The 128781-nt window shown below is 42.2% G+C and overlaps 3 protein-coding genes across 15 annotated transcripts; 2 read left to right on the top strand and 1 right to left on the bottom strand.

The window, feature by feature from the left end:
• Window positions 1-3520: 3520 nt before the first annotated feature.
• ep400 (E1A binding protein p400) lies at window positions 3521-30668 on the top strand. 4 transcript variants are annotated; one of them, XM_057032435.1, is made up of 54 exons: window positions 3521-3708; window positions 4547-5899; window positions 6597-6704; window positions 6794-6878; window positions 7131-7250; window positions 8861-9252; window positions 9341-9637; window positions 9782-9967; window positions 10330-10470; window positions 10548-10620; window positions 10778-10809; window positions 10885-10942; window positions 11067-11156; window positions 11792-11905; window positions 11999-12186; window positions 12270-12447; window positions 12527-12663; window positions 12764-12933; window positions 13078-13252; window positions 13353-13489; window positions 13675-13861; window positions 14038-14207; window positions 14307-14479; window positions 16533-16781; window positions 18637-18801; window positions 19508-19657; window positions 19809-19879; window positions 19986-20275; window positions 20444-20646; window positions 21057-21226; window positions 21688-21884; window positions 21998-22109; window positions 22246-22551; window positions 22636-22710; window positions 22789-22917; window positions 23005-23049; window positions 23163-23316; window positions 23463-23695; window positions 23821-23994; window positions 24069-24116; window positions 24199-24335; window positions 24564-24620; window positions 24708-24786; window positions 24920-25096; window positions 25986-26031; window positions 26108-26214; window positions 26363-26561; window positions 27319-27467; window positions 27647-27889; window positions 28536-28710; window positions 28845-28990; window positions 29066-29230; window positions 29323-29400; window positions 29869-30668. In XM_057032435.1, exons 2-54 carry the CDS (start codon window positions 4580-4582, stop codon window positions 30181-30183), a joined length of 9375 nt encoding a protein of 3124 aa, XP_056888415.1. In that variant the 5' UTR covers window positions 3521-3708; window positions 4547-4579; the 3' UTR covers window positions 30184-30668. The 4 variants fall into 4 exon arrangements, with proteins under 4 accessions (XP_056888415.1, XP_056888418.1, XP_056888417.1 ...); XM_057032438.1 differs by having other exon boundaries at window positions 11996-12186; XM_057032434.1 differs by having other exon boundaries at window positions 3546-3708; window positions 4551-5899; window positions 11996-12186; window positions 23460-23695.
• Window positions 30669-52285: 21617 nt separating this feature from the next.
• ncor2 (nuclear receptor corepressor 2) lies at window positions 52286-120382 on the top strand. Of its 9 annotated transcripts, none has more exons than XM_057031944.1 (46): window positions 52286-52571; window positions 65491-65686; window positions 66366-66481; window positions 71121-71298; window positions 74947-75129; window positions 79069-79182; window positions 81002-81058; window positions 81775-81827; window positions 84397-84463; window positions 85277-85449; window positions 86996-87089; window positions 87366-87544; window positions 87847-87901; window positions 87981-88079; window positions 89809-89948; window positions 90939-91099; window positions 92067-92129; window positions 97223-97365; window positions 97439-97577; window positions 98164-98581; window positions 100313-100433; window positions 100923-101169; window positions 102173-102337; window positions 102735-102871; window positions 102991-103090; window positions 103202-103309; window positions 103726-103829; window positions 105560-105710; window positions 105810-105959; window positions 107179-107271; window positions 107643-107860; window positions 107946-108279; window positions 108394-108597; window positions 109033-109284; window positions 110339-110491; window positions 110589-110855; window positions 111925-112111; window positions 112212-112588; window positions 114838-114968; window positions 115218-115381; window positions 115487-115621; window positions 117142-117284; window positions 117368-117421; window positions 117513-117710; window positions 118022-118201; window positions 118277-120382. In XM_057031944.1, the coding sequence occupies exons 2-46, from the start codon at window positions 65582-65584 to the stop codon at window positions 118471-118473; spliced, it is 7107 nt and encodes a 2368-aa protein (XP_056887924.1). In that variant the 5' UTR covers window positions 52286-52571; window positions 65491-65581; the 3' UTR covers window positions 118474-120382. The 9 variants fall into 9 exon arrangements, with proteins under 9 accessions (XP_056887924.1, XP_056887926.1, XP_056887925.1 ...); XM_057031946.1 differs by having other exon boundaries at window positions 71103-71298; window positions 108394-108579; window positions 109036-109284; XM_057031945.1 differs by having other exon boundaries at window positions 71103-71298; window positions 108394-108579.
• A 562-nt stretch (window positions 120383-120944) lies between these two features.
• Window positions 120945-127688, bottom strand: rflna (refilin A). Of its 2 annotated transcripts, none has more exons than XM_057031950.1 (4): window positions 127484-127688; window positions 127053-127400; window positions 123961-124070; window positions 120945-123888 (listed from the first exon to the last, which is right to left on the bottom strand). In XM_057031950.1, exons 1-4 carry the CDS (start codon window positions 127535-127537, stop codon window positions 123555-123557), a joined length of 846 nt encoding a protein of 281 aa, XP_056887930.1. In that variant the 5' UTR covers window positions 127538-127688; the 3' UTR covers window positions 120945-123554. The 2 variants fall into 2 exon arrangements, with proteins under 2 accessions (XP_056887930.1, XP_056887931.1); XM_057031951.1 differs by having other exon boundaries at window positions 127489-127670.
• Window positions 127689-128781: the final 1093 nt, after the last annotated feature.

Here is a 128781-nt window from a genome sequence, read left to right as displayed (position 1 = left end):
GCTGACACTGTGCCACAGTTCATGAGGAAGCGTCCCGATCATCGTACACACATCGTATTACCGGTAGTTGCACTACCTTCCATGGATACAATACTTTGTGTTCACCCTCTTTTCCATATTTGGTCTGATTCCTCTCAGATGTCCATGACTCCCAATTTCAAACAGTTTGAGTTTCGTTTTTGCCAACGCCCTTTTAAGCAATATGATAAAGAATACACAATGATTCTGATTACAACTCTCCCAAAAGCAGTACATGAATATATGATATTTAAAATGATGTGATTGATTTAACATCTCACAGACTAGTGATGTTTGACTGCACCGTCCCCATTTATTCCTTCAGCTGTTTTTTTTGTTTTGTTTTTCCACCACCAGAGACCCTATTTCTCTGCCATACATGTATTTTTTTAAAACTATTTTGATTAAATGAACTAAATGAATGAATTTAATCGGCCCAAAATGTCGTCCTCAGAATATCCAAGGTAGTTTTCTCTGTCAACTGGACTGGGTTTCTTCTCTTGAAGACGTTTCGCCTTCTATCCAGAAAGCTTCTTCAGTTCTGAAATCGCTGGGGACCGAGCTTGAAATCATAGCCCCTGTGGACCATTTGCATGCTAATGATCTGGGTGGTCACCTGAGAGTCGTTAGCAGGGTCGTTGGTCGGGTTGTTCACCTAGTTTCTGTTGAGGTGTCTCCCCTTTGTCTGCTGGATCACATGGTGGTGAGTCACCAGGTCTCCTGGAATGGTGTGAATGTTTGTTTTGCTGTTGGAAGGAGCGGAGGACTGCATTGTACGTGGGTGATAGGAAGTGCCTCAGGCCATCACCTCTGTTTAAGGATGTTTTTTTCAATTTGACATGGATGGCTTCCTTGACACCCCTTTCAAACCAGCAGTCTTCTCTGGCCAGTACCCTTACTTGGCTGTCCTCAAAGGAGTGCCCGCTCTCCTTTAAGTGTAAGTGGACTGCTGAATCTTGACCCGAAGAGGTGGCGCGTCTGTGTTGTGCCATTCTTCTGTGGAGAGGTTGTTTGGTTTCCCCAATGTACAGTTCCTTGCATTTCTCCTGGCACTGTATAGCATAAACAACATTACTTTGTTTGGGTCTTGGTGTCTTGTCCGTTGGGTGTACTAACCTCTGTCTGAAAGTGTTGCTGGGTTTGAAATGAACCGGTATGTCGTGTGTCTGGAGGATCCCCTAAACTTCTCAGAGACTCTGGACAGGTAGGGGATGGAAACGCTGCGGCGTTTGTTTCTCTCCTCCTCTCCTTTGCTGGGGTCTCGCTTTCTTGAGGTTTTGGTGAAGGCCCAGTCTGGGTAGCCACATGTTTTGAGAGCTGTCTTAATGTGGTCCTGTTCCTTTTTTCTGCCTTGGGATGTGGTGGGTATTTCTCTGGCCCGGTGTTGGAGAGTTCTGATCACTCCCAACTTGTGTTCCAGTGGGTGGTGAGAGTCAAACTGAAGGTACTGGTCGGTATGTGTAGGTTTTCTGTAGACTTCGATGGTGAGATTTCTGTCCTCAGTGATCTTGACTGCGCAGTCCAGAAAGGCCAGACTGTTTCCTTTTGTATCTTCCCGGGTGAATTTTACATACTGGTCTGTTTTGTTGAGGTGATCGGAGAACGCTTCCAATTCTTGTGTTTGAATTTTGACCCAGGTGTCATCCACATACCTGAACCAGTGGCTTGGCGCAGTTCCTGTGAAGGATGTCAGGGCCTGGGATTCCACCTTCTCCATGTATAGATTGGCAACTATGGGGGATACTGGTGAGCCCATGGCACAGCCATGTTTCTGCCTGTAGAAGCCTTCTCTGTACTGGAAATAGGTGGTGTTCAAACACAGGTCCAGCATGGTGCAGATTTGGGCCGGTGTTAAGGTTGTTCTTTCTGGAAGATTCTTGTCCAATAGAAGGTGCTTGTGGATGGTGTCTATGGCGCTGAGACACCTTGTGGGGCAGCAACGGGGAGCTGATTTCATGTCAATGAAATATATAGACAATGGGAGCACAGTTTATGGATCAGCAGCAAAGTCGGCACTAACTGCGCCCGACATGATCCAGGCACAAGCACTTTGTACCTGGACTGTGCTGAGCAGTCAAAACCTCACCAGTGTCCTCCCCGGGTAGAGGCAAAGGAAATGCCACTGTATCTGAGGAGGAAACAGTTGGCTGCTAACTACTGGATTAATTTAAGAGGTCAGAGAGATGACCATCCTATAAAGGGGGTTCTGTCAGGGAGTTGTGAGAAGCAGAGGACACAAAAGGGGAGTTTTGGGAGGTATATTTTTTCAATACAAAGAAGGATCAACTCACCGAGGAGAAGGGGAAATAACAGAAAAGAGCAGGATATAATAACAACTTTAAGAATTGGGCACTTAAAGCAACTTAAACAGTAGGCTATATATTGTGGGGCATAGGTGTCAAACTCTGGCCCGTGGGCCAAATTTGGCCCGCAATGTGATTATATTTGGCCCGTGAAGCAATACCAATTGACTATTAGAGCTGGCCCGCCGGTATTATCTCTTAAAGTGCATGTGCTAATGCTACAAATACCAGAATGCTCTCCTGTGTTAAAATCCACACTCTACGTCAGTTGGTGGTGGTAATGCACCAATTTGTGGCTTGCCAACCACCAAGAGAGAGGAAGTAGTCAAAGCGACCTTATATGCTCATGCTAATTCTGGCACCGCACTACCCCCTCTGAAAAATGGTAAAAAGAAAGGCAGAAAATAGAACCTTTCTGAACAGGTAGGAGGTAGAATATCGTAAAAGACGGACCTGTCTGTCTTATATGTGGAGCCAATGTGCATCACAAGGGGAACAACAACAGATGACACTATAAAACACAACACCAAGACAAGCACAAGCACCTGGAAATGACTCAAAGGCGCCAGAAAGTAGAAGAGATGAAAAGTTACTTACAATGGCAAAAGATTACTTTTGAAATTTAATTCAGAAGGCAGAAAATAAAAAGAGAAAAAATGAATGCCAGCGATTTTTTTTTTTAATTTGAATTTGCATGTGTGCAGTAATAACTTATTTATTGTATTGTGTTAAGCTTTGTTTGTTCCATGTTCAGTTGTTGAGCAAAACTAATTTGGGTCCATATCAAAAGGTTCCCTGTTGTAGCTGGAGGAAGATTATTTCAATAAATATCAATGTTGGCCCGTGACTTTATCCCAGTTTTGAATTTTGGCCCACTGGGTATTTGAGTTTGACACCTCTGTTGTGGGCTGTGTGAGCATTGTTGCGGACTGGAAACAACAGAACATGTGCTTTTAATATGCAGGCAGTATAGTAAGGGAAGGAAGCTCGTGATGAAACTGGGAATGGTGGATGAGAAGGACATTTTGAGCTGGGTGGGATGAAAGAGTTTCGGACCCGTTCTGGTCTAGAAAAATGGATATAAGCATCGAGCAGTGCGATTTATTTACCAGAGGGTGGCAGTAATGCAACGGAATACATGCCAACTGTTGACAGATCCAAACGAAGAAGAAAAGACGTCGTCGTTTTACTTCCGGAAATATGGTCGACATCCGGTTCACGCATTCGGTTGACTCCATGTTGCTGAATGAAACTGGCTGAAAAACAGTCAACAGCCTCATCGCAATTTTCTTGTGTTTTTCTTTGCGTAATAACGCCCGTTACATTATCTGTATTACTGTAAACATGACGTACGCTTTACGACACTTCTAGAGAAGCTCTATTCATTGTAAGTAACCTCTATGCAGATGATTAAAAAAGTATTTACACCTCGGTAGCCGGCCTGCTAGCAATAACAAGCTAACATCGTTTGTGTTGATTAGCACGCACCTTATAGAAAGTATTTTTCGAATTTGTGTAATGGTAAATCTAGTGTCTTAAGATGCTCCATTGTAATATATTGCAAATTCGCATTCCTTGTGTTTTACAATACCACTCGCTTTGCATAATATTCTAAAAATTGCAACTCAATCGTTAATGTTTAGCGTAAATATAAGGGGGAGGGCGTACAGATTGACAGTTAAAATGTTTAGCATTATTGATTGTGCAAATCAATTTTGGATCTTTTAAAAAATAGAGTATTTGTTTACTATGGGCGGTAAAATATGAAGTATACAGTAGCTTTGGTGCAACGCAACTAGTTTGTTGAAGTGAAACGCGATAAAGCTACACGATAAAGGTGTCTTGGGCAATATCACTGTAAAAAACCGTAATATTTAATATGCAAGCTGTCTTTTTTTGCTTTTTTTGCTTTATCCTTTTGCGTGTTCGTTTTATTTACTTATATTTGTCGGTGTAATTCATGAGAACATTCTCATGGTTTTTGTGCTATCATGGTATACATGTCACATACACACTTGTGTGTCTAGTGCAGTCAAATTAAACTAAAAATGTGTTGGTAAAGATAAAAATGTCATGTTGTAAATTCAACAACCTGATATAATCATGTAAACATGATTAAGCAATCATTCCAATCTTGGTGTGTAATCATGTGTTATTGTAATGAAGGCAAAGAGATGGTTGAAATACAAACCAAATGTAATATGCTACATTTTTGATTTCCCCAGATAGGTGGTTGAACTTCATAACAGCGTCACGCGATGCACCATGGAAGTGAATCTCAGAATATGCAACGGCAGATTCAGAGATCCAAGTCTGTCAGTGGTTCAGAGACAGAGGAGCAGCATCAACAAACCACCATGACAGCTACTCAGCCACAAACGACAGTTAATCATCCCCAGTCTCCTGTGACCACGTTCTCCTCAGCTGCCAGCCCTTCCGCCCCACAGTCACCTAATTACCAGATAATCATGAGCCGCAGTCCAGTCACTGGCCAGAACATGAACATCACTTTGCAAAATGTGGGCCAGATGGTGACTGGTAACCAGCAGATTACCCTGACCCCGCTTCCAATCCAGAACCCTGCCTCGCCCGGGTTCCAGCATCCTACACCTCAGTGGAGGTTTGAACATGCTCCATCTTCGTATATTCAAGTCACCTCACCTGTGCCCCAGCCCATACAGCCTCAAAGCCCCACTCAGCATAGTCCCGTCCCACTGCAAGGTGTGGCAAGGCCAGGAGCACCTGCTGCCACACTGGGTGTGTGTGGCCAAAGCCCAACAAGATTTGTTGATGCTGGCATGTTCAAAATCAGTTTGGGCAGTCCATCGCCAAGTGGCCATTTTGTTTACCAGGAAAGTACAGGACTTGCCCAAATTTCACCAGCCACAGGGGGTCAGGTGCAGCTGGCCTCTCCAGGAACGCCAGGGTCGGTGAGGGAACGTCGGCTCTCTCAGCCTCACTCACAGACTGGGGGCACTATTCACCACCTGGGTCCTCAGAGTCCTGTGGCCAGCGGCACTGCCCTACCCACGCTGGGCAGCCCCGGTCACATTACCACCTCCAACCTACCTCCTCAAATCAGCAGTATCATTCAAGGGCAACTGGCACGCCCAGTGATATTTGAGAAGCCGTCACAAGGTGTGGTTGCTGGTGTGGGATCCACGTCCACGTCATCTTTCAGTATACCCTCTTCAATTTCACCCTCAAGCCCATCACTTATCAACCCAACACAAGGAATTTCCAACAATCCTCTCACACCCACCAGCATTTCTCTGGGCACTGTGAAAAAGCAAGTACCCAAGAAATTAGAGGAAATTGCCCCCTCATCCCCAGAGATTGCACAACTGAGGAAACAGTGCTTGGAGCATCACACCAAGAGGATGGAGAGCTTAAAAGAAGTGTTTAAAGAATATCTTATTGAGCTTTTCTTTCTACAGCACCTTCAGGGGAATATGATGGACTACTTAGCTTTCAAGAAAAAACCTTGTGCTCCCTTGTATACTTATTTGAGGCAGAATGACTTGGACTTGGAAGAGGAAGAGGAAGAAGAAGAGCAGTCTGAGGTCATTAACGATGAGGTATTACACCAGACTTCCATTTGTGTGATTAGTAACAAAAATGTACATTCAATCAAGCAGTAATAGAGCAATACAGTGTACTCTTTATCTCAGTGGTGATATTTTGACACTTTGAAGATGGTGATTGGTTGAAAATGGTCAGATGTGCACATTTATATATAGACTGCTTTATCTTTGGTAGAGACATTTTCAAAGTTGCAAACCTTCCACCGGAATTGACTGGATTGAATCATCGGATTGCAGATAAATCTTTATAATGGATCTTAAATTATGTTAAAATGCATTTTAGCACCGTTTTAAAATAGTCACTTTTAAAGGCAATGTTCTTTCCTTGGAAGGACTATTAAATCCACTCTAGATCCCTGTGACTTTATACAGAATTACTTCCATCTCAACCAATTTCTTTTAATTAGTGTAGCCACTCTTGTCCTGGTGGATTCCATTTGAAGATGTTTATCAGTGGTTGTAAAGGAAGTCCAAAAGATATTTATTGATTCCCATGACTAGTAACAAGTCTAATGTTAACTGGCACTTTTGCAGTTATAGTTGTTATTAGAAATGGCTCGAGCAAGTATAGTTGCTCAGTAAAGATATAACTAAACAGGTAAAAATAAAAAAAACACCCCACAACAAAGCAAACTACAAAATTCTGACTTGAACGCCTCATTTTCTCTGTCTAAAATGTGTGTCTCTTCAGGTAAAGGTTGTTACTGGAAAAGATGGGCAAGCAGTGACACCAGTTGCTATAGCAACACAGCTTCCTGCCAATGTTTCTGCAGCTTTCTCTGTCCAACAACAGTTTCAGGTAATGGAGACAACACTTGACTTATCCATTTAGTACATTGTCATCATCGCTCTCTGGGATCTTTTTGACACTCCTTTGGGGGGGTTCAGGGGCACCAAGGAGCAACAGTCGGCACAATTACAAACCCTGGAGACATGGATGCTTTTAAGCGGCAACAGGCAATGGTGCAAGCAGGTATGGCAGGGCTCATGCACTCCTCTCTCTTATGTGGCTTTGTTTCCTCCCCATTTGCTTTGTTTTTTGTTGGTTTTCTTTTTCCCCTCTAATTGCTTCTGCTTTTAGATATTTGGCTTCTTCTACTAGCGCTCTGTGTTGAAGTCTTAACCCAAGGAAGGAGAGGTGACCTGTAAGGTCTCAGAAGGTCATTGCTCTGTGTCGAGTTCTTTTGTTTTGCGTTTTGAGGGTATTGTGTGTTTTAAATCCCAGATCAGGCTAAAAGATCCCGGATTGAAGTTGGTCGCCATGGGCTGATTTTCCAGCATCCTGGTGTAGCTCCTTTAGGATCACCTGGCGTTCCACTCCAGCAGCTTATGCCGACTGCCCAAGGTAGGAGCGCTACTACCAGGCCCTTCTGTGTTCTGTTCGATGCTGCTGGACGAATTCCCTTCCTCACACTACGGAGACTTCTTTAAAAAGTGAATCGCAACATTCATCTTCTTGTAAACAAACTTGAAGCAGCATCAACAAACAGATCATCATCTGCTGGAATTCTCAGTAGTCCAGAGGAAGTTCAGGCTTAGCTGTGCCAACACCGGCTCTGTCAGGAATCAGGATAAATGGGGAAGAAGACAATCAAGTCGGAAGAAGCATAGCCACTTACTGGGAAGATGCCATGTTTCATGATTATCCTTCATTTTTAAACATCTTTTATTCATCTTTGTTTTTCTGGAGTTTTTCCCCCCTCTCAATCATCCTTATTTGGAGAGTTTGTCGTCACGGTGGATTCTCATGCAATTTGGAGGTGGATCACAGAAAGTGGGACCCCCTGTAGGAAAGGATCTCACTTTCCAACAGGTTTTGCTTGTTTTCCCATTTCATGGATCCAAGCCACAGTTGATTTCCATTGAACAGCGCCATCCTTTACTCATCACTTTCTTCGATTTTCTGTCCATGCATCATCGGAATGGATCATCTGCCTTCAATTCATCATAGTGACTTCTTTATTTATCTCATGGTCACCTTTAGTTGGTTTCCTTCCGTGTTACGTCATGGCATTTTGTTCTCACCTGGCTTCTTTCCCTCAGTCTAATTAGGAGGGGAATCATGAGGAGGAGTTGCGTTCACGACACAGGTTTTTGCGATTGTGCTGGTGTGGGTGTGTCAGGTGCCGTCTAGGCAAGGTGGTGTCCGTGCAGGGAGGTAAGGCAGGCGCTGCTTTAGTGTGCACAGCTCTGCTCAGGCCTACTGTCTGCAAAACCCCATGTGTGTCTCTTTGCTCACTTTTGTGCTTTGCCTTTCTGTGAGGCATCCAGATGCCTTGGTGACTGCTAGAATGACATCGCTTCATGCATGTTAAACATACGTCTTTGTGAGTGTCCAGTCTGTGTTTTTTTCCTTCCCCCTTTCTTCCCCGCCTATTTGTTTTCAGCTGTTCTTTTGTTCTTTTTGTTTCTATTTCTCCTGAACTAAACTCTTCTTGCACATCTAATTTCAAATGTTTTGACCACATTCTCTCACCATTTGAAATGCAATGTTTTAAGTTTGCATTAGTCAAAGTAGAATTTTATTTGAGAGACATCTAGATACTCATATTGATTTCATTTCTTCTGTAACCATTGCTGTATGACTTTCATTACCGTAGTTTCTGCTCCAGTCATCAGAATGTACAGTATTTTACTGTATCATCATATAGTACATCTTCAGTAGTACATTAAGCTGGGGTACGGAGAAGCACTGATAGCTGAAACTATAAAAAGTTAACATTTTTATTTTTATCATATTTTCCCCACTGCTATAACTTTTTAAATGATGGTCCCTCAAATGTAAATATAAATAAGAGGAACCTACTATTTAATACCATGTAAAACATTTGTACTGACAAAAGGCATTTACAAATCACATGGTAAGAATTACAACTTCATTTTTCTGTCTCTCTCTTCTGCTGCTTTCTGTACAATCCCATTGGTTATGCAATAATGTGATTACTATGTATACAGGCGGGATGCCGCCTACTCCTCAGGCGGTCCAGATTGCAGGACAGAAGCAGAACCAGCAGCAGTATGACCCATCCAAAGGACCTCCAGTACAGAATGCTGCAAGTCTACACACTCCTCCTCCCCAGTTGCCAGGCAGGATGCCCCAAGGTGTCCTTCCTATAGCGGGCCTACCAATGACACTTTCACAACAGGCACAGTTAGTAGAGACAGCTCAGCCTGGTGGCCAACTCCAGGCCCAGGTGAAGGTTGCTGCAGGTGGTTCTGTACTTGCCACAGTAAACCCACACTCACAGATCCAGGCCCAGCTACAGCAGCAGATGCAGCCAGCTCTTCATCTCCAGTTGCAGCCTCAGCAGCAACAGCCCCCAGCAATACTACAGAGTGGACAAGCGGTCAGTCTTTCTAAAATTGTCAATATTTTCCATTTTTAAGTGTTTGTCACTCACATTTTAAAGTGAGTCTTTCTCTCTCTATTTACAGACAGTGGCACTTGCTCGCCCCACTGCTGAGTCGAACCCTCCAGTTCAAAGAATTGTAACCAACTCGATCCCTATGACCACAATGACCCCTGGTCCTATCTCGGTCTCCAATTCTGTTCCAACCCCCCTCGTTACAAGTCCTCTCCGGCCTGTATCCAACATCAACCCTAGCACCCAGTCCAAATTAACAGGAAGCAATGGCTTATCCACTATTAAAACCTGTGGTTTTAGTCAGAATACATCTGTGCAGGCCACCCAAGAAGGTTGTCAAGATAAACAAATTGAGCAGGCAAAGTTGGTGAGTTTTCTGAGAGTATTTATTGTTTTTTTTACTGCTTTTTTTACCTTTTAAAATTGAGCTCCATAGGTAATTAGGCTGATTTTATTTTGCTTCAGAAGTGGTCATTGCTATGTGATATACTTTTTATGTTCATTTTCCAAGGAGAGTCAGGTTCATCAACGGATCTTGGAGCTAAGAAAGGAGGGCCAGTGGTCTGCTAGTAGGCTCCCTAAACTTGTGGATGCTTCCCGTCCCAAGTCTCATTGGGACTACCTCTTGGAAGAGATGCAGTGGATGGCGGCTGACTTTGCTCAGGAAAGAAGATGGAAGGAAGCTGCTGCAAAGAAGGTATGAGCGGACATATCTATATATAGTAGTTGCTGTAGTGAAGCCAAAATCATTAGTTCAATCATGCTCCCCCTGGTATACACGTTGAAGTGTTGGCTGAGCAAGAGGTTAAACCCCAAATTGCTCCCAAAGCTGTGCGTTCAGTGTATGAGTGTGTAATAGGTTAGTTCTTCAGCTGATGGCGCCCATGAGTATATATGTGAGTGCAAATGTGAAGAATTGTAGTTTGTTTGAGTGGTTAAAGATGTAAAAAGAGTCCCCAAATAAAAACAGTCCATTCGCTATTGTATACCAAGAAAGTTTGTCATTACATCTCAGCATAAGAAAAACATATGTAACGTATGTCTAATTATCGGCAACAGCTTGTTCGCACGTGTGCTCGTTATCATCAAGAACAGAAGAGGAGTGAAGAAAGATCAAAGCAAGAGAAGGAAATTCAGCTTCGTCACATAGCCAGCACAATTGCACGAGAAGTGGAATTCTTCTGGTCAAACATTGAGCAGGTGTGTGCTGTTGATTTTTATCATGTCTGCACAATTGCCTCTTTAATCACCTTTTTTTTTTGTGCTTTTTCCATCAGGTTGTTGAAATTAAACTTCAGTTTGAAATATATGAGAAAAGGCTTAAATCGCTTTGCATACAGAAGACCAAAGGTATGTTTTACAGTTTAACTTTGAGAAATTGTTTTCCACCTCGTAAATTTAACGGTTTACCAACCTGAATTCTGAAATTCTGTCTCGGTTTTAATGTCAAACTTTTTGGTTTCAAATGTAAAGCTGTATATTTTCAACAACATATCTGTTTTTGCAGTATCTGGACAGTCTACGGGAGCAAAAGTTGAGGTCGGTTCATTCAAATAATTAGATGTGCAAATGTACCTTGGTATTTTACTCAAATGTCTAATTTTGTTGTTGTAGGAGATCGTGGCTTCAGCGAGAAAACGAAAAGCCAGATCCTCTCTTTTCAATGAAGATGGTATGTGTATGAAGCATAAGAGTTTGTCTGAAATGTATTATTGAAATGGCCCAAAACTTTTCTTGCTTATTATTATTTTGTTGGTTTGTTGTAGTTTTGTTAACATTGTCTTATTTTTCTTCAGTTGCAGATGAAGAGAGCACTATAGAGGAACAGGAGAACATGGAGGGGGAAGCAGATTACAAAGCAGAACTGGTTGACCTTACCAAAGATGGTATATTTTGAATCCCTCAATTTCAGTTTCAGTGTGAGACATGGCTGGCATGTGTGCACAGCTCATTAGCCGACAGCTCGCTGCTGCTCGTTACTGTGTGTTTGGGTGCATTTTAAACTCACAATTCTCCCACAATGTTTGACGTAACCTCGAAAATTCACACAAATACAAAAGTCCCCTCCTCCTCTCCCCACAAACAGTAAAGTGAACCTTAAATATCACAGGTAACATCCCTATTCAAACACGTATTGCGAATACTTAGACATGAACGGAATTGTTGTTGATAACTTCAAATATAGGCGTGTAAATTTTTGTGACATTCATTTAAATGTTTTAAGTGTAATGACTGGTTTAAACAATTTTTTTCTGCACTGAATTTAACACATCAAACCCAAAGATAAGCTTATTATTTGTATTTTACGTTATGAATAGTGTTCCATTATGATTGAAAGATGCTGTAATGTATAGTGTTTATTTTTACTGTTGGGAAACTCCTACTTTATATCTCATTAAACTCAAACACTCTTTTTAAATGCAGGATTTATGTTGTGCAACTGGCTGATTAGAAATATTGTACGTGTACCTGTTTGTGTTTCTTTAATTCTTACACATATTCCATTGTGTTTGGACTTTAGCTGAGATCCCCTTAGATGCGTTGATGAAGCAATATGCTGGTGCCTATGCAGAAGGGTTTGAGTGGCCTCAAACTGGCTTTCAAAGTGATGATGATGACATGGATGATTCTGAAGGTGTGTGTGGCAAACCAAATTGTGGATTAACTCCTGTATTAATTACTGAATAATGTAACATGGCAATAACAGTTATTCATAATTTTCCAGAAGTGGATCCTGATGGCACCCCTCCTGAGGCAGTGGCGATTGACTCCCTCTTGAATGTGGACCAGTACTGTGGTTCTGATAAATCGGCTTCTTCTGATTCTTCTAATGGGAAACCTGGAAGAGACATAGCAGAAGTAGCTGCTGCAACAGAGCTCATCCTACCAAAGGGCAGCTTCAGGACCACTTCTTCGGTAAGGCAGACAGATGGACAGGTAGCTATACACATCCATAGACATACATACAGGTATGCATTGATTTTTTTTTCTCTCATTAGACCCGCAGCCCAGCTCCTTTTCTTTTACATGGCTCGCTGAGAGAGTATCAGCAAATTGGTGTGGACTGGCTACTAAGTCTGTATAAGAAAAGCCTCAATGGGATCCTCGCAGACGAAACTGGTCTCGGTAAAACTGTACAGACTGTTGCTTATATGGCCCACCTGGCTGGCCAAGAGGGTACGTTCCTTTCAGAATTTTGTATCTCAATTTTATTGGTTGTGGGTTTTTTTTTTAGTTGTCTTTGTTTTGGCCACAGGGATCTGGGGACCCCATCTCATCGTAGTAAGGACATGCAAGCTGCTCAGTTGGGAGGTAGAGTTTAAGCGTTGGTGTCCCGGTCTAAAGATTCTTCTGTACCTTGGTAACAAAAGGGAGCGCAGATCTATGAGAATGGTAAAAATATGCTTTCTTTTTACTTGTGCTTTGGTTCTATTAGTGTTTTCCCCCACAATATAACCTTTTGGTCGATAACATTGTGATGGGTCATCCACAGTGGTGGAGGGAAGCCAATAGCTTCCATGTATGCCTGACATCCTACAAGCTGTTGATGAAAGACCAGTGCCATTTTCTGAGGAGGAGGTGGAGACACCTGGTCCTGGATGAGGTGCAGCTCATCAAAAATATGATGCAGACACACTGGGAGACTATCTTTGCTCTTCAAAGGTGAGGGCTTGGCAACCACTCCAATTAATCTTTTAGGGTAGAGCCATGTCAGATAAGAAAATCAAATGATTTTTATTTTAAGTTTAGTGATTTTCCAATATTGTGCCTGACACTTGTTTTTAAGTAAAATATTTTTTTTCCTAGTGAACAAAGGATTCTCCTCATCAGTTCTCCTCTACAAAATACTCTGAAAGAGCTGTGGACTATGATCCACTTCCTTCTACCTGGAATCACCAAGCCATACTCTGACTTTCCAGTTAAGGCAGGTACTGACCAGAACCAGGACTACTGCCACAAGCTGGTTATCCGCCTTCATAGGGTTCGTACAAAGCCTAGTGATTTTTACTGCTTTTTAAGCCTGCAGTACCTGAACGTACAATTCTAAAGCCACTGTGATATCACGTCACTCTGAACTGTAGGTGATTCAACCTTTCATCCTGAGGCGCTCCAAAAGGGATGTAGAAAAACAGTTGCCCAAAAAGTATGAACACATCTTGAAATGCCGACTTTCAGCCAGACAGAAGAGCCTTTATGAAGATATCCTTACTCAACCAGGGTAAGATGTTTGCAGTTTTCTGATGTATAAGTAGTGTTTGACAGTACATGTGATGATAATTAGGTCATATAAAATGCTAATAATGTACAAATGTGACATCAGTCTTTAAATCTTAAGAGCAATATGGTTTTAAGCTCAAATACAGTTTTTATTTATAATGTTTTTTTTTTTTCTGGGTGTCCCAGTGCCCAGGAGGCTTTGAAGACGGGTCATTTTGTCAGCGTGCTTCGGGTGTTGATGCAGTTACAGCGAGTGTGTAACCATCCCGAGCTGGTGGCACCGAGAGAGAACTTTAGCTCCTATTTCTGCCCCTCTCTGCAGTACAGTGTTCCATCACTGGTACTGGGAGCTCTTCAGGAGGAAAATGAAAAGGTTGACAAAGTTTGTTGTCTTGGAGTGGAAATAGATGTATTAATAGATGGTTGGGAAGTAGTTTGAAGTATTGTCGTCCATGCGTACAGTATACACACATATGTCAACAAAGATTCTTAATTGATTTATATCAGTTTGCTTCTCTCGTTTTTTTTCTTTTTTAATTGTCTTTCTAGATTACAAACATATCCATATTTGATCTGATCAACAATGAGAACAGACTGACCCGCTATCAGACTGATGTTGCAGTACCCAAACTAAAGGTCACCCGGCAGCTTATAGAAGAGATCTACTCTGCTCCGGATCCTCCCCCACCACCCAAACCATGTCCAATAAAACCCATGAAGTTAGTAAAATTAAGTCTCGTATTACATATCAAGTTCAATGGAGATGCCTGAAAAAAGGACAGGAAGTTATTATGTATTTTTTTTTCTTTTCTTTGAAGATTACTCCAGCCGGTGCAGTATGGGACAAAGCCAGAGGGACGTCTGGCTGCTATCGCAAGCCCAGTTGGCCAGGGTCCTCCAGCCAGCTGTCCCTCTACAGGGACCACCTCAGTGTCAACCACAAGTCAGACTCGGGGCAAGACTGTAGCAACAACTACAGCTTCCTCTCATGGTAAGATTGTCATAGAATAAGAAGGTGATAAAAGGTTAAGAAATAACAACTTGTTTTGGTACCATCTAACATTGAATTTAAAAAGACAAATTTAACCACTCATGCATTTTAATTAACGTCACAATCTATAGAAGAAACTGGAATGTTGTAAATATTTTGCTTCATGTCTGTGATACGTTTTAAATTTATCTGAAAGGTTACTGACACAGATGCACAGTGGTGGGCTGACCCTTTTGCTTCCTTTCGATTGCTATAGCACTTTCACCATATTGTTACTTGTATACTGCATGTTTTGATGAGGCAATTTGTTTGAATGAGATCAATATTTACCTTTCCTCATTCACTCATTCTCTTTATTTGCTGTCACAGGTTTGTATGGGTGTGTGAGTATACCTCTGAAAGATTTAGGGGCATCTCGGTGGCTTCCAGCTCAGTCAAACTTCACTGGAGCTTGCCCCAAGCCAATCTTATAACTTACCGGTAGTTCTCCACGGGGCAGCGTCATGTGGCCTTTGGGATGTCTTAACTGCACAGATCAGAATAGATCTAGCTGCTTCAGCTCGCACATCAGCAGTTGGTTTTAATGAGCCTGTTTAATTTACTGGTTACATCAAGAACTGCAACATTCCATCTCAACACCTCCTCTCATTCTTTAGCTTGATGTGATAGTGTGAATCAAGATTTCATCTGTCCAACAAGTCTGAATTCAGAACTTGGGAGACAAGTTACAGTTTGATCAAAAAATAATAATCTGACCGCCTTCTACACTTTATCCTAAATTTTATGCCCCTTTGTTTGACGCTGATGCTCCTACCTCCTCTATAACTTTCTAGATGTTGATTTACCATGTATATTGTTTTTTATTCATCACTAGAAATTATATATTTTTTTGAAAGAATGTTCTAAATTGGTGATTTGGGCAAATTTCCGTCCTAATAATGTCCTGTCCAAAACTGATGGACTTGATGAAAGCTCTTAAAGAATTTTCTCCTCTTCTCCAAAAGGCTCCAGTTCTGAAATGATTGTAGCCAGATCTTGAAAGGATGCCCCCCCCCCCCCCATCCCCCAGTAGCATGCTAATGATCTGGGAGATCAGCTGAAAATCGTTAGCTAGGTCATTGACCTAGTTCTGCTTGGGGGCTTCCCCCTTGCCTGCAGGGTCACAAAATTCTCTGAACGGTGTGAACGTTTGGATGGTTGATGGGGGGAGTGTTGTACTGTCACTGCATTGATCTTTGCATTGTATTGCATAGACTATAGAATGGGTTTACCAATTTTTGTCTGATTATGTTGGTGGGTTTGACGTATACTGAATTCTATGTTTTTGAAGGATCCTCCTGACTTTTCAGATTTTCCAGACAGGTATAAAAATACTGTGACGCTTATATTTCCATTCAACACTGGTTGGGGTCTGGTTTCTTGGACTTCTTGATGAAGGCCCATTATTCGTATCTGCACGTTTTGAGTGCTGATTTTCAAGAGCTATCTTTTCAAGCTCAGCATCCAGCTATTTGAGAACTGGAGTAGCCTTCTGGAGAAGAGGCAAAATGTAGTAATCGAGTGCAGATGCTCACTGACATCGGCTTTGGATAACCATGACCTGGATAAATGAGAACCTACATGGACATCTAATAATGACCTCTTTTTCTTAATTTATGTCTTTTCATATTGACAATATCAATAGACAAATGCTAAATTAAACGCCTGACAACAACTGGAGACAAGTTATCTGCTTCAGTTGTACAAAACTAATAAGAAAATGACCCTCTTGATTGTGAACGTGTCTATATTTCCATACTTTTGTTAAAATTTTTAACACTGTAAAACTTATTGTGGTCATTCATGTAAACACAGTGACAATATTGTGCAATCTTCAAAATATTTACAAAGCTAACATTTATAATTAATCTAAATGCAATCCAGACTGCTTCTTGTGTTAGCCCACCACTGCAGAATGAATGTGTGGCAAAGACTGTGTGAACCTACTTATTATTTAAATACTGGGTAACCCCTAACATCCAGTCCCATACCCCCATTGCCTTGTGCTTCACAGTGGTTGGAACAGCTGCTCAGAGAGCCCAGACTACTACTGCTGTCTCTTCTGGGAACAGTGGCTTTGGGCAGCATGTGCTAGGGGCTGCCTCTTTGTCCCTGGGCACAGTTATGGGACCTGTAGCTCCCATCAGTCAGCCTGGGGTAGCACAGGTCCCCAGGCCTGCTCTTGCTCCCAACCATGCCATCCAGCCCAGCTTATTGTCACAGAGGCTGGTTCTTACATCCCAGGCCCAGGCAAGGTTGCCTAGTAAGTGGCCTCCCCTTTTGAGCATCTCCCCTCCCCTTATGGCACAACAGAATACACTGCTTTTGAGAGGCATGTACATGGGTCACTGCTGATATGTGTCTTCTGCAACAAAAAACATTAATGGAATAGTTAATTCATAAAAAGAACATTGCTTGTTTTCATATTTGGTCACTTTGAGTGTCAAATCAATAAATAGCCATATCAGCAGCTTCTCCACAGCCTCTCCATTCTCCAGTTTCTTTCTCCAAACCTGCATGTACACTATGAACACCCACCTCTGATATACCACATATCACAACACTGTTTAACTTTTGAAATGTTTATGCTCTCCTTCACTTGTAATATTTTTCCCCCCCAATTTACTAATATTCTTTATCGGTCCAGCTTCAAAGGAAATCCCACAGCTTTGGTTGCTTTTTTTGTTGCTACTCTTATAAGTTCAATCTATTTACTGCAAAGCATGTGGAAGCGGTCCCACAAGTTGCCAAGCCTTTTCCACCATACACAGGGAAAGAACTATTTCAGTAGAATAAGTATATGAAGTGGCCCTGGTAGGTTTTGTGTTTTAATTTTTAATTAACCGCTGAAACCTTCTGGGTTTGTTTAAGTAAAGATTACAAATACTCTAACCCAGAAAGTATATATTTGGGGGGATGGAATTGCCAGCTTAATAGCCCCTTTTCCACCGCAGGAACTTTTAGCATCTACCTGGGATTTTGACAAACCTAGCCATGTTTTTCAGCAAAAATACCTAAAGAAAAGACTCCCCATCAACCCCAAACCTTCTCTGTAAAGAGTACCCCGTTCTAAGAGTGCCTAGAATGATTGAGGAGAGAGGCTGTTTGCTGAAGAAATGAGTGGCAGAACACATCACCAGTAATCAGTAATTCTCAAAGTCAAGGTCATATCTTGACTTTGTCATATCAAGTCATATGACTTTGTCATATCTTGTCATATCAAGTCATATCTGCTGTCATTTTATACCCGGTCGCGAAATACCCCATAGTCTGAGTAGCTTACATCTCAATGATAGTAATCTTACCAATTTACTAACCAGATTTTTATATATTTTGAATTGAATGTGGCCTTAATTCACCGCTGTGTCTTTGTGTATTGATCATTTACAAAATTGAGCCACAGAAGAGTTGCTATGAGTAGTGGGTGGATTGCGCAATGAATGCAGGCTCTTCTGAGCATATTTGCCACTTAAGAAATTTTAATAAACAACCTAGTCTATTTAATAGTTGGTGACAAACTGTCGGAGCTGAATGTAGGGCGCACGCTGAACATTTGTGAAAGTTCAAACAACATGATCTTAAGTGAGATTATAAAAATCTAAAAGACTACAAAGGTTGTAGTGACCACCTCCACATATGTCATCAGCCAATGCAATGCAAACCACACAGATAAATATTTGGAACTAAAAGTTCCTGGAAATGTTGGTGAAAATTGGGCTAATTTAATATATTGGGCTAATATAAGATTTTGTTATTGCACAACTCTCAAAGTTCATGAATCTATGGATGGTAGTTCTAAGAAGAAATGATGTAATAAAAAATGAATGTGGTATTTGGCAATCAAGAGCAGTTAAAGTATGGGAAAGAGCTCAAAGATTTTAAATGTCCACAGCTTTAATTGGTCTATTTCAGCTGAGAAACTACCTGTATAGATTTATATTTCACCTAAAGGATTTATTGGAGCTGCTTTGGTTCATTTGCAGAGGGCGACTTTGCTCGTTCCTCTGATTAATCCACCCTGGTTCTGCATGTTCTTACTTTTCACCCTTTGACTAACTGACAAATGCTCTGTGCTTCAGTCACCTTGGAATATTGAAAAATGTTCTTTCCTATTAAAGGTGGAGATGTGGTGAAGATCGCCCAGCTGGCTAACATAGCTGGTAGTCATAATCGTATCTCCCAGCCAGAGACTCCTGTTACGCTGCAGTTTCAGGGCAACAAGTTCACTTTGTCCCCGAGCCAGCTGCGCCAGCTGACAACTGGACAGCCCTTGCATCTCCAAGGTACATGTTGTAGTGTGCATTTAATTGTAACACACATGTTTTAATGGTTAGTACACTGTTTATTTTTTCCATATGACCGCTTTATGTGATGTTGAATGAGGGAAAAAACAGTCTAGTATAGATTGTATTACTTATTTTTAGAGCAAAATTCATTTATTCTCTTATACAGCATCATTTTAGAACCATTCATTTCTTATGAAATCATACAAAACTAGTAGGAATATCAAGCCTGTCCAAATTTCTTCCCTGTTACCTTTTGTGGTTCAGATTGCAACATTTCATCTTTTCTCCTGCAGCTCTGACAGTGTCCATAGTTGGCATAATCTCAACATATTATACCTTTTATAACACTATAAACAGAAGAGCAGATGTGTTTTTGATAAATAAAAACATTTAACACGTTTTGAAGTTGGAAAATATGACTTTTAAATTTAGTATCTGCATTTTCCTTGAATAACATATCTCTAGACTAAGAATGTCATTTATCTATCATATTGTAATTACACCATATAATGTGCAGTTATAAATTCTAAAGTATGAATCGCTTGTTAAATTTGTTCTCTGGACATAATGAACTGTATAAGCGATGTGAGGCAGAGAGCTTTGAATACATTCAGAGACCTTGCATGCAATTGATGAGGTATAGGTGTTAAGATTAAAATGTCATTTTTAACTGAAATATTTGTTGCATTTATGGTGGATTTAGGCAATGTTCTACAGATCGTATCGGCTCCAGGACAGCAGATCATCAGGCCACAGGGATCCATGGTAATGCAAACAGTGCCACAAGCTGTTCCTGCTTCCAACCCTTCGGCAACAAGTGCGCCTCAGCCTGTGCTGCCAACCACCCAACAAGGTGACTGGCAATGTCAACATGTTATTGTCTCCATTAATCTTGGCAGTTATTTTCCCGTCTCCCATCAGAGGGCATATCCTGTATGATTGTTGACATTCACATCAGTTGTGATTCTTTTTTATTTGTTTTTTTTCCCACTTCTTTTTTAAAGCAATGAGTTTCACGACAAATGCTACATCAAGTACAACAAAGCTCTCAACCACAGCTAATACCATTTTTCAGGTCAGTATATTAGATGAATCGTGTTTGTAATTGACTGACTCACAATTTGGTTGTAGAGACTTTGATGAATATATGTGTTTAAACATTTCCTCCCTATGATGTTCAGGAGTCTTCAGAAGAAAAGACCCAGCAGCTGAAGAATCGTTTGACCCGCCTCTTTGAAGCAAATGAGCGACACTGTAGCCGCAGTGTATTATACGGTGCAGACTTGCTTCAGTTTTGCACTCTGAACCCTGAAGCCTCACACGCAGGCCTGACAGGCGGTAGCTGGAGGTGGGTGGGCAGAGAGAGCTGCCTCAGTGCTCAGCAAACCTGCATGGCTTCCACCTCTGTTCTGCAGTCCATTCTACACTCTACAGAGGACTGCCTTGTGGGTGCAAAAAACCTTACAAAAAGGTATCTAGCGCATTAGTCTATCCATCACTCTATCATTTATCTATCTAATATATCTTTCTCGATAAACTAAATAAAAGCTCAAACTATTTTCAAATATGGTCAATATCAACAGCACTACTTAGAGCCAGTTTCAGATTTTTCCATGTTAAATTTATTTCCCCTCTCCAGGCTAGTATGTGTCGTACCTCCCGCTGTTGCTCCACCTTCTCAGCTGTATGCAGCCAACCCACCAGTTCCATACAGCCTTGAACGGAAGTCTTTCCACCATCGTCTCCAGGAATTCTTTGTTCCCAACATTGTTGAGGTCGCCCACTTAGCGTCCAGGCATTTCTTTCACTTTCCTGACCTGCAGCAAATGCAGATGGATTCTGGTTAGTCAACCGATCATTTGTTCTTCTATTGCAAACGTAATGAGCAAAAAAGTTGAAAGACCAACAGGTTATTAGCAGTAGTAGTGTTACTATTGTTATTAGTATTATTATTGCTATTATGCAAGGTAGTTTTCTATGTCAACTGGACTGGGTTTCTTCTCTTGAAGACGTTTTGCCTTCTATCCAGAAGGCTTCTTCAGTTCATTTTGTCATAGAGAATAGACAGGCTTTATTAAAATTATTGGTAATTTAAAGAACAAATATCATTTAAATAAGCAGGTTAGCAGGACCCTTTTCCTTGTTCTTTAATGCGAGTGATTCATAAATATATTCTATATATATCAGATACTTCTTACAAAGTGTAAGTACAAGTACAACATATCAACAATGTTTTCCTTTCTTTTTCAAAGGTAAGCTTGAGGCCCTTGCTATCCTGCTGCAGAAGCTGAAATCAGATGGCCGCCGGGTGCTCATCTTTACCCAGATGGTGAAGATGCTGGACATTCTAGAGACCTTTCTAGATCACAGGAAGCTCTCTTATGTTCGTGTTGATGAAAGTTTTACCCCTCAAGAACGACAGGTATGATTCCCTTCCAAATAGGTTCCCCCACCCCAAAAGTACCTTAAAAAGTGTACACCTTCCATATCTTTCTGAACACAGAGAAAGGAGGCAAACAGCAAATCTCATAGTTTGGTGGAAATACAATGTCAATATTGGTCCAACATTTTATGATCTAGAGGAGTGCTTTAAGGCTAAAATTAATTTAAAAATAAAACAAAAATCAAATAATGTTAGCATGTTGTACCTCAGGACAATGGAGTAGATAAACATTTTAGCTTCTTTCACATAATCGCATGTCTCAGTCAAGAAATTGGAGTTTTTAGGCACCTCTAGGGCATAAAATTCTATGCAAAGATGTTTGTAAATATTTTCCATTTGTATTTTTAATATTTTATTGTCATTGGATTGAGTTCTAGGTGAAGAAATGCATTTTTATTAAAGTTGGTAATCATGTGTATTTTTATGTATGTTTCCTACAGGAGAGTATGCAGAAATTTAACAGGAACAGGAAGGTGTTTTGCAGCATTCTGACCAACAGATGCTGCTCTACGTTTGGAACAGTGTTTGACGCAGATACAATCATTTTCTACGACACGGACCTCAATCCCAGCATGGATGCACGTACACAGGAATGGTGTGACAGAATAGGGCGTTCCAAAGACATCCACATATACAGGTAATGTTGTCCCTGTAGACAAATGTTAAAGTTGCTGCTGTTCTTAACCTATCAGAGATAAAATTCTGGAGGGGGTTTTAAGTTTTATAAAAATAATTTCTTGGGTTATCCAGGTTGGAAAGTGGAAACTCTGTCGAAGAAAAGCTCCTAAAAAATGGCACAAAGGACTTAATCAGAGAAGTAGCTGCTCAGGGCACTGACTACACCTTGGCTTTCCTGACACAGGTACGATGAATTAATTAATATTGCGACTTGCTCGAATCTGTTATGGTTTATAATTTGAATCTGTTACACATACAGTATATATCAGTAAATTTTCCAGTTTTGTACCATGGATCTTATTGTTGATGTGTTTTTCCAGCGAACCATCCAGGACCTGTTTGAAGTGGAAGCAGGCTCGGGGGAGAAAGTGGAGGAATTTGTTGTGTTGCACCAAGAACCTTCATCGTCTGAAGCTATCTCTCCTAGAATTGCTCGCCCCTACATCCAGGCTCTGCACAGCATAAACCTGGATTCCCAGGACAAACAGCTGCAGCAGCAGGAGGTGGAGAAAGGAGAAGAGGAGGAGATAACAGGCAGTGAGTTGGCAGAAGGGGATGAGGAGACACATGGTCAAGATAAAGAAGAACCAGCTTATAAAGAGGAGCTGAATACAGTCATGGAACAGGTAGCTTTATTTTATTTTCTCAATTTTTGAAAATAAACAGAACGTGCCTGTGGTAAAGATGAACCTGAACTTATTACCCAACAGCTCACACCAATCGAAAGATATGCCTTGCATTACCTGGAATACCTCCATGTCAGTGATGATGAAACTGCCCTGAAGGTATCGAGTTAAATACACAAATGATTATTTTCTTTGGTTATGGTCCAGATGTGTTAAAGAGTTTGACCCTTTTAACAGGAGCGGCTTGAATGCTCAAAGCGGGGCTGGGAGCTGCAACAGTTGCAAAAGCTGAAGGAGGAGGACGACCAGTTCATGCACAGAGATGAAGAACTTTTCACTTATACCAGAGAGGATGCTTACAACATGGCGAGTGACTACTGCAATCTCTGCAGGTCAAATAACAGCTGGTTACTCTTTCTTTTGTGGACGCTAATTCTGTGTACACTTATACAGGAGTATGTCTTTGAAGGAGAGGATGGTCACACAGAGATCATGCCTGTAAGTCACTTGACCTGATGCTCTCTCATGTGCAACCTTTTCCTTGCTAGCTTTGTATTCCTGGTTCTTATCATCTTCTTTATTGCATTCTGGATTGTATTTTTGCAACACAGGTATGGACTCCTCCCACTCCCCCACAGGATGACAACGACATTTACATTGACTCAGTGATGATGCTGATGTACGACACCACACCCATTCCAGAGTCCAAACTGCCTCCTGTCTACATCCGCAAAGAGCACAAGCGACTGAAAATGGATCCTTCGGGTAAAACAAGATTTTTCTCTAATATAAATGAATCACAATAACATCTTAAAGGATATTTCAATGCAATCCTATCATATATGTAGATTTTATGAAGAAGAAAAGCCAGATAGATCATTTTTTTAATATTGTATTTTTGTTCGCAGCAGCAGCCAGAAAGAAGAAGAAGGGCCATGGAGAGTCGGTTATTCCTCCACGCTCCCTCTTCGAAAAAGCCAGCATGTTGAAAGTTCGTAGAGAAGGAAAAGATCAGAAGAAGAACTTCTCCCTGAAGCAGCAGGCGCCCTTTGCTAAACCCTTGCCCTCACTGGTTAAACCTGCCATGGAGGCTAGCCAGGACAACCCAGAGTGGCTCATTAGTGAGGACTGGGCTCTACTTCAGGTACTGACTCTCATCTGTGTTAATAAGTGGTTGCAGTTAAAAATAATCGCTTAGACCTTTATTTGATGCACTGAAACAACTTTATGTAAGTTGTGTGTCTCAGCATTGTGCTGTACATTTTACAGGCTGTGAAGCAGCTGCTGGAGTTACCTCTGAATCTGGCTATTGTGTCTCCTGCACACACTCCTAACTGGGATCTAGTGAGCGATGTTGTCAACTCCTGCAGCCGCATTTACCGCTCACCCAAACAGTGTCGCAACCGCTATGAAAATGTGATCATTCCCAGAGAAGAGGGAAAGGTAACAATGACACAGTCGATCTTATTTCTTATAAATGTGCTGAATTTTGTTTAATACTGTCTCTTTTTGTTCAGTTGGTGTATGAAGCCAATCCCAAGAAAAAAACTAAGAGCATTTACAAGGTAATAAACCCTCTCGATTTTAACGTAATAAACACTCGTGAGTTCCTGGTCTCACTTTCTACTGTGATCTGTCCATATTTAGTCTAAGAACAGTCGCCCTCTGAGGACCTGTCAGATCTACACACAAGATGACAATGCCATGACAATTCAGCTCTACAACAACCGATTTGAGCTCATGAAGATCATTGCCAGCAAGAGGAGTCCACCAAACAAGCCACTGTATGTGCTAAAACGTTAACAGGAAATTCATGTTGTTAATGAGCCAATAATTTGATAAAAATGTTTTTGTTTTGTGGATTTTCCATTTGTGATTGACACAATATCTGTTAAGCTGCATGAATCTAATTTAAGGTTGTAATGTTGTTTTTGAATGATGACTGGGAACAAACAAACGGCTGGTTTAAACTTTAATTCAGATGATGTGTGTCTTTTTAAATTTATTCACAGGCTCGGCATGAATCCTTTCCAAAAGAATCCCAAACATGCTTCAGTTTTAGCGGAAAGGTGCAGTAGTTGTTATCCACGTCAGCAAAAAAGGTGAAATCTGGAAATGACGCAACGGTCTCATTGCTTCTCATTTTAATATTTCAGTGGGATCAACTATGACAAGCCCCTGCCCCCCATTCAGGTGGCGTCTCAGCGGGCTGAAAGGATCGCCAAGGAGAAAAAGGTGAATGTCATTGTAATGAAATACTTCCGTAAGCTTTGGCAAACAGGAATGTTATGTTAAATGGAACCTCCCGATGCTACTTTCTAATCGACCTCTTTTGTAATGAGAATTTTGTGCGTTGTTTTATTTCCAGGCTCTTGCAGAGCAGCAGAAAGCACAGCAGTTGGCCCAGCAGCAGCAGGGTGGTGCGCCACAGGTTCAGGCTGCCCCCGGCCAAGCGCAGGCTCCAGCTGCTGGCCAGGCTCAGGCTCAGGTCCCTCAGGCAGCAGCTGGGGCTGGATCTGCCACTGTGGCCAACACAGCAGTTCTGGTGAGACAGTGTTTACACATCTTTACCCACAGTTCAAGCACATGGGAACTTTTTTCTGAGTCAGAGTGACTCATGGACTTTGCAGAATGGACTTTGGACTGTTTGGTGTTGTGGTGCTGCTCCAGAGTTGTTGGTGGTGGCACAACATACAGACACACTTGGGTTTCACCGTGGTAATAAGAAATTCCTGTTCTACAAGGAAGTAGATGTAGGTGTTTGACATCTTCTTCGACCCCCCTCCCACCGTGCTTGGTGGCTGTGTTTTGCCATCAAGTACCATCGTCATACTGCTACGTTTGATTGTACTCCAGTCAGAATCTCAAATTCCGTCCGATTTGAAGGATTTTCCGAGTACAATTGAAGGCTGCACGTGCGAGCATCTTTCTCTTAAGTGCTTGCAAAAAGTCAAACTTTAATCTTATATGTATTTGTCCATTTGTTTTTCCATTATTTTCGGGATCTGCAGCGAATGCTTCATAGATCAACCTGTCACTTACACTTACTGTTGGTGCACCAGGACCACTTCACCAGGGTGGCTCATCACTCGCAATATCACAGGATGCCCTGAAGATGGTGTAGCCTGTCAGGGTTTTGAGTTGCCCTTTGTTTCACAGCGAAGTCCCCCAAGCCAACTGCCATCCACTTTCCACATCGCTTGTTTTGTCTGTTGTTCCAGGTAGAAGTAGCTCAGGGGAAGCGTCCGGACCAGTAGAGTTTAAAATCAGTCTCCCATTTTGCCCTTTCGACTGTATAAAGGTCGTGCTGCTATATATGATGTTTGGTCTATTGCTCTTTTAACACGGCATAAAAACAAAACAAAACAGTAAAATAAGCACTGCAACACACATAGGGAGCACCATTTTATATTGAGTTGTTTCGTCTTTTACAGGCTGGTGCTATAAAAAATGCCACCGTGGGTACAACCATCCAGGCTGGTAAGTTTGCACACATGGCTGGCAGGACTGGTCTGTTTCTGTCCCCGTTGTTAATTTGTTTCTCTTTGTCTTTCAGCCACCGTCGGGGGGAATGTGATCGTGAACACAGTAGCTGGAGTTCCTCCAAGTCCTTTCCAGGCTAACAAACGCCTGGCATCTCCAGTCATACCAGGCACCCTGTCTGTGAGTCATGGCCATTTATCATCCCTGATCTGACTCAGTGGCTCTTTTACTCATTAACTGGGTGAAATGTAATGTTCTGGCAGACGCTGCAGCTTATGGACGGAGTGATCGCCATGAATTCTGCTCACGGTTTTACTATTTTGTCTAGCCTGCAAGTGCAACCGGAGCCCAGGTCGTTCATGCACAGCAAAGGGCCGTGACGGCTGCTGCCCCCGCCGAAGTGGTTGCCATAGCAGCAGGGCAAGGGGTACGAGCGGTTACACCAGTAACAGCATCCGCAGTGGTTTCTACCACTCTGAGCCCAGTTCAGTCACAGACGCGGCCAATGGTCACTCAGGTCACACCAGGTAACTTTGTCATTAAAAGTGCTAAATTTTAAATTCTGAATATTTTTAGCTGCTCCTAAAGTTGCCCCCGTTGGAAATACCGGGGCAGAAGTTCAGTGCCAATTGTGTCCACAACACAGGAATGTTCACTGTCGGAATGTAAAAAATGAATTTTGACTTAAAGGTTTTGGCAATTTCTACTTTTTGATGACTAAAATCTAGTTATATGATGCTTAATAACATTTTAGATACTACAACTGGTATAGTCACCTTTTACTAGTGCTTTGCCGTATAGAATGAGATAATATGGTGTGGTATGAAAACCAGAAGCCTTTATTATGACACCACACGATGGTCCCAAATAAAATTATTTACTCATAATAGAGTAAGAATTTTCCTTACAAACTACTGCCAACAAATAGTTCTGCATGAAAACAACAGCTCCAGCACATAACTAGTAAGAGATAAAATGTATCTTTAAAGCCAAATATAAATAGCAATACAACCCAGCAACACATAACGGACATGAATAGCAAAACTATGATCTTTGAGAATGGAAAATGAATTATTAAGGAGGTAAAACATTTTGAAGAATGGACGCTAAGATCCAACTTTAAATAAACAGAAGGCGGCCTCAATCTAGTAGAGCAACAGGACCAGGAGCCTGGTTGACATCGAGCACGAGGCGGACATCACCCTGGATGTTCAACGTTACTAAAAACTATGGTGTGGCCTTTTTTCACACGAGATTTCATTGAATTTCCTGTCCTCCATCCAGCGGCAGGTATGCAGATTCCACAAGGGAAACCTCTGACACCTGCCCAACTGCAGATGCTCCGGCAGCAGCAGCTGCAGCAGCATCAACAGCAGCAGCAGCAGCAACAACAGGCCACCTCTCCACAAATCAAAGCTGTAGGAAAACCACAGGTACAAGAGTTCCTCCCCATTTTGGTTAACCTCAGTTGATGCAGGTTAATTATTTACTGCTTTCAAAAGTAGAAGCTCCTCGGAGATGAAAATGATCTCGCGGCTCTTTACGTTAGCGCTAGATCATTCTTTATGACAATACCAACTGAATGTTTCTTTTGTATTGTGTATATTTACAGGAGCTCCTAAAGATGCACAAACATAAGCTGCAGCTTCAGCAGCAACAGCAGCAGCAACAGGTTGCTGCAGCAGTTGCAGCAGCAGCTGTCCAGAATCAGCAGGTTGCAGGGACTCAGCCCGCCACACAGGTGCAGTCCGCACCGGCTACACAAGCTAACCCCCAGCTAACGGCCGTGGCAGCACCCAGATCCGGAGCTGTTCTGACTGGCACCACTGTCACCAACCTGCAGGTGGCCAGACTGGTAAATCCCCTGTTCTGTACAGTTTAAACTGTAGAATCTTCAAAAAAAAACTGAGTTCTGTGTGGTGTGACCAGGCACCGCTGCACAGGCGGTATTGGGCAGATGAGCAACGTTTCCTGGAAGCTTCTCTCTGCCATGTAGCCCAGATTAGTGCAGCTCTGCAGTGAGTGAATGAGTGAGTGTCCAGCCACAGTTGCCATTTCGTTCCCGGTCACGTCTCTTACCAAGACCTTTTTCTTGGTTGCTGATGTGTGTGTGGGAACCTGAGGCACAGTCGAAACATTTGTGTCACCGCCTCTAAATCTGTGGCTTGAGTTTGACTCTGCTCGTGTCAGCTGTGAGACCTTTTCGAAAGAGCTTGGCCTCTTTCTAAACCACGTCCAGCTTGATGAATTCACAACTCGAGGTGTAGAAACATCTCAAATGTGATCAAGAAAGTGTGTTTTTACTGCTGATGCGATGCATGCATCATTTTGATGTTTACCAAAGACCACAAATAGAGAAAAGGGACTAAAAATCAACAAAAAATTGGAACACATCAGAATATGTAACGCTAGATTAACGTTTGTATCAGTTTCTATGTAAAGTTCTTGGAGAAGTAGTGTCTTAAGTAATCTAAGTACTATTTTTGTGTTTCCTGTAACAGACCCGGGTGCCCACTCAGGGCCAGATTCAGGCCCAGGCAGGGCAAACGGCCCAAGTGACCCTCACCAAGCCTCCAGTGGTCTCAGTCCCAGCTGTGGTCTCCTCTGCTGGAGTTACCACCCTGCCCGTCACTGTTGCAGGCATCAGCGTGGCCATTGGTCAGGCCCAGAAAACAGGTGTGGTACAGGGACGCATACGTAAACTCCATCCATCATCTGTGTGATGATAAAAGTGGCTGTATTCAAAAGATAATTGTTGTTTGCTCTTTTTCAAAGTCCTTGGCTACAGCTGCTGTTTTTCCATCTTTCAGGTGGGCCGGTCCTGACTCCGTCCTTCCCCCAGATGCAGGTCCAGCAGCTACTTCAGATTAAGAAACAGCAGGCGGCCGCTGCCGCAGCTGCAGCCCAACAGAAAGCAGGACAGCCACAGCAGGGACAGGCAACAGTTCAGCAAAAGGTGAGGCAGACCTTTAGACTCTGGTTCCTGTTTTAAAAACAAGTGCATCAATATTAACAGAAGTGTCTTTTTCAGATCGGAACCCAACAGGTGACAGTGCAGGCAGCTCAGCCGGCACAGCAGCAGCAGAAGGTGACCTATGCAGCCACCACTCAACTCCAACCAGGGATCAAGACCCAGTTTTTCACCACCGCATCCATCGCTCAGTCCCAGAAACCCACTGGTGCCCAACAAATCCAGGTCTGTGCCCAGAGATGGCCACCGCAACATTTGATATTTGTACACAAGTCAGTGGTGAGTGATGAGCTTTTTATGTTTTTCTCCATTACCAGGTGGCAAAGATCCCCCAAATAGTTCAGCAGCAGCCGACCGTGGCCAACATCCAGCAGATCGTGTCTTCGCCGCAACAGGTAGGACGGAACGCTGTGGTAGCCTCTGCTGCAGAGGAGAAAAGTGCAAAACTTTTCATTCTCTTCAGCACCGAAGTTTGTTGTCCGTTTACAGACTTTCATAAGATGGGTCCAATAGAACAAGTCCTACATCACATTACTCTTTAAGGCTCTTCATGCTGCCTACTGTTGAGCAGCTTTATGGTGATGCTCATCTGTTGAGTGCTCTATTTTGTTCTTGTCCCAAGTATTCTAATCTTCTGAGCTACAAAAGTCCAAGTGTTCATTAGCTGGAAGCAGTAATCATGTAAATTAAATAACAAAATAGATCAACTTTTTAATTGATAGTCTGATTTATTGTGATGCACCTGTATATAAGGAGGGAAAATGACACCTTGTGTTGGGCTCTGACCATAGTGGCGATACTGCGGTTGATTCTGTTCATCAGTGGACTTTAGCTAATGAAACTTGCGCTGCGTCTCTCTGAAGATCCAGGCTCAGACTGTGACTCTGACTCAGGCGACCACGGCGGCTCCCGCTCAGGTACAGATGATTCCCACCGGGACGGCGACCGCGCAGGTGGTCCAGCAGAAGATCCTCCAGCAGCAGGTGGTGACAGCAGCCACGTCACCTCAGATCCAGACTCCTCCTCCCCACAGCCCCGCCCAGCAGAACGCCCCGTCGTCTGCCACCGAGTCCCCGGTTCAGCAGCCCACCCAGCCGCAGCAGACCACCAAGGGTCAACCTCGCCAGAGTAGCATCAAGGCAAAAACCCCCGTCAAGCCCAGCGGGGGGAGCAGCTGAGTTCTCCGTGGAGACAGTGTTCTGATGGACGTCCCTCGTCAGAGCTGATGATGCGACTGTGGTCCCACCCTTTAGTCGATGGAGTTAGTTCACTTTTGTATTGTTGAATGTGTAAAATGTTTCTGAAATGACCACATTGTTAGTTTCCCTGCAGATACAGCTCAGGCAGGACAGACACGCCTTCAATGTGATGGTTCTAGATGCTCGTGTAGGTTAATGTGCTGTCCATTCAAATAAATGTATCCATAATTAGTCTATTATGTCTTTTGTCTATAACTTCTGAATGGAGAATAATGCACGTTCCTTTAGTCTTTTTTTTTATTATTACAGAAACACACTGTAAACATGTACTTTAGTATTTTGTTTCTCATAATTGTCTTTTTATTGATGTTAAAAAATGTAAATATCAAAAGCATTTGTACTTGTAAAGTAGTTGTGTTTTCATTTTTTCAGCCTAATTGTAATAAAGTGTTTGTTTTTATACACCGATGCATCTTTTCCTCTTTTTCTCACAACATTTACATTAGCTGCACTGCAGATGTGTGTAATGACGAAATTAAACGTTAAATTATGTGGTTATCAGGATGATCATCAACACCAATATTAATCCACACTTCTGCTTCAGTGAGCATAGCAGAGTTTTAGTTATTTATATGTCTAATGGTTTGTAAGATTATAAATGTCGGATCTGTTTCTGAAACTGGTCATACGGGTTAATTTAATCATTACGATCATCACTTCTCCCAATAAAACCAGCAGCAGGAGTCGGGTCCGTGTTTGTCCACAGGGGGCGCTGTGGGATCGGTTTTACAACCAGCATGAGGCTCCACCTAAAGTTCTGGCCTGACACTGTCGAGCTAATGTGAAGAGGCAGACGACAGAGGTCAAACCTATCTGCAGTTTAAAGATCCCATTTATACATATCTATAATAGTATGCATGTGTTTTGCATGTTTAAATTATTTAATCATGCTACATTTTGTCAACATGAGACTCTTGCTCTCAATCACTTGCATAACAGCTATGTCATCCAAGTCTGTCCTTCATATACTATAAACATGCAGGCATATAATTAACCTGTAAAAATCCTGTATATGTTCATACGTTATTTTCGACCGTTTTACTTTGACCTTTTCTTGTTTTTCCATCTTCCATCTGTCGTCTTTATAGGCAGATCGACTGAGTGTGTAACATGAAGCTGGAGGAGGAGCAGCTGTCATCGTGGCATACGAGGAGTACATGAGCCACGTTCGCTTTAATTCATCCCATCACGAGTCCTCACACGTTTGTAAATGTGGCCGTGTGATAGATGTTATTGTGTGACTCCCTCCATCATCCATCCATCCATCTGGCATTCATGTGTTCAGCTGATTGAAACACACTCGTCCCTGTTAGAACACAACATGTAAATAAATACCTTTACGTCTTTACCACAACCTTCAAAGCATATTTAACGAGCTGTACTTTAGTATTTTAGCTACCGGTCACTGGCCAACATTGTATTTTTACTACCCCATATTTATTTTAAGACTTTAATTTTCCATAAGTCTACACATCACATCCTATAATCGGAGAAACAGATGGATTTTCCTTCTACTGAGGGATTTGAAGCTAAGACAGCTGTATTGACCAGGATTGGGACACAAACTGGAATTCTGAAATTCCAGCTTCCAAAATCTTTTAAATTCAATTCTGTTTTCTGACTTAAATGTCAGATTTCAGTGTTTTATGGATTTTTCCCTGATTTTGGAAATTTAAAAACTGCACACACACACACACACACACACACACACACACACACACACACACACACATTGTCCTATCTTTCTTTTTCAATCTTTTTGTATATTCAGCCTTTACATGTTCTTCATATGATGACGCCAGCGACACCAACACATGGGGGGTGGGGGTGTGTGGGCAGGAAGGAGCAAGGGTGGGGGCAGGGTGAAGACGGGGGAGGATTCTGGGTAACAGACAGAATGTAAAGGTCGGTACTATCCTTCCCTCCACGGGTTCCACATCAGGTACCGCTCACGCAGCCCCCAAGGTCGCCCGCTAATGACAGAGATGATCACTGCTATTGGAAAAGGAACTGGCCATCCATACTGAAAGGTTGCCATGGCAACCCACCGCGACCCCTTTAGTGCAACTCACAGGGCTGTTGGAACAATGGTTGATGTGGTACAGACCGCAGTGCAGCGGTCCCGTTTCTGTTTCGTTAAATGAAAATAAGAGGCGTTTTTGTTCATTGGTGAAGTAATCACGACCTATCAGAAACCACAAACCCCCACCATCATCCCTGGAAACACCCGATTTCCATTCAGGTCCAATATACTCCTCTGTTATATAACAGGAGAGGTTATGGTCTTTAATTCAGTGATGGTGTAAATTGTTCAAATATTTGAAAAATGACCAAATCAAACTATGGTCATAACAAGATTCTGATCAATGACAGCAAAAAACAATAAGTTTGAGGCTGCACATCAGATTAGGCTCTATTATCTCAGTTTATTGGTTTATCTTTTATTTTACCAGGTTGTTCCTTTAGATTAGATCTCTTGTAAGGGAGAACTGGCCAAGAGGCTGAACTTGTGCACAATAATAAAGCAATTCACACCCTAACCAATAAAAACAATGAATCCTTCAGAACAGCAGGTACAAATTTCTGTTGGTTCATGTTTTATGAGAAAATTTAGCCAAGTAAGGTTAAGTTCCATTTTATTTCAATTGAGACACACACAAAGACACACTTACACAGCCTTACTGAAATGTGAGCTGATATGGAGAATGTTCTCTTGTACTGATGAAATAACCCGAAATAGCTGTGCTGGTCCTCCTGAGGTGCGAACAGAACAGGCCCACAGCTCCGTGATGTCACTGAGCAGCAGCATGATGTCAGCTGGAACTGCTCTGCCTGGTCTTGGGGTCTGGGCTGACTTGGCACGGGAGCTGTCACGCTCCACTTCCCGCTGTGTGCTGATGGGAAGTGTCATGTTGCAGTTGGGGAACATACCTTCACTCAGTCCTGCAGACCCTGCTGCCTCCCCAGGCTGACTTTCTGTCAGCCCACCTCCCTCTGGTGAGCTTCATCTTCCAAACAAGCATCTCGTCTGGGTAGGCGGCAGGCAGGCAGGTGCATGTGTGTGTTTGTACCTGTGTATGCATGCATCATACATGTGTGTGTATGTGGGGGGGTTGTTATCCTACACAGATTGCTGCATGCACACTTACTTTTATATCATCTGGGCTGCAGTCGTGTTCAAACTAAACTGGTTATTGCAAACTGGGGGGCGTCCCCAGGGACCCCGGTGCTATAAGAGAGGGCCCGTAGTCCCACTGTCATCATTGTTTCACTGTCAAGCCTGCCCTCCTTCTGCAAGACACTTTTGAAACAAAAAAAAGTTGAAGCCACAAAGAGTTGAAATTTAAAGCACATGTTTGTTTTTTGTTTGTTTTTTTAAAAGTGCACTCTTTCAACTGTAAAAGCGGTTGGTTGCCTAATTATTTAGTACGTTCAGAACAGGTATAGGCAACCCAAAATGTTGAAAGAGCCACATTAGACCAAAAAAATAAAAAACAAAGTAAGTGTCTGTATTAGCTATATGAGCCTACTTTCAAAATGACAAGTAGGCTACAAATACATAATGAGCATTCATAATTAAATGTTTATTTTCCCTGCAGCGCATCCTGGAGAGAATGAGGCATCACGTGACCACTAAGTTTAACTTCCATTATAATGAGATCTTGATACTAAATATTTATTACACATTCTTACAGCATTGGAAAACTTTAAGAATGTTTGTCGTGTTTTTCCTCCTTCAGAAATTATACTGAAACAAAAATATAGTCACACCATCTTTTTCCATTTCCATACTTTGAAAACGCTCCAGGGAGCCACTAGGACGGCGCTAAAGAGCGCATGCGGGCCCTGGTATAAAAGATAAAATAAGATTTTGGATTGATTACATATATACATCCAACAACAGCAATAATAGTAATTATAATGATAATGATAACAATAATGCCACGGCTAATAATGATTGTAACAAACAGTGTTGCATCATGTTGAGCTGTGTGTGTATATACTGATTAGGGGAGTTATGTTTAATGTTGTTGTCATGTGGGTGAGGGATGGGCTGAAAATAATTTTATTGGGGGGATTTAAAAAAACAAAAAACCCTTGGTAAACATAAACCTGGGTTAATGTTTATACCAGCCAACCATTGGTTTCACGGGAATGGGAGGGACAGAATATAGGACTGGTATTTAATGGGGGATGGATACATGTCCCACCCACCCTCTTCCATCTCTGCAGTCAGGCACCTCCCCCTAAACAAACCCACACACATGTTGAAAGATGAATGTCCAACAAATGGAGGCAGGAGGTGAGTGAGGCTCCTGTATGAGAGTAGTATTGTGCAGCCAGGGGCCTCCAGCCACCCACACCCCTCTCTGAAGCCACTAATCAAGGGGCCCATGGGTGGGGGGATGGTGTCTGTGGAGGAGGAGGAGGAGGCAGTCGCTGTCTCACTAGGATGTTATTTATTGGCCTGCTTTGAATCTCCTGCTGCCTCCTGCACTCCCAGCTCTGCACACACACCCCCACCGCCCTTTAGTCTCTAATTAAAGGTGTATCTAAAGGTCTGGTGCAGAGAAAGTGAGAAGGTGCTTTGGCGTCACCAGAGTTTGACATGTTAAGGATTTAGATGATTGCATGACGGTTGCATCTGCACAATATCTGCCCATATAAAGGCACCCTTCATGTTAATGGGTTCTTTATTTCATTTACATTGATAATGAGCTCTGAAGGAGGAGTCGGAACACGTTCTGAACAGTCTGTGTCATCCTCAGAGGGCCGTGAATGTCTAGTAAATTCCCTGTGCTTATATTAGAATATATTATAATATATAATATTCACTGCAACTGAAGTGAGAATAAGTGTCTCTCCTTTTTTTTAAAAAGCGAACACACGCTAGAAGATATACAGATGTGAAGATGAACATATACATTCAGAGCATCATCATTTCATATGATTCCTGCCATTCTTTTTCTTGTCACTGGAGGTTTAACAGTAAAATCAGAGCTCTGCAGCAAACCAACCTGTGGACTTCCAGCCGGACAAAAATCGGCTGAATGTCATATTCACGCGCCTTTATGATTCAATTTTGACACTTAGGGCTGTTCGACGGACAAAAATTGTATTTTTAGATTAGAATGGATGAACTGCTAAACAACTATGTAAATGTCCCATTCAAAAGGAGGATGTGAATTTGTTATTGAATAGTTATGGCTGATTCCCTGGTGACGACATCACCTTCATATTTCATCTGTGCTGAAATGGCCCAGACAGAAGAATGTCATCAGCTTCATAAAATTAAATCATGTATATTTACAACTGAGCACAATTCCAGATGTAAAGCAAATGAGGATTCTGTGTTAGTGTTGGAAGAAGACGGACATTTTTCAGTTGATACATTCCCATGTTAAATTGAGTTCACAGTGGGAGTTAGAAGAACTTGCGAAGAGAGGAGCAGTGTGAGGAGCTTTGCGTTCCATCTAAACGGGTTTCACCATAATGTGATTGATTGTTCCACCCAGAAGAGGAAGTAGAAGACTTTGATGAAAGCTACTAAGATTCACTGTCACATCACATTCAACACTTGGATTATAGGAGTCTGCTCCCATTTCTCCTTAAATCCCAGTCCCACAACACCACCCCTACCATAATTACTTAAATAACAAAAGATACTACCAGTTCGTGTCCAGCTTGAGTGTTGCCATGAGTGTTTAATGTCACAGAAACTGCAAATATTCTTTTAAACTAAGACACCATGACAGTCCTCTAACCTCTCCCTGTAGGATAGATTCTGGCCAAGCCAAATCATGAGAAACAACTATTACTTTTTTCTCCTTTTTGAAGGTTTGCAGCTGCACTCCCTCCAGCAGGTGGCGCTCTATGGAATCTTTTAGCACTACAAACAGTGCACATTTCCAACATGTAAAACACACGGCCTACGGGATCCCCTCCAGCCTGCAGCAGATGTTATTACTGTGCCTGTGCTTCTCCTCTTCTCGCATCCACGAATTGTAGCTTGCTCCTCCAAGGCACTGTTGCAGCTGGAGCTTAGTTGGTGGTCATAACTGTTTCAAGCTAGCTGTGGTCTACTTTGAGCTCCACCAGCAGTTGCCATGTTTTAGCTACTCTCGAGATGCTTTGTCTCATCTTGATTTACTTATCTGGGGCCAGGTCACGGAGGTGAGATGCCCAGACTTCCCTCACCCCCAGATATTTCCTCCAGCTCTTCCGGGAGGATTCGGAGGTGATACCAGGCCAGACAAAATACATAGTCTCATGTCCTGTGTCTTCCTCGGGACCTCCTCCTGGTGGGACAAGTCTGGAAAACCTTCCTAGTGAGGTGTCAAGGGGGCATCTGCGAACAGGTGCCTGAGCCACCTCAACTGACTCCTCTCTGAGGAGCAACACTGCTCCAAGCTCCCTCCGAGTGAACGTTTCACCCTTGTCTCTAAGGGAGCGCTCAGCCACCCTGCCAACAAAAGCAATTTTGGCTGCATGTATACGTTACTACCCAAAATTCATGACCATAGGTGAGGATGGAAGCGTAGATTGACCGTTAAAATCGAGAGCTTTGCTTTTCGACCCAGCTCTCTAACAGAGGAGGTTGCCCCAATCAACCTTTCAATCTCACGCTGTAATTCCACTGGATCCAGAACGACTCCACTTCGTGTTGTGCCATCCGTCATCACCCACCAGCTCCATCCAAATCATGCAAAATAGCAGCTAACAGTGAAGAAAAAGAAGACCAAAACCCTTGTCTCCATCCAGAGGAGTAAAAGGAGATCGACTCCTGCTGAATAAAACTTTTGATCCGGTCTCTTCCAGTCGATCAAGAAGTTTTTCTGTGATAAATCTGCCGTGAACACAGACTATTTGAAAATACATGCAATGTTTTATTTTTTTGTCCAAGCATGACTTCCTGTCCTGCGTGATTTGCTCCATGTGGAATTCTTGCATTATGCTCCAGCATTTGGCATTTTGGCATTTTTGGTTCGGACACCTGAGATGTGACACAGCGACTAGAATGATAATGCTGCCATGCCGGAGTTGAGCTGCAAACGATCGGAGTCCAGTGGATTTTTGCCATCACGCTCCATTTTTTCCCTCACTATATAAAACCCTGAGATACTTGAACTCCTCCTCTTGAGGCAGGAACTTCCCAACAACCCATAGAGGGTAAGCCATGCTTTTCCAGTTGAGAATCAGCTGCTTTACACTCAGCTGCAAACCGCTCAGGTACATGCTGAAGATCCTGGCTTGATGAAGCTGACAGGACAACATCTGGATAAAGCAGCGATGAGATGCCATGGTTCCCAAGCTGGACTCCCCTGGCCCCAGGCTACACCTAAAAAATTCTGTCTCAAAAGTTATGAACAGAACAGAAGCCAGCCCTGCCAGAGTCCAACATACACTGGAAACATGTCTGTGTTACTGCTGGCAATGAGAACCAAGCTCTTACTCCGGTCAAACAAAGACCGACCAGCCCTTAGCCGAGGGCCCAGGACCCATATTTGTGGAGCACCCCACCACAAGAGGGACCAGGGTGAATGTTCCATGTCCACAAAACACATGTTGACTGATCGGAAAAACTCCCATGAACCCTTAAGTACCCTGTGTAGAGTGTGTAGAGTTGGTCTAAAGTTCCACACCAGGGAATAAAATCACATTTTTCCTCCTGGATCTCGGGTGCAACCTTTGGCCCAATTCTCCTCTTGGCATAGACATTCCTGGGGAGGCTGAGAGGTGCTATCTCCCTGTAAGTTTGAAGACACTCTCTGGTTCCCCTTTTTAAAAAGAGGTACCATCACCCCAGATAACCTCTGCAGAGGCGCCGTCCCTGACCATCATGGAATGCTGCAAAGGTGTGTTACCCAAGACAGCCCCACAACTTGCTAACTCTCTCATTGACTTGCGTGATGGACATTCCACCTCAGCGTCCACAACCTCCACTTCCTCAATGAGAGGCGTATTGGTGGAATTGCGGCCTGCCGCTGCCTGTCAACATTGTCCAATCGGACTCTGTTCCCAACAGACCCTCACAATACATTTGGGTATGCCAAGTATGCCCAAGTCTCTGGTGGTCTGTTGATAACTTATCCCATCTCTTTACCTGAGTGTCCAAGACGTTGGAGATCAGGTGAAATGACAACAAAGTCGATCCTTGTACCATGTGCACGGATGGACACCCTAATGCTTGAACATGGTGTTTTTTAAGGACAAACTGTGACTAGCACCCCGTAGACACAAACAACAGCCTGTCCCCTACCAGAAGGTGCAGGGAAACGACCCCCTCACTCACCAGGGTAAACTTCCACATTTAAGGTGTCTTTGGAGCTGAGCTGGGGAGCTATAGTTAAGCCCACACCAGCCTGCTGTCACTCACACTGGACAACTCCAGAGTGGTGGAGGTACCAGAGCCCATGCTGTGTTTCGAGGCGAGCCTGACTATCTCTTAACCAATATCTTTTAACCTCCCACACAAGCTCAGGCTCCTTCCCCCTAAGCAAGTTTACATTCCATGTCCCTATAGTCAGAGTTTTGGTCTGAGGATTGGATCATTGAGGCCCCCGGCCACGACTCACACAAACCACATTGCACTGGTCGCTTATGGACCTTCCTGTGGGTGGTGAGCCTACTGGAAGGTGGGCCTATATCACCATCTAGGGCTGAGACTAGCCATGTCCTGTGGGCAAAGACCCAGCCACCAGGTGCTCTCCTGCAAGCCCCAACGCCATGCCTGGCTCCAGGGTGGGGCCCCAAGAACGCCAATCCTTTTCATTTTCAGCTGTATATCATAATTATGACAGTAGTTTTAAACCTTTACTAAGTCATAACAGAAAATATGAGACCTGCACATTTTAACCTCACTGTAAAACAAGTGCTTTGGATAAGTATCAGCGGCACAGGTTTCATTAGACTAACTGCTTCTTTAATGTTCTTTATGTAGGTGTGGACTATTAAAATTATATCATAATTGTAAGGATAAAATACCAGTAATTTGTTTACACATATATCAAATAAATCTGGTTAAACAAGAGCATATTTCGTGAGCACCGCTGTACCCAGCTTTACTCCTGCTATAATGACACTATTGTAAATTATAGCTTCTGCCACAACATCCAGCATCAAATGGTGATTAAAGGGACTGCACTTATTTTCTCACCAGAATTTTCCAGAAAACATCTGGATACACATGGCTAAAAATATGAACGCGTGTTGTGAGGGCTAGTGTGCTGCATCTTAGATCAGCTAATGCTTATCCCAGGTGTTAATGACAGATGACTGTGGGTTCTTGTGTTTCGCATTCTGCACCCAAATCAATGAAGCCATTTCACTGGAGGTGCCCTTTGAGGTTAGAGCATGGTGCATGCTCAGATTTATAGCAGATCCATAACGCCCATGATCACTCATGGCTGCTGTGTGGCAGAGTCAGAGGCTGCTTTCAGTCTGTGAGCAAGTCGATAACGAGCAGCAACCTCTCTGACAGAATCGTTTACTGCCTGGAGGGCATGGAGACAAAAGTGGAGTGTGCATGCCTGCCTCTAACCTACTTAAGTCTCACACGGCACAAGTGGAAGTGTGGAAATGCAACATGAGATGACCCAGTGGATTCCTGCCTGCAAGTAGACCGACCAGAATAAATGTGTGAGATCAGTACTAGAAAATTCGCTTATCATGTTATGCTGCGTGTGTGTGTGTGTGTGTGTGTGTGTGGTGTGTGTGTGTGTGTGTGTGTGAGTGTGTGTGTTGGACCTCTTATTGCCTAAGTCAGCACATGTATGAATAATACTTATCTTACAGATTCAGATTCTATAAAGTAAATTCTATGGTCTGGAAAGGTTTGGTCCCGACTGGAAAATCTGTGAATCAGGAAGTCTTTGTGTGAAACACACTTGCACACACACACACACACACACACACACACACACACACACACACACACACACACACACACACACACACGTACATGTTTTTCCAGCCACGAGCAGGAAAAACATACAGATTTGTGCACTCTGGCTTGGGTGTGTGCTCTACTGTCAGCTGAGCAGCTACGACATAGTTTCAGCGACTCGCGTTGCCTCCTTAATTCCATTTGCCTCTCAGGGGAACCACCCCCAAACCTCTCATAAGCATTTTTACACAGCTTTGTTGGGGGAGTGGGGGAGGATTGGCAGGAGGAGTGAGGAGGGGGTTCCATACTCCCTCAGGATTTGGACAAGACACATTAATCACACACACACACACACACACACACACACACACACACACACACACATACACAGTCCTGCTATGTCATGAGGTAGTGGAATCCGGTATCTGGCTGGGGGCCTCACTGGTTTGAAATGCTGGAAGGGTCTGGAAGTGAGGAAGGCGGGGGAGGGGAGACCAACTACTGTGACTTATTAGAGTTCTCAGTATTCTTACTGAGGCATCTCAGCACAGTTAGCAGGTTCTTGTTGTTCTCTGTGTAGGTGTTGATCCAGGTTTTCTTCCTCCTACTTTTGTTGTGATTTCAAACCTATATAATCTATTTTGATGCTTTATTTATTTTGATGAACTAAAATCATATATGATTTTTTTTCCTTCCTAATAAGCAGTCAGGAGTTCCAGAATTCTGGCAAAATAGGTTGAACATATAAAAGAATATTCTGGAGACTTAAACTGGCTAATTATCTCTAGCCCCTTCAGGTTAATGGACTCTGTTTAACAATGACAATGTGGATGCAGTGGCTTCACCATCATTCCACTATGAGAATAGATTGAGGAGAATATGGTGCTTTTAGCGTCTTTTATGGAATATCGCTCGCAATCTTGTTGTTACGAGTGTGTGTGTGTGTGTGGGTGTGTGACTCTGGCTGGGCTTTTTGTTATGTGTTATGTGTGACTGTTAATGCAGAAAAGTGCAAGCTTGCCCTGCAGATTAACTGAGTTTTTATTTAAAGTCATCATTGTGACACCAAACACTGCAGCGTTCTTTCACAGCAAAATTAAGAGTGAAGAAAGTTTATATCAAATGTAGGGATTTAGCAGATGATTTTATCTGCTGGGGATTCTGCCTTTCTAGATTTCTATCATGTCATGAGGCCACACTTGTGTTCTCCATCAAGGATTAAAGAGTTAAGTCTAGTCTGATCTTCACCTGGCAGTAAAAAAAGGAATGTAAACTTGTCAACCCACTCATTCCAAAGTGATAAAACATCTGCTGCAGTTCTTCAGAAAGTCCCCAAATGAACCCGGGTCTTCGTTGTTCCTTCAGATCCTCTGCTTGACCACAAACATCAGCTGGAAACCAGGCCTTGGAGCAGAAAGCTGCTGATGTTCTGCAGCCAACAGGCAAGTAGAGAGACAGCAGGGAAAACTGACCCAGGATCAGGGAGGTGTAGAGAGGAGGTACGACCTGAGGATCAGGTGGTCACACATTCACAGCGTTATTAGAAAACTTAGTTAAGTTTGATGTAAAACCCATAATTATGTAAATGCTGTGAATTATCTTCAGCTATAAAGACTGTCAGACATTAAATTGTGCTCGTTCATGTAGAAATAAATGTTTCATGAATCAACGTTACATATCAATTGTTCCCAGACAGAGTTATTGATGACTTGATCAGACAGTAATGATCCCAAAAATTAACAGAGGTAGGAAAAATTCAGTTCAATATGTTTCTAAAATTAGTAACATGCTGCGCAATTTGGTGTATAATTCTTATTTCTTTATTTGCTATTTACATGGAATGCATACTGCTGTAAGGTGTTATTACTGGTGTTATAAATCATACCCGGTACATCACACGACAACACTGACACAATTGGAAGCTCAGATTTTAATTGCCTTATAAAATAATGGGCTCCACAACTTTCTAGCTGCTGTAAATATCAGGATATTTAAGCAGATTTCACATTTTTTACATGTTCAGACTGAAATAGGAATCTGTAGATGATTCACCCAATGTTTTAAAGCTTCTAGTGTGATGTACATGATTGAGTGGAGTTATTTCAGGGATATTTTTCCACCAAAGAGGCATAAAAGAAGTTAATAAATAATCTTTAAACCTAAGTCATTGAAATGAAAGGACTTGGTAGATGGGTGGCGTCACAAACACACACACACACACACACACAACACACACACACACACAACACACACACACACACACACATGTCCATAAATCCTTCTACAGATCTGTAAGAGTGACAACGGTGGCCTTTACATCTCTTTAATATCACTCAATATGAATCCAGCTTCAACCAACCTTTATCTGCCATCTTTCTGTTCATCCACAGGGAATCGCGGCAAACAAATGTAAATTTGTGATTGATAACTAGCAGAGAGGAGGCAGAGATAATACGGCAGCATTATAAAAAGCAAAGCTTTGACATTTTGCCAGCATTCATCTTTCTTCAAATCCTTCAAAAATTGGTATTTGTCAACTCGGGGAAGTCAAAGAACGAGAAAACTTGCCTTTGATATGTAAAGATGAACATGTGGAAAGTGTTAACCAGCTCTTCCAGGGATGCCTTATGCCACCTCCAAAGAACATCATTAATTAAAGGGCTATTATCAGAGCTGAATGGCGGCTCGCCGAGACAAACGCCGTGAGGAGCTGCAAGTAAGTGAAAGGTCATATCCTGTGTGTTGATCCACCGGCACCCCTGACCCCTGGATAGGAAGCGCTGCAGAATGGGCACATTATTGTTCCCTGATTGGGCACCCATCATTATCAATGTCAAAATCTGCTTTAGAACACAAACACGAGACGGTAAATGAACAATATGGAGGTAATATTCATCATCCTTCTTCACGGTGCCGATGTCGTTGATGTTTTCTCTTAAATTAACTAACCTGCAGCCAAACCCACTCAGTTATCAGCTCAAAGGCTCTCAGGATATTTATTAAAGAGCATCATCGCATCCCAGTTCCATCTGGTTTAAAAAGATAATATTACGAGTGTGCCAAACACAGGGAACAATAATTCCATTTGTAGAAACTGGCATTAGCGCTGGGACAACGACAGAGTTAACAGGCCGCTGGATAATAAGTAAGCACGGTTGGTTACTTATTGATTTACTATCATGGATCTTACCCATCCTCCCTGCTCAGGATGAGAAGCTCCAGTACTGCAGGAATGATAGATTATTACACAACTGTGAGAGTCATCACACCACCTCAACCCTTCCCAGCTAATAGTATGATAGTATCCTGAGTAGATGCACAAAGCCACACTAATGACACAGTATTAAAGAATATTGTTAAAAGGTATTGCCAGTTTTTCCCAACACGGATTCATCTGGATTCTCATCAGTAAGTTGAAAAGTTGCTAGATGTCATTCGGCACAACCGCTTCGTGAAAGGTAAAGGTTTTAAGCAATGCTAGCTCCATGAGCTATCACAGACAGTGGTTCTCAAATTAAGGTCCTTGTTCTTTGTTTTCTTTAGTGTGTACAGATCATATCCAATTTGCTTTAGCATGTTTAGACCTGCTATGTGCAGGCTTACCTAACACTTTTGAATATTCACGATCCATCATCTCCAATTATTGTTCTTTACTTGCCCCTATCTGAATTTTATACAGGCGTAAACTGCTGGGTGTCAAAATGTAAACCCCTCGGAGGCAACAATGTTTGTGATTGTGGGCTCTAAATTAATTTGATTTCATTTAAATAACGATCTATCTGGTTGTCAGGGTGATTGAAAAAGAAAAGACCTACCTCGTTTCTTTTCAACTATTTTTAAAAGGCTCCATTTATGACTAAGTGCATGTTAACAGACTTAGTGTGGTTAAAATCCTCTTCTGTGTGGAACATATCTGTTCCTGGAATTAAGAAAGCGTTCCTGGAGGTTTAGCCTGGGAGTTTAGGCTTGCCCAAATTTACACACTGTTATGTGACAGTAAACAAACAAGTTAACATTTAGGACTTGCAGCCTCTGGGTAGCACACAATAGAGAAAATCTGCTTTCAGTTCAGGAAACACTTTGCCATGAACAAATAGAACTCATTCACTCCAGTGTTGGGAAACAGCTATTTCTGCCAATCTGATACATCATTCCGAATTCGGTCATAATGGTCTGTTTTTTTCCCCTCAAAGGAACATTTATGTCATTCGAAGTGCTGCAGCCGAAACACAATATTCCTAAAAACACAGTTTTACAAATTCTTACATCCAAAACTTTGTTTGCAAGATGAAGCAGATTTCCCCATGAAACAAAAAAAAAATTGTAATGATGTGCTTGGCCTTGATCCTAGGGAAAAAGGCAAAATTTCCACATGCAGGGTATTAGGCCACACTCATGAGACAAAACAAAACTGGCACAGTTACGTGACCTCATTGTTAAACTGCCTCAGATGTTCTGGTAGTGTTGTGTAGAATGTATTATTATTCAGTTCCGTGGTTCTAAACTGGTCTGACTTCTAGAATCACGATCAACATTAAAGATTATCAACCTCTGAAAGTCATTTAATTAAAAGATGGTGCAGTTTGAACCAGAGATATTTCAACAGTAGTAATATTCAGCCCGTAGCACCATGAACATACAGAACACTTCTGGGATATACACGTCGCTGTTGGGTTTTTGTTTTTTTAAATGGCAGGTTTGAGTTCTCTGAAACGGGTGGCCCTCCTGACCCATCAGTGATGTCCGTCCTCAGGCCAAACAGAGCAGTAACAGTTCAGCACAAACATGGTGGTCTGGATTGGAATGCTTGGAACACTGGCTAAGTCGGAAGAAAAAAAAGGATTCACTCAGTCGTGGTTCCTAGTAGGAAAGTGTCCAAAGTGTACCATGTTGAGTCCAGTCACGCTGAGTAGGAACCAGTGGAAAAGCACAAGATCTAGCTCAGTACCGTCGCCTATTTAAGTGTAAAAGATTCGTGACCCACACAAACTGGGCCACGGCCCGTTTTTGGGTTGCGACCCACCATTTGCGAATCACTGATTTAAAGTGGTGCACCCGCTCCAACCATCCAGTTCCAAACTGGAAGAAATCTGTCCGGAAGTTAGTTGGGTGTGTCTGAGCTGTTAGCAAGGTCCAGCTACTTTAGTATGTACATTTCTGCACATGTTCATTGGAGGTCTCACATATCTGCAGAACAACAACAACACTACCTTCCCCACACATTTCTGTCTATGGGGTTCTTCCCAATTGGAGCGCTCTGTCTGGATTTTAAGGAAGGGCAGGAACTTTTCCTTTATTCATGGCCCAAAGACTAATTCGTCAGTGGAGGTCAGACAGTCCTTCATTTGAGAACAAGAGAAATAGTCTCACTGGTACAACAAGGAAAATGCAATAGAGCCAACTGCGGTAAAAGATTTAATTATTTTGTTGCCTTAGTTAATAAGCTGGCTCCTTAGATGCCTTGTTTGTAATTGGATTATCATTTGTGGCATGTGCCAGTTGTTGTTTTGGAGCCTTACTCGGTCTTTAGTGTATATTTTATTATTATTCATCTGTTTTACATTTTACAAGTCATTTTTTTTTCCAGGATGATTGTTACATATGAGCATTTTTAAACAGGTCGGTCACAATTGCATACGTTTGTTTTCATATTTCTGCACATTGCTGATCGTCTGGCCTCGGCTCCCAAAGAGCAACGAGTTCTGGTGTAATCTTTCACACTGGCTTCAGAGACAGCACGTCATTATCACTGTGGTGGTTCAAACAGTGCGAATGTCTATTACGCTCATGCTGCTGCTGAGCTCCTTCACAGCCTTGAGAATTTTCCAGGGTGGATGGATTAAGTTGTGACTGTTGAAGAGAACGTGCTTGCAGGCTGGATGAGTATTTCTACATCATATTTCTGCAGACCACACACACCTCCCACACTCCTAATTCTGACAAGGATCTCTCAGATCGGATGTGACTCACCGGCTTTGGCAGTCGAGGGCCAAACACTGTTTCTCTCTCACAATGAATGTAAAGCTCTTTCCACTGCTTTTATTTTTTCCTCTTGTAGTCAGCTACAGCATGCTCCACTCTCTGATGTGTGCTCGCATACTGGAGCGCACGCAGTTTTACTGGAATTTGCACGCTGTCAAAAAATGGTCTCACACACACGCAGGCAAACACACTTCACTAAACACCACCTGACAGCTGTGTTGGTTTATTTCACATAAATCTGTGCTAGATGTAGCCTATCAGCCAATAGGAATTCGTTCTGTATCTTCTTAAAACTGTGACAAAATGCTACGCTGCAGCAAAACCTGTGCCCAAGGACAAAAGGCCAGATGAAGCGAGAACAGACAGCAACAGCTCAGGAGATGCTTACTGAGCAGCCTCTTTCCTCAGAGGACCAAGCCTTCCTGCATTAACACTTTCTAGGAAGTAGGCCTTTCTCTCCCCAGGGAGCAGTCTGTACGTTCTGACCTTGATGCCAGCAGAAGCAGAAAAAAATCTGCTGAATGTGATATCTTCTTCTTCCTGTACAGGAACGTGCACGCGAACATGTTTGCTTAGTGAGATGAGCTCAGCTACTGACGCTGTAGCACAGGCTCGCTGAAACCTGTTTATGTCTTTTTGTGTATGGGCTTTCTGTGATATGTATTCTACCAATAAAATGTCAAAACCCCCGGCAGACGATTCCAAATCTTCCCCAGCTTTTTGTACTTATCGAAGTCATGATCTCACTGCAAACATTGTACCGTTTTAAATCAAGCACTTCCAAAATCGTGTTTGTAATCTGCCTGTGAATCAGCATGTGCACTAAAATGTTTCCCTATTATATATGATGATATTGTGGATCTCATGGATTTTGCTCAGCAGCCCAAAGACAGGCAGGTCCGAAAAAAGAGCAAGCATCTACTTTCTGCAGGTGTGGGATAAACAGCTGTAAATGAATGCAAATATCTCAGCATATCTGAGGCAAACCCTGCACGTCTCCATGCTAGGACCATCGCATCAACCTGCCACAGGTGGAGTGCTGAAACATCATATAAGCCTATATACTGGGACCAACATATGATGAATCAACATCTTTCAGAAACACACTATTTTGAAATATGTTAGAAAATGAAATGTGCTTTTATATACAACACACAGCTTTGCTGCCGGACCCCAGTCTCAGTGTGGAGATGACTGCTTCAGGAGTGGCAGCAGGATGGATAAATACTGTTTTCTCTAAGTTCAGAGAGCCTCAATTGGCATCATCAAGGCGTGCCACCAGTTTCTGCACAGGTTTAGGTTACAGTATAGGCTTCATAAGCATATCCGATACAAAAACCAAACAAAAAAGAGAACATTTGGCTTCTTACTCCTCGTTATCAGCCTACCATGCGTGGACCCTTATGTAAATGACATCTGTCATCTCACGATGATCAGATTTTTATATTCTTTTGTTAATGTTCTTTTTTGTGTTGCTTTTGGTGATTTTTCTATTATACGGCACTGTGTGACTGCAGAAGAAAGAGCCACTGTAGCTCCACATCAGCTTGATTCATCCTGAGCCTCGGACCAGATTCCCTCTGCCTCTCTGATGATGAGAAGTCACGAGGCTGGGCGTTTGTTCCGTGGCTCAGTTGAGAGCTGAGCGGGGAAATAAACTCTAAATGCCCTCACTGTGGCTCTCTATGACGTAACCCCGAGCAGAGGATTATCTCAGAGTAGGAGACGTTCATTCGTCTGTGAAAAAAGTCTAATATTAGCTTAGCTGACATGACAGTGAAGCAGATGGCAGTGCAGAGCACCAGTGATTGACAAGCGTGGCAGTCTGTGGCTTATTTCAGCGTGGAGCTTTTCCCTTTGAGCGGCGCTGCTGAAAGCACTTCCCTCGAGGTGTCTTCCTCAGCTCTGACAAAGACGCTGCCGCTGGGATCCAGTCACATTCAGCCGCGCTAGCTCTTATCTCTGTAGCGCTATTGGCTCCCTGTGGACCATAAGCTCTGCTGACATTTCACCTCATTTCTGGTGTCAAACACTACCCACCTCCTTACTACCATAATCAAAGGCCTTGTTTTTGTCATCTGTTCTCTGTTCCATCAGAGCTGTTTCCTGTTATATTCCCAAACATTCCCCCTAGGATCATTGAAAAGCACTCTTGTGTTTACAGCACAATAAAGTATAGAGCTGATGTTAGCATGTGGATGCTCTGTTCAGCTTTATCTAGCTGTTGCTATGAATTAGGACAGGCTTATCTGTCGTCACCTCAGACCTAATAGTTTAGTGATGTTTGTTTTGATGCTAGATTCCTGTCATTAGACTCAGAAAATGCGCATTTATATTCATCTGACTGCAGAATGATAATACAGCCACCATGTCCATGTAGGAAATGCAGCAAATTACATATGCATGCGATCATGGACCGATCCCTGGACCCCCCCTGCGCCCCCTCCTCAGTGTGTGTGGAACTATACTACACCACTTCCTCACCCCCACGGAGGGAACCCACTGAGCCGAGTCCCCGGGGGTGGGTGTTGGTGTGGAGAGGGCCTTTTTCCTTGTCCATGGGATGTTATTGATGAGGTGAAGTAATGGATCGCCCCGCTGTGCTCACAGGGATGCCGAGGATAAATCAGATAGTGGGTAAGACCTAACCAGCCATCCCACCTCTCTCCAGACTCAACTGCCATTTCATTAGCTTTATTTATGGTGGTTCTACTGAACCCCTCCCCTCTCAAGCCTCCCACTGAAAATGCTGCCATTCTTCTTCTTCTTCTGTTACAAAGTGCTATGGCAACCAACATACACCCCTTTCACCACCTCTTTCCTAGGAAATCTCCCTCCCACACGCCATTAGACCCAATTCTGATTTGGTCTGGTGTCTGTGGAAGGGAGACAGGAATTATGGGATGGACAGAAATGGGGCAGAAGCTGAGTTTTGAGCTCCAGATGCAGCAGTCCAACCAGCCCAGCATCCAGTGGTGTTTGAGGCTCACAGCTCCATCAGTCTGCAGGAAAAGTGCAGCCAGAAGCACCTTTATCCTCCAGGGGAGCGCAAGGAGTTCTTTGTGTCCCAGCAGGACAAGAGTGAGCGGACTCCAGTCAAAATGCACTTTATTATATATAGAAACTATTTCAATAAACATTGATAATTGGAGGAGAAACGGTTTTATTTCTCTTTAAAGAATTCAGGTGCTTTAGAACCGTGCAGTGATTCTCCAAACAGGGATGAGAAGATACCTGACACCATTTTAGCATTTTAAACCAACCTGAACTTGGAAATATTATTCTGTAACTTTTCTTTAGCAACCAAAAACAGAGAGAAGAGCGTAAAATTAAATTTGAGCAATTCTCGTAATAGAAATCCAGCTAAACAGAAAAGTATGGTGTGATAACACAGTGCCTCATTTTGTGTCTTAGATAAAAGAACTTGGTGCGATGAATCATTTGGAGATACACCCTCAAAATGGTGGTTGACTCACAAAAACATCAGCTATGCAGCACTGGTGGCGTAATTGATTAGCATAGCAACACTGGAACTTTACACTTGAGCATTGCAAAACTGGAACTTTACACTTGAAATACAGACATAATGAAGGTATGGAAAATTGCTTTTAAATTCAAATGTCGGCCTGACTAATGAGTGAAGTGCAGCGCACACACATAAATGGTTAATGTGGAGATGTGTGTGTTTGTTGATTTAAGGTGGTGAAACCTGGCTCAGACCTGAAGGCACTGACTCATTCTCTTCTCAACAGCTTTTTCCATTAGACAAAAACAGGAATAGTTTTTTTTTTCCTTTGGTTCTCCTGACAGTGAGTGTTGATGTCACGACAGTCATGCTGGAACGTGTCTGTACACGGCCACCGTGCTTTTACGCCATGTGAATCCAGGCAAGCTAACAGATGGCTGACGGCGCCGCGGGGATGCTGCCAGCTCCGTTACGTGGCTGACTGGGACGGGAGAAGCTGTCACGCCTGCTGCGGCCAGCGACACCACACAAGTCATTCAATTGTGGCTTGTCACACTCACATGTATGTGGAATTAATTTGCTAAGTTATTGGACAGCTTCTTCTGTGTATATTAATGCTCATGAAAGAGATTTAAGCTGAGATCAAGAAGAACAATCAGGGCGTTAAATGTGTTAATACCTGATGTTTCTGTAAACTTTACAGTTCCTGGTGAGTGAGGGTGGAAGGAGTGAAAGTAAGATAACATATTGGGACAAAGGAAAGGAAAGAGGGGGAAAAACAAGAGGAGAGCAAGCGTTGGCGGTCAGCCAGGTGTGGTCAGACTCAGGAAATCAGGGTGGAATTCCAGCAATGCAGCCTCTTCTCTGAGACGCTGCCATTTCTGCCTTGAGAGCCGTCTGAGAGCAACGGGAAGCAGCGGGAAGACGGGAAAGTGTCCCGGCTGTGAATAAACGTCAGCCCTGACTTAACGGGTCTGGAAATGAGCTGAAAATGGTGACGAAATCAGGCGGACTGCCGCTCAGACGTGGTGGCGGAATGACCCCTGTCCCACTTGTGCATCAGAACAATGCAAGAACAGACACATTTGTCATAAACAGCAGCAGATGCTGGGTAGAAATCAGCCTCAACCAAAACAGAGGTTCGATGGGGATGACTGTTTTCCCGACTTGTGCTTCAGCCCACTCACTGCAATGGATGAAATATCCTGGAATATCCAAGTTATCCCATGGACCTGCTGGACACCAGGTGCCTCCTGCTTCGCGGTTTTGGGGCCTTTGCTCTGATACAGTTTATGTGTCTTGGTTTGGCACGAAATAGTCACCTGCATGCGAAGCTTGGAGTGAAACTCATGGTCATGTGATCAACCAACAGAGGCGAACCTTGACTGGACTTAAGAGACTAATAATGGTGTTTGAGAGGTCGAGAAAGATGCTTCTCTTCACGTGTCATGCTCACGAGTTGCTCACGAAGGACATGAGAGCATCGTCTTACTCAGAGAAGATTTCCTTTAGTCATCAATAAATCACACGCACACACACACATGGTCGCCCTGCTGAGGTCTTGCTTCTGACAGGAGGTTACGTCCCTTCATTTCTGAGGATCTGGATCATTTGGGAGACCCTTTCTAACCAGGAGAAGCGCCATCGCCCATGACGCCTTCATTTCAGCTGGGATTTCTCAGCTTCCTCCCACAGTCGCACTCAATTTGTCAGGTCACTGATGATGCACAAGTATGTGTCAGTTGTTGGGTTTGATGCAGGCAGCTGTGTTTCATCTGCAGGCAAATCGTCTGCGGAGCTGCACGCCGCCCTTAAATCTCCTACACATTTAAGGTCCCAACATGGCTGTGGAGCAAAGCTGCATTCATGGTCTGGGTCACTTCTGTGGGGTTTCCTGGGTGATTATTCTACACGCTGCTATTAAAAACCATCAATCGACCCAAAGCCGCTGAGCACGAGTAAGCTCAGACATAACTTTCAGTTTCGCAGCTCTGAAATAAAAGATAAACACGAGCGAATCCTTCAGAAGTCAGCGAGGATGCTGGAAGGGAAGTCTTCATCAAAACAAGCAAACTGTCAGCCGGAGTGTGAGGGATTAATGAAGCTCCCCGTGGCAACTCATCCCCTTTGATTACACATTCACACATTCTTCTGCTGGTGCTGTCTCTTCAAACCAGGGTTAATCAGATGCTTCTCATCTGTGGGAGCAGAGCTTTTTCAGATTAGCTGAGCTCCTCCAGTTTCTCTTCTTCCTGCTCCTCTTTTGCCTTCGGTCTCCACAGTCAAGGGCAACTGGCGTTAAATCTGTTTCCCAAACTGGACGCCACAAACAGACTGGAAGGCAGCCCCGGTCCACGCTTTCCTCACAAAAACTGACACCTAAACAGTGGAGATGATCTGTATCCTTGGTTCTAGCAGTTTGGTGGGATTGGACCATTAAACAGGAGGAACAGTGGGATGTAAAGATGATCCCTGCCATGGAAATCTTATTTAAAGGGCTGTGTACAACCCCTCCATTACAGGAGAAACATCTGACGCATAATAGGCTGCTGTTTTGAGGAAAAGAAGGGAGAAATAATGGAGATCTGCGTGAGTATAGCTCGGTGTTTTGTGATTCATGCCAGACTGGAGTTCTCCATCACAGCACTGGTGCCTTCCGAGTAAAGAGGAGGGACCAGAGAGCTGGCGGACCTATGGAGAGAAGGAGGCGGATCAGCCCCGGGATGGTGTCACCAGCAGCGGCTTAGGCAGAATCGGACCGCTGTGTTGTGTGGAAACAGACACAACGGAGCTGGAAACCCTCAGTGGAGCAAATGAGAACGAGCAGCTCCGTTTCGTTTGGATTAAAACACGGGCGAGACGTTCGGTCGAGGCGAGGAGCTCTTTAACTGGAATCGGATCGACTGGGAAGACTGGGACATCGGGTACTTGGCGATCACAACGCCGAATGGTCTCCGCTGCCCCACCGCTGAGGTTGGTTAGCTTCCATTGCTGCCCGTCCGTTGCTTTATGGGGGTCTGACTGTGCTGTTGTTACGACGGGGTCTGTCTATTCTTTGGAGGAGACACGGTATTCCTGACCTTTCCGGGGCTGTGTGTTGCATCGTGGTTCCCCAAACCGACGGGGAACGTTAGAGGGCGGTTCGAATAACTGATTGCATTCTTCAACGCCATACTTTTGGTTGGCCGGCCATCGGCTGCGACTTCATTATTTTATAAATCGGAAACACGTGCTATATGGCTAGAGCTAGGCTAAAGTGGCTTAGCTAGCGCTGCTAGCTTCCTTAGCTAGCTGTCAGGACCGTACAGATGCTAACGCTAATTAGGTGAATTCGTCGAAGCTTTTATGTTCGCGTTGTTGACACACAATTACACATTAAACCGATTTGGAGTCCGCTTAGAGTCAATCGATTCAACATTCCGAAGTGTGTCGCTGAAGTAGATTGTGATATCGAGCTAACTTCGCTAGCTTGGCTGTCGATACTTGGATGTTTACAAAAGCGTTTTGTGTTTGTAAATATTGTTTGTAACCGCGTAATAACTACCCGCGCATGAAATCTTGCAAATTGTCTTTTAGCCGCAAACGCTTGGAATGACTGTCAGTTGGGTTGTTTTCCAACTTTAATTGCCAAACTAGGTTTATTTGAGTTTTTGCGAAACTCATCGGCTTTGTTAGATGAATTAAATCATGTGGGTTGTCTCGGATTTTTGCCACTGTTGTAACAATGTCAGCATTTTAGAAGTTGGTTTCCTTTAGAGGAAATGTTAGTTGTCACTGTCTAAAAGGTCTTAGTTTAAATAGTTGCCATGTTCGAGATAAACGAGGACATTCCTAAGTTTTCCCCGCAAAACAATCCCTCATTTTACTATTTCGGCACCTGTTATTACGGATTGTTATAATCTGTTATAACACCCAAATTGAGGCTGTGCTGTGGGTTTCGTGAGCTTGTTGGTTTGTTAAAAAACGTTAAATGTTCGACAGTTTTACTTAAAAGTGTGAATCTTTGCAACGTGTTCAGGTTCAAAAGAAAGAAGAATGAAGAGGATTCAAACTGTGACTCAGCCAAATGTGCTTTTTGACGATCTCCCTCTTTGTCATTCATACACACACACACACACACACACACACACACACACACACACTTCACTCTTCAGGCTCTCTTTGCTGACCAGTTTGTTTTCTGAGCTGGGATAACTTTTATCAGTTACTTCGTAAAAAAAAAAATTCAAGATGTTTTTACGTAAAAAGGATTTAGGAAAAAGAAAATCACATAGCTTGGTGGGAAATCCCTGTGAATTGTTGCATTTATCGATCAATCGTGCAGGTTTATGAGTGATCGCTAAGCTCATCACTGTGTATCGACAGTTGATCCAGTAAAGTTGATCCAGTAAAGTGGATCTAGTAAAGGTGGCGTTTGATGCTGTTTATATCTGCTTTATTACGCCAGGCAGGTATTTTTTGGCCCCACTTGTAATGCTGCCACATATTTCCGGGAGCCTTCCTCTCTGTCCTGGTGTCCACCAGCCGCTGGCTGACTCTGAAGTCTTGTCTGGCTGTTGTAAACCTGGTTTTACTGCCTGTCTGGTGGCTGCTGGAAGAGGGAGAAAAACAATCCAGACATGTTGGTGAACCAGGACATCAGGTCTTAACTGTGAGTAGTCATGTGACCACACTGATGTAACGCGGCCAACGTTTCCAAAGCTGCTTTTTATGTTTACTGTAATTATCGGAGATGAATGAAAGAGTTCTGGCAGAACTTCTGTGAGGCTGCTGAGGCTTCTGGAGAACCAGAACGAGAGCAGGGTGACGGGGAAATGGCCTCCCATTCCCAGACGTTCAGGTTTCTCGCTGGTTCCCTCGTGGTCATTAAGAAACAGCAGCTGAGCGACGTCTCTCCTCGCACTAGTGTGTGTGTGAGATGCACAGTATTGTGTTCACATAGCTGGTGTGTGTCAGTACTTCAGACAATCCAGTTTTGTTGACCTGGGATGAGCCCTGTCTTACTTCCAGTCGCTGCACTGGTTCAATTTCATGTTCAGGGCTGCTGTTTTACGTTCTTTGGTCTCACCATTTTCCAGAAGCTTTTCCGTAGCAGCTGCAGCTTGCAGGTGTCTGGATGAGGGGTTTCACTCCAGGATGAAGGATAAAAGAAGAGTAACTTCTCTGGGTACAACTTGGATCTAAGTTGGATCTAAAGGAAATCCACATGAATATATAAAGATCTCAATATTTGCTAATCTGTGCTCATTTGCGTGAAACATAAACGGCAGCAGAAGATGTTCTTTCAGCACCGCTTGCATTGTGGTGAAACCTGGAATTTTCTTCCCTGGAATCCTTGCTGAACACGTTCTACAGTCGGCGGTGTCGCTGTTGTTGGCTGCCACTGAAACAAACGTCGGCGAAGAAGTAGCATGCTAATTATCATGACGCTCTAAAGTAGATGCTAAATTCATGGAAAATGATTATAAGTGCAGGAAAGATGTAATAATTATGTTTTTAATGCACTTCACAATGTTTTATTATGGAAAAACGTGAAACAGGAATAAAATGATTCAAAATCCTTGTTTGCCAGTAACAGCTAATCGCTCTATAAGATTATAGAGTGTTTTGTTTTAAGATTTTGGAGAAAGTAACTGAGAAAGCGTGGTGCTTATAGCAAAGCCTACATGCAGGGGACAATACCCAGTGGACTTGGGAGCCCACGCTGGGATTCCAGCTCAGTGGGCATCGGAGGAGCAAACAATTATGAAAGGAACTGAAAATGTGAAGTTGATCGTAATGTAAATGTCTGTAACCAGCCAATGGTTGAACATTTTTTGGCTACGGTTGAAAAGAGGGAACAAAGGCCAAATGCGCTCTTATTTCCTAGTACAGAGCTCGATATCGGGGGCTGAAAGAGCCCGAGGCTGCGTTCACATAATTGGTCTCGATGCTCACTTCAGACTTTCTGCTCGATTACAGTTTTTTGCGCAGATCAGCTGACACTGGATTTGTGGCCTCCTTAAGCTGATGTGCCCCGAAAGCTGAAAATCAGAAGGATGTGGAGAAAGTAACGGCTTGGGAACTTTAGATGGATGGATGGGTGGTTGGATGGATGGGTGGTTGGATGGATGGATGGTTGGATGGATGGGTGGTTGGGTGAATACAGTGTTGGAGCCATGGATGGAAGGATGAAAGATGGATGGATGAATACGGTGTTGGAGCCATGACTGGTGTGATGGCAGCCTGACCAGCTTCACTACTTCCTCTCAATCAGGACGTGGCAGCTCGACCTTCTGCTTCACCGATGCTCACGTGAGCCGACGGCGATGCAACAGGTCCAAAAACTGTGGCAGATATTTGACCTGGGTATGATCTATGACCAAGGTGATCCGCTCTGGCTTAAAGTGATCAGATTTAACTGCTCTTGTGATTAAAACCCTTTCTAGCCATTAATGGATAAATATAGTGTGGCTCAAGTATTTTTTATGCACCAATTAACCAGTTTTTTCTTAACTGTATAAGATAGCTTTGATTTATAGATTTCAAGTCACCCAAAATGAATTTATGTAGTTCATTTTGACAGAACTGTTGAAGTTGGGAGTTTGTTGGACAAATAGGTGATGGTGCTTCATATTCCATTAGCATCGTTGAAATGACTTTATAAAGAAAATTGAGAAATACGTGATCTATTTATTTTTGTGTAAAATAAAAGCCATTTTTATGGCGGGCAGAGCGAGTCTTTGACTCAATGCTGTTTGAAGTTCTCTTCAGTAAACATTGGCCATCAGACAATTATTAAAAAGCCCCCATTTCTAATCTTTATATTTCACGTTGACAGTAATAAAAGGTTTCACCGTGGAAACCTGCTTTGATTGATGATGGTTTGAATTGGCTGATTACGGTGCTGAAGTCGGTTACCCAGTTCCAAAGTGCCTCAGAGAGGCAGATTAGACGGGATGACAGACGGCTCTGGGGCAGCATATTTATCTGACTCGGTTACGCAACACAGATGACAGGATGCTGTTTGAGATCAGGCTAAAAGTGTAGGGTGTGATCTACCATTGGCCACCGACTAATGAGCTAAAATAAGGGTGAAAATAAAAAAAGACAGGTGGAATGTAATGACAGGTTATGGTGTGATCCTGCAAGGGGACGGCGCTCTTGTCCTGACATGTGATGCTGCAGTTTATACAACCTTCAAGTAGATTCCAGAAGCTGCTGGCATGAATTCCCGTCTGCGTCGCAGTGTTTTTCATGTTAAGCTTCACAGTTTGCGTCATTTAAACACGAGGAACTCTGAGGAATCGTGAGATAAAGTTTAGCTTCCCCAACCATTTGGTATCAGATTTGAGTTATCAGGTTTTCACTTTGCATATAGAAAAAAAGAGGTTTTGTTGCCTGATTATATCGCTGCTTCAGAAAAGCGCTTGTCAGTTGCAAATATACGGGTAATGACACAGGTTTTGCACGAACACGGTGACTGAATCGTCCACATAATGTTTCTTCGGCTTTGTATCATCTTTAAATGACACCATTTAACATTTGTGTAGAGATTACCAGCGTTTTGGAATTGTTCCATCCTGCTTCTTCTGTGGAGCAGAACCATTTTGGTGCCTGTGGCGTAGTGTCACGTTCTGCTGGTGTGGCTGTTTTTTTTTTTGTTTTGTTTTTTTGTACAATCATCACCTTTTTTCCTAAAGGATTGTGGTTCCTTACAAGCCCTGAAAGTGGCAGACTAGAGTGTTAATGTCCCTGCATTTATGTGTTTGACCTGTTGTATTGCTTATTTTAAGGAAAGTCACTGTAAAAAGCCCTCAAAGTTCTGTGCTATATTGTTTGTTATATTGTGTGTGCAAATAGCACCAGTATAATAGTGCAACTGTTTGTCCGCACACTCAGACCCTCTCCTGTTTAAATAGAACCTCTGTAATGTTGCTGACACGAGGGCCAACCAGTCGGAGTGGGAGAATCTGCAGTGGGCCAAACAGAGGAGCATTTCAAGGCCCTTGAATAATTAAAGAGCAGCGAGGAAGTAGGTCAGCTCAGCAGACAAGTGCACTCCACAGTTTGATTTCCTGCTGCTCAGCATGTCAGGTGGGCTTTAAGACCCGAGCCAGCGGAGAACAGTAGAGAGGGATTTGTAACACGAGTCCTCCTACGTTGGAGAGAAGCTGTTGCGCTGTTGTTGTAGTGGTGCAATCCAAGAATCACTTAGAGCAACGTTCATTAACAAATCCGCATCCTCGCTGAATTTTTTGGTGTGTTTTAGAGCAACCTCGACATCTGTGGATATGACCCATCAGTTCCTGGTCGTATTTAGAGAATTACACATTTGCATTGGTTGTAAATTGACGAATGTGTTTGTAACCAGGTAAACTTGTTCTCGAGCAGAAGTTCTGATCAGCGTCGTCATGTCCCGACTGAAAGGGCAGAGATCTATTGATAGATTGTTCACGTGCATGTGTCCCACTGACTTTTGACACACTTGTAGACTAAGTGGTTGTGGGTTGGGTTGATGTCTGGCATGTTTAGGTAAATTAATTTTGCCGAAATAAGTATACTGCAGGCTACACATCACTGAAATGGTTGTTTTGAATCCATCGTTCACATGACGACAAAGCTCAAAACATAAACGCCACAGAGACATTAAAAAACCCTAAAATACGTATTTATTTTGCTTTTGCTTGTGTCTTTAAAGCAAAAGCAAACCGTTCTCTTTGGTTTAAATGTGCTCTGTTTTTTTACGTCTTTTTGACCTTTATGTTTTCAGCCTGTGGCAATGTGACGGCCAATAAAGTTTTTATGAAACTTAACTTATGTGCTAGCAACATTTTCACGAGAAAATTTCTTCTGGCTAAATGAGAAAGATAAAACGCCAGCCAGCCTTGAGTACAGGTGTTGGTATCTGTACCTGGTAGTGGTAGCAGTACTCATTATCTGTGAGTATTTTTACTCATTCTGCAAAAAGTGGTATTAAACACCCCTTTTAGGTGCTACTAAAGTGCTAAAAAGAAATGACCCCGGAGTAACAAAAGAATATTATAATGGAAGTTTTTACCTCAACAGAAACAGTCAACAATTCATTATTTCAGTATATAAATTTTATGCCCTTGGGGTGAAACGGCCTGTCTGGGTTTCTAAGACAGTCAACAAAAATCTGGCTTGCATGGTTTGATAGCAAAAAAAACCGCGTCAAAACTTGGCTCAGCTACACAGCATATTTTTTTCTCTTGATAAATAAAGTTGGCTTTATGGCTTGCTAAATTTTTGAACCATAATTCAAGTTTCATGTAATGAAACCATCGTATAGCAAGGTCATTTCCTCAATGAGGACGTGTCTAAATTCATTGTACAGAGGATCGAAGAACCAGGTTAACAACGCTGTTGCTATGCTAAGAGCAGAGCCATTAAACTGAAACAGGGATTTGGGGGATAAGTTAATTACATAAGATATAGTGCAGTACATTATGCAATTATTTGCTTTTCCATTAGCACTACACCTTAAACCAACCTGAGAATAGATATCACAGACTTACTGGCACAAGAGAGTGAATATATTGGATTTTCTTTATTAGAAATTATTAAAACAACACTCTTCTTATATAAAAGCAATAATGTCTCAATATTCAGTATTGTAGCACATGTAACAGCAGAATAGTGTGTAAAGGCCCTGTATATAAAGCCATGCGTGAGTGAAGAACTATATAATTCCACACAATGCCAAGGATGTGGGCGGCAGCAGGGAAACACACAGGATCTCCAAAGAAGCTGTGGATTACATCACACTTACATTTAGTCCTTCAGGAATCTCACACTATTGAGGTTGTCAAGAGATGATAAAGGTGTAGCCTGTTTTTTTGTTTGTTATTTAAGTGTCAAAGAGCCGACAATTTTCATCAAACTGCCATATATTTGAGTTTGCGTTATAAGTTACAGAGGTAAGCATGAATTCACTATGTTCATGGACCGCTTCAGTGATTGGATTTCCCAGTATTATGGCCTTAATAAAATTCCTGTTCCATTGACCCGGCTGGATCAAAGAAGGCTTCAGACACACCGACAGTGGGAAAACTGTATTACATTCCACAACCGAAGGGAAAATTATGGACCGTTTTCGCAGTCCAGCAACAGAATCCAAAGAACAATACATTACATAAATAATGCAATAAGACATACATTTTTCTCAAAAACAATACCATATGTCAACATTATGTTTTATAATGAGTAAAGTTTGTACCTAACACTTCTCTTGTATTTGCATTAAAAGAACCCAACATACAATGTAACATACAACATGCAATGGAAATTTCAGCAAAATGTTTCCCAAAACTCATTATATGCTAGTAAATTAGCCTCTGCGCGCTGGTTTTCTCTGTGTAGTGTTGCAGTATTACAATGTTTCAGCACAATGTCAGCGTTGCAGTGTCTAAGAACTTGCATGGCAGTCCTGACACAAAGCACAATTATTAGTAATTACAGCATTCACACTTTGACCTTTTGTACCCTGACTGTAAAAATACCCTTGGAGGCCCTGATACCAAAGCTCTGGTGGATTAATTGGGTGAGATTTGTTTTTCTGCTAACTGTCTGAAACTGGAAAGGAATTACCAGTAACTGCAAATGAGAGCCCAGATAGTTGCCAAAACATGATATTACAATGTTTTCAATACTTGTCTGCCTCAGATTCTACTCATGTATAATTTAGGAATTGGCACATTCTGTTATAAATAAATATAAGTACAATTTGTCCAGTGTTTACTGTGAGTGGGTGAAAGGGGAAGCCAGTGAGAAACTCCTTTGGCCAAGAACTTTCAGTAATGAGGCTCCGGGGAAATATATCCATAAGAGATGTGACGGCGCACCACATTCTTAGGCGGAGAATTCCATCAGTCGCCCACTTTCAGGCTCCAGTTCTACCAACTGTCACCAGCACACGGAAGAGTAATGCAACAATCCACAAAAGTGTGGACTCGTAGTAGTTCGTACGCACTTTCAGGGTTTGTCTTTTAACTGCTGCTTTACCCTCATATATAAGGATCCATTTCTATTTTAAAGTTTTTCAGTATTGTTGTTATTAATGGGGTCACATCTGAAGTAGTATGACTCCCACAAAGAGCTTCGGTGTGCTGAAAGCTGGATGCTGTTATAAAACATGTTATAAACCTTGTGACAACTTGAGACAACAGCGCTGCCAAAAATGCAAATATATTTCTATTCCTTGTTGGCAGAAGTCCATGTTTGTGTTAGAATACTGGAAGGGCTGAAAATGCTGTAGGATATGTGCGTCGCCGATGTTTGGCGATATAACTTTGTGAAGACGCACCCCATGTGACCACTAACCTACAATCTTTACCATTTGCAGTAATGGTTCAGCAGATGTCTGATTTACTGATGGATTTTCACGGAAGTGAGTGGAATCAGCAGCACAAGCGCAGAATGGTAACGTCACATTGCTACCATTACGCCTGGTCCTGCTCAAGGTTTCTTCCTGTTAAAGGGGAGTTTTTCCTCGCCACCGTTGCTTGTTGGGGGTCAGGCCCTGGGATCCTCTTAAGCTCTTAGAGACAATTTTGATTGTAACAGACGCTATATAAATAAAGATCGAGTTGAGTTGATAAAAATGTATTGCGTATGCGGTGTGACGTCAGCACTGTCACTCAAAACAACGGCCTACCTGTTGACATGGCGATGGCTGCATTTGAGAGAAGTCCCACTTTGTGTCTCTATTCAGAATTCACTGTTTTATTCCGACTACAGTATATAGGTTTTACGTTGTCCATGCATCCATTTTGTAAACAATACTGTATTGTAGTACACATTTGTGGAAAAGCAGAGAGTGGGTGTATAGAAATATACACTTAACAAGTGCTAGTCGTGCCATTAAGTCTCTATGACACATAGTCAGTTCAATGGGGAGATGACAAGGCTTCTAGTGCTGTATATTTCTATGCGTGGGCATACTGTTCAGGCAACATGAGTGGTAGTGAGGTGAGACACAAGTTAGAGAAGCCAGTGTTGCAGAGTCGTGCAATTCTGCAGGATGATGTTTTGGTGTGGAGAGAAGGAAAAATGTGGCTTCCTCACGACGGACATGTTTCACCACCTGAGAAACAAGCAGCCAGTGCAATTTTTTGAGCGCACTGCGGCAACTCGGGCAAAGACACTGAGCCAACCCATGTATTTCTGGATTCTATAGCCACCTTTTAGTTTGTTTATTTAAGAAAACGATGCAAAAAATTGTGTTTTGATGTCGCTTTGGGTCCTCACATGCTCATCGGACTTTGGCACAATTAATATGTCTGTATTTCAGACAATGTCTGTATATTTCAGGTGTGTGTGTGTGTTTGTGAGTGTGAGAGCGGGACACCCTTGCCAAAAATCACGTGTATGCATAAAGGGGAAGCTTAGATCCACCAACCTATGTTTCATCTGTTGAAATGGTTGTTGCGTAAACTGAGCCTTATGACCAGTGTGCGCTGTGTGGTTTTGGGCCGCCTCTTACTATTGGACCTAAAGCTTTGCTGCCAGCATAAACAGCTTTGACAATTAACATTTTTCCATATATCACGAGCACAATTTTGTCCGTATCACCCATTTTTTTTTGTGTTCGTCTCTTTTCCAAAGAAAAAAAGATGTTGAGTTCTTGGTAAGAACATGTCTCTCACACTCCCAAGTAAGTCTATTCAAAGATGTAAGGATTTGATAAGTATGTGTGTCAGGAGAATTAGCCCGCCGTTTGAAGCTCCCCTTCTCTGCTCCGTTTGGCAGCCTGGAAGCCGTCTGAATGCCTGTGCTAGTATTTCCACAGCCATTCCTAAAATGGAGAGAGAAGGTGGGTAGTAAAGGGGGGGTTGGGGGCTAAGAGGATGAAATATTGGCTTGCACAGTTGAAGGCTGAGGCCCGCTGTTCTCTGAGCATTAAGCGAAAGCAGAGGAGAGGGAGAAGAAGTGCTGTAGTGGGAGAGCAAGGTGACTGAGTTCATTCTCAATTCTGGCAGTGAGCCACGGTCTTGCCTGTGGGTGTCTGTAGCAGTGCCAGTTCATGTGTTTAGTTTCTCGTCTGGAAGGCCCCATTTTCCTCAGAGTTTATGTCAACGCTCGCCTATTGTGTCCACTCTCTCATCTTGCATCTTTTTTGTGTCCTGTGTTGATCTTGTGACCATCTTCAATCTTGTTTTTCCATCTTTCCCAGGGGATTCTCTGTCTGGATGGCCATCAAAGTGAGCCTTCCATGAGCACTGGCTTCTCTCAGGCCTGTTATTATGCCTTTGTTTATACATGCACACTGTGTCAATACCATAAAGTTATATTCATTTAGTATTTCATCAGCATCTACTCCAACACTTCTGGAGTTGTAGGTTCATGTCAGTTCAGTTTCTGGAAAACACTTGGAGTCTTAGTTTACACTGCTTGGCATAAAAGAAAAGTCACAGGTTGGTGTTTGACTATGTTTTTCTGTGTTGTGGACTCTCTGAACCAGCATTTATAGAGCAGCTCTATTGCCAGAATCCTGGGCAGTGTTCAGCTGTTTGTAATAAAGCTTCTTGCATAACTAAATCAAATGATGCTTTGTGATTCAGAAGAAAGGGTAGATGGTGGCCCCCATTATAATGGTAGCACATGGCAAGATGAATCTAAAATCACCAATCAATTTATCATTCAGTCTAATTTAAGATCGTGTTGATTTTTTTCCCAGTCAAATAAATATATTATAGTGAGTTTACACTCAACTCATTATTTTTATTTGGCATATGTAATGGCTAGAAAATTGATGTCACAATGATTAATTACTCCTTTTTGGAATGGAGCATCTGTGGATTGGTTTGGCTCAAAGGAAGCTCATTTTGCTTTGTGCTTTGTAAGTTTCAAGCCAAGAGCCAGATTTGGGGCATTATTGGTAAGACATTTACAAAAATAGCAGGAGCCCTGATTGGATGTAGAGAGTCATAGATATATGAGTGTGTCCAATATTAATAAAAATAATATCTGTGTGATTATTAGTGAAAATTGTGGGGGGAAGTGGTGGTATGAAGTGGTATTATTAGTTTCAAGTATTATTTCTTATAGTATGCAGTAGTAAGGAGGCAACCTGATCTGGAATCAGCTGTAAATATTTGATGTGATTAATTTTAGACCAGGCTGTGTTGGCTCTGATCACCTAGAGTTGGTTAGCTGTAGCTTCAGAATGATCTTACGATGTAGCGCTTTGTTTGCCCAGAAGAAACAGCATTTCACACTTGGAGATTTAAAGGTGCCTTCTGCAAGTGGTGTGTATAAAACAATGAATGGGAATGATATTGTTACATTAATAAACTGAAAATTCGTCCAGTGTTAGACACGACTGAGGCTTGCCGCGTCGATGAGATGGCGTCTCACGCGAGGGTGCCGCTGATGGAAAAGCTTGGCAGATGCATTTGCATTACAATTAGATGTGTCAAAGGACGCCCATATTCTGGCGTCTGTGTGCAACTAGTTCTGAAATTTTGAAATTGATTGATGTTTTATTCAGAGAATATTGGCCGAAATGTGTCTTACTGTGTACTGATGGTGAAAGAGCCCTGTCTGGTTTAAAAAGTAGACTAAATGCTGTTTGATGAGGCTCTGTGAGTGCTTTGGATGCAATGGATGTTCTGCCGGGAGTCACTTACTACCAAAGACATTAGTGCTGAATTGACAGATGTCATAGATTTGGTCATCAATGTACTTCAGGAGAATGTCTCCTCTCTAATCTATGTGCTGCTGAGGGAGAACATGCACTTCTCCACCATTCTGAGGTTTAATGACTTTCACATGGAACAATTTTGTCACGTGTGTTGGCTCAACAAACCAGAAAGTTTTTTTGCAAGGGCGTTACACACGTGCCATTCAGCTGTATGACAAAATGGACGGGTTCCTCAGAAAAATCAGAAGGTGGAGGGAGCATTGTGGGGGAGGGAATATTTTCCATGGCTCCTTCAGTACAGGGATGATTGCACAGTATGTTGGGGCCCCAAGCAAAAATTCACAGGGAGCCCCCACATTGGACCAATTAATAAGGTAACGTCAGCAAAAAGTGGTGAAATGCAAACATTTTTAATTAGACTTAAAATACGTACAGCACAAATGTGTCTCTTTTTTATATCACAGTTTAAGCTAGACTCAGCAGTTTCTTGCCCTTTTTACTCTTTTTTCTTCTTTCTCTTTGCTTTCTCTGTGATAACTCTTCTGCATTTTCTTTCACTCTCTTTTTCATCAAGCAGTCCTGCAGCTCGTTTGCAAACTACATCCGGGCATGCACGTAACACTTATTTGCTTTTATCGAGGTATTTTTTCCCTAGGTAAGTTTAGGAATGTTTTGCTCATAACTGCAGCTGCCCTGGCCAATCAAAGGCAGAGGAGGTCAGGTCATCGTGCCTTAACCATCGTAGAGGGAAAGAATCAGCGAGGGGAGTGTGTAATGGGACGCTCTTAAGGAGGTCTGCTACTGTCGCTGCAGATTTGCACTGCATATATTGTCACTACAGAATACTTACTATTGAACTTTGGTCAACACAAGGAGCCATCCCCATCAGTGGATCACCTGGGAGATTTTGCTGTGCTGGCTGTAACGCACGTCATTTTTGTGCACTCAGGCGCTTGAGGGTCAGTTTAGGAACCAATTTTCTGAGGCTTACTCTGGGTGTAGCAATGGAATGAAGAGAACTGGACAAAAAATGTAGTTTGATTGCTTTGCGGCGCTTTCGCGTTCAGTTTGAACCTGCCGTCATTCTCCGCCACCAGTGTATGAATGTGTGTGAATTGGTCAACACGTTCTTGTAGTCTGCTCTTAGTGGTCAAAATGACAGAAAATTACCAGATATTAATTAGTAAACAGTTGTGGTGTTCATATGATGGAGTTGTTAAAGCCTTTCTCTTTCTTTTCTCTCTACAGTTTGCTGGCTAAGGAAAATAACCAATAATGCACAGCGTCTGTTCAGGAGCCACACCCACTTCCTGTTTATAGAGGAAGCGGCAGTGCCACCATGTCCTCTCATCCCCAATCTGTGCCAACGACCCGGAGGACTGTGGAGGCTCGGCATCTTCCAAACCCCGCCTCTCTCCCACTTCAGCTGCAACGGGCACACACAGTAAGAACTTACTACAGTGACTCTTCTTTTGAGGTGAAGCCATTTAAGCTGTTTTATTGGATTTGTAGGTTTGGCTCTGTCTGCTTGGTGATATTTGGTAAACAAGGTATTACTTTGAACCCATGCAGAGCTTGACCTCGGGGGCCCCAATGGAGCTTTCCCAACACACAGGTTATAGTGTTGTGCACACAAAGGTGCTCCCTCATTAGATGTTTCAGTTGAAAGTTCATGTTGTCATTGTATGGTTCCATTAAGGTCTCTCCTATTATTTTCATGATTGTGTACATACCACAGACAAAGCTGTCTGTGTTTCAAAGAGGGGCCAGAGGCTTGTGCAGGGATTTGTTCAGTGACCCCAAGTATTTGTAAAACTATTTGTTCCAGTATGGCAGCAGAAGTAAAAACATAACTTGCAGGATCCCCGCAGCTGCACCCGTGGTCAATCCAACCAATTCCTCTTCTTACATTTAGGAGGACATGGGGGTTGACAGGCTGTATCCCTGCTGTTGATTTACTGAGATGTACGTCTCCAGTAGGGTCAATGGTTGTTGTCTGACAAGGAAGTGGGAGGAGTCTGTGCCATGATAGCTGGCAGGAGAGGGGAAATACAAAATGTATTATTTACTTATAAAAGGAGGATGACCAGGTCTGTACTGACAAAATGTTTATTTTTTTCCAGGATGTGGGACTGGTTGACTACCACTCTCATCATGTCAGAGACTACAGCTCCCACTTGGCTCAACCACACCGCAGACGGCCTTCTCTGCTCTCAGAGTTTCAGCCTGGAAATGAAAGGTTAGTGCACTATGCTGGTTAGTGCCCTGAATTATTTTGGGCGTCATGTTAAGATCATTTTTCTCAATTAATTCACAGGATATCGACTGTTGAGCTGTTGCCATTTAAATGATTCTGAAATCACTGTGCGTGAAAATGTCAATGCTGTGTCAATGCATGCCATGTTAAATATCATTGTTCTGCCAAAGCTCGTGGTTGTTTAACTCTACTTGTGTAATCCTTATATAATTGAGATCCAAAAGCTGTTCTTCTGTAATGCTATTTTTAACACCACTGCTGGGAAATGGAGCTTATGCAGTTTTACTATCTTCAGTAGAGCAATGGGCAGCCAGGCAGAGCATTGTTTTATTATAATTTGTCTCTTGAGGTTCAGGTTTTGTGCCAACCAAAATTCTTCATTATCAATCTGGCTCTGCTGATTTGTGGAGGAATTTTGCATCATGTACTGTAATTTCCAGACTATAAGCCGCTACTTTTTTTCTGCACTTTAAACACTGCGGCTTATTCTACGGTGCGGCTTATTTATGTTTTTTTTTGTGGCGCACTATCACAAGTATTGTGAATCAGTCATTTTTACTAACCCTCATCAACAAGGAAAATACTAGAAGAAAAGCATATGATGCGGCTTTTAAGTTAAAAGCGATCACTCTGGCAGTTGAAGAAGGAAATTGAGCTGCCGTGCATAATCTTGGCGTACATTACGGTAATCAATGGCGAGAAGTTGGAAGAACTGATCCAAAGCAAAAAGGCGACAAAAGCTTTTAGACATAAACATCGCAGGTGGCCCGAGCTTGAAAACGTTCTGGAAGACTGGGTCAACACACAGAACAGGCGGCCACGGTGTTTCCGCTGTACAAATCAGACGGAAGGCAAAAGCAATCGCCACCGCGATGAAAATAGAAGATTTTAGAGGTGGGCCATCGGGTTTTTAGATTGTTCATTGTTTGAGTAAAAAAGCATAAACAACCTAATTTGTGTGTAGCTGATACAAACGTATATTTCAAGGTTGCTGCATTACAGACACCGTTAGGAAAAAAAAGCATTTACCGGTACAATATATTTATGTTGCTAAGCGGATTAAATTAAATGAAAAGTTAAAAAATCCTGACGTGATAAAAATTGGATTTAAGGTCTCTGTATAAGCATACAAGTGAAAAGAGTGGCTGTTGTTTCTTACCTGTCTGTCACTCGTCAGTGTGACGGTCATCTCTTACGGTAATAAAAACATATACCGGTACTGAATGTTTTCAATCTAATTTTTCATATTACTACGTGGGATACCTGCGGCTTAAAATCCGGTGCGGCTTGTATAAGTACAAAATTGATTTTCTTTCTAAAATTAGATTATGCGGCTTATATGCGTATATGCTTAAATGCTTATAATCAGGTGCGCTCTGTACTCCAGAAATTACGGTACATAGGATAACAGGATAAATCAAAAGATCATTTATACATGTTTTCAATTTAGTTGAATTCCTGAATTACGTAATATAGAGTCTTGAGTGAAATGTTTTTACCAACCCAGAAAGTCGTCGAAAGAGTGTGTTGGCGTGACTTTTGGCTGATGTGATCGCTACTTTCGATACATTCGATGTTTTGCATTTTATACAATTTTTAAGATTGGCTATAATAAATCTTGTAATTCACTGATCCGATCAGTGACATTATTGTCGTTTTAAAACCCTTTGCAGATTCACCCTTTGCATAGAATGTGGCCAGCTTGTGTTTTATCTGCCCCTTTTCACCACACCAACATGGTTGTTTGCTAATGACTTGGCAAACTCATGATTTAAGCTTCAAGCAGCTTTGTCACAAACTAGCGTCAAACTTGAAACATAAATGCGAAAAAAAGGGAAAAGACACACTCAACACAATGAGAAATGATAGTTTTGCTTTCAACAAAGCAAAATAGAAACCCATCATTAGTTTCAATGTGTTTTTTATGTCTTAGTTCTGAGAACAGTCGTATGTGACGTACAATAAAATTTTTGAATATTAAATATGACTGATACAAATGTTAAAGTAACTTAATTACATTACAGTACTTTAATTACAGTACATTAAGTTGTTCCACCCATTATTTCTGTCAGGTTATTTTGGTTTGCCTTGATTAAGTGTTTGACTTCTATCCGAGCAGTTTTGAATATTTACCGGTATATACTGTATTGTGAATCTTGTAAATTTACTTATTTTCTCTTATGTTCTACGGACCCTGCAATGGAGTCTCAAATAAAGAATTGAATGAATGAGTGAAAGCCCTCTACAGGTCACTGATGTTGAACCGTTTCACCTCAGCCAGCTTGGGGAAAAAATGTCAAAGCTTGTCAAAAAGGCTTGAGAATTCTTGTTTTGATACTTGGTGAAAGAGACACAAATGTATACAGTAAATGAACAAGCAATTTAAACAGACATATTGCTCCCTTGCCTGATAAGATAGTGATTAGTATACAATTTAATACTGGGATTTAAGATAATACAAACATGATTATTGGTGCCAAAAATTCAAATGATGTAATCGGTTGTACTTTTGCTGTGCCAATAACTCATGCTGTTGTTTTACTCAACTACTTGCTGCCGTGATACCCAATGGTGCATTGCATTCTGGGGCCAACAACATCTGATTATTGTTCGGGACGCACTCTACAATCTGCACTCATGATTTATTTCTTTTCGTCTTTGGGTGTACAGTATTTTCCAATTGAGTTGTATCATTCAGACAGAGGAGCTGATTTTGGTAAAGTACAAGTGGAATTACAGGTTGAAAATGAGTTCAAGCTTAGCTAGCGATTAGTAAATGAATCCACTAACTAATGTGGATTAAAATATGCAGCCAAGCAATAAGTAAATTGATCATGTGAATCTAAATTTGTAGCTTTTACATAATTCAAGGAGAAAAACAACCCAGACTGGTGATACGAACATGATAAACGTATGTCCTAAGAACCATCAGAAAAAGAATAACATATAAATAAGCTCAATGAGACAGCTCTGCTTCCATTTATACGTTTATCATTCATCTGCTCCACGGATATTGTGAACATAAAGGAACCTTTACGTTCCTTCATTATCTTAAATGGACCATTATATATTTGGATGCAAGAAAGTGAACAGATTTACAGAGTTCCAAGACACTGAGCGAATAAAACCGTGTGTCCTTGTGCTGGTAGTTAAAAAGAACATTTTAAAGTTTAGATATGGTGGTTTTCTTCTAACTATACAAAAAGACTTTGATGGGTGTCACTGCCGTATGAATGTATACCTCTCCATAGAGGTGAACATATTGCTGGTGTTCAGCTCTTTGCAATCTCTGTGACTATTGAAAAATGATTAACAGTTTGACGATGTATATAGTGTTATCGTTTAATGTACAGTCAATTCTGTCAGTCATTTAGCTCTTGGAATTCTCCCCACAAGGAGAGAATTCGCACCGGAGGTTTTGTCTGTGACCACCGAGACACCAGGGTATCTTCAATGTACTGCACATCTGTCTGTGTGCAGGATCTCTGTAACTGCTGTATCGTGGTCCTGGACCTGTAAGAAAATATTGGCTCGTGAATCATTATGCTGTCTGTTGTCCAGTCACCCTTTTTCTCCAGACAATTCCCCTCCAGGGATCAGATTATTCTGCACAATCACAAGAGGGACAGAGAGGGAGAGGGAGGGATGGGAACAGGAGGGGGCTAGAGTTGATGTGATTATGTAAGTCCCAGCTCTCTGTTTAGATTAGGAAGTGCACATGAATCAATAAATGAATGAATGAGTGAGGAAAAAAACATGTGCAATAGGAACCATCGCAATTGGTATCTGTGCAATTTTGATACATCTTACTGATGTCACAGTCACACATCTTCAGTTTGTTTCTTTTAGATCCAAGGACATGTAATAAAAAGGTAGTGCCTTTTCCTTCCAACACCTAATAGACCAAGATGATCTGTGCATCTGTACTCTCCTAGATTGATGAACACACACACACACATACACATGCACACACACGCACACACACACACAGCAAAAAAGAAGAAAAGATCAATTTGCACGTGGTCTCATAAAATGTGCTGCTAAAATGGGCAACACGCAGGCTCACCACCAACCACTTGTGTCCTCGTGACCAGATCACAGTTTAGCATGTTGTTTCCACTTCACTGCTGATTTTTTTTTTACTCTCCTGGCTTTTTAGAACAATCCTGGTTAAATAATCAAAACAAGTATAGCTATATTAAAGACATAAAATCATGGTGGTGACATAAAATCACCATATTTTTTACCCATTTCCTGGCCTGGTTTTGAGGAAATTATTTTCCTCTGTGATTGCGTAACCGGAAAATACAGATTTAGATCATCCTCATTTAAAATGCAGTTAAAATTGTAATAATGTCATTTTTAACATCCTCATACCTCCTAAGCCAGCAACATCACGTGGAGTTTACAGCATTGAACTCATTTTAATTATTTGTATAAAATATTTTCAGTGATAATTTTGACAGAATCCACAACTGTGAGGGTGGTAGTTTATTTTCAGAAAATATTCTTCTTCTTAAAGGATAAAAATTGTCACAGCAGGAAAAAAAACTTGTGCATATTTCATGTCTGTCGCTAAATATTATTGTTTCCTCAAAATTAGGTATTGTTTCTGTTGCAGAGGACAAGAGCAACACATCCGTTATGAGCACATATACCTGCCAGAGGCCAGTGGCCAACCAGAGGTGGAGTATGCTGAGATCAAACGACCACGGTTAGAGATCCCGCCAGAGTCTTTGATGAGGCCATCCAGCCACCGGCCTCCGCTGCCTCTAGGAGTGTCTGAAGATTTAACTAAGGTTAGTGTGTTGAACAAATTGCACGTACACTATAACAATGATGAAATGTAGACAGATTTGTCATGTTTTTAAATACATTTGGAACCCAAAGCTCACTTTTATGTAAAATTTTAAATACAATTTGTATCATTTATGCCTGTATGTTTTATTCTATTTTACCTTTTTGTTGTGATATATAATAATAATAATGTCATTAATAGTATCATGAGTTTGCCAAGATTACAGAAACTCATTATATATTGATTTTAAACGTGTTTGCATTTTAAAGTATATTTAAATTCTAATTTATTATAAACAGAGTGGAGACTTCTGCCAAGCGACTGATATCCCCACATATTGTGACCTGCACACTGTACAGTATATATAGTAATGCAGTAATACAGAAGTAATACAGGGTTACATAACATAGTAGGTTGATGTCCCTTCGCTTTAATCATCACACATTATCTTTGGTAGATCAGAATTCCCTCCAGAATCCACAACAAAGTTGTAGCATGTCATTCGTCATACGTGAGCATTAGAATAGGGTTAGGAGCTGTGAAACAGCAATTAATAAATAATCGAGGCGACCGAGAAAGACTGAAAGATGGTGAGACTTGAGCTCTATAGTAATTCAGTTGATGAAGGGATGTTCCTGACATAAGAAGTTCTCAAGCAGCCAAAACAGACAGCCAAGGAATAGTAAACAGACGCAACAATAACAAAGATTACATAAAATAACACTGTGTCTTTAAAGTGACACGGGAAATATTTCAGAAATTCCCCTCAAAGCACAGCAGACTGGAAACCTGTTATGCAAGTTCGGTCAGATACAATCACTTTGTGAACACACTGTTCGGCAAATGATTGTGGGGTGCAAGAGCCGATAAAATGTTAATACAGACAAAACAAGTCAAAGAGCAAATAGGAAATGCACATAAAGGGGAAAATGAAAAAGGTCAAATCCAGGCATAAACATATAAATGTAGAGTAGGTTGTGGGTCTTCTGAGCTGGTTTCCTAACCCATGACAAAATCAACATGGAAAAGATGTTGCACACTGGGTATGACTGAAAATCGGATGGTTGCTGTGGCTTCTGCAGGCACACTTGTGCTGGAGCAGCTGCAGATGTTGTGTCTTAGTCCACAAATACTTTACAATCAACCTTTAGCTTGAGCCTATGGTAGACCGACAAGATGGTGGGATAAATTTTTCCTACATTTCAGATTTAACCCTTTTCTTTGCAGGGTCTTTGGCTTAAACATTGTAAAGATCAGCCATAAAATCCAAAGACAATGGTGTGGCTGCTGACAGGTTTAGCTGGCCTTTTTCTTTTTGTGACCAGAAGATTCTGCTTCATGATGGTAATAATGTATATAATGTAAAGTATAAAGGTAATGTGAAACAGAGTCTGTTTTATATAACTTTAGACTAGAAAACATAACCTCAATGTCAAATGCAAAACTGAGGAGCCAATCCACTGAGATGCAATAGAAAATGTTGACACACACATCTGGAGTCGTGTTGCATTGGTATGTTCCGAATGCGACTGGGGTCATGGAGGACGTATATAAGCCATAAGATATTCTGGACCCAGGGCTAAGCTGTTGAACTATGACCTTTTCATACCATCTTACAGATGTAGTTGCAGCTAATGGGTCGCTCTGCTCAGTACTTCAGTCCTACATGATTTAACCAGTGCATAATATCAGGAGAAATTATTTTCCAAAGGTTTAGCAACCTTCTGTTTTCCGAGACATTACTTGATTGATGAAAAAAATACACATTTGTTAAAACGTGGAAGCAAGTTTTAACATTTTAGTGCATGGTCTAATTGCTGTAAGGTGCATACTATTTTGTGCAATATATGTGCTTCCTTTGGACACCAGTTGAAAAGGTGTGCCCTTAAACTTCAGACACAGATGTAGGTAGAATTTCTTAACCCTCAACCTTATTGTTTTCTCTATACAGTGGTTACCTCTGTCAGGGAGGTTTACCTCTGGCAAAGTTATGTGCGCCAGCGTTTGAGTTTATGTCTTCCGTTTGACAACATAACTCAAGAAGTTGTGACTGGATTTTACGGAAATTTTCAGGAAATGTTGATAATGGGCCAAAGAAGATCCCATTAAATTATGATGTTCTGGATAGGAGGCTGATGATCAAAGCTAAGGGGCAACCTGATATATTACTAGTGCCTATAATGCTGCTTGTTTTTAAGTTGAACAACGTTCATTGTAGGAAGACAACTCAACTCTGTCTGAGTGTCTTAAGTCTCAAATCGGAATCAAAGTCTATAATCTGCCGTCTCAATCGGCAATCCTTTCACAGAGGCTACCCCTCCAAAAGAAGACAACCTATCTATGGTCATAGACAACCTCATGGAAGGTATTCCAATTAATTGGAGTAGTTTTGGGTGTAACTCTAAATAGGTGGAAAAATGACCTGCTTGGCAGTTCTGCGGGCTCTGTTTTGAGGATCAACACACTATATTTTATAAATAAAAGTTTTAAGCAGGATTTAGGTTCCGGTGTTAACATGCGTATTTGACAGAGGATTCTTGGAATCTACTAGTCTTTTTTATTTTTTTATAGCATTTGAAATATTGTCAAAATGTTCCTGAAACAATTTTCTGAAAAGTTTTTAGTCAAAAGTTAATCTCTGACATTCTCTGCAATCAACAATTCCATCACATGTTTATGGGACTAGATTACAACCTGCTTGGTGCAGATTAGCCAGTTACCTAACCTTCATGCCAGGCGCTTTAAATCAATGAAGGGCAGATCCACAGTCGCACTCACAGTGTCGACTAAGATCGTTGAAGGCTTTAATACATGCAGCGAATGTACAAGAGCATTACAGATATGGAGGAACAGGCTGTGGAATGAGTGGGTTGTCTCTTAGCGTTTGTATAATTCAGTGTGTGTTGTTACATAAGCACTCAATCCTTCTATGGGAACAGATTACGTTAAATTGTCTTATCGTGTGACCAAGCAGACTTTTTTAGGATTTTGCAAAACGCAAGCCAATCAGAATCCAGAGTGTCCACGAGACAAATGCAAGACATGAGTAGTAATTTGTTTTTATGTCCCAAGTTTTGGCTGGGAAGTTGACCTGGTTAGAGGTCTTAGCAGGAAACCAATTTATCCAAACATTTAAGTTGGACTTTGTTCCTCATCATCATTTCAAGCATTATGGAGTTATTTAAAATACATTTACAGAGAATTATTATTAAAAAATCCATCTAATATTAAAATAAAATGGTCTCCATCGGTGGTTACAAAATTGTTACAGATTCAGATGGTATAGATTGGTTTTAGTCTCTATTCTCCCCATCTGCCTCCCACCAGTTGTATTTTTAGTCCAAGGCATTTGCTAACACATAAAGCACAATAAAAGCATGCAAAATATCGTTACAGTGAGTCGCTTTGTCCACAGCACGTTGTGCAAGTCTGCTATAGTGATTTTAAGATCAACTAAATACGCATAAAACTGTAGAGATTGGATGTATAGTTTGGAAAAATAAACATATTTTACATTTCCCACACCGAATATTAAATAGGGCAGAGGCCATGTTTTACCTCAACACAAGATATGGACTGTGTATGGGTGACATCATGTTGTGATACACTGTTATAAAAAAAAAAAAAACAAACTTCTAATCCTTTGCAGGATCGTGGAAGTGCCATGGGGAAACTGGAGCCAATCTCCCCTGTGAGTCCAGTCCACATGGATCCTGATTTGGATTTGGTGCCAGCTCGCTTTTCAAAGGAGGAGCTGATACAGAACATGGACCGAGTAGACAGAGAGATCACCATGGTGGAGCAGCAGATCTCCAAGCTTCGCAAGAAACAGGTCAGCACACCAAAGCATCTGCTCAAAACTGTGTTTGCTTGGAGAGAAATTCAACAGTGTTGCCCTTTAAGACACCCCCACACACACGTAACCCTGTTACATATTACACACACCAGCATGTCTGTTTTGTTTTCTGTCCTTTATTCTGTACCATATGTTTTTTTTTAAAAAGGAAATGAAAAACCCAAACTAAATCAAAACTTGCACCTACAAGTTTCTATGAACAACAGTGCAACTACAGTGGAATTTAACAAGCAAGGTCAAATCCAAGAAGCCTTGTTGGAATGTTGTACTGTCATTCCTTCTCTGCTGCTGGACACGTCTGTAGAAATTGAAATGTTGGCTGAGCGAAACGGAAGATTAATAGACTCCGGGAAAATCCTGATAAGGTAGAATTATGTTGAAATGTGAAAACCGTCACTCTATTCATGTTACTGAAAGCTGTGTTGTGGCAGTCACCAGTGTGAGCGTGCATGTGCGTGTCTGTGCTGCACAGCAGAGGAGGAAAAGCTGATTAACTGTGGCTGTGACTTGACATGGTCTGTAATGCCGGCACACCTAGAAAAAAGAGATCTGTTTAATATGAATGCCATGCACATTTTGTCTGTAGACATTTCAGATTCTTAACGTTTTAGAGCGGCCTCTAAGAAAAGCCCGTGCGTGACATGCATGTAGATGTCTACATCTGCCAGGACTGGCAACCTTGATATGAGAGAAAGATTTTTTTTCCCCCTCATACCCAGTTCTGTATACACATTCCTCCAGGCAGCTGCATTTCCTTTTCTACTCTCCTCTCCTCTCTTTGGCTTTTTATTTAGAAAGTAGGTTAAAAATATATAAGGCTATAAATAACGGCTTCCCTGCGGGAGGAGAGGGATTATGGTGGTGGTTTTGTGACTGCTTAAACCACTTGCATTCCTGCAGCATAGTCTCCCCTTTTGGCTGCTTGCCATATTTAGAGGAAGGTCTCATGGCTAGATTCACTCTCTACCTTCTCATTGCACTCTGCAGTATAAAAGAAATCACTAACTTTGAGTTAATTCCTCAGTTATTTCCACATATGTCGTATCAAACACAAGATGGAGCTGCACTTGCATTAGTCTGTTATTATTGTTGTTATTTTTTTTATTGTTATTACTGTTGTGAATAGCGGTGGACAGCAAATTCATTGAATCTTGAATTCATCACATGCAAATATTTGGGTGTTGAGGGATGAGCAGTACGCTTGTTACCTAAAAATAATTTAACTACATTAGGTTCATTTAAATATACTGAGTTAAGTTGTGCCCATTATTACTATCAAATTATATGGCCTCTAGAGGTCATTGATGTTGTCTTAAGTCTTTAAATGCAAAAAAAGTAACATTTCCATTGCAATTCTGTGATATATTTCTATATAGAAACATCTGAAATTCCTCATGAGAGCGATGAAAACTTTCACTCTGTTGTAATTCAGGTGTTTCTATTATCCATTTCTTATTGCGCTATTTAGGTTTTGTGCTTTTTTTGAGAGAAATGGAAACAGCTTATGAGGTAAATTTGGCTGTTTTTTAAAACAGTTACATTAATAGTTTTATTTGCATCATCACGAGTTTCCCCATCAATACATTTATTCTTGCTAATGAAGGCAAAATATTTCTGTTTCCTTTTTAACTTAGTTTTTTTTAATGGCGTTTGGCCCCCAGACAGACATTCCTGTTTTGTATTGCCGTGTCAGTTGTTTAAGTCAGTGTTTTTCTTACACTGCTCAGTCAATTTTTGGAAACAATGCTCTATTTTTTTAACATATTTCAATGCCTTCTCTTCACTCTCCTGCAACATTCACACTAGGTTTTTATGGGTATTTTTACAGAGTGACTTTCTGGTAGTATTAAAACATCTGGACTAATTAGGTGTTACTGTAAAACTGTATTTAAGGAAATGTGTCAGAACTTGTGAATGGGTGGGATCTAAGGTTTATTTTACAGCCTGCTTGTGCCCTGTCAACCAAGCCCTGGATGACTGGTCTATTTTGTTTTTACTCTTATCCATTTGAAAGTGAGAATGAACATGGATTGCGTTGCGTTTCTTTTGCCAGAGGCCTGTAGTGGTGCAGAGGAAGCTATCTACCTCTGCTCTCATGTATACTCGAAGCCTCCCATGACATGCAGAGTGTGTGTGTGTGTTTGCTTTAACTGTAGTTTATCTGTGTGCACATCACTCGATGACACTTGGCCCACAGAGAGCATGATTCAGCTGAATGCACATTTATATCTGAGCATTTACAGTAAAATTAGAAGACTAAATGCTGTACAAAGTCTTTAATTACAGTACAGATTCAGACATACGTGGAAAGGCTTTTTTAGTTTCTGATAGATGCAGCAGCAAATGCCATCTGTTATTGCAGGTTTTGTTCTTTTTTTGTGTTGGATAGAAGATATTTTAATTATTATACATTATCATTGTTTTGGATTGCGGATTGCCAATCCACTGTACTGCTTTTTATCTTGGGTTGTTTAGTCTATAGCAGTTTTGAAATAAAGGAACAGTAGAACCCAAACAGGTCTGACATCAGCTGCTCGCAGCCTCTACTTGATCTCTCGGTCCATTTATCTTCTCCTGAGTGTGTGTTTAATAGGAAGGATTTTTTTAACTGTCTCAAGTGTAATTACTTTTGCCTAAACATGTTTAATTTGGAACCGTCTTGTTAATTTTTCACATTACACATTTTTTGTACTGCTGACACAAAAACACAAAAAAAACTTTGAGCAATATCTCAGTTCACTTTTATATAACTTTAAGAGCAGAACTTCTCAACCCCGCTGAAAGGTCTCATGTTATACAATAAGACAAACCTGTGTTTTATATTTTTGTATAATTTGAAATATTGTTAAGCACAAAGTGATTATTTCTTGTAAAGGCTTGCTAATGTCATCTCTGCAAACAAACAATTGCCCAAATGTGAGCCCACATTTCTTGGTAACCTTATTGTGGGAAGAGTTTGGCACCAGCTGTCAACATACTGGCCACATCTGCACCTTGTCAGATTTGCAATACTTGAACCATTTCCACAGAACTGATGAGGATGTCACCCTCAGTAAGCAGTTAGATAATGTCCTCATATTTATATGTACCATCTTCTTTGTCCCTCAATCTGTGTTTTTATCTTTCTAAATTGCGATATGATAGGAAGTACATGTCTGCTCAAAGGCAGTCTCCAGTATCTACAGCTTATCACCATGATTTAACTGCCTGGACCTTTCTTGAAATCATGTTGAGCTGCAGCAACTCTAGAGGGATTATTAAACTGTATTTCTACAGTAAATCGATCTGCTGCACATTAATGGATTGTTAGTCCACAGGTTTAGTTGAATATTTGAGGCCTTCACAAGTGTGTACACTCATTTGATACATTTATCAGACATTCAATAAATGAAAAGAATGCTTAAAGGAATCGACTTAATAGATCTGTCCCAGCCTTGGGAGTATTTTAATGTCGGCACCATTTATTATTCTAGAAGTGTCGAGCATTTGACTGTGTGTGTTCTGGGGACAAACACTTTTTTCTTGGTTTGATTGATTTACCTGATGACCCATAACACTGCTTTATTGGCTTGAATTATACATCTAGGATTACCTCTCTTAAGACTGCTGAAAATTCCCACTAGTCTAAGATAACAGCCATTCGTGAGCGCCTCAGATTTTTCTTCTCCCTATTACATGTGCAGCGTCAGAGCAGGCATTGAGCCTGTTTAAGGTCTATTGCAATGAGTCTGTGATTTACCAGGCATGAGGGATTGGTGGCTATTACTGATAATGGCAGTCTCATCTCTGCTGTGGGGAATGATGCTACCAAAAACTCCGCAACTCAAGAAAATGAATACTTGTAGTAGACAAACGAGGGTTTGTCTATAAAAGCCTTGATGCCTTTTAACCGTCTGATTTGTCTGTTGTTTGCAGCAACAGCTGGAGGAAGAGGCAGCAAAGCCCCACGAGCCAGAACGACCAATATCTCCACCACCGAGTGAGGCTAAGCACCGCAGCCTGGTCCAGATCATCTATGATGAAAACCGGGTAAGTTGAATATGTTTGTGCATGGCTTTTATTGTTTTTCACCACAGCTCAGTGTGGTTCCTGCTGTCATGTTCATTCACCTGGTTTGATGCATCAGAAAGGCTGTCAGCAAAAGCAGGGATTTTCCACAGACTGTTCATCTCCTACCTGGGCCTTGGAGCAAAAGCACACATCTTGCCTAAAGCAATATGCAAATAAAGGTCAAAGCAGATATGAATCTAAGGCGCGCACATCCTCAAAACCAGGTTTTGGATTAATCAGCTTTATTTGCTGATAATTTCTTTAGTATAATTAGCTAAGGTAGAATGATGTATATGCAGAACTGTTCATCACCTGACACTGCATTTAAAGCACAGTGGTGTTATTCTTGGTGCTTTAAGTCCCTCTAGTGGTGGAATGTACGAGAGCATAGAAGCATGTAAAATAGAAAATCCGACTCCATTCAGTCACTATTCATTCACTCTCAGTGACTCATGCCTGAAAACGAAGTCATTTTCAGCCTTATCAGGTAGGAGGACATAGCTTTTGCTCATTTCAAACCACTTATTTCTGTAATTTTCATGTTTCTGAAGTTATCAACACTGCGTATCTGCTGTTGTTGTGTATTCACATGTGTGGTCAATCAAACCTCTTAATAGAGGTAGGTGCTCTCGTGTGTTTATAGATCACATTGGTTGATATATAAACACTTTTCATTTTTCATATAATTTCTTTCAAATTTACTTGAATTTTTGTGTCAGATAATGGGGAAAATGTGCCATTTAAAAGCGAAACCATTCCATTTGGCTTCTTGCACAGCTATGTGACCCAGTTGGCAGCCTGGATGAGCTTCATTTGTGTGCGTGAGCTCTTCTGGGGTTTTACATCAAAGTCTGTTAGTGTGAGCTAAACTTTAGGAGTTTGTGCAAAGCACCTCCTGTGTTACTGTCACAGTGAAGCCAAAGTAGGGGGGTGAGATGGTTGGTGTATACTGATAAAGGTTGACACGCACACGCACACACACAGCTGCAGGTAGCAGCTTGAAACATTTTCTTGCTGGATGTCCATCCACCCTTGCTGTGACTGCGCCAGTGTCACCAATTAAATGAACTGAGACAGGAAGCAGGAGAGCATGTGTCATTTCACCAAAGAGAATCTGGTAAATCTGGTTAAAAATGACAGGGAGACTCCTCCACCTCCACCTTAAATATGTATGGATGTGAATGGGTGGAGCTACAGTGAGGGCACCCGTGTCCATGCTCCAGTCACCTTTCCTCGCCACCTTTAGTGGTCGCTCCAGGAGGTGGGTTGTGGTGTTGAGTTTGTTTTACAATTTACATCCATTCCCGATCCTTCCTCTTTAAAATTTTAATTCTTCACCCAAGCTTGTCCTCAAAAAATGTGAATGTTTTTCATGTTTACACATGATCAGAAACCATTTTCCTTTTGGAAACAGGTTTCTACGTTTAACGTATAAGGTTAAAATAAGCACAAACGCTGTATACATCCCAGTCTTTGACTTTTTTGTTTTCTCCCACTCACTATGTGTTCCACTCCCACGTGTTTTCATGCCTCCTGCTCCCCCCCTTTTTTCAGAGGAGGTGAGTAATCTTTTTCTGTTGTTCTACCAGAGAGGGAGCTCAGGGAAGTAGCTTTGGTCGAGCTTCACTTAAACGCTCTTGCACCCATTTCTTCATCCTTCCATTCATCCAACTATTTATCCATCATCTATCCATCCATCCATCCAGTGACCAAGTGGGCTGGCTCCCTGTGTTGCCATGGTGATTGGCAAAGGTGCAGGAAGATAGCTCATGCACTCCTTCTTGTTTTTCATTCCTAGAAAAAGGCAGAAGAAGCTCATAGGATACTGGAGGGACTGGGACCTAGGGTAGAGCTGGTGAGTGAAAGCTTTTCTTTTTTTATTAATTTCATTAATTTGAATGATGCCACGGATGATGAAGAAACTACGTCCGAGATGATTATTTACCCCGTAGTTTAATTATTGAACCCTAGATACGAAAGCAGTCACATCAATTAGTCACTAGTTTACTCCTTTTTAGTTCAGAATTTTCTTTATTTATTTTTGCTGTAATCATCTGTTTAGATTTTTTTCATTGAAGATGATGGTTGACATAATCTTGTCTTTAAATTGCATCCCAATTTCTGAACTGATTAAAACCATAGATAAAAATAACCTAAAATAAGTACTGTTTTAAATGAATGCTTTTCTTTTTTCCTCTGCTTCATTAAACAAACCTTTGGGTTTTAGATTGACCGCAATTCTTCTAACATCCTTAAGCCTTAATCTGGCACGTCTTGAAATGAGTTTTCTTTGCATTAATATACTCCATGTTCCCATTTTCTGTAAGTAATATCAAAGACACTTAATCTGCTATTTTTTAAATCTGTCTGAGCTTCTATCTTTCACACATGAGTATTAAATTACCTGTTGATCCCAGGATCTCCTGCCACCTTTGCAGAGGAAAAAATTATTTCTTTGAATTAGTTCTTATTCCTTATCCTTCTGGAAGAATTTAAATTCCTCATTTATTTTTATAAATGGGACCGAGTGGGAACATTTAATTGATTGGTGTCTTCCTTCTTATGTTTCAGCCTCTGTACAACCAGCCTTCTGATACCAAGCAGTACCATGAGAACATTAAAATGTGAGTCTTCTACACACTGATGCATTCATAAACAGGCCAGTGATGTGTAAATTGCTCAAGATTTTACAGGTTTCACAAGCACTTGGTACGCATTTATTACTGTATAGTAAGTGAAGTAGATCAAACATGAGACGGGGCTCTTCAGATCTTTGTAATGTATAAGGATTTTTTTGTTGTTTAATCTGTGAAGCATTTTTCTCTTCTCACCACCTCCACAAACAGGACAGATGTGAACTTGTCATAATGTAAAGTAGAATTTATTTGGTCATCTTAGTAGCAACAGCTGTCAATATGGTATCACAAGATAAATAGATACAATTCATAAACATTAACATACATGTCACATATCTAATAATGAAAAAGAATCTGCTACGCAAAATAGCTGTTGCGTCACGTAACAATATGAAGAATTGAAGTCAGACATCAAATTATGAATAACATTCATGCAAAAATGTGCTCAAGTATGACTGAAATTTCCCATTGAAACATGGGCAACACTTGCACAATCATTTCTTTAGTTTCTGTTTTGTAAACTACAGAAAATAAATGCATAAGTCTGGAATTGGTTCATTTAATGTTTCTATGTAAACCAGGAAACTGTAGGTGGTGTGATGAATTGGAAAAATCACTCAAAATTTGGGTTTGATTTTTTTTTTTTTTTTTTATGGGTCTGTCCCTCTGCTAGTCACCTCTTGATATACCTATATGTACTTTGTATATATGAACAAGGTTGAAAGTCATGAATACAGCTTGAAATTTTAAAACTCTGTATGAGGACATATTGCAAATAATGGATCTAGATTTAAGTTTATGGAGGTGTTTTGCTAAATAAAAGCCCAGAGCAGAACAAATGAACCTTTGAAGAAGCATGTACCCATGTCTGTTCCCACTCTCTGATTATTTTTTTCTGTCTTTTAAAAAATCAATAGTAGCACTTCTCCCTGCCTTTGACCTGAAAAACCCTGCGGTGCAGCTGAAGTGACAAAGATAACATTTTATTAATCAGTGGGGAATGTGACCTTCCAAGTGACAGATTAAGCTTCCAGAATAAATTTCAGTTTGGCAGCAGAGCAAGATACAAGCAGAGTGGCTGCTTAAAGAGAATACTGGCTCTGACCTTTATGGGAAGCACTGTGATTGGCTGGTTCTTGACCAGACTTTTTAAAAGTTTGGCTTCCCCACATGTGTTTTCCAGCCAGAAATCAAGTTTGTGCATTTGAGTTTATTGAGCTGTGGCATGTAAGGACAGACGTGTGTGTCTGCGTGCCATGTTAACTGGTTGAATCAGATATAGAGAATCATATAGCAGGGCTATTCAGCTATATATGCCGGGGGGCACATTTCTAGAAAGCTAGGAGTTTGTGGGCTGGACATTTCTCAGATATTTTTTAAAAATTCTCATTATGAATATGAATATGCGATTAAAAACCTTATTTTCTGTCGGCAAAATACTCTCATAAAATTTAGATGCAATGTTTCTCAAAGAAACATAGACCCGGGGGTAGAGATAGTACAGCATTTATAGGACATAGACAGGAATCACAGGTTTTTTTTATTGATCCAAATATCATTGGAGACTGGTATTTAATGCGATAAGTTAATAATAGACATAATTGTGTAATCTGTATGGAGATCTGTATGTAAAAACATTTTTAGATGCCCCAGGTTGAGCTGATTGGCATTGATAGCGAGTTGATACATGAAACCAGCTGGACTCTCACTTGATTGTCCATTACCACCTCCTTGACAGCAGCTAGCCTGTACTCTTACTGCGTCGGCATCTTCTTTTTCCTAAGGATAAATGCCACTCAGACGATGCTGCTGTCGCTTTCTTAGGAGAAGAGCATCAGCGGCTGTACACAGCACTGTTATTCTCGTAGTTTTCAGTTAAAGTTTGGGGTTTTTTGCTGGTGCCCATCCAAACCCAGCGGATAATTGTCATCGTTGCTGGAATGCTTCGATTTTAGGTGCTTCTGAAGATTACATTCCTTGGCAAGGGAGATGCATTCAGTGCACAGCAAACACATCGGCCTAACCGGGACAGTTTCAATGAACACATTCTTCATCGTCCAGTCGGTGTTAAATTGGCGATTTTCTGCATCATTTTTTCTTTTCTTTAGTGGCGGTGCCATGCCACCTTTTGTTTCGAGTCTGGTCTCATGTTGGCTAGTTACAAAAGCTTTCAAAGCAGCACTATCAAAGTAGTTTCAATGGGCTGTTACACATTGTGCATTCATTGTTGGCGGTTTTAGGATCCAACAATTTCCATAGTTACAGATAGGAGAAATTTTGGATTTACTATAGTTATTTAAAAATAGAATAAATAATAGTATTTTGGACCCACAGGCGGGCCAGTCCGAATTGATTGGCAGGCTGGAACTGGCCCGCAGGCAGCCAGTTGAATAGATCTGTTATATAATATACTACAAAGCACTCTGTAAAAGAAGTAGAATTGTAGAATTGCTCTGATATTGTTCGTCTTCATTTTGGAATGGTACATTTCTCACATGGTTCAGTTGCTGTTTGGCAATTTTTCACTCTTCTTGTACTGTTTCTTTACTGCCCTCAGAAACCAGGCGATGAGGAAGAAGCTCATCCTATACTTCAAGAGGAGAAATCATGCTCGGAAGCAGTGGGTAAGTGGAGAGCCGCACATTTTTGACTCTCTGCTGGGACCCAGGCCATGACAGATGACTGGTGTGAAACTGGGCCAGCTGCTCCTTCAACTCTGGAGCCATTTTCTGCCCTAAAACTGAACAGAAGAAGATCCGTTGACAGCACTGCTCCCACAGAAGGGAAAACAGAAAGCATCTCTAACAAAGAATTATTTTAAAAATAGAAATTATAAGAGAACCTCCAGTTAAGTTACTGGCAGTCCAGCACAGGCTGGACATGAGCACACGAGTGGAGGAAGCAGCTACTCATGGACATGGACAGCATGTGATCTGGCATCACCTTGTGCTTTAAGGGCCCTCAGTCATGAGCCACTGGGTTTAATGCTGGTTTACAATCAGTGTGGGTATACTTAGAAATGGTCATCTGTTCCTTTCAGCTTTTTTCACCAAAAAGAATATTTAGAAGTGTAACGAAGCTAAAATTAGACGGTAAAAATAGATCTCCTCAGTTACACCTTCCACTTTTTGTTAGGCTGTGGCCTTGTAAAATATAAAAAAAAAATCATAGTTGATTGTCAAAGAGGAAAGTGGATTTAAAGATGTTATACTGAAAGAGCAACTGAAATAGTTCTTGCTACTTAACTGAAGCACTATTGACAGCAATTACAGCTACCTAAATAAATGTAAAATATAATGATACATTTTCTGTCTGTTCTGTTTATCTTCAAAGTCTATACTTCCATAGATATGAGTTTAGATCATCTCAACAGCCCTTGAGGAAATGTTGGAGGGTTTGTAATCAGGCTGAGTATTTTTCTTTTTCTGTGGCTTCAGGAACAGAAATTTTGCCAACGCTACGACCAGCTGATGGAAGCGTGGGAGAAGAAAGTGGAGCGCATTGAAAACAACCCACGACGCAGAGCCAAGGAGAGCAAGGTGCGAGAATACTACGAGAAACAGTTCCCAGAGATCCGCAAGCAACGAGAGCTGCAGGAGCGCATGCAGAGGTTAGATTCATTTCTTTTATATTTTTATATTAAAAAAGGACCTATTGTGAAAACCTAGTGAAACTATTTAGACCTTAATTTCAGTAAAATATCAGTAAACTACCAGGATTTTGTGATCTGTAAAATGAGACAAAAGAAAATCTGCTTCATTTGAGGGTGAGGGGCGGTGGCAGCTCAGTCTGTTGAGGACTGGGCTGAGAAGCGGAGGGTTTCAGGTCAAGGCCCAGTGCATGGAAGGTGTTCTGGTAGGGAAAGGTGCCAGAAGACCTCCAGAGCAATGCCAAGTTACCCTTGAGCAAGGTTCCGAACCCCAAATGCTCACATAGGGAACTGCAATGAGCTGGCAACTCATCCAGTGGTGGACCCTGCCTTATGCAGCTGGGTGAGGCTCCACCTACAGTGACCCCAAAAAGGGAGAAAAAAAATCCTTTTTGGATGGAAATGTGTTGTGCCCCAATCAGACTCTGCAATTTTTTAGTCTGTAGCTTTGTCTTTCTTGTTACAGTTGTCACAAACACAATGCCAAGTGTGAAATTCGTTTGGTATCTTATACTGGCGTGATCACACTACAAGTGTGACATTGACCACATCACGCCTGATCACTGCATGCCGTGAGCGAGGGCAAACAATTCTGACAGGCAAGACTTTACCTGTTGTGTCGTGAAGCGTCCTAGGCACCAGGTCACGAGTCCTTGATTATGTGGCATTACAAGTGACGTTTGACTGTGGGTCAAAATCAGTCTAAATTCATGTGGCTGATTCTGTCATAAGCGTGGAATATCACTTGTGCTCCAACCTTATTTTGTTGATTTGGATGTATGCTTTGGATTTTGGGCCGAACTTAAACCCTATTAGCTGTTCATAATTTCCTCCACCTTGACTAAGGGTGCACTTTAGCAGAGTTTCAACCTTGTTTTCATCAGATCATAAACACATTTTCTCTTGCAAAATAAAGCCAGGCTTAGATATTTTGTCTTAGAAAATGCTCCTGTCTTGCCAACCTAACTCCATAGCCTAAACATAAGAATCACACTGGACAATGTTGTCAATTTTCTAACCAGTACCTTTCAACAACGAGTCTCTGATGCTTTTGGAGGTCTCTGAAGGCTCGTGCTGGAAAATGAAATTTAGGAAATGAAGGAAAGTTCTACAAGAACAGCTGAATATTTATTTGGGTTTAATCCTGCCCTAAAAGATTCTCTAGATTTCATTTGTACTGTTTTCATTATAGTTGGAAAATGTTCTGACATAATTTCTCTTTGTTTCATTTTTCGCATCATTTTTTTTTTACATGCCGTGTAGATTTTTCTTTTGGACCAACTGTATCTGCAGGACTTTATCATGATGCCGCTGTGCTCTGTGTCTGTAAAGGTTGAGTCAGTGTTGCTATACTAAAATCTGTAAAATAAAGATTTCGTTTGTGTCTCTGGTTGATTTGGCTCATTAGATAATTACTGTCATTGCTGTAAAACAGTTTTCTTTTTAACTCTGCTCCTTTGTAGCTATTCAAGTGCAGTTTTGATGGTCTTTTGTTCTTCTTTGATAGCCGTGTTGCACAGAGAGGAGGTGGGCTGAACTCCTCTGCAGCTCGCAGTGAACATGAGGTCTCCGAGATCATTGATGGAATATCTGAGCATGAGGTAAGATTTCCTTTCAGGAAGTTCAACAGAGCCAGGCTTTCTTCCCTGGAATTGGCTTGACAAAACTTCGACCTAAAGTCTAGGTTAGAGGTCATTATTGCAACCAACAGGGTTTACATTATTAACTTAAGCAGAGCGAAAATAAAAAAAATGATGCATAGGATTTTCAGAGGTATTTGTAAATACTGTATTTTATTTTATCACTAACGTTATGTAACCTGATCCCTCCATGATCTCCTCAAACCCACTGCGTGGCTATTGGATTCTGATGGTCAGAACACAGAGAAGCAGATGCGTCAGCTGGCCGTCATCCCTCCAATGTTGTTTGATGCTGAGCAGCAGCGCATCAAGTTCATAAACATGAACGGGCTAATGGACGACCCGATGAAGGTTTATAAAGACCGTCAGGTGATGAACATGTGGAGCGAACAGGAAAAGGATACTTTCAGAGAGAAGTAAGCAATTCATCCATTCCTTTTATGTTTGTCCAAGCTGTATGGATTTCATCAAACAGAAACATGCACAAATTCTTAAGCTCTTGACTGATGTTTTGGCATTTTGGCCTTCTTGAAATATGTGAAACAGGTAAACAAACCATTCTGTTTTTAAGGAAGTGAGTTTGTAACTTTCCGATCAAAGCCACATCAATAACTTAGGTTTAAAATATATAATAAGATGTTTTCTCTTGCTTGCTTGGTTTATGTTGTTTGTTTTGTGGGTCATTTCAGTAACAGTCATTCTTTTTGTATAATTTCAGGTTCATCCAACACCCCAAGAACTTTGGCCTGATTGCTTCTTTTTTGGAGAGAAAGGTATTTAGTTTGGGTGCTTTTTTCTTTCTTTGATTTCCTCTTAAACATTTGGTCTCCAATGGACTTTTTGTTATTTCAGACGGTGGCAGAGTGTGTACTCTTTTACTACTTGACCAAAAAGAATGAAAATTATAAGAACATAGTGCGAAGGAACTACAGACGCCGAGGAAGAAGCCAGGTATTATTACAGTTCTGTACTGTAATGTACTGTCATGTCAAAAAATGCTCTTTGATTTTTAATGTGTTAACTACAAAAAAAATAAACTGTAAAGGCAGAGAAAGATTTTCTTTGCCAGAGAGTGTGCTAAAACTCAACTATTTCAACTAAAAACTTAAACCTGTGAGGGCAAGGCCAAAAATGAAATCTTTTGTTGTCGGCGATAAATAGATATTCCCCTTTGGGTGGCCAAGGGTGCCTTATTGACAGTGTTGCCTACAAAGTCATTCAGTGTGACTGTTATTGTCTTTCACAATTAGAGACAGTGTTTACTGGAGCTGATTTGTGAGTGCACCTTTATTTTTAAAGCTTCCACTAACTGCTGAACATCAGAAAGCTTTGTGTAGCATTTACTGGTGACCTAATATAGAATCCAGGGCTCCAGAAGAAACCTCTTCTCATTATCTGAGTGGGAGCCTGCATGACTTCCTTATATTCCGTTGCTGGAGAGGAATGGAGAGTGCAGCAAAAGATAGCAGAATAACTGCGAAGACTAATAGAATTTATGTTTTGGTATGTGAAACGAATAATAATATTCATATAGTGATGCATTGTGGTCTATTTGGTGTGGTGTAGTGGCTAGTCTGTTAGACTGCAGGATGATGCTGAGCAGCTAATGAAGCAGAGGATTGAATCCTCATAGATTCTGGCAGAACAAATGTTTTTTTCAACTTAATTAAACAAGGAATGAGAGTGCCTTAGTAAAATTGTGCATGTGTACCCAAATGTAACTGCTGTTGCTTCTTTGTGCCACGTTTAATGTGTCTTCCTTCAGGAGAACGCAAATAATGAAGTATTTGTGTTTGAAGCTTCAAATGGATAGCCAGTTATATTTGGTCAGTCTAATGTGTTAATGCCAAATGTACTTCAGCAACATCCCCACCTCCTAATTTAACAAAAATCTCTGAACCCTTACCCTAATAGCCCAGACAGGAACTTGCTGAGGAAGTGGATTTTTGTGCTTCAAGAGATTTCGCAAAGCCTTCAGATCCTTTTATGCATAATAAGCAGTTCATGAATGACAGACGCAGGAATTGTTCTGCTTTACTTATTGCCTCTCACAGAAACTAAGCTCTTAGGAGCATCATATTAAGAAAAATGGCAGTTTTTTTAAATATTTTTTTGTTAAATGGGTTAAGGGGTTCAGAGTCTCAGCATCAACATTGGTGAAGGTTTAGAAAATATCAAAGAATTAATATAGTAAACAACAGGAAGATATTAGCCCGGTCACAGTGGTGTCTTCATGAGACCTGGGTTAAGACATGTTTATTGTTACTTAATGCTTAGGTAAAAATTGGCAATTCTTGATCCTTCTACCCTGGTAAACCATCCAGTAAAAAATGTGCCTCAACAAAAATTTTGACCAGCATGTGTTTCATAGGTGTTGATTTTGTAGCATCTGAGTCTCTCTACTGTTTCTGTTTCTATAGGCAAACTAAAATATTGTTAATATAGTTGTGGGGGAAAATTCCACGTTTAGGTTTAGTGGATTGGACGGTCAAAGTAATAGCTTGCTTTTCACTGCACACACTGTTTCTCACCATGGAAATTTTAAACATTATACATTACATTCACTCAGTTTCACATTTCTATGGATCGACCAAATTTCCTCCAAATTCCTTGGCGATTATAGCACCAAATGAAAATTTCATGATAAAACAGTTTGTTGTCTATCTTTTCCCTTTTCCAGCACGGCCAGCAGCAGCAGCAGCAGCAGCAACAGCAAGTACACCGAAACAGCCAGGAGGAGAAGGAGAAAGAGGAGAAGGAGAAGGAGGCAGAGAGGGATGAAGAAAAAAACGAAGCTGAAGAAAAGGAAGATGGAATGAAGTGAGTCACACTTCTGATTCTTTCAGTTACAAATGATTACATATATATTTATCTGAGTGCAACCAAGAAGAGAAAAGTGCAGATGTGAGTTCCCTCATTTCACAACTTTGGAATTGGTCCAAGTGGGCTTAAGTCCGTCAATTATACAGTTTTTTGGGAGAGTGATTTGGTTTTCTGCCCATGATAGAGTAGATCTGTGAATACAATCACTCTGTAACCCTAAAGCTCCCTGAACTCCAATCAGATATTCCACCTACAGCACTATAGAACAGCTGTTTTTAATGTTGTTTCTCTTCCTAATACCAACTATATGCCAGATGGCACATGTCAAATGGTAATCTTGTTTGTGGAAAATAAGCAGTCTTTTTCTCCCAGCTGGCAGTTTCATATGACGGAATGGCAGAAGGTTGTTGGGCAGTGGGAGCAGGAGTAAAGGAAATGATTTCAGGCATCATGCCAAAAAGTCTGAAAGGCAACAGAGGGTCTTTGCTGCTTCAAAATTGAGAGATTACATCAGTCCACATGTATTTAAGCTCAGCTGAGACTAAATGCTGAAGCAGCTGTGCAGTTTAATCGGGTCATATTTATTGGGATCACGAAGCATTGTGTGCTACTTCTGTGTTCTGGGGGGAGGTCGGGGTTCTACAACACCCTTGCTGCCGTCCTGTCTATGACACAACTAGCTCATCTATATTTAGGGTCCAGCCGATCCCCTTCTGTGAGATTAATGGAGATTTGGGACGATGAATTTAGATGCCTATATTTGGATGTATTGTGGATAAATCTAAAAGACTTGTTTCACTGTTGTGAAAAATATTTATCATTCTGTCCACTTGGTAATTGACTTCACAAAACGCATACTTAATTCAAATAGGAATATTTTATGGTTTATTTTTGTTTTTAACATTTTCCCCCAACCCTTCATTGGTTGGACTGCTCAAAAATGGGACTCTGTGCTGGTACAGTCAGCTCATTGTGGCACTTTAACAGGGATGACACTTCTGGAGAAGATGCAGAGGACAAGGAACCCACCGTGGCTTTTAAGGGTCGACGCACCGCCAACAGCCAGGGGCGCCGCAAGGGCCGCATCACCCGGTCTATGACTAGTGAAGTGGAGGAGACCACCACGCCACCGCTGAACAACGAGCTGGGTCAGTATAGACTCATTACTTTCAGGGTGTCCCTTTGCACCGTCGGCAAAGATGAGGCTTACAGCTATATGGTCATTGCTTTGGTATATTTGAGACTCTGGAGCTAGATGAACAGTAGACATACCGTACTGACAGTCTCCAACATTCATTGTATTCAGCATTAACAATGTGATTTGCACAAGCACTGAGGTTCTGAATGGAAGAAAAAAAACCAATGTATTATTAACATATCAGACCCACAACATATTTAATGTTTTATTTGAATTTGTGCTATTTCTAATGTGCAGATCTGGTTTCAATGCTATCTAGTTGCCTCTTACCCCCCCCCAACACCACAAGAGTGTGCTGTTGCTCTTTGAGGCTCGTTTACTTATCACGCTCTTTACAATCTTAAATAACATCTTAAACAATTAGAACAGAAAACATGACATTACTTTATCATATTAATGCCATCCATTATCAAAAGATCAAAAATGTGTTCAAAGACAGGAGAGTGCGTGTAAGCAGTGCCATATCCAGGGGAATCCCTTAGCGATTGGTTCTGTCAACGCCCCGTCTGTGGCTGTTTGTTCCTGTATTGGCAGCAGTGTTAGTCAGCACCCTGTGCCCTTCACCAGTCCATAAGGACAACATGTACACTTGTTTGCCAGGCTGGGTCAGGGTCAGTCTGGCTTTTTGCCTGCACAGGGAAAGAAGCCAGTTGTTATGTCTATAATCATTAACTGACTTCTCTCTTTAGATTTCCTGCTTCCTCCATCTAAAACAAACAGTCCCCTGTGACCCATGCCACAGTGCCTCACTCGCAGTCAGCCCCAGCTACCCTGCCCCCACCCTTTGAATATTTTTCTCTAATTTCTCACTCTTTCCTCTTGTCAGTCACTCCCTAACTGACTTTGTGACAACTACCCTCTGCCCCTCCCCCTGCTGCCTTCTCTGACTTGCCGACTCGCTTGCATTTTTTTTTCAGCCAATCTAGAGATGAGCGAGAGTTCTCGGTGGACAGAAGAAGAAATGGAAACTGCTAAAAAAGGTAATGTTACCTAAACCATTTGTCTCCTTCTAAAGGTTCTGATCTTTAGGATATTGATGCCTAAAAGAAACAATGCTTGTAATTCTGTTAAAAGTATAGATCTTTGATGTGGCTCTGACTTCCTCTTCAACATATACGGCCACGTGGTGTGTGTGTGCGCATGTGCGCGCATGTGCATGCACGTGTGCTCACACCAGTCCGCCTGGAAGGGATGTGCTGCTCTTTGGAGCTAAGTCCCCATCTCTTTGGGTCAAGGCAGCCTGTCTGTTTATCAAGCAGGCTGTAAAGTCTGCTTCTTATCGGACAAATGCGACAGTCATTAACTTAGCCTGTTTATTGTCTTTGACTGAAGACTACCCAGGAGCCTATTGCTGATTCACAGAGGTCACTGACATTCAACCCATTTTCCTCACACAGCAGCCGTCTAAGTGTACAAGGATGTTTGCTGAGTGCACGCAATTGGTCCATTTGTATCTTTCTGCTTTTCTGCAGAAAGAAAAGTGCTATAGTTTTGTATGACATCCTGTAGTTGCTTGCTTTTCCACGGCAGGGTCAGATGGTCATTGCTGTGTCGGGAGCGCAGCGAATACAAGTAGCGCTGCATCACACAGACGCTGTAGGTGACCAAAATAATAAGACATTAGAAGTGGATGTATTGTTTGAAGTGACCAAAAAAAACACATGGCATAGTTACAAGTGCCAAATAGGTGGCTAGTTAAGGTGAATTGCATATTATTGTTAGCTCAATTATTGTTAGCTCATGTTGCTCTTCATTCCTCACTTTATTTTGCCATTTGAAGCTACCATTAGGAGGTATACCAGTTAGGTTTGCCCACATTGAAAAGTGTATAAGTAAAGGGTTGTTGTTGTTGTTACTATTATTATTACTTCTACTACTGCTACTACTACTATGGTGCTGTTTGCCTGTGTTTTAAAATGTATTCTGCATATATGTACTTCTGAATTAAGTACAATAGGTACAACTTATTAGGGGTTACTGATGTAATCAGCAAATAATCAGCCCAATCATATTTTTCATTCATGATTTAAGCCGTTGGCATATATTGAGAGGTTTTTCATCTGCTGAACTATTTTTAAAAATACAATTTCAAGGATAATATTTAAAAGCCCTAGTTTCTTTTTTTTTTTAGTTTCATTATGAAGCATCTGGTTTGCGGCAGGATGTAGATGATGTGAATTTGTTCTGCTTATGAGTCATTAAACCTACCCTCCATAAAGGACCTTCCACAAGCAGTTATCTCTGGCCCAGAAACATTGTAAACACATTTGGTCCTGGGGAGGAATGGTGTCTCATGCCGTGTGTTTTTAGATGCGCGCTATGTGGTAGCTTGCAATTTGTGTGCAGGTTATTGTGTGAAAACTGCCACTGGCCTGGCTTCAACACACCGTGCATCGTAATCCTGGTTAATGTCTTCAGCTCCATTTTCATACAGTGGGATTAGTCGGGCTCTCCTTCCCAGTGGATTTGCACGGCATCATGGTGAGCATTACTTATGAAGGGCTTATGTAACAACAACCACCACAGAGCCCCAGCCACAGTTCCTGGGGCCAAGGAGGAGGAGCCACTCATCCGCAGTTGCCCACACATCTGATAAGTAGGGTTGCCTGTCAAAGAACTTGCGTTTCACGTCAGACAGTTTGGCCTCACCCGATGGCATTTTCATGCTGTTGCCACCCTTCAGAATTTTGAGCACCTTCAACAAGGTCTATATTGAATAATAAGGAGAATAACAACTATAATAGAAATTGTTATTATTCCTTAGTCTTAGTGCAGGTTTCTACTCGCTATACTTTGTTTTTTCCTCTGTGCTCTCTGTTTTTGTCCTGCTTGGGATATTGTTTTGGCCCCAGAGTTGGCAAGTGCCCCTCCTGCTTCCCAACACACACAGACTCACTTTGCGTTGATCTAAACTGGAGAGAGGTCACATTCGAGATGAGAAGCAGGTCAGTCAGGAAAAATGTGAAAGCCTTTATGCTTTCTCATGGTATCAACATCAAGTCCCTCTCTCCGCCCACTTTGGCTCTCTTTCTCTCCCTCCGTCACTCTCTCTCCTCTCCCTCCCCCCTCTATTTTTGCTCTTGGACTGTCTAAGTGTGTGCTTGTGTCTGTGTGCTTGAGTATTAGCAACAGACAGAAGAGAGAGTTCCAGGGAGTGTGTGCTCACTCGTGTGTGCGCGCGTGCATGCATGGGAGTGCGTGTGGTGTGCCTGCTGGCAGGCCGAGGTAGAGGGAGGGACAGACTGACGGAGGAGGGGAGGGAAAAAACCAAGAGAGATAGAGGAGAGATCAGATGAGGGTAGAGAGGCAGAGTACAAGCACCTCCCCTTAGTCCCACTTTTTTGCGGAAATCGTCCCAGACGACTGCCATTTGGAAAGGATGAGGCAAAGAAGAAAGCAGTCTCCCTGGAGCACTGAGAGGTCGGAGTGAAAAGGAGGGAATAGGCTCAGGAGCATGTTCCGTTTTGGGTCATGTCGCCCTGACACCATCTCCTGTATCGAGCCAGTTGGCAGAAACAGCGCACAGACCGAGCTGTTTTCATCTCCTCTGCTCGGGATCAGAAGGCCTGCTTTCAAGGAGCTTCCCCTGCAGCTCTGCAAAGATCAGGCTGTCTGATGGTGTCATCCACCACCAGAGTCACAGGACAACACCAGGCATGTGACAGGCACAAACAACCTTTTTTTTTTCCTCCCTGCACCTGGTTCTCTGGGAGGAGCTAATTGGAATACAGCGTCTTGATTGGGTGTGAGATTCCGACTGCTTTAGCATCGCGGCTGTTTATTGGGTCCTTGTTCGATGTGTATTTCTCCAGACGTTGAGTCAGCGACAGCTGTTCAGGGGAATCGCGTTCATCCGTATAATGGAACGAACTGTATGTAGCTAGCTAAAGTGAACTTTGGCTTTGATTTAATGAACTGCATAGTTATTGCTTAAGGCTGTTTTTGTATTTTGTGTATGTATTAGGGTGCTACTGTGGCTTGTAAGATTAAGGTCTCCTCCTGCTCTTCCTCTTATTTGTGGCTGTCAAAGATTAATAGGTGTTGGTAATATTTCTCAGACTTGGTGTGAGCCCAGCTCCGTTCGTTGTCAGTGGGATTGAAACTTTGGTGACAGTAATAATGTAATTTATTGATTTCAGCTGAATTTGTCTACTTTAAAACTCGACAGATTGCACATTTGCATTTCATCTTAGTTATTTCCCCTGCTAGGTGGATCATTTCAATGTTCCTGCAAGTAATATCTATTCAAGCAGTTCACTTGTTTAATCTCAATAATTAGCTTTTATAATCTGGCTGGATGCTATTTTTTGAAGCCTCTGATTATGGAGCTCTTATCTTTCTGTTGACCGGCTTACTCTGGGCACAGCTGAACCCTAACTTAGTGAAGGCATCATTGTGGTCTGAAGCACAAATGGGCTTTATAGGACACGTGTGCTGTCATGATTGTCATTGTAGCATCTGCATACATAACATACATGCGTCATTGAAAAAGGAAGCTTGCCACTGAGATTTCTTCAGTTATTATCATTGGTCATGGCCGTAACAAGATAAAGAACTCCACAAACTCGTGGAGAAATTTAAGTCAAATTCTCTCAAATTTACTTTCATTTAATGCATTTTAATTTCAAGAAGTTTTTCCAAAAATCATGTGCTGTTTCGATCCATCATCCAAAATTGGAACAGTTCTGCATGTAACAACAGTTTTTAATTTTCTTTTTCCTTGAGGAAATTATGTGATGCAGCCAACGTCTTGTGCAGTATTATCAGAGTTTGATATGTTTTGATTATTGTTATTAACAGTCATGCACTCATGACGTTAAATCTGTAAACGGCTGGAGTCTTGTCTCAGAAGATGTTGGTGTTCTTCCATTCAATAACACCACCCTCTCTACAACCACAACCCTTGTAGAGGCCATCCTGTTGCCATAGCTTCAGGCTGGGACAGGAAACAAGTTGATGGTGTAAAAGCTAAGCCTCTTGCAACACACATTGTTAATTAGTTGCCTTTTGCTAACAGCAGGCTTTCAGGTTGGAACGTTAACTCTAAGCTCCCCACCTACTTCACCGACTTGTACCAGCACAGACCAGTGTTGCGCAGTGATTTGAGGATGCACCAGTGGGTGAAAAAGGCATTGTCACGTGCTTAACTGCATCAAGAAGCAAGGATTCTTGTAGATGGGCCACATCAAAGTCAGTGAGATGATTAGACCAAGTGACCTCAGTGGGGAGCTAGTGATGTCACTGGTCTAAGTGATGGCTCTACAGCTCCACCACCATGTCTCTCTGCCACAGTCTGGCAGTGAGTTCTTTGACTGCTTACTGGGAATGCGGTACAGCTGGAATTACCGTTGCTATCATTCAACATAGCAATTATGTTAACATCAATGCTGTCAGGGAATACGCTGAAATTATATTAGATATGAAAATGTTCCATCTATAAATTCTAGCGCTGTATGTTTTGGGCATGTAAAATCATTTGTGGGCTAGTGGGTTTTAAAATCTTGGATAACATGAGAGAGTATGTGAATGTGTCAAAGTTGATGATGGAAGTATGTCTTTTTGGACATGTAATCGGTATTTAACAGTAAAAGAAGATACTGTCATCAGTGAGCAACAGGAAAGTTAGACTGGAACATAAAAATGCCAAATAGTTCTGCAATCAGAGTCTATGGGCTGAAGACACCAATGCAAACAGGAATCCAATTGATGGAAGTAGAAGGTATAGAAACATTGCAGCTTGAGATCCTCATCAGACCACATTCTTGGACAATGATGAACATGTATAGTTGCCAAAGGAACAGGCTTTTACTGTTGCTGATGTGGCACTTGACAGAATTCCAAGTAGTTAGATCTTGATTCTTTAATTTGAAAATAAAAAAATAACAACACTGTAGGTAGTAATTCCACAATTCAGTAAAGATTAAAGTCAACATTGTTAATTGGTAAATGCAATATCATTGTGAAACTTCTTGAAGATTTATCACAGGAATTGTGAAGTTAATGAAGAATTGTGGCCACAAAGGCTCACATTTTTCTATGACCCTCATCTTCTAATCTCGTCGCTTTGTTGCAGGCCTTCTCCAGTATGGTCGGAATTGGTCCGCTATTGCCAAAATGGTGGGATCGAAAACTGTGTCACAGTGCAAGAACTTCTACTTTAACTACAAGAAGAGACAGAAATTGGATGAAATTCTGCAGCAGCATAAAATGAAATCAGTAAGTAGCATACTTATTTATCCACAGTAGGTTTTTTGTGCAGTTCTTAAACAGTAGGTTTGTGTTCCTCCAGGAGAAAGAGAGGAAGGCCCGACGTAAGGGCAAACCCATGCAGAGTGAGGAGACTAGTTCTTCTTATCCTGCAGAAGAGGAGGAAATGGAGGGCTCTGGAGCCAGTGGCAATGAAGAGGAGGCCCCTGAAGACGGAGAAGGTATCCTAGCACATTCTTTGTCAAATGATAAAAATAAAAGGAGCACAATAGATACTTTAGCTCAGTGGAAGAGATGCACATAATCTCTAAGAACTCAGTCTCTGTCTCTTTTGGGATAGAATTTTTTTCAACATCAGCTTGAAAACTGGGAGTATTTCATTTTAATATTTCCACGCGTATAAATGTCTGCATTACAATCATTCAGCCAGTTTCCCAACCCAGGGAAAAGAAAAAGACTTTATGTTCTTCACCAGTTAGACAAGAGCAAACCATTTGAAAACCAACCATTTATAAAATAACAACATCAGTATTTTGACAAATTCAACCAGGATAAAGTTCTCTGTCAGTTGCATTTAATTCTGACTGACAGGAGCTAGGAACAGCTTTCCACAGCTGCTGTTAGACTTGGGAGGGCCACAGAAAGCAGTGCCATTTGCTGCTCTTCTGTTGTTGGCACTGTTGGATTGGTTCCAACCGAGTTGGTGGCAAACAAAAAATATTTGACAGTTTTGATGCAATGCCGAATGTGAGCTGTGAAAACAGCATATTACAAACCTAATATTACTGTTGTCTTTTATCCTGTCAGGAGGAGCCAACAACAGCTCTGACACGGAGAGCTTGCCATCGCCACACTCATCCGAGGACACTAAGGGTAAAGAGGATGCATTGACCAGGTCCAAAGCTGGCTCAAACACAGGGGACAAGGACAACACTGTGGCCAGTGTAGGACACACAGGGGATGAGAAACCTACCGTCAAGGAGGAGGCAGCCATCAAGCAGGAGATAAAGACTGAGCCAGGGGAGCCCAGCAAGGAGCAGTCGACAACACCAAGTGATGTTACCGATAAAAAGCCTCCCACAGAGGAGACAGAAGAAGTCAAAAGCTCTGCCAAGAGCTCCAAAAAGGAACAGGGAACAAAAACAGGCTCCCGTGGGGACAGTGACTCAAGTGCCACTTGTAGCGCCGATGAAGTGGAAGAGACGGAAAACACGGAAAAAAGCCGGTAAGAAGTCTTTCATGCTTTAAAGGAAATACCCTCTGCTTTTAACTCATTTCAGTAAAAATGTTTGATACTATGTTAATAGTGTCACGGGGTTACAGAATTTAGGGCAATGTTTTGAGATGTCATGCTTCTCTGGACCATCACAGCACAAATTAAAAACACTCAAAGGGGGTTTGAAGTGTTATTTGTTGCCTAGCTACACTGTGCAGCAGTAAAGCCATATTTGATAATGGCACTTGCATGTTCACCGCAGGTTTCTCTCATGCTAACCACAGATTTTTCCTACTTTATGTGAAAGAGGATATCTAGGTCTCACTCTGCATCAACGCATTGTGTGTATGTGGCTATGAATGAGGTCACATAAATGGGTGTCAAATGCGTGGGAGGAGTGATTAGCCCTGTTTGCGCCGTATTACTTTTTTTCCATGACAGCAGACTACATGTACTGGCAGAGCCAAGGGAAACACGGCCTCTCCACCAAAGCAAACAAAAGCAGTGAAAGAGCGAATATGTTTGAGATCATGCCCACTCTTTTTGTTGCTTTGCATCAAAGCACGTCTGTCAGCGATTCCAACTATTTTGTGTGCTTTCAACAGATGTGTGAGACAGATAGATGGATTTTTACTCATGATTTATTCTGACAGTTTGGACAAACATTGGGCACTACATAGGAAGCAATTAACAGAACCATAAAAACCACATACAATAATTTTCAGAAAAAGATATTTTTTTCTCTAGTTAGTGTGTAGATATCACATAAAGCTGTTCTTTTCATAATGCAGATTAACTAAATGGTCCATATACATGGCAAGTCTTCTAGATGACGGAGAACATGTAATATTGCCAACAGAGCCCTAGTCATTAACCATGAAATCAAACCAAATACACCAAAGGAACTTGATTTATACCTATTTATTTGTACATGTAAAAGTATATAATGGTAAATTTGCATCAGGTGAAATGGGCACCCTTCAAAAATCATGATTCTCTATATAAAGTTCTGTTATGCTGCACATCGTTTTACAATAGCTGAGATCTCTAATGTTCATCTTGAACACACTATTTGACAGAGGAAGCACTCTTAATCACACACTTCTTGCAACATTGTAGGGGGAAAGGGCCTCTTTAAATAAACCAGAGATATACGATAAGGAGCATTTCAAGCTGATTATTAATAATGCTGCTGCTACGGATAAGTCTCCATAATGTCCTGTTCACTTTTTGAGTTGCCTTCTGGGGGGGAGTCAGGCCAAGCTAAAGTCCATCGTTGACAATGACACCTACCCACCCATTTCATGACATACTGGTCAAGCACAGGAGCACCTTTAGTCCAAGACTCGATCCCCCGAAAGGCACCACGGCGTGCCATAACAGATCATTCCTGCATGCTGAAAAGATCTCATTATCGTATGTTCTGATTCCTTGGTACATCTGTGCAATATTTTAATCCGTATCTCACACTGTTAATATTAAAGATGACTCGCACGTGCAGTGCGTATCCTATTAGGGAACGGTGAAAACCTTGATGCCATGATGACTCTTATCTTGGGGATTTTTAAATCTTTTTAGTAGAACACATCAGTGTACTAGCTGGACAACTTGACTACAGTCAAACAAATGACAGTATGTTTTATTCTGTGGGGATGGACGTGATACACAACTGTCTAACATCAACTTCTCCAATCTAATTTTTGATAGAAGAGACTGACTTAATTTTCTTTTTCTGTGTAGAATAACACCCCCACGACCAAGCCTGCTCAATTATACTCAGGATGGAGTCATCTCATCCCCCCTGCAGAAACCCATGGACTTGAAGCAGCTCAAGCAGAGGGCTGCGGCTATACCACCGATTGTGAGTTCTGGTTATAATAAAACACTGGTTTTATAACATTTTTTAAAAATCCCCTCAAAAAATTATTTCTTTTTTTGGTACTAACAAATGAAAACTGCGGGAATTAGAATGACTGCTTCCAGATTAACAGAAGTCATGCAGCATGGAGCTAAAGCAAGACCTGAAGTTTTGATCATTTAAAAAAAATATAATTAAATCAAAACTCTAAGTTATGATGTTGCAATGCAACCAGAGGATACAATTTTTGATTTTCAGACTCTAAATTAATTTTTTGTTGTATTTCTTTATCTTATACTTTCAAGTTCAGATGGTCTTTTTCAGTTTCCAATTTTTTTTCAGGTTCAAAACTTTTCCTCTGTTTCAGGCCGTACCTGGATCATGCTATGGCCTTTTGGTCCATAATGCAGTAACTCATTGATATAGTTATGGTGTTTTCTTACTACTGGGTGTCATGTGATAATAATCCTTTTTCTTTTATTGCATGTGTAGATGCCTGAAGCGTCCATGCTGGCTGATCAACACAGTGGTGGAAGCAAAGCGCCACCACCCCCACATGCTCTGGCTCTGTACCAGCAGCAGATCACCATGGCTCATGGCGAGTCCTCTCAAGAGGTCAAACAGCAGCAGCCCCTCTCAGGCCAGCTGGGGAAACAGCAGCCATATCATCCCCAGGCAGACAGAGACAGGGAGAGCCCCCAAACACGCTCACGTAGCCCCTCCAGCAGCGATAAGGATGGTATGAACACCGCCAACATGACAGAGATCTGCACTTTTTGCTCATTCAGTTTCTGGTTAGGTCTAGTGGAGTAAGGGATGGTGCTCTGTAGATAAGCGCTTCACCGTTGTCCACCTAAATTTTTCCTTTCACCTTTATGTCATTCCCACTGGTCCAAGTTTATACATGATGGTGCACAGGAAATAAAATTAGTATTGTAAATGCCCAAAATATGCTAATGATTAATCAAAGTGCTAATGCAATTTTTAGCTACTCTTGTTCTAGTTTTACTGAGTTTCCTTGTTGCATACTCTAACCTTGAGAGCTTGTTCTTTAGTGCTTTGGGCAGGAAGGTATTTCTGGGACACTCATGGATGAGGGAACTGATTAATCACCTGGTTTTGCTGTTGACCCTGAAGGCAATACAGTCTAGTTTGCTGTATTTACTGTCAGCAGGTATAATGTGCCTCTCTGCTGGAAACTCCAGGCATATCTTTTATAGCCGAGGTGAGATGTCAGATCCAAAGTGTAACAGATCTTTTCATCTGGAGAGGATCTTTGCAAGGTGTTCGACAGGCATGGTTTTCATGTTTTCCTTTTAAGCTCAACTTTGCTGCTTGTTTTCAGTTTTGTAATGGAAAGAAGGGGGGAAAGTGTTGAAATTTTGGCTTTGACACAGTGTCTTCATCAGAGCTGCAGTGCCCTCTTTTTTGACTGTATTGGGTTCCCAACTTTGTTTGGTTTAATATCTTGTTTTAACAACTGCGCACACCCTGGGATTTGTAATCTTTTTTTCCCTGATTCCCCAATTACTGGGCACAGTCTATGCAAATGATTCAACTTGATCAGTCTCTGATGACAGTCGTTTAACATTTTTATTTTAGTCATTTTATAGTGGAATATTGAGTGTTGGGTTGAGAAGGTTCAGTTAGTTTATCATAAACTAACTGCAGAGCCCAGAAATTGGCAGTTAGAAATTCCCCAAATCACTGCCTGTTTGTCATTTCTGTATGTGTATTTGCAGAAAAGTCCCGTGCGTTCTCCCCACATAATGAAGCCAAGAGGCACGCTCTGGGTCCTGATGAAATGAGGGCTCCCAACTTGGGTCGACTTGTTCCCTCCCCTTATCCCATGTCTCCTAGAGATATAGCCAAGATCAGCCATGACCAACATCTCCTCCACTTCAACTGTGAGTCTTCTGTTCTATCTCCTTTGGGAATTATCTACTTAAATAATTGATAGCAAACCAAATGGCTGCAGCACTCACATGACATCCCTGAAACCGAACAAACATCACACATACACCATCAGAGTGGAGGAGCAAATGCTTACACAGAGCAGTGACAGTTTAGTCTTCCCCAGTTGGGTAAGTAATCATAGTAATTTCCAACAGAGTTGATTTGGATTCTCCATCAACAATGTAGACCGAAATACTTCAGAATAGATCTAGTCCTTTTTCTTAGTTTCTTGTCACGCCTCAGTAATTGCCACATTCCAGATTGGGCAGGGGAGGTTCAGAATTAGTCTTGTAATAGTAATTTTGTAATCCAAGCAAAATTTCACAGTTATAAATCTGTTCATTTCAGCGTTCCAGCAGGGAGCCCACCCCTCAATTGTTGGTCTCCCACAAGATGGTGGTCGGTTAGCAGCAGTGAGACCACTGACCATGCCCGAGCCACCACCACTCATTTCCTCCACCAAACAAGGAGGGTCCATCACACAGGTGTTGTATATTGTTGCAAGATGTGCATTTGTGAAGGCAGTGATCTAAATAGTAGTTTTTTTTAAAAAATGCAACCGTTTTTTTTTGGTAATTACAATTACAAACACTTTTTTCCTCAGGGCACCCCAGTCCAGTTGCACAGTCCAGCTCATGGTTTGGACCATGGAAAGATACCCCCAACACAGATGGGGCTATCTTGGATGGATCATAGGAAAATGGGTGAGTGGAATCGGTTGGAGACTTTGATTCTTCCACTTCTTCCATGCTTCAGAAATACATGTTTTTTTCCTTACCGTCCAACTTTTTGCCTTTTCTTTATTCGAACAACAGGTCCATTTCCTGTCATAAAACAAGAACAGTTATCACCTCACAGCTTATCATCTCAAGCTGACAGCATGTCAACGCAGCAGGCATCTCATGATAGTGCTACAGGGCGAGGTAGGTAGATTCCATTCCCTTCTTTTAAATGTCAGTAATCGGTATAGCCTACTCAGGATTCACGCTTGCTGGGTCTGTTGGAACACAACAGGACAAACCTGAAAATGTCTTCAAATAATGCAGAAGAGACTTGAAAGTCTTTTTTATAATCGGGGAGTTTAATTCGCTGAAGTTCACCTAATCTGACAGAGCTTTGAGAGGATGTGAAGAATGGAGGGGGTGGGGGGATCCTAAATCCATGTGTGCAAAGTTGGGAGATGCAAAGTTGACATGATTCAAAGTTATAATTACTGATTTTTTTTTTATCGGATGTGTTTGGGCTGTTTTCAGTAATTACGGTACAGTGATTGGCAATAGAACGTTTAGTATGTTTGCATTATTTTCATGATTTATTTTAATTGTTATTTTCTTTCCAGCTTCTATTTCTGCTGTCCAGGGTGGTAGCATCACTAAAGGCATTCCTGGGACCAGAATGCACCCAGATTCTTCTGTCTCCCACCGGGGGGGCTCCATTACTCAGGTAAAGCTCTTTGTTGCACATAATATTGTTTTACCAATGTAACTGCATTTAATTCAAATGGGGAAAAAAATCTACTTTCTTTTCATGTGGACATTTAAATATCCAAAAGACGTTACGGTAGTTTAGCAATATTGAGTCAGGAAATTCTGACAAATATTTGGAGATGTTTGAGGTGCTTAAGTTCTAAATTGTACATTAGAACATGGAACAGGTGGCAACGATTTACACAGGTCCCTTTTTAAGGTAAATCATTGATGTTTATACCTCCTTACTTTTCCATCAACCTCAGCAGGCTCACCACATGACTTTAGGCCTCTGTAGTACCGTTTCAGGTCTTATTAGAATGCCTGATTAGTGCATGTTGGAGAGACTACAAGAGACCAAAGTTCTTCTTAAATTTTGACCTGACCAAGTGAAAGGTTATTGACAAGCAGATGTATACAAAAAAATTCAATTTGAGGTACCAAAGACTTTCACAAGGACCAGTACTGAAGTGTAGCAACTCGTCTCTAATGCTGCAGTCCAAAGTTCTTTTTCTTTTAGACCAAATGATTAAAACCCCTGTTCACTACAGAAGGCAGCTGATTTCTTTTCTCTACGACAGTTGGAGAATTGAATAAATCACTGAAGGTCTCCACAATTCTAATAAGCCCTCATGAATGTAAAAGCAGTGAGTTTACAAAAGCAGTCATTGTTATTCTTATTTAATTTTTCCTGTAACTATTACAATGTGACTGAAACTGGATTAGTGCTGTTGACAACAACTCTTACAATTAGTAAGTTTATAGATTATTATATTGTAGATTATTATTCATCTGATTGCTTCAGGACCTCAGAAACTTGTGTTCATATTACAGAAGCAAAAAGAGTTTTGATGTATAAACTAATACATAAACTGAAATACGTTTTTTTTGTTTAATTTTGAAATCTGGGAAGATGAGGGTTGCCCCCCCACGTGACAGATTAGTGTTCACAGCCATAATATTTGTCTGTTTAAAAATGGTGTACGTTTATAAGTCCTTTGATATTCATGGGTCTATTTTCAAAAAAGAAATCTGTGAAGTATTTAGTTTGATTTGTGTACTAAGGGGTGGGGCCTAGGAATGCTAATGGCAGCATGAGAAGGCAATGTCAGCTGAATTCTACTGAATTCTTCTACTTTTAGAGGCCCTATCACCAAAGCAGTAGGTACATGGCATGAAGACATGTTTCCCATTTTATTAAACTATTTTTTATCTGTATTTGCCCCCTTTTCTCATGAAACACCTCAAATACAATATGAAAAATATTAAAGCTCTCAGACTCTGAAATGAGAAAGTTATCTACTTCCTGAATGGTTTGTAAATTTTTCTTTATCAATGGCATTGATATAAAAATTGTCATTGAAAGATAGCCCTATTCTACTTGCAACTAAAGTTACCACCTGTGAAAAAGCTTTGATCCTAATAAAGTCAGACCGAGGGCACAGTTGTGTCTCCTGCAGCACTGTTGACCCACGCGCTTCGTAACTGTTATGAATCAAGGATTTAATTGTGAGCATCTGCTGCTCCTGGGCTTCGCTTCCAGCCCAGAATAAGTGCAAACATTAGAAAAGAGGGTTTGACATTTGCTTTGACGTTAACCACACACAATCGGGTAGTTTTAGTTTTGGCCTGATCAGACCTTTCAGAGTGTCTTTTTCACGCTGTTATGCTGAAGCACAGGTCTCACAGCCTCCTTGTTCAACACAGGGGACACCAGCTGACGTTCTATATAAGGGAACCATAACCCGTCTGATCACGGAGGACAGCGCCAGCAGAATTGAGAGAGAGCGAGATGAGGTTCTCTCAAAGGGTCACGTTGTCTATGAGGGTATCAGTGGGCACATTCTCACTTATGACCGTAAGTACAATATTCATTGTTTATTTTTTCCTTTTGAATGAAGGTTCGACAGACAGAATGGTTTCTCTCCAACATCTTTTCTATATTTGTCCTGTGCAGGTTCATCGTCTCAGACCCCAAAAGACGAGGGCCGAGGCTTGGCTCAGCCTGGGGAAATTCTAGGTCTGAAGCGTTCTTATGATGTCATGGAAGGAGGAATCTCTAGAGGGTTGCCTTTGAGGGACTCACTGTCTACTGCCAGTTGTGAAGGTAAGAGATGCTTCACAGGCTTTGGTCCAGTCAGAAAATTGTGCCATATATTTTGCCAATGAAATAATTAGTTTTGCAATGTTGCAATGTTTGATAAAGAAAATGAATGTTTTTTTTAAGGGTTTTGTCATTGAGACAAGTAGAATTTGGGATGAATACCGAATATTGCCTCCAGCAAAGAATTTAACAATTCTAATGTGCAATAATGGAGAATGTTAGACTATGAAAGTTTGTTTTAAGGAGAGATTTAAAAGAGGCCACAGTCAGCCTGCCTGAGATCTCCATTCAGGGAGTTCCACAGCTGAGGGGTAAATATCCAGCCTCCTTTGGTGACCAAGCAAATATCGGTAGTGGGACACCTCAGAAAAGCCCTGCTAGAGGATCCCAGGCAGCAATCAGGCTCATAGGGAGTGAGCAGATCACATATATAAGCCGGAGAACATAAAGATTTTCAAACTAGCACTAAATACTTAAAAAATCAATTCTAAACGATTGCAGGTAACCAGTGAAGGGCAGCAAGGATTGGACAGATGTGGTTTTTCTAAAATCTTTGATAAATGCATCAGATTGGAGATGGGTCTAAAATTGCTTAAAACAAATGAATCATGGGAGGGTAAACAGTGACGTGTTTAAAAGCAGAGATGAAAATGCTGGAAGTCAGGGATTTTGATAATGGATAATGAAGAATTCTTTTTAAAAAAACAGGTGGAAATGCAGGTGGATGATTTGGAATTCCTTCAATTTAGCTGGTTTTGGCAGCTAAATTGAACAGTATTGCAATATTACAATATAACTGCTCGATGCTGTTTTGATGGATATAGATCTATATTATCTGTTGACATTAATCCAAATGTTACAGGACAGGCAGAAATCATTTCAGGATCTCTAATAAATTGTTTAAAAACTCTACAAAAACATTTAGCACCTTTTTAACTCCTTCATGTTTTTGCAATGAATGTTTCTGCCAATAAAGGAGAGATCTGTACCATCTGGTTTGATAAGTATAGCTTCAATGAAGTTTAAGGTGTTTCTTTTTAGCTGATTGTTTTTATTATTTTTCATTCATGTTGTACATTATGTCTTTATTGATGTCTTAATCTTTGTATGTTTTGTTTGAAGTAAAGCATTTTAGAACTTGTGAAGTAAAGTACTATATGATTAAAGTTTTCATTTTTATATGTAATGCTTGAAATATCTATGAATCTAAACTCTGTTTCAGGGCTGATTGGTCGAGCCATGCCTCATGATAGGGATAGTCCACACCACACACCCTATAAAGATGCTCATCACATTCGTGGTTCCATCTCACAAGGTAACTCGCCGTCCCTCTTACTGAAAATCACTGCCTGAGGCAGAGCGGATCAGAGGCGCAGAATGGTAGACATTAGTAAAAAATCCTGGAAAATGCTTCTTAATGTTGCCTTTCCTGTAATGTTATCAGAGTAAATGGACCACACTGCTCGCTGTGTAGACCAACATTTTCTTCCTTCATGAAGAAATTCTTTCAAAAATCATCATTTCTTTCAAAAGTCTATTTTCAAAGTCGGTCACCGGTAGTAAATGTGTTGTCATTTTTTCCCCAACTGCTCACACATTAATGGAAATGTCTTATTTCTCTTTTGCTGTCATTTGAAATCCATTGGCTATTGTTGCTGACTGCCGTGTGACATTTGTTATGGTCAGGTATACCCCGTCATCTGGACCCTCAGGATGGCTACCTGAGAAGGGAGGCAAAGCAGATGAAGAGAGAGGGCTCCCCACTTCGTGTGACTGGTTCCCTCTCTGACTCACTGAAGGGCAGAGAGAGCAGGGTACCGACCGGGAAGGAAGTTGATTGCTACATCCGTCTCATTCCCAGGGATGAGCTCCGGCAGCCTGGGAAAGAGGGCATCATAGCACAGGTAAATACATGTTGGCAACTTACAAAGAAGCTGTCAGGCATTCTTGTCTGTGTTTTAAGAGTTTAATTCCTGTTTATGTTTTCAGGGAACACCCATGAAGCAGGAGGCAGCTGCTTCAGGGAAACGTCACGATGTCCGTTCCATTATTGCCAGTTCACCACGTTCTTTCCACAACACATCCTCTCTCCTGGAGAGGAGTCACTACGAAGAGGCACCAAAAGGAAGACCTAGCGCTGTGGTCAGCACAGCTAGCCCCATAGCTCGCTCTTCCCCCCTTACACTGGGGTCAGAACAAGGAAATAAGTCCCATCACAGTCCAGTAGGCTACGATGACAAATGCGGGTTAAGGACCTCTTACCCTGGTCCCTCACATCGTGGCTCTCCTTTGTCCAGAGAGGGAAGCCAAAGGCAAAATGATGGTGGGTATATCTCAGACAAATTGTTGATGTTTTTAACCATCAGCTATAATTTATAGCTCAGATAACATTTTGGAATCTCTTGATATTAATATATATTTGGTTTTGTTGCATCAGGTTCCAGTAAAAATCCTTCCCAGGAGCGTAAAACCACACCAACCCCTAGAGAAATGAGTTCTACCAAATCGCCACTCTCAGGAGTTCCAGATCAGCAAACCTACGAGCGGCTGCTCCAGGGTCTCGGAGCAGCAGATGTCTACCGTCAGATCCCCTTGGCCTTTGATCCTGCAGCACTCCCTCGTGGTATTCACATTGATCCTGGTATTGCTACTTTTTAAAAAAAAATCTTTACAGCTCTATTAGTGTCTGAACCTGCATCAGAAATCTCACCTGGTCTGGAAATCTTTCTCATACTGCAACAAGTACAAGTACAAACAGACTGTGGTCTGTTATTGTCGCTTTAGAATATTTACGCTTAGAATGAGTGGGCAAGTCTTCAGTTATCAGCCCTCTCTGCTGTGAAACCATCTTCTTGTCCAGAAGATTAATCTGAATAACTTCCTTTTGTAAAAGTATAGTCTGCAGTCATTATTCAAGCCACACTGAGGCCCATAATGTCCTCATTTGTAGGACAATTTTGATGTCTCTGAAACCTTTTCTTCTGGAATTCTTTTCCAGCATTTGTGTGAACTTGATCTTGTTAATGTCTATCTTGCAAAAAAATTTCCTGACAAATATTTCCTCCTTTCCACACAGCAGCGTACTACTTGCCTCGCCATCTAGCTCCCAGCCCGGGTTACCCTCATCCCTACCCCTACCTCATCCGTGGATTTCCTGACACTGCAGCGCTGGAGAACCGCCAGACATTGCTCAATGACTACATCACCTCCCAGCAGATGCACCAGTGGCCTGCCGCTGCTGCCATGGCGGCTCAACGCTCTGACCTTCTCAGGGGCCTCACTCCACGAGACCAGCCTCTTCAGCTACCATACTCCACAGCTCCTCGTGGTACCTTTTATAGGGCCTTTTTTTGTTTGAAACTCAATTGCGAACAGAACACGTCCGTTTTGCCCGCATCACTGCAAAGTGATGTTTGAAGATGTTCATTCAGTCGTAGAAATTTCTGTTTATAAAATGCATCAGAGCAGAGCTCCTCCAAACACCCTCTGGTGTAAGATAATGAATTCCTCCTTTCTAAATGTTTGTTCTGTATTTGCTAGGTCAAAGTTACATAGATAATAGATATAAATCTCAAACAAATACACAGATTGATGCTGGGCTTGTTTAGGTTATCCCTGTCATTTCAAACCTTAACAGGGTACACACACAAGGATTTTCTAAATCTTAAGGGATTTTTTTTATCAGTTAGAGACCCCCCCATCCCCCCCCACACACACAAAGATTAAAAAAAATCAGGCATTGAACAGTTTTGGTGTGTGCCGTGCTCTGAAAATCTTAAAACAGCACGCCATGCACATCATCATTCTGTCCCACCACCAAGAATCTCATCGTCCCAGCCATAGACTTTGCATTATGGCACATGATTTCACAAAAACAAAGAAGAAACATAGCAACAACCCAAAAACACAATAAACAACATGGAAGAGGGCATACAAGTGGTGGAATGGTGGTGGTCTTGGGACTATTTTTAACAGAATAATCCAAAACTATAAAAAAGAAACAGGAGACAGTGCAAACATGCTAATGTTTACTCCTGCTTCCTTATTCCTTGGTCGCTCGCTTCTTAATTGGCTACATTCCAGCAGTTCCAGCTTTTCCCACACACTTGAAGATTTTTGACCCCGACCATTTTTGGAGCCGATTATCAGGACAAATTCTCTCTTAACACCTCAGACCACAGGTTAATCTTGTACTGTAGGATGATCTTATAAGACAAGATAAATGGGCATTCGTCTTCTTTAAATGATAAAGGGAGAAAACTGCTCGATAATCTTTATGTGTGTACCCCACTATATTATATCCAAATTTTCACAGTTATCCTCAAATGTCCAGACCAGTTGCTGTTGATTTCTTTACTCTATTTCTTTCTCTCTGTCCTCAGGGATCATCGATCTTTCTCAAGTGCCACACTTACCTGTCCTGGTCCCTCCTTCTGCAGGGCCATCAAGCTCCCCAATGGATCGCATCACCTACATCCCTGGCGGAAGTACTAATTTTCCGGGCAGGCCTTATACACCCTCCTCTATCTCACCTGGTACTGGTCATTTCACAGGTTTTTTTATGCCTGAAATGTGTTGCACTTGAACACTGTTTCTGTCATTTATCATCCTTTTTTCCCACTCTTCATTCAGTTGGGTCTTCGCACATAAACAAGATACAAAGCACATCATCAGAACGTGACAGGGAGAGAGAACGGGACCGGGAGCGGGAAAGGGAGCGCGAACGTGACCGGGAGAGAGATCGGGAGCGCGAACGGGACCGGGAGAGAGATCGGGAGCGCGAACGGGACCGGGAGAGAGATCGGGAAAGAGAACGGGACCGGGAGAGAGATAGGGAAAGAGACAGAGAGAAGGGTGGAGCCCTCGGTAATGTGGAACATGCACCTATCTGGCGGCCAGGTGTGTGATTTATTTATTTATTTTTTATCCATTGCTTAGGTGTCACAAAGTTCACTTTAGTTAGAGAAATCAGTGGATAAGATTACTACTGCTGATTTGCCATTTACAGGTTTTTACTGAAAATACTATTGAAATACACGGCTCTAAAAATAAAGGGAACACATAATCACCACAGTGTAACTGGAAGTCAGGCAATAGTGAGACAGCCCCTGTTTATGGAAGAATTGGAAGTTGTGGTCACAGACAATTTCCCCGTCCTCACACTTTTTGGCTGGTTCTCAATCACTTAATACATTTTTTCAAAGCTCTCAGCACTAGTGGAGCATGAGGTGTTACCTGCAGCCCCAGAGGTTGCTTAGGTAGTGCAGCTCCTTAAGGATGTTACATCCTTATGCCGGGGGCCGGGTGTTTGCTGCGTCTCCCAGCACAGTGGACAAATACTAAGAGACAGGCCAGTAAGAGGTTGTAGCCCGCATTCATTGCACCCACCACCATCATATCCTGCCACAAACTGTCCCGGGGTTACTGATGCTTTTTAGTATGCCTTGGAGCTGATTATGTGGGAATATATCCAAGCATGTTGAGGCCACACACACTCCTCATCCACATTATGTCTCAGGGAAATGGACTGAAGTTGGATCAGCGCGTCATTTTTGAGTTTTCTTTATTTTTTTCAGCTGTGTATGTGCTTTAAAGTCTTTCGTATTTTCAACAATTTACACAAATCCAGGGCCAACAGGAGAACCGGAACATTTTTATAGTTTTATATTTATATTCATATTCTATTTTTAATTTATTCTATTTTATTTCTTATTTTCTTATATTTTATTATCTTTAATAGGTTTGATGGGGTGAAATGGTGGTGGGAAATTTTGTAGATGCTGTAGATCTTTGGAGATGCTAATTTCCCTGGTGGACACCCCCTAAAGGGATCAATAAAGTTCTCTTGAATCTTGAATCTTGAAATCGTAATACCATCATCAAACTGTAATTTATAATCCTGAAAAAATATACACGTCTCCTCTGAATCTGTGGAAATTAATAACATGGAATGAAATTTCTCCCTTAGGTACGGAGCACAGCTTGGGCAGCAGCAACAACAGTGGTGTTAGAGCTCCCTCCCAGTCATTCAGCCACCAGCACTCCCCAGTGTCGCCTCGCACCCACGAGAATGTGCAGCAACGTCCCAGTGTCCTTCACAATACTGGAGGCAAGAGTCTGCCAGTCACAGATCACTCCAGTTCATCAGTGTATCGGTAAACTGCCCTTTTTTTTTTCCAGGAACACATTTTCCAGAATATTCTCTTTCCATTGGGAACATTTTTTGTTTACCAAGTGTTCTATTTGGTCTGCCAGGTCCATGCCCTCAGGGCCAGCCCGCTATCAAAGTTACCCTAGTCACCTCCAGAGGACAAGTGTGCCCCCAGAGGCCTACACACCATCCATGGACTCAAATGCTGCCAAAGAGCAGAGTCGTGAAGGAGGCAAAAACAGGGGAGGCTTGCCCAAGCACATGCAGGAACAACACATGAGTAAATCTGAACCCAAGCTGTCCAGCCCTGTCCCAGGAGGACTCTACCCTGGCACGTACCCGCCACCTTCAAGTCGGTCCCAACACCTGCTGCCACCCCAGTCAGAAACTCCTCCTAGCCGTGGAGAAAGTGGTACGCCCAGTAGGGAAAAGACTCAAAACAAACCGATGACCATTCAGGAACATGAGCTCCGAGTACTCGGTAAGATACCATTATTGCGGTCAACTTGATCAACACAATTGTTGTCCCTCACATTTCAGAGAGGCTCTGTTGTCCTCGGTGCCACTGATACTAAGATCTTTGGATATCAGGGTCAGCGATCACCTGAACCCTCACCCTTCAGTCTGTGGCCGCTGTGGCGGTTGGCAGTCATTTCCAGTACCAAACTGGACCTGACGATCTTGGGAGAGATGTTTTTGAAGCCATTTCTGTTATTGATGCAGCATTGATATTGATTTTTCCTAGTTTATTATGGTGCCGGATGTACTTTAAGGTTTTAGCTGGTGGTGGGATATTACAGTAGAGTTGTGTATCTTCTGCCCCGGTTCAGCTGGTCACTTATGTTGGGGAGCCTCATACACAGTGTGAAGTATAACATCACATGCTTTTAGTGGCTTTTACTGCCTCACAGATGTATCTAAAATAGTTTACTGAAACGGCCTAAAAATTAAAAAAAAGTCCTCTTTATTAATGTTGGAAAGTTTTATCTATTACAGTCGAGGTATGGAGTTTGATAAATTTCTTTCTCCCTTCATGTTGTGCTTTAGAAAATCTTCAGTAACACGTTCCATCAGAAAGTAGAAAAAGGACAATTATTTTGCAGTAGTCACTTTTCCCAAACATGAAATTAAACAAAAAAACATTTAAATTGTTATCACTTTGTTTCATCCAATCATCTTCTGTCTACACACATGGTTGACCTTTGGCTTTTGGACCGTCTGTATGTGATTGTGTGTTTGGACCTACCAGGCTGAAAATGCATTCAGTGGGATAGAAAACCCGGCTGGATTGTGGCCCTCGAGGACAGGGTTTAGACATGCCTGCTCTAAACGAAACAGTTGACTTTCAACCCTCACAAAAACGCTTCCCTCTTGTGTTTGTTGTGGACGATGACGTTGTGCCACTGCATAGAGTAATATCTTATCAATGAAAGGAAGCATGGATTGGACTGTACTAAGACTATATAACTGCACAGCTTCAGCCAAATCAGATTCAACCACATTAAAAGTAAGAAGAAAAAAAAATCAAAATCCATCAAATTGTTTTGCTTGATTACAAAGATCTCCAGTGTTGCACTGAATTGTCAGCCATCTGAGGGAATGGGGGATCGTCCACCTTCCATTTCTCTTTTTTTAATATCTGGCTATAGATCCCTATTTGGTTTTCAAAATACATGCTCTGCTCATTGCTGTCAGTCAAAGCCTATGGAAATTTTGAATATGTTGCATGTGTTCTGTATATTTCACAGGCCTGTAACATTTAGGTGCACGGAGGGCTGCAGCTATGGAATATAGTAATTATAGTAATTGGATATTCCACTGAAACTTGCTTTGCTCAATCAAGTAATGGGATAAAACATATTTTTGCTTGGTTAAAAAGCGATTATAAATACACAAGAGTCTGTTGAGCAGACTTGAGTTTGTGACAAAGAGGACTCTTCTTACTCTTTGATGTAAACTTGTTTGAGGCTCTCGTCAAATTAAATCCCAAACGTCTTTCAAATTCTACCCGAACACATTTTTAGGTCTCAAAAAGCGGACATGTCCAGGCAATGGATGATATCTGGTCATCCCACATGAGAAAATGTTGTCATTATTGCTACATTCCCTCAACTTTTCCATCTTTCCACTACAATCGTTTTGTGCACGATCAAACTTTTGGCATTTTAAAAGTAGTCAATGTGAAATAATGTGCTGAGCTTTACATTTAAATAAATGAGTACTGGAGACAGGGAAAATTCCTCTATTATTTCTTTATAATTGAGGTACTCAAATCATCATTTCATCATCAATCATCATTATCATTTCACCCCTACATGAGTCTAAAATGAAGAAAATACACTTTTGTTTGTGAGTTAAGATGGCATCATTTTGTTGCCGTATGCTGCTGTTGCCAACAGACAAAAGACCCAGCGCGTCCTGTTCTTTGAGTTGTCTTGTGCCACCCACTGAGTTTACTTCATCCTCTGATAGAGTTCATTCAGGGAGAAAACATGCAGTGAGGAGAAATAATGTAAAAGAGACACCAATATTTAACTGTATTTCTATACTGCCGGAGTGTTTTGGTGTGTGTGTAACTGTAGGCACAGCTGGTACACTTAAAATGATACACTTTAAATGACATCTGAGCTGGCTTGTTTCTCCTGCATGACTGAACCTGATCAAATGATGAGAGCTAACAGTTCCTTTTCTCTTGTTTTGTCTTTTGTGTGTTGGGTTTGGACCACTCAGCTCAACAGAAGATGGAGCCACACAGCCTGTACCGTCCTCCATCTGAAGAGAGACTGTCTCCAGGCCAGCAACCCCCATCCCCCTGTGTGAAAGGCAGCCAGAGGGTGGTTACTCTGGCACAGCACATCAGTGTAAGCTGCATTCACATTAACATTTTTACCCAAAACTAGAATTGTCTTCGGATACCTAAACCTGCCAAAGAGGAGGCGTTAAAGCGCCGATTGCTGTAGCTTCCAATTATGTTTCACCATAAACAGGCATCAAAGTCTGACTCGGCCAATGAAAACATTTGATTTGCAAATACATTTCCATCATGGGTTTTTATTTTATAAATCATTGCTACTGTGGTCAACAATCTACAACTGTGTGTATTGAAAAAGGAGGTAATCACTAAGGACTACACCAGGCAGCAGAGCTACCACGGTTTCCCTGTCCTGGACCTGACCCGTCCACCCAGTGTTTCTCAGCTGCCACCCACCTCACAAGAATCAAGCCAAGGGCCCCGATATCCAGAGGCCCTAGGTGGAGAGCGCACCAGAGACAGGTAGGAGTTTGTGTCCAAAAACAAAATCAGCTGTCAGTTTTTAGAAGGGGTGGAGTGTCCTGCTGTTTCAGACTCTAAATGTCTGTAAATGGTTTGTCCCTCCAGATCGCCTCCTCAGTCCAAGACGTCTCCTGTCAGTGTTTCAAACGATGGCATCGAACCAGTTTCTCCTGCTGGAGCCAATTCTGAACCAGACATGCAGGGAGGGGCCTCCTACCCCAGCGAGCAGGCAGAGCAAGGGTAATCCCTCCCATATCAATCCCTCCTGCAGATATCTTCACTAGTTTTATTTCATGTTTTGGATGGTTTGTTGAAAGTTTAACAAATGAGCAGCTAAACAGCCGTAAACCTCATCTGGGTCAGGCTGGGTTCTCCTGTGGCTCCGACTGCTGGCCTCCAGCACAATATGCGTTAACAAAGTAAATGCAATAGAACATTTGGATATACTATCAGACTCATACGTCTTGCTCCACCTTCTCCTGTTACACAAACACAGATTTAGCTCAGTGCCTCCTCCGCTCACTTACTCCTTTTACTCACAGACCTGTCAGCCATCTGGTATTGCTGTGAGTCAGCGTGGTGCGTCCTGTTAGCCTTAAGTCCTGTTCACGCCACACAATTTTAGCCCAATCGGCTGGTTGTCTGCCGCTCTCCTCCCCCAGCTCAGGATAAGGCAGTTGTCCGCTCGGCAAGCCTGGGTCGTTAAGCGTGAACACCTCGAAGACGCCAGTCAGGCGGCCGGCGACAGCCCGAGATTCCAACTCAAAGTGAATATCTTAACAGGTCAAATATCCAGTCTAGGGGGGAGGATGCACAAAGAGCTGTGGCCCATGAGAGCAGACATGGCGGTCGCCATGAATGTGGACGTGAGCCAGGGTAGCAGCAGAGCAGCGACAGCAACATCTTCTTTTTGTGTTTTCTCTACATAGTAGCACACAAACAACCTTGAGGGCTCCTTTCTGCTCCGTGTCTGTGTTTGCAATGAAAAACATCAGCCCTGCGCAGTTCTTGTGTCACCTTTCACATGAGATTTTGATACAAAAGGTTGTTTTGGGGGGAAAAAAAGTAGAGCAGACTGCCGCGCCTGCTGATGGAGAGTTGTGTAGTGTGAACCCTCATCACCGACCTGTCATGTAGCGCGAACGCCTCCCAGACCTCAAGGCCCCCGACCAGATGATGCAGGATTGTGTAGTGTGAACACGGCATTAACCTGCATCATCCTGGGTGTGTATTTATGTTAGTGGAGACGAACCTAAGGTCGGTCTGAGTGTTTGTTCAAATCAAATCAATCTTTATTTGTACGACACCATATATACACATTAAGAAGCGCCACGGAGGCGTCCCACCCCGCATATACACACAGAGATACACAAATAGATACAGTGTGCAGACACACCCACGAACTCAACCCCACACATACTCTACCATTGGGCACGCTGAGACAGGTCACAGCCCATGAACACAGGGAGCACCCCCACAGAGATCACCCTAATCTGAGCCGATGGGAGCACCCAGGCCAGAGTCTTCACACTCGTCCTGTAGACGGTGCTGTGCCCAACAACTGACGCGTATTTGGAGTCAATGTGCAAATGAGATTGTTTAGGTTATCAAGCATATGCGCTGGTGTTGTGGCTCAGAGGGATTTATCACACTTAGAATGAACAAAAGTAAATGTAAATTGGTCTGGTTTGAATGTTGATGGGTGCTAATCTCTTGTGAATCTGACTGAACGGTTTGTGTGTTTCACCTCCGTGCTGCAGTGTGGGCTCCCGTTCACCCCCCAGCTCCTCCCAGCCTCCGGCCTTTTTCAGTAAGCTGACAGAGAGCACGTCAGCTATCGTCAAGTCAAAGAAACAGGAGATGATCAAGAAGATGACCGTGGTTGGAAATGAAGGTGATTTCAGTAAGTTTGACCTCAGGAAAACATCAAGTGATTACATAAAGAGGACATTCTGCTAATGTCAACGCTTCTGATTCTACCTTCAGATGCAGGTCAGCCTGGAACAGAAATCTTCAACATGCCAGCATCAACAACTGCGGGTACCTCAGAGAGATGTTTCCCCCTCCCCAACGGCCTCTATTCTCTCCACACATGCTCATTTTTGCCTCCATTGTCTCCGTCCTCCTGTAGGACCTGTGAGCGTCCGCTGCCACCCAGCCCCAGAGGCCCCCAGTAACTCCATCGGCCTGGAGGCCATCATAAGGAAAGCCTTAATGGGCAACTACGATGATCAGTCTGAGGAGCGCACGTCATCAAACGCCACTAACCCAGGCAGCGTTTCAACCGGAGCTGCAGTTGACGGTCGTGCAGAAGAGTTCTTCTCCCAAGGTGCCCTGTGATCACTTCCTGTCCTCTCTGTTCTTTTTAAAAAGTCTTCTAAACAGTCTTGTTCTCAGACCTGGAACCTATTAAACAGGTGGTGGTTTATTATTTATGGTAGTTGAATATTATCGTCCGTATCCGGGTTACTGTGAGTCGAGCCTACATCAAATCAAACCCGCATGTTTTTGCATGCTGGGATCGAGACCTGCGGTTGTAGATTGGGCTTCTGAAATTTAGGATCATCATCTAGTTCAGAGGTGCAGAGCAGGAAGGTTCCAGATGCACATGGGGTCTAATGAGCCTGCATATTTCTGCAGGTGGAGGAAAGTCCTGTAAGAGCAGTGGAGGCTCTACTGGGAGGAAGGCCAAATCTCCAGGACCAGGCCTGTCGGGGGGGGAGAGACCGTCCTCGGTGTCCTCGGTTCACTCCGAGGGAGACTGCAACAGACGAACCCCTCTGACTAATCGAGTGTGGGAGGACCGGCCTTCTTCCACAGGTCTGCCATCAGTTTACTCTCCAGTCGTTCGCACACAGTCCCAAACTCCTCGTTAACACCTCTGTCCCTGCAAAGGTTCCACTCCAACTCCCTTCCCATGTAACCCCCTGGTGATGCGCTTCCCCAGTGGCACGATGTCGGCCCCCTCCCCCTCCTCTGCTCAGCCTGGGGTCCAGGGCCAGGGCTTGGTCCCGGGACAGGGACGGTCCTGGGAGGAGGCGCCCAAACCTCTGCTCATGTCTCAGTACGAAACCCTGTCTGACAGCGAGTGATCCGCGTCTCTGTCAACACACACACACACACACACACACCATTCCACTCAGTTTCCTCCATCCGTCAAGATTGTGTCATCTGCTCAGCTGGAACGCTGCTGCGCTTTGTGTTTGCACACCCGGACAACTCTAAAGGACTAATCACTTTGTTTTTGAATCGTTCCTACTTTTCCTCACTGGCCTTATCAGTACAGACACGCTGAGCTGTACCTTCCAGCCGTGTCAGTCTAACATGCTGATGCTGGTCTGGGCGGGACGCTGAGGGGTCAGGCGGAGGCTCTGCTGCCGGAGCTTCCACAGGAAGGACCTTGTGTTCCTGGAGGTTAAAAACGCATGAGGACGGAGGAGAATGTTCCACTTCAGTCCTGTGTTTTGGAAAGCAACCTGCGAACTCTAGTACATTTAGTTGTTGAAACGTTGATGGTGTCATTTGTCGACTGCAATGGTGTATCTTTATCATGGGTGGGGGGAGGGGGGATCGTATCATTGGTTTACAGGGTAATCGCGCTGTTCATCACCGATGTCAATGTCAGAGGAAATGATCTGCCAGATGGATGGCACTGAAAAAGTGACACTTTCTCACATATTTTATATTTAACCATGTTTGTCTTTTTTGAATATGAAGCACTTAAAGTTTAACCTGTTCACGATTATAAGAGTCTGCGTGTCCAGTCCTGAGCAGCAGGAAACTCCACCACAGAGGAATCTTTTAACAGCCGTTTCAACGTTCAGCCTCACACCCACAGTCGGAGCGACAATCACAGCTGAGTTAGGGTGGCCTGCGCCGCCGCGAGCAGCTACCGGCCCACCGTAACGCCGCTGGAAAGGGGAACTCCTCAGAAAAGGAGTGAGGGAGCGAAGCCATCTTTCTTTGACTCCTGATCCACGCTGGAGTTCTGTGAAGGAGCTGTGGTGACAGTGTTGTTGTTTCCTCGTCCAGACAAGATTTTGTACAGTTTTGAAAACATTCATAGTGTTTAAGTGCCATTTATTTGACATATACAGTACTGAAGTGACGCACAAGTTTTGTTTTAACCCCATGTGACGACACAGGGAACTCGCAACGTCCTCTCTTCTTTTTTTTTTTACCTTTTAAGTTTTTCCCTCCCATCACAGCCTTAGGTTTTAAACTGTTTGACTCAACTTCTGAGCCTGCATTACACTTTCAGAGAACCTGTGACATATACTTCAGCTGTACTTCATTGCGTCCGCTCGTGTCTGTGCTGGGGGGGTTGCTCAAAGTAAAACAAAGATCAACTTGTGGTTTTTTTTCCCCTAATGTTTCAGATTTGGTTTTCCTTTTGACTTCTTTAGTCCCAACAAAGCGTGACTGTTAAAGGACTACCTCCTCTCCCTCTTTTAGCCGGTTTTTGTCCAATTTTGACCAGCGAGTTGTGGGTTCATCACTTCTGTCTACGTCTTCGTCAATTATCTCCAGATGAATTTCAAGAATGTGACTGTAAACAGATTAAGCCATATCCAACTGTTCACATCGATGATGGGCTAATCTGTTGTTTTTAAAAAAAAAAGAAGATTGATGAAACTTTTACCTTGTCATTTTTTTGTTACATATTTTGATTCCAGTCACAAATATGTCACAGTATAAGAAATGTTCACTGTCCAAGCATTGGTGGGGATTGACAGACGGTATGTTGTTCATCCATTTTTGTGCATACTGATTTTTTTTTTATATTATTATTGTAACCCACTGTATAATAGCAAGGACTGTATATAAAACTGAAGAGATGTACATATTTATGTGGCTTGCTTCAAGGTTGGTATTCGGAAAAAGAAAAAAAAATCACATGGTTAAATTCAACACAGCCACCAGCAAGCTTTGTGGATAGCAGTGTAAAATGAAAACAAAGACACTGCCTTAATGTTTAAATAAAAAGCTTATTGCCATTCATGCTCTGAGTTGTGTCATTTATTTTTAAGGAATAAGATGCAGTTGCGGTGTTCTTGCACCAGGGGGCAGCATTTGTTCTGCTCGAATTACTAATGCAAGTTTAAATGTTCGAGAACTAATTCTGTTTTAATCTCTTGAAATATTTTAACACAATTTATTCTTTCTGACTGAAAACTAAACTGAAGCATCTGCTCTATACATCTGTCTGTAAAATCTTAACAGAATACACTGAAAGACTGATGTTTTATATACAAGAGGAAGAAAAAATGCAGTTTTACAGTGGAAATTACAGTTAAACCTGATAAAAGACAGTGTGTCTCCTGCAAATGTCCAAAGATGATCACTTATTTACTACATGAAGTATTTTGGATGCGTGTTGCAGTGTTTATTTTGTAGATGGCTGATTAAACAACTCATTGTAGCATCAGTTTAACCAAAGGATTTTCTTTTGTGACCATCGACATCTGCACACTTAATCTGCGTTGTTTACGTTGAAGAACAATGCAATAACTTCCTGTAGACCAAGGACATTGTCTGACCATTTACAAAGACTCAAGAAGAATGGAAATTCCTAGTTTTTAATTCAGTTTACATATATCCATCTTCATCCATCCATACATCTTTTTAAATAATTTCCTTAGATCAAAGTAGGAGCAATGATTTGACGTACAAAAATATAAAGAATTATGAAGTGCCTCAAAGCCACATATACAACAGGAAAATAGTTTACAGTAACAAAATCAAGTGTTAGAACACAGACATCACACGAAACCCTCCAAAAGTTCAACACGACTTCCTCTCATCATTTTTTTTATGTCGCAGACCACCAGCACATAACAAAAGTCCATCCTCCTTTACAGAACTTCAGAAACAAACAAGTTCCTCATCACTCCAAACATCAGACGTGATCCTTTCTTCAATGTCTATCTTCCAGAACACTTTGCACAACATGTCTCAGACCCATCAAAACAAGATCGCGAGCTCGAGACTGCAGGTCCGAAAAACGCTTAAAACTGATAAAAATGAGGTAAAATCTCTTGAAATCTTTTCTGTCTTGATCTATCAGGCATCTTAGGTTCCATCAACAGGAAAATATGATGTTTGATGTTTCAGTTTGTTTTCTTTAAAATGATATAAAATAAGTCTGTCACGCTGGCAGAATGACCATGTTTCAAGGCACAAACCTACAAGTGAAGCTAATGTTAGCTTAGCTCTGTTTGCTGCTTTGATAAAACAGTGAAACCAAGTTTCAGTAAACTCTAATTAATAAATGTCATGCTAACAATGTCAAATAAAGATAAGAAATGACATTAGCAAGGATGGCGTAACAATGAAAACGACAAGAAAAAGTAAGTACCTACATTTAGAAACTGTCATTTATTTCCCTCCAAACAACTGAGGATATTTAGCGAAACCTTTACGGCAGATACCAAACGGATTATATACACACACACCTACTTTATCCGGCCAAAGATAACAAACTGTCTCGTAAATGTAACATTACAGGATAAATCATATACAAGGGTCACCTCCGATGACAACAGTGACCACAGAAACCAGCTACTCGTCTAATAGCGTCCACGCCAGAATACAAGACCACAACTTTACAAACAGCCTCTGGCAAGGATCTAAAGGAGGACCACTGATGTTCTCGCTGATGTTCTGACTGCATCTCGGCCTCAGACTGGGAGGTTTGGGGACGTCGACACATCCTGACTCCATTGTTGCTGTTTGGGTTGCTATGAAACGATCTTGCTCACTGTAGATGCTCCATGCTTCTGGCCGAGATGTTCAGAACTTTCAGATTTCACATTAGCATATTGGTTATTTCAACTTAGCTGTTTCCAAATTAAACATTTACATTTTCTGATTCTGACTGAGATCTTTTCACCATGTCAGCCAACATCTCAACCCATAAACGATCTAACCCAACGTTCAGAAGATTATAATCTTTTAGTCTTGAGCACATTTATAACAAAGTAAATACTGTTCATATCTTAATATGATCTTTTAATTTTTACACTTAACTTGACTAAAGGAGTGTTGCTGTGCAGCCCTGCTTCACCTTGTCAAAGGTCTTAAACCCTCACTCTTCTCAAAAGTTCTCAGTGTTTTTCCTTCTTCTGTGTGGAGAAAAAAATCTGGTTCTGCTAAATGAAACAGGACACTTAAGATCTACTTACGCGGGGGAAAAAAAACCCCTTGAAATTAGAAGCTACTAGCTGAATGTAAGAAAAATAAAGGCCTGCTCTGTGTCAGAGAGCCGAATTAAGAAATAAACAAAAGTTTGGTCCAAGTTTAAAAGCCCCTCAGAGTTCAGAGAGCACTGCCAGCTCCTGACAACAAGTGCAATAAAGTCGTATTCAAAGCTTTGTGACCGGGTTCCTCCGTGCAGGCTGAACTCTGCCACCTTAACGTATCTCAGCCAATCTGATCGTCACAGCGACGGTCCAGTTAAAACCCCCCAATCTGTCTGAGGTTAAATAAGACATGAAAGAGTGAAGGGCAGCCTCAAATGACCAGAGTAGAGATCAAAGACTGCATCAGTAGAAAGTCTAAATCAGGTGAAAGATGGGAGCAGGTTTCCCAGCATTGGGGGGAGGGGGCCCGGAACCCCCAAAACCTGGGAAAATCATTTAACTGCCCTCCCCAAAGTTCAGATCATTGTGAATTTACGATACAGTTCATAGATATTAGAGATCGGACACCCCCCCCCCCCCACCCCCCACCGTCACTTTCCTCTCAGTGGTTTGGTCCACTGCTGACCCCGCCCATCACAAGGCGCCGCCATCACGTAGCCTAAGTGCTCCAAACAAGCTCAAAGCTTGTCAGGTTTCTCACGAGTGGTCCGTGTTTTTCCTGCTGGGGAAATCTGCCTGATCAATCCCGCATGAATTCAAATCATTACAAACTGATTTGGGGGCAGATTTTTGTCAGCTAGTTCTTTAAATTTCACTGATTCCATACATTCTGACATCAGAAATGTATATAAATGAACACCAGCACGTTGCTCTTCTCTTGCTAAGCAGAACTTCCTGTTTTGTTGCCCCGTGTACAGTCAGATATCCGCCGCCATTTTCCAGCATTTTCTCCGAGGTGAGATGAGGGTTTTTCCAGTCTCACTTCATATGTTTCCTGAGTTCTTTGTCCTCGTGGCACAGGTCATGTGACCCTACAGGTCCTCCGTGTAGATGATACAGGGACTGGAGTCCTCGCTGGATTCCAGTTGCACCGTGGAGACGAACCAGCGGTGGGAGCCCGCCGGGTTGTAGCTGAGCGTGGTGCGGTAAGTGTTCTTGGCGTGTTTCGGGTAAATGATGGTGGTGCTCCGGTAGCTGACGGGCTTCTGTCGCGGCTCCAGGTACACTTGGGACCTGTAGCGCCTCCAAGTACAGTTGTGCACCGCCAACACTGTCTCGCTGAAGGAGGTGGCCGTGGGCACGGGGGCGCAGGAGACCTGGTCCTGGTAATGTTTTTCCGAGTCGTATTTCACCACCGAGCTGCACCTGGAAGACGAGGAGGAGGTGAGATTTAAGGAGGAACTCTCAAGGATCGACCTGCACCGCCGGCGGCCTCACTTGATCTCCTGCTCAGGGTTTGGTTTGACCTTGATGCTCTCTCCGAAGAACACGGGGTACATGCGGGTCTTGGGGTCAGCTCCGGTGGCATTCAGCAGCAGGTACGGCAACTGTGGAAACACAAGAAGAGCCGACGTGTTTCAGAAGCATTTCAGCAAATGGAAACTCTGTTATTCCCTCATCAAATGTGCACTCAGAAGCCCACAACAGGGTTCTGAAGTCCACCCCCACCCCTGTCCACCATGTCTGGAGAAGAGACAAACCATCCACACAAACCTTCACACCAAAGACCAAACAGCTTCAGTCCTGGATCCATCAGACCATTTTTGTCCCTGTTTGATTCTTCCAGGTGGGGGCTTCCATCCTGCCGCTGTGATCGGTGTGGTGCTACAATGATAACTGGCCTTCTGGCCCATGTTCAGCGGGATTTCTGGAGCTCTGAGCTGGTCTTGGTTTAAAGTGTTGTTTTTACAGTCATGCTGACATCCCGCATAAGTGATATAGACAAGTTAAATATAAATAAGGACAAATTATTTCTAATGTAAAAAACTCGCTTTTATAAGAATGAATAAATGTAGGGGCATTAGAGTCCACTGGGTGGCGCTATGGGTTTACTGGAGAGATGCATCAATCAAATCCTGATGAATCAATCACTGATTTTAAAGTCAAAGATTTGGGGGGGGGAACTCTGTTCTTCATTAACAGTGTTTGTGACTTGGACAAAACGATCCGAGTCCTGAAATTCTCAGCGACGTCTCCAAAACGTCTCCATTTACCAACATAACCGACCGCAGATGAGCAAATGTTGCAGGTTTTGCCTGAGCACAAATGCAAGCAGTAGTTCAAATATTCACTGGCTGACCAGATGATTAACTAACGGCAGCTTTAGTGTGTCTAAACACAGCAGTTCCTGCAGCGCTCAGGTTACACAGCAGAGTCACATGCTGCCACGGCACACATGCCACGGCAGGAGGCCGGCAAGAGCGGGCCAAGGGCACGGCGCAGCGCCACCGCAGGCTCAGCTTACCCACACACACACGCACGCGCGCACACACACGTACACACACAGAGTTTATTTCTGGCCAGGAAACAACCCACTGACAACAAAGGATTTTTTAATATCCAAATTTAATATCACCAAAAATAAAACAACTTTGTTCTAGTCTTTTATTCTGTCATCATCATCGATTTGATGATTTTCTTTGTCTTAAAACATATTTTCTCGGATTGCAGTCTCTTGTTGAGCAGTTTTGCACTGCTATACGAACTCCTGTTGATGTGCTGTTATAAATGCTTGAACTAATCTGGGCGTGCGTCCGTAATCGCTGATATTTGAGAGAAGGATGAGCAGATTTTCCAGAACTGTCACTCCGCAACTCCTGCAGCAAAACTCAGCCAAACTGATGAAGTTTTCCACCAGTGTGCTGACACACACTCCTCCTCCAGCAGCAGCATCATCTGTCTGTGAGGCAGATAGGATCCGTCCCATCCAGAACCAGTCGACCGCTGGTCTTTTTACAGGAGGCAACGCTCCCGTCTGACTTCACCCCGAGTGCAAGTGAATTCTGCCTCATGCCTGCATAAATCTGAGCCAGGCGTGGAATCAGACAGTCTGTCTGTTGGTCTGGCTTAATTTAGGAGTCAGAAGTCATCAAAAACTTATGCAATGGGCTGCAGCCGCCCTAACAAGCCCCAGTAACCCCAGAATAGACCTACTGGATTGTTCTCAGGTGCCACAGAAAAACAACACAGAAATAGATTTTGGAAGAGGATGAGAACACAACAACACACTCCGGCCTGCAGCCGCTGTGGAACCCAGACGGAACCGGAAGTGTGAGGACCTCAGCCTGAGAGGAGTTCTATGTATCCGACCTGTGCACACATGTCAACCGGACCTGAGCAGCAGTCGAGTCCATCAAACCTCATCCTGTCACAAATAAAAGGTGTTTGTCCTCTGAGACAGCGGACGTCTGTCCTACATGCGTCAGTGCTAATGTGACCTCGGGCTGCATCGACTCTTTCAGGGGTCCTTTTAGATCACAGCTGCTGCACACACACACACACACACACACACACACACACACACACACACACACACACCACACACACACACACACACACAGAAACACACATACAGAAACACATGCAGACGAGTCTTAACTAATGAAAATAAGAACGTGTCATATTGAAAAGGGGAGCTAGTGTGCATCTATTTCACTAAACCTGAACGACATTATGGACGTCAGCAGCGACCAGCAGGGGGAGCCAAACCAAACACAACCGGAGGAGGAGTTCAGGATTAAAACGTTCTCTTTCGGCTGAGTGAGCTGCCTTCATTCATTCAGTCTTCATTCACAGCACAAACAAAGGCAGAGGCTGCATGGACATGTCAGACTCCACACAGGCTGAAGTTACCAGGCTCCACTTCATTGTTAGAAAGGGATCTGTCCTTTCCAGAGATTCACATTAAGATCCTTCAGTGTTTGATCTCTGCTGTTGGTGCTCTGTTTCCTCCACCTGAGTCCTCAGGCTGAAGGACAATCACTGTCAGATGTGAATACCCACCAGCCTTTTATATCCCCATCAACAGGTGATCATCTGAATCAACATTTTAGTTGTAAAACCAAAGGAATAGGACATTATTCCTTTTCAGAGTGAGTTATGCAAGTGAAACCAGCCTGACCAGTGAGAGAGGACTTCACATGTCAAGTGAGTCAAATGCTAACTGGAGCCAACCAAGAGAACCATCAGGATTACAAAACTTTCTGTCATCTGCCTGGGAGCCCCTGGAATCCTGGCAGGGACCCCCGGGACTCCCTGGACCCGGCACTGGAAATACAACTCTCAGTCAGATCAACTCACTGACCCTCTGACAGCAGAGCTGACACCCCAGCGAGAAAGAGACAGGAAAGCTGCGGAGGGTGGCATCTTCAGCCACATCACACGTTTAAATTACAGACAGAGACGGAGAGGGAGGGTTTATCTCCCAGCTGCTTCGTTCTTTACTCTGACAGGATTTAGTTGTAGCTGGGGTAGAAAACAAAGTGAAACTGACTTAAAAAGACTTAAACCCACGAACAATAAGCACTCACCAGTTTGCCTTCTCTGCTTTCCTTTCTATCATATCCATGATGGCTCTCGACAGGCGTCGTGCAGCTGCCGGAGCGCGACTCCAGCAGCCCAGGGGATAGAGAGCAGAAGGGCGGACTGGGGCTGGGGGGCAACCCCGAATCCGGACTGTCGAGCAGCCCTTCTCGGTTCTTTCCTTTCAGACTGTCATCCATCGCTTGTAAGTGTAGGTGCCCCACCATTTCGGGGACGCCTGAAACAGTAGAAAGACGCAGAACCCCGCAGACCGAACTCTGTCTGCCGAAGCGCTCCGAGCCGCTGCGCGCTGCTGCGTCCGCAGACAAACGATCCTGAACTTTGCTGCGCGATTCCTGCAAAAAGAGACGCCGACGGTGAAATATGTCGCGACGAAACTCCAAACTCCAAACTGGCAATTTGGCTTTTCTCCACGTACTTTACCTGTGTTGTCTTCACCTTTATTCCAGATGATATTCCCAGCTAGAATCATGAAAATGAAACTGTCGAAAAGGACGTGACACGTTTGACGCCAACGTTTCAGATTCCCCGATTTCAAAGCATGAACGTCCTAAAATCAGCAGCAAAAGTGGACGGTGCGTCTGGCGACGCGCAGGGTGAGAACTCTTCTGCGCGCTCTCTCCCTCCCTCCCCCTTCTCTCTCTCCCCCTCTCTCTCTCTCACTCACACACACAAACACACGCACACACGAACACACAAACACATACACACTGTGTTTTTGTAGATACATTTAGACAATATGGCCGTCAATCATGTCAATGAATTAAGAAACTGAAATGAAAGAAAGTCTTCAGCACAATGCAGTTATTCTTCTAAAAAGAATGCGCTCGTTCTGCGTAACCCTGACTCGGGTGGGACCAAAACACGAGATATTCCCTAAACTGCTGCCAACCACTAGGGTCATTAGAGGTCATTTATCTTCTGGGGGGAGTTTTTCCGTTAACATTTATTAGTATAGGAACATCTCTCTTTATCTATCTCCCTCTCTCTCTCTCTCTCTCTCTCTCTCTCTCTCTCACACACACACACACACACACACACACACACACATGTTGGTATCTTAGTGTTTGCGGAAATTCAGTGAAAGAATCTCAACATCAGTAAAAGAGGAATTAAGGAGGAGGTTTTTTTTCTAAATGGCTTTTGAGTTTTGTCTGGAGCAGCTAAAATGTCCTCACAATTCAGGTTTAAAGCCAAAACACACTCACACAAACAGACCCGTTTCAGCAAACCGTAATCATCGCAGGAGATTGTTCCCTGATTCCCTTCACAGAACCTCGTCCTCTCTCTTTAACCCGGTCGCTCTTCCCAATGTCGGCTTTGCCAAACGCTAAATGGGAGCACAAATGAGAGCCAGCGCAGAGCTGCACGAGGCTGACTGAGTCTGAAGCTGCTGATTGAAGCTTTGATGGTCCATCAACTCTGCTACAAGATGAACCAAGGAACTCACTCATGATGTAACCTTGGGATGATTTGGTTCTTTTTCCCCCTGGAAGATGCATTTAATCACGTTGGTTACGTCCGGGTAGCTCAAGTTCTTGTTTTCCTTAAGAAGATCCCTAAATTGGGCGTGTTTCTGGGTCACTGTGTCCATATGAAAGTGTCCATCATGGTGATGCTCTGGCACTGAAATGATCCAATCAGAGATTTGGAGCCATTTTTGTGTGTTTATGTCTTCAGTGAATGAATTTTAATACAGGTGCTCCAGTGTTGTGC

The sequence above is a fragment of the Takifugu flavidus genome, chromosome 5 (assembly GCF_003711565.1).
Source record: "Takifugu flavidus isolate HTHZ2018 chromosome 5, ASM371156v2, whole genome shotgun sequence".
NCBI lineage: Eukaryota > Metazoa > Chordata > Actinopteri > Tetraodontiformes > Tetraodontidae > Takifugu > Takifugu flavidus.
This window is presented reverse-complemented; position numbering and strand designations above follow the sequence as displayed.

Excerpts from the sequence above, each read along its gene's own strand:
- ep400 (XM_057032434.1), top strand. The coding sequence starts at position 4,580 with ATGCACCATGGAAGTGAATCTCAGAATATGCAACGGCAGATTCAGAGA. Across the intron at positions 26,562-27,318 it reads GGTCACTCAGGTCACACCAG|CGGCAGGTATGCAGATTCCA; the intron begins GTAACTTTGTCA and ends TCCTCCATCCAG. Across the intron at positions 29,231-29,322 it reads CTGGTGCCCAACAAATCCAG|GTGGCAAAGATCCCCCAAAT; the intron begins GTCTGTGCCCAG and ends CTCCATTACCAG.
- ncor2 (XM_057031941.1), top strand. The coding sequence starts at position 65,582 with ATGTCCTCTCATCCCCAATCTGTGCCAACGACCCGGAGGACTGTGGAG. Across the intron at positions 97,366-97,438 it reads AGCAGCATAAAATGAAATCA|GAGAAAGAGAGGAAGGCCCG; the intron begins GTAAGTAGCATA and ends GTGTTCCTCCAG. Across the intron at positions 108,280-108,393 it reads AAGCCAAAGGCAAAATGATG|GTTCCAGTAAAAATCCTTCC; the intron begins GTGGGTATATCT and ends TTGTTGCATCAG.
- rflna (XM_057031950.1), bottom strand. The coding sequence starts at position 127,537 with ATGATTCTAGCTGGGAATATCATCTGGAATAAAGGTGAAGACAACACA. Across the intron at positions 124,071-127,052 it reads AAAGCAGAGAAGGCAAACTG|TTGCCGTACCTGCTGCTGAA; the intron begins GTGAGTGCTTAT and ends GTGTTTCCACAG. Across the intron at positions 123,889-123,960 it reads AACCCTGAGCAGGAGATCAA|GTGCAGCTCGGTGGTGAAAT; the intron begins GTGAGGCCGCCG and ends CTCGTCTTCCAG.